Source organism: Balaenoptera physalus, assembly GCF_965194825.1.
Source record: "Balaenoptera physalus genome assembly, chromosome: 3".
Taxonomy (NCBI): Eukaryota; Metazoa; Chordata; class Mammalia; order Artiodactyla; family Balaenopteridae; genus Balaenoptera; species Balaenoptera physalus.
In genome coordinates, this window is record NC_138890.1 from 120,590,638 (window position 1) to 120,734,816 (window position 144,179).

General features: G+C 36.4%; 1 protein-coding gene across 5 annotated transcripts; it reads right to left on the minus strand.

Annotated features, from left to right (window-relative positions):
- Positions 1-1,668: 1,668 nt before the first annotated feature.
- Positions 1,669-88,298, minus strand: TNPO1 (transportin 1). Of its 5 annotated transcripts, none has more exons than XM_082457120.1 (25): positions 88,085-88,298; positions 54,797-54,910; positions 51,923-51,998; positions 47,704-47,853; positions 44,640-44,746; positions 42,759-42,892; positions 41,272-41,353; positions 38,186-38,308; positions 35,947-36,065; positions 28,142-28,202; positions 27,202-27,370; positions 21,790-21,942; positions 20,830-21,055; positions 18,527-18,698; positions 17,346-17,432; positions 16,083-16,190; positions 15,793-15,951; positions 15,625-15,712; positions 13,175-13,273; positions 12,904-12,999; positions 9,949-10,024; positions 8,967-9,066; positions 6,584-6,658; positions 5,269-5,411; positions 1,669-3,314 (listed from the first exon to the last, which is right to left on the minus strand). In XM_082457120.1, exons 1-24 carry the CDS (start codon positions 88,097-88,099, stop codon positions 5,304-5,306), a joined length of 2,697 nt encoding a protein of 898 aa, XP_082313246.1. In that variant the 5' UTR covers positions 88,100-88,298; the 3' UTR covers positions 1,669-3,314; positions 5,269-5,303. The 5 variants fall into 5 exon arrangements, 4 of the variants coding, with proteins under 4 accessions (XP_082313246.1, XP_082313247.1, XP_082313248.1 ...); XM_082457121.1 differs by lacking the exon at positions 88,085-88,298 and adding an exon at positions 55,044-55,191; XM_082457122.1 differs by lacking the exon at positions 88,085-88,298 and adding an exon at positions 55,048-55,180.
- Between the last annotated feature and the right edge of the window lie 55,881 nt (positions 88,299-144,179).

The following is a 144,179-nucleotide window of genomic DNA, read 5'->3' on the forward strand; positions in this document are numbered from 1 at the left end:
TCACTTACTAATGGACTGTAACATGGAACTGCCAAACATGCATTTAAATTATATTAAATACACTTTCTGTTTCCAACTTAGGTTGATCAGCAGCTTTTGTTCTGTTAGAATCCTTCAAAGAGAGAAGCTCAAACAGGAAAAAGAAGGCATATATAAAACAGTAAACACTGACCTCCTGAGGTTCCTACAACATAAAAATATTCAAGTAGAAAATCTACATCACTTAGCAGCGGCTATTTCTGTAGTTGAGCACACTAACAGCACTTTAGTGTGTAAGGAGCAGATGAAGTAAGCCGTGCTTTTAAGCATGCCAAGAGGCAGAAACACTGGAATGTAACAAAGACAAACTCACAATTTCATAGACATTCAGTCAACATTCAAAACTATTAGACTACACCACAAGAATTAAGTTGCTTTATATATATATCCCATGATGTATTAAGTTTTATCAGAATAAACGCTAAATCAGAGCTTACCTCAAAAGATAACTTAAATGGCTTCTGCAAATTCCTATGTTATACTATGTATCTGAAATATAATTAGGAAGAAACTATAACCTCAAGGGGGAAAAAAACCCAAAAAACCCAACCCCATCTCAGGTTGTCAGTCATATTTTATTTATATTTTGTATTTTTAAATTATATTTCCTTTTAATTTAAAAACACGTTAAGTGACTACAAAAAAGGGCACATTCTTATGTTACGTATCTGCTTAATTAGAAATTAATTTTTCAATCCAATAGGTAACAACGCTTTTCAGTCAATAGAGAATTATCGCAGGTCCAGATAACTTTATTGAAGGTTGTTCTTGTATGTTCATTTTAAAGTGTTCAGGAGAATTCTGAATTTAAAATTCTTTCAATTTAAAATGTTTACTACTTATTCCAGGATATTAAAATCTCTCCCATATTAAATTCTAAAAAGTTTTGGAAAACTACAGTATATCACTAGAATTTAAGGATAAAATAGCTACCCTAATCAGGTTTTAAAGACTAGCTAGGAAGCAAATTTTGAGCTCCCAGTGAGGCAATGGTACTAGAAAGCAAAATGCTACATACCCTTTGGATCCAACTTACAATTAAAAAAAAAACTGTACATTAAAAATATGATTTAATTTCAGGCTCTACAGACTGAAATTTGCAAAGCCAAAGTAGAGGAAAGAAGGTGAAAGAACATGTTAAAAAAAAAAAATACACACACACACACACAACAAAAACCTTTCTGCATGCTACCATGCATCTGAAATTTTTTGAAACGGTATTTATAAATTCACACACATACAGCTCAAACTTCAGTGCAATGGCTGTATCATTCAACACCTTTAGAGGAAGAGAACCATGCAAAGAGGAGCAACTGCTTACAAAAATGGTTATTCAGTATTTATTCTGCAATGCGAAGGTGACAAACTAAAATATAAAAAGGTTGTTATGGCTTAACATTTCTGTTGCAGATTAAATATGCAGCATTGAAAAATGGAAAGGTGTGGCTTCATCTCTGACCAGCAGAGTTAAAAAGAAAAATCTCTCCATTTTCCTTCATCATCATGGGATACACTGTTCAGGCAATCCAAATTAATAAAGACTTGCACTTTCATATGGACACAAGATCAAGTGTACCAGTTAGGTTTTCACATTCACAGTATATAAGAAAATACACATGGAAGGAAAAGTAAAGGGTTAACTTAACAAGGATTTATTCACAGGAATACATGTAAGTAGAGAAAAATAACAGAAAAGCTAAACAAATGAAATGAAGAGGATCCAAACCAACTTTCACTCTGTAGCTTTTTACTTGCACCCTGTGTGCATATATCTAGGGCACAGAGGGCCACCAACATGCGCCAATACAGTGTAGGAACCCTGCATTACATCCATTAACTTAAACATATCTTTAAGATCATGCTTTGAACAAAAAAAGAAAGCTTAGAAGGCAATATGTTGAGTGGGAATAAACATTGAAATATAGCAATCATGTCTTCAACTTCTACAATTGTCTTTATGTGCCAACTAACATTTATGCAGCCTCTTACAGATCTTTTACCATGTAATTTAAGTTTTAGAAGTTTTGATAAAATCACTAGTAGTATATAACCATGCAGAAAGCACATCACACTGACAGCACAGAGGCAAAGATTTTGCACAGGTATATCAGCTTTCCACATTGTGCAGGTTACACACAATACAATATCAATCTTATTCCTAACAGATCCTAAAAAGATATTTCAAGGCCTAGCTGTAAACTACAGTACTTTATATCTATATTCTTAATAAAAATAAAATCCACAAATCTTAAAAAGGAATTTTAAATGCAGGGCTATATTGAACTGGTAAACTGCAACACAAACTGGCGCAACAGAGGTAACTGAATACCAATCTCACTCTATGTGATGCAAGCATGCTACTCTCCCACTAATTTAAAGTACTTTCAATCACTATGAGCCAGAATGCATGCCTGAACCTTAAACTGCACTTTAAAAATAACATCTTGGCCTAGAAATTAAATCTAATGAAGTACAACCATCAAATTATATCCACTACATTAATGTCTTAATGCAAAATCAAGATGTCAATCTTTAGTTTGATATGTCCAACCCCATTTATTCCTCCCTCCCTGCCCACCCCACAAAGGTAAAAGGAGTGACTCATTTGGCATTTCACAGGGTGCTTCATTGTTTATATTTGTTTTGTTTTATTTCCAACTTTCTGGGGTACCTTAAATTGTAACTTCCAAGAACCTGCTTCTACTATTATGGGTAGGCAAGCTGATTTTAACTCTTATTAGCTTTCATTTGTGTAGTTCTTCATCAGCATGCAAAAACAAGTCCCCATCAATGTGGGAAATTTTATAAAAACCTTTAAATAAAAAAAACTAAAAAAACAAAAAAAACCCAAAAACTTTACTGTCTTCTAATCCCCATTCTTAGGTTTCCTTTATTGTGCGCTATAGAATTTTTCCTCTTTCTCATCCCTATGCATCATTTATATGGTTCTTGTTTTGGTACAATTCCCCATAATATTCCAGAATGTACTGTTTTGTGAGTAGATTGAATAGCTTTTTCTTTTTTTTTTTTTTTTTTTGCTTCTTCACATCCAGTGCAGAGTTGTAATTGGAGACAGATTTCCACCCACAAAGGCTCCAGATGTTAAAACGTTTCCCAACAGCGACTTAATACAGTGACGGCAACACCTCCCTCCCGCCCCTCCCAGTAGGGTTGGGATTGTACTGTATTCCCTACTGGTTTACCCTTCCCCCCTGTAAAGGGTAACATTTTCCCTGGGTGCAGAGGCTCCCTCATAGTCTCCAAGACTGAAGGACCTGTAAGAAAACAGAAACAATTTTATACGTAAAATTGTTTTTCTTTTAAAGCCAGTGGAACACAAAATTAATCAGGTAGCAATGCTATCTCTACCTAAAGAAAACGAGAAACTGTACAAATTGCCTAAGATCACGCTCGTCAATGAGAACCATGTTGCTCCCTTCTCCTACAGCTCTCAGCTGTCACCTGCATCAGATACGAAAAGTGACGCCAAGCTGGGGACATGCAGAGAGGTGTGCAGCGCTTTATACAGATGAAATATAGATGAAATATGCCTTGTAGGTTGCCATCAGTCTAATTATCTATCCTCGTTCGCACAATGGGTCCCAATGGGAGCCGATTATTTCTTATATAACAAGTTGCCTTGCTTTCTTCAAAATTAAGTTAGCACTTTCTTTAGGACAATCACTTTCCTTAGTGAGAATTGAAACAGTATCATTTTTGCCAGTATTCCCAACGTTAAGCAAAAAAAAAGAGCGTGACTTATTTTACTCAGTCATGTCCTATACTCTCAGGCCTCTTCATTTTCCTGATAAAGACTTTTTCAATGCTAGCAGTTTTAATTATGAGAAGATTAAGAAATAAAGGTAGATTACTGGGAGACTGTAACTAGTACCTGACAGTTGTCCTTTCACAACAAAACTTTAACTACTCCTGCGAAACTCTGGACATTTATGAAGATCACCACAGTTAATTCATAACTGGTGAAATGACAGAGACCACATACGGTTTATTAATCAGGGTTATTAACCCGAAAGTGCTCAAGACTTAGCTCACTGTTGAATAATTTAGCCCTTGATGCTAAAAGTTATTTCTCATCTATTGCATTCTCATGATTTAACGTAAAGTGAATCAAGCACTTCTCTAAAATGCTAAAGCCACAAGACAGCCGTAAGGACTCAAGACCACTGAGGGACAACACACACAAAGGGCTCTGAGACATTCCAGAGGCTGCAAGTCCATTTCTACTGCCCTTTTAGGCTAGTCAACTTAGATGTTCAAATCTTTCCAGGTTTAAAATCTAGCTCAGAGTAAACCAGCAAGCATGCAAACAGAAACTCCAACATACAAGGTAATTCAAGTAAGTGTATGCCTTCTCAACACACACTGAGTACACTCTCTGACCCTCCAGTTGAACAGGTCTCAGTTCATGTTCAAAAACTAATGAAGTGTGTCCTGGCTCACTGTACTAACCCATATTACTGATATTTATTGAGCCAACTTAGTGTGTTAGGCAATATACGAAGTCCTGGCACCACATATAGAATAGTATTTAATCCTCAAAATAACCTAACGAGGGAACTAAGGCTAAAAGACCAGAATTGTTAGTTTGACTTAAGTCAGAAAAACTCAAACAACAAGAGTGCAGGTGGACTTTCCCCTCCAGCACCCCAAATCAAAAAAGAATCTTCCACTGATCTTCTAAAAACACAGTGCTGGGAACAAGGAAGGTGTTCAATAAAATATGAAGAATAAATATTAAATATTCCTATTTACTGAGACCAAATCCAGTTCCAATTCTACTTGGGTTTTCCCTAAAGCTCACAACATAGGAAGTCCTTGATATATGAGACTATAAATTCATGCTTTAAAAATGAATCATCTCTACCCTGCCACAGTGAATGTCAGTGACCTCTTAAAGGGCAAAAATTAAAAAAAGGATTGGTTGAAGAAATGGTGAGTAATCCAACTAGTACACCAACTTGGATTTCCTTCTACCTAGGATTCAAAGTGGAACCATGCATTTTATCTTGCTTGCTGGCTCATCAATCAATCAATCAATCAATCAATCTCCAGCCTTCATGTAAGTAATTTTAAGTCAAATATAACATGAGACTGTTTTACTCAACCTCTGTGGAAAACAAATAGCTTTTATTCTATTCAGTAGTTTTAGACTGAAGTCCTAACTTAAGTTCCTTCATCCTGGAAAATTCCAAATTTCTTACAACTTACCCCTAATTATGGGACTGCAGCCTAAGTGTATGAGATTAAACACCATAAAAAGCTGCAAGACGCTCTTTTAAGGGAAGTGGAAACTGGTCAGAGAAACGCCTCCAATTTTCATCCCCAACTTGATTTTTAAATCCATGAAGGATCTGCAAAAAAGTAAAAAATCATTAATTTATCAATAACAAAAGAGAAACTCTCATATCTGCGTAGCTTCTGAAATCAAACACTACTGATTTTATTATTCTAAAATTTTACCCCTATTAAAGTAGTTATTCTCAAACTTTGTTGAATTCTACACCATTCCATGCCTTGCCTAAAAGCACCTCATAGAGTATGCTGCACTTTGCTTTGAGAAGGTTAGAACTCAGCAAGTGTCCTAGTAACAGAAGTACTCTAAGCAATCTGACATAGTAGTAATGAAAAGCAAGCAAAAAGGTATAGAATTCACCCAAGGGATTAACATTTTTATGCCTTATTAAGTTTATTCAAATTGAAAATACACAAAGCTTTGGGGGTTCATAGTTGCAACTATAGAGTTCACTAATTTTTTTTAAAATTAATTAATTAATTTATTTTTGGCTGTGTTGGGTCTTTGTTTCTGTGCGAGGGCTTTCTCTAGTTGCGGCAAGCGGGTGCCACTCTTCATCGCGGTGCGCGGGCCTCTCACTATCGCAGCCTCTCTTGTTGCAGAGCACAGGCTCCAGACGCGCAGGCTCAGTAGTTGTGGCTCACGGGCCTAGTTGCTCCGCGGCATGTGGGATCTTCCCAGACCAGGGCTCGAACCCGTGTCCCCTGCATTGGCAGGCAGATTCTCAACCACTGTGCCACCAGGGAAGCCCTAGTTCACTAATTTTAATATTAGGTAATTCAAATGTGTAGCAGCATTTTATTTCTTATTTTGTTATGGCTGAGGGCTGACTGGAGTTAACCACAAGGGGCATTACTAAAACACACAGGTTTAATCCTTGCTGCGACCAGTTAGATTTACTTTGTTCAATAGATTATATTATACTCCAATCTTAGTCAGCCATCTTTGAAAATACATGCTATTTTGCATAGGTGGGATAACGGGACTTCATGAATCAGTGGTACTGCTTGAGAAAATATTTTTAAAATACATGCTCTATTGATACAAAGTCACTACTGTATATTAAGAAAAGATCAAGTCAACTTCTTTATTACCAAGAACAAAGGTTATATAGTCTACCAGTACTGATTTGAAGAGTCTAAGTTTCATATGAAATAAAAACATAATTTAAATTTCCCAACTAAGACTGTAACAGTCACATGATGTGCATCATAAAGACTTTTTAGTTACCTTACAGAACATGTCTCGCAGATCATCTTTTGGATTAATCCATGATGCAACAGCATCACAAAAAAATATAAAATCCTATAACAAGCAAGAAATACATCTTCAATTGATACTGTATTTGTCAAACACAACAAAAGATACATGTAAACTTCAGAATATATATCAACAGAATCCTAGGTAAAAAAAAACAACTTTTTTAAACAGCTATAATAAGGAATTAAAGTAATTTCTTAATGGTTGTCCCTGTTACTCCACCATCAAGGAACCTCTAACTCATTCAGTTTATATTGGAATTCAGTGCTACAGGAAAACCCAAATGAACTTTTTGGCCAACCCAATATTTCATTTTACATTACAAAACCCCAGTCTAGTAAATGTGTAGCATCAGCAAGGACTGAAAGCATCAAATAAGCACCAGTTTAAAAAATCTTCATTTATGGAATTAATTATATAAATTCAATAATTTTACAGTTCTGATTGGCCTAGAAATAATTCAAAGCTAGTTAAGTATACACCAAACAAGTTTGACTTAAAGCATAGGAATTTATAGATCTAAATTTCAAGATCCACCTCCAGACAGAAATGTAAGTGAAATGATAAGTTAGAAGAAAAATTATGTAGTTACAAACAGCACCCAGCCCAACCCAACTCAAACAAACAAAAAAACCCCCAATGCTCAGACTATTATTTATAAGATAATCAGGTTATTCTGACTAAAAGAACAAGGTAGTGACAGGTATATGCTTGAAATACTTCATTTTTTTTCAAGTTCGACTATCTTACTGAAACAACAGTTCAACATACAACATACAAGATACTGCTGATGTACAACTACTTTAAATTTTACTATTAAATTCAGAAAACCTCATTAATTTCAAATAAAATCACTAATACTAAAATATGTGCATAAAACACATATTTAAGCAAATAAAATGCCATGTGCCCAAAGTTTATGGTTTATTCGAATTATGATTCTGGTGTCTTCTGAATATCAAAGTCTGATGTTAAAAATTTAAATTATATATACATGCAGAATTTGTGATTAAAAATTTAAACATAAAAGAATAAAACTTAAGACATTTTCTTTTAACCATACCCAAATAAAGTATGTAAAAAGTAGACATTTATACCAACTTTTAAGTTGGTAGTGATTTCATGACCACACGTGTTACTGTCACTGTCTTAAATGTTAATGCAAAAGGAAAAACAACAATAACAACAAAAAAAAAACCCTGTATGAAAATGCTTCTTCTTAATATGGTATATACCACATCAGATACCTCTAAAATGTATTAAAGGTGACACAAAGTTCTTAAGTATTGGAAAAAACCCAGAAACTCAATGCCAGGAGGTTATTTTGCAACTAGGGACCATCATTTAAGACAGTACTGGCTTGTTTTAATAGTAAGTTATTAATGTTATACAAATGTAAAATTAGCCAAAAGACTTTTTTTCCAGTTCTACTTCATATGTTTTCAATGCCTATCACCTACATCAATTTTGAATTTTATAAGCTGGTATTTCACAATGTTTCTAAACCTGAATTAACAAACAACACAGTAATCCACGTAAGACAGGAAGTATCAAAAGGTCTCAGTTAAAAAATGTTCAAAGCACCTATCCCTTGAAAGTGAAAGGTTATTTTCTGGAAAACCCTTCCCATACTTTCTTTTCCTTACAATTCATCTGTTGAGGAACCTGGGGCATTTAACCTATAGCCCCACAGCCTGTATTTTGTTGATTTCATACATACGGTGTAAATCAACACGTTCCTTTATGTTTTGTGTGTCAGCTGGATCCAGAGGTTTGATCAGATTCACGTTTAGTACTGCCGCCAAATAATTTTTTAAAGGCTAAAGACGTCTAAATATAGTATGAAATAGCGTAAGAAATGAAATTAAGGATGAATAAATCACTAAATCATAAACTCTCAAAGTTAAAGCAGTTTCAATGGTTGATTCAGTGTTCTATTTTATTCACTACTGAGTTTCTGATCTAAGTAACAGAAAGAGTATCCTACTATTTGATCACCCTCTGAAGTGTAGACAGCCTCAAACTCAGCAAATTGATATTCACGGTTTTAGGAAGCATTTACAAAGTAAATAAGTGACGTCTGAATGTGAATGAAAGAAGCTTTGGCTTAATTCAAGTCAAGAATATAACTTTTATTCTCCCAATCTGCTGTTATTATATGTCAGGACCAAAAAAACATTTAGGAAATAAAAATAGGCATCATCATTTCAAGATATTAGGAAATACACATTTAAAACATAATTTGTTTCAGTTATCTTCAGTAAAAATAGGTAATATTTTTAATAATTATAGCTTAAACTTTAGAGTTTCATAATTCAGAACACTAAAAGTTAAATCCTTTTGAACATCTTACTTGGATTACTCCACTGGGATTCACACTGATCATGGTACAAATCCCACGAAATGCTGAATCCTTTTCCTCATTGTCCCTTATGTTTCTCAGAGAGGTGCACCTATTAAATTATAGAATTGAGTTTAGCATTTAAGTAAAAAGCAGGTTCAACTACAATACTAATGGACAGTATTTAATGGAATAAGCACCAGAGTAGAGATAATGTTTATATTCAAAGAATTTTCATAAAGCTTAAGTTTCTCACACTTACTATATTATGTTGGGCCCATCTAATCTCAATATAGTGAAAACCTTGAAATTCACAATTCTTACTAATAAATTGCATCTAAGTAATAACAACTGATTTTAATTTCCCATTTAAACTATTAATGAGCTTGAGCCAAGAGTAAATTACCCATTTTTAAAACTGTATTATGACTTGTATTCCATTAAACACTACTAAAAATGTCTTGAATTGAAAGACTGTCAATCGAAAGAAGCAGAACATAGGATATACTGCCACAGTAGAAACTATTATTATACAACTTATGATGTAGATGTTTAATTTTTACATTAACAAGCAAATAAGATTTTTATACATAACAAATTTAAACATGTATTTCTTAATGCAATCCAAGTTTTCAAATTAATTCTAAAAAAGAAACAATGCAAAAACCTAAATTTATAGAATTTGCATGCATCTTTATTTTACTGGTGGATATTTAAATGCTTTTTATGTATAATCAAGCTTTTTAACACAGCAAGCATGTGACAATCTTATCCCATGCATCAATTAGTCGTTAGCCACAACATAAAATAAATATACATGACGATGCTACTGAAAAACCTCACAAACCTGATAGGACAAGATTAGTCACATGGTTGGCAATGATTAAGGATTGTGATTTTTGTAACCAACTGAAAATATATCTAAAAGTGAGATAGAAAGAGAAAGAAAGAGTGAAGAAAAATGAATTAAAAAAAAAGATTGAATAATACACACCAGGGTCTTATAAACTGCTGTAGCATGGGGGCCACCTCTTGAGGACAAACGTAACCAAGACGACCAATTGTTATTGCTAAGGTAACGCAATCACGGTTATACACCACCAAACGCCAACCAAGACATGAGCAAATGAGGGGGAAGGAGAAAAAATAAAGAAAAAACAACAAATAACTCAGAAACAGAAACCAACAGAATTTGTGTATGATAATAAACATAAGATTTCACCAGTGCTGTTTATTACCACCCCCTATAATAAGGGGCAGCAACATATATGGCATACTCTTGGAAAAAGAAAAACAAAAGGAATTAAAAAAACTTTAAAGATTGAGAGAACACCAAAAACCGTAATGAATTGCTTTTCTCGCTCAATCAAGTGTCAAGATATTCTGTTAATAAAATGATGAGCGATTAAACAGATGGATTTAGATTCTTCCTTCAAAGCCAGTTGAAATTTCAGTTTAACAATGAAATCTAGGTTTTCTCCCCCAAGAAATACTAGTAAATGTAAATGATTACATTTCTGAATTGTCTATTCAAACACACTTCTCAGAAGTTAACAGTTAAAAGCTTTCTCACTTCTTTACGTAGCTTTCTATGTGATTTCCATTCTTTGAAAATTATCTAGGAATCTGATCAAAATTTTGGTATATTTTTGGTTTGTTTGCCAGCATTTCCAAAACAAGCCAGTGGACCATTTGTTGCCTGATATCAAAATCAACTATTAAATTTTAGGTGTTATGGTACATACTGAATAAATGGATTGGAGAATTGCTGTGCTATGTCAAATCCCGTTCCGAAAAAAAACCTCGGATGGTGATGATGATAAGAACTCAAATAGTCCACTAATTTCAAACCCTGTTTGACAAAAAGGAAATTTAGACAGTCCACTGTAATGACACGTGATATGTGGACCAAAGGAACAAATATTCTGTCCTTGCTATAAAATGCACAGCACACGATAATAGATAATGAAACACACTGATTACATGCTAATATTTTATTTTTAAAAATTTGAAGTGGGAATTAATCAAACATATATTCACCATCAAAATTCAGTTAAGTCCTTAAATTTACAGAGTTAAAACAAGTGCAACTCAGAACTGCATTCTGCAATTCAAAGGTACATTACATATAAATACATTTATACACAACGGGAAAAAAAAAAACAAACAGAAAACAAACCATGAGGTGCTTTAATGGTGTTCTCTCAAAAACTTACAGGTTAACCTTTCATAAAAAAAGGGTGGGGGGGTAAAGAAAAATGTTTAAGGATTACTTGAAGCAAACTACACAGAAAATACTAAAATCCAGCAGATTCATATGAAGCAAGAGAAAGAAAACCTATGTTCAAAAGACACAAACTATGCAACATTCTCATTAAACAGGCAAGTATGAACAACCCAATGAAACATGCGATAAAGCAGATGATGGTCCATTGAAAAAGTTCAGTGTAGGATATACTAATTAGAAAAAAAGCAAGTAACTGCATATACTAAGGAATTGGCTTTATGAAATATTAAGATAATGGTAATTAAGTTGCTAAAATATACAGATATTACCTACTGACAATGATTTTACTTTAATAATTATCCACCCCCCTCCTTTGGGGATGGAATAAGAGAAACATTTCCTGCAGTCACTTGTGATAAGAATAATACAGTGAATCCCAAGTGTGTTTCTTAATCATATCAATTCAATCCATCAACTTGAAGGGCATTATCAACTACCTTTTGATTTACTTAGGGTAGACTCATACTTAGAATATAATCTTATATATAAAGCCAATTTGTTCAAGGAACTATAACAAATTCACCACCTGATATCCCACAAGAAACTTTAATATACATTACACTCAACATTTATTTGCAGTTATGCATTCACATTTAAAAATAAATAGGAAGTTTCTTAAGGTTCAACAGTAATTTGATAATGGCCAGGTGTTCCAAATCTGAATGTCATGTATAGGTACTGCATTCTAAAGAGATAAAAACCTGACAAGATTTCATAACCATCCTATACATAGCTTTTTATACTTTTCAGCAAGAAAATCTAATTCACTTTATGATATAAACAGTACCCATACAGTCAAACAGCCATATAACTGTTTCATAATTAAAAGATTTCCTTCCATACCAATAATCACATTAATTAATCACATTAGGATATAATAAACTTTCTATAATTAAAAAATGTAAAATTAAAATACCTTTGAAGATAAATTTTTATTTAGAAAAACTTATTTGATTCCTTGTCCAGTATATTGGTAAGGCATTCACTGACTATGAATATACTACTGGAATTGTCTTAGTATATCAAGAAAAAAATGTGCCTGATTGAAAACAAAATTTACATTTTAAAAAATCAGGGAGGGTGGAAAGAAATAACCCTGAAATGTGTTTTATAGTATGGAAGGTACTCTTTAATATAAACATGCTCTCTATAAATGCAAAAGAGAAACAAGCCTCCTGAATAAAAATCCCACAAGATACTGCTTTAAGTTCCCAATCTGAAGAAGAGTATACAACAAAATACAAAATACATATGCCATTATTAATGAACTAGCCACTACAATGCAATCTATTTTTGGCTACATTTTTACAGATTAAAAAAAAAAAAAAAAAAAAAAAATACTCCCCAGCTGCCAGGTACTCTCTGAATTAATGTAAAAGTAAAATTCGTATCATTCAATAGTTATTTTAGTTGGGGCCCATTTTAGGCAGTATTAAAACACTATAACAGGGGAGAAAGTGTTTTTTTGAAAGTTTCTGAAAACTGGCTATGGAATGAAGCTAAAACAGTATATTTCATTACTGAGAATACAAATTAGCTGTTAATTAATAAGCTGGGTTTCTAAAGCTTTAGTTTCTTTGCTTTAGTTTCTCTACACATCTTAACGTAAAATAAAAAGGCAAATAATTTTCTCTTCACCATAACAGTTCAGTCATATGGTACCTGTATTCTCTAACAACGTCTTTGGTGTGTTGGGTCTGTTAATGATTTCTACAAGCTGGTGCAACACCATAGGAATATAAGGCTGCATCTCTATACCTAGATCATTCCCAAAAGAGAAAACAAAAAAGAAAAATTTCATTGTTAAAATATCAATGTAAAATATTTTTGCCCCCTTTACTGTGATATGTTATAATATTCATATATATAAAGCTCATTATAAAATATTAAATTATCTAAAAATGTATATTTTTAAAGGGGAAAAAAATCTTACCCATTTGAATGGAGATTTCTCCAATTGCCCATGTAGCATTATTGCAGACTGAAATGAACTCTGGATTTAGGTTGGTTCCCAATATTGGCATGAAATCAGCTAGAAAAAAAAAGTTTTTAAAAACTATGTAGTAAACTTCTCAATAGCAGTGTTTTGTGCTTTAAAGGAAATCTACCAGATGGAAACTAAAATCTAGGCAAGAAACAGCCTTAAAAAAAAAAAAAAAAAAAAGCTGTTGGTAATAATTATCTTAAGAAACCGAAGGAGGCAGTATCTGGCCACTGAACGTTCATGTGAAATGTATCAGGAAGCCCAAGTTTTGGTTTTATTTTAAGTATCATTAAAAAGAGCTGGTCAGAGTAATCTCTCTTGTCATCAGACTGAGAAAATTTAAAATAAAGTGAGGAAAACATGATACAATAGAACTTTCTTCAAAGCTGGTTTTTCACACTCAGAAAATTTTAAATCAATGATTTTGGCTTTTACATTAACTTTTACTCTAGTGCTCAGATTGTGGTCTCTAAATATCACTTTCCAGTTAAAAGGAAAAAGGGCTATCAGAGTAATGTCCCACCGCAGGCTAAGGGCAGGAAATGTACGAAACAAGCATGGACTATTTTTTCATACCAGAAAAGACTCCGGACCCAAGTTGGTAAAGCTCCTGTTGCCAGCGGTAGGACAATTTGAGCATCATGAGTTCATACTGACACTCTAACAAACACAAACTAAACTCTGAAACATAATATAGATACCTGTGGAAGATGCTGGAAATCAATTATTATTTTGAAAACTGGTAAATAAAGAGAAAGAATCAAGTAATTATCCTGCCTCTTCTCCTATATGATTTGTACCTCAGGGCAATAATTTATTGATACGGGAAATGTCTCTATATATGCATTCTCACTACAAAATGAAGAATTAGAATATCATTTTTTAACCCCTAATAAACCAGTCGATCTCACAGTTTCTCAATCTCAGCAACACTGATAATCTGGGTCAGATTATTCTATTGTGGCGAGGGGCTGTCTCATGTGTTGTAGGATGTTTTGCAACATCCTTCGCCTCTACCCACTAGACACCAGTAACACACCCCCAGTGTTAAAATGTCTCCAGACATTGTCAAATTGCTCCAGTTGAGAAACACTAACCTGGAAAATAATCATCATGGTTGGTAACATTAAAAACAGGGAGACAACTAGACACACTGTACCTCCTGAAGAAGGTACATTATCTATAAAGTCGTAAAATAAAAAAAGAAATGTAATCTTTCATACAAGTTTAAACTCATAAAAACTAAATCAGGTGGCAAATATTTGTAGAACAAGCTTTCCATAAAACAAGAATTCATTACACTTTCATTTAGAGTGGTTAGGCTTAAACTTGATGGTTTACTTTAATACGTCATAAATAATGTTATTATTCAAAGTTCAGAAAGACAATTATTATTGAAAAGTATAACTGGGAATTGGCTGAAGGTCAAAAGGTACAATCTTCCAGTTCTAAAATAAGTTAGGTTCTGGGGGATGTAGTATATCACATTATAACTATAGTTAACAATACTGTATTGTATATTTGAAAGTTGCTAAGAGAGCAGATCTTAAAAGTTCTCACCCCACACACACACAAAATATTTTAACTATGTGAGGTGATAGATGTTATTAATTAAACACTGTGGTAATCGTTTCCCAATATATACATATATCAAATCATTACGTTGCACACCTTAAACTTATACAATGATATGCCAATTACATCTTAATAAAAACTGGAGGGAGGCTCCCCAAAGCACACTGTATCAAATGAAAAAAAAAAAAAACAACAGAAAAAACCATTTTAGATCAATGCTTTAAACAAAGATTAAATGATGGGATATAGAAATGAAGGAAAAATAACCAAAACCCCATTTAATCCATGGGTCTGACAGCAATTCAGGTTACATTATTCAAGGAATCCCTTCTTATCTTCACAAAAGGCTAAGACAAATGCTATGCCATTTCAACAGAAACAAATCATTATTTACTTTTAAGAAAGTTGTTTGAAGTTTCCTATAGTACCTGAAAAATTATGCTGGTTTATCATGAGAAAACCTGATTATTATTATTACTGGGTACCTCTACCAAAAAAGAGAGGCTATTCAAGAAGTATCCATGAACTAGCATATAGGACCAAGGATTCACAGGTGGGCATGTCCTTTACTCTAAAGTAATACTTTTCCAACTTCTCTTCAGTCACATGAACGCCTAACGAGCTGCTGAAGTGATGGTGAATTCAAAGAAACAAGGAACAGGGAGGGGTTCCCATCCTGCCTGCTTGAATCAGAGCAGCTCTAACCAGTAAAATGTACACTTATAAATGTTGGGATTTCATGGTATTTCAGTTTAATAATGTAAACCATAGCTGATGAAAAATAATGTTAAAAATCACATCACAGCAATAGAAAATATTCATACCTATACAAGGCTTAACATGCTGAAAGCAAGCTTTTGTCAGATCACCTAACAGGGCGAAGGAACTCTGTCGAACCTCTGGCATTTTATCCTGCAAGAAAGAAGAAGAAATTAACCCCAATGTGACACAGAGAACCAGGTTTCAGTTCATTTCAATTTAATAAGTCTCACCTGCATGCACTGATACATTAGTGTTAGAATGTTACTTCGGGCTACTAGCTGTTCAATGTTGCCTCCAAGTCCTTCAGCCAGGCCACTGAGTAAATCAAGAGCCACTATCATAAAATCTTTATCTGGAGCCTCATACTGATCTGGTTGAGCATTGTTCAGCTGAAATTAAGACACAATTTTTTGAAAACTTACTTTGAATCAATTAAAAAGTTTGTATACATTATGCCTATCCTTAGAAAAATGTTTATGATATGGCAAGAAGGGAGAGATATAAAAATTTTTAAAAATACCATTGCTTGTGCAAGAGTCTTCTGTACTAGGTTTACACAACGCTGATACACAGGTTCACAGTATGGAAGGAAGCCAGACTGCAGGGCTGTGGCAACTGAAGATAGGCACTAGAAAGGATAACGCAGATGTGTAAAACTTCTAGGTATAATTGAGATTATGATAAATGCTTCAAAGTGTACTCAATAAGATCCCGGTTACTTATGAGCCTGTTCTACTAGTCTATAGCATAGCAGGTTTACCTTTTCAAACCTCTCCTTTGGATGCCATTCATTGCTGTTAAGTTTACTAGCTGGTCAGGGGAGGTTTCCTCAAAAAAATGTAAAGGTTTCTATAATGAACATTATCTTTCAGAAACAGATTTAAGTATTATGTATTCCTATTTTTTCCTCAAATGTAAGAGAGACATTTATTTATCCTCCCATTCTGGTCAATACTGTGGGTGGACTTTACTGGGCACATTCTGAGCCCCTGCCTGGAAGTAAATATATCTAGTCATAATAATTCTTCTTGTTTTGTCGGGCCCAGGATTAGCCATTGCTCTGTCACAGAAGTTTTTACTTTGCTGGTTAGGGACAATCCATGGCAGAAGTGGTGACCCCTGAATGATAGGGGGAACAAGAATGACTGAACTGGCTCTACCAATATCAATTCGTCTAGGTTTAAGCTACCACATTTGAGAATGTATTCAGTTATTTAAAGAGCATATACATTTTTTTTTGGTTAAAAAAAGCATTTAAGTACACACGAAAACAAAACTTCAAACTAGATAGAAAAGGTATAAAGTGAAGTCCCTCCCATCAGAGTCCCAATGCTACTTCACATATATATGAGTATATGTATGTATAAACAACAGATAATATATAAAAGAATTTATGTCAATTATGACATGGCTATATATCCATATAAAGAAATAGTTAAATAGAGATGGACATATATATGCTGATATGGAAAGATCTCCAAGATAATTTACTATCAATTAAGTAGAGCAGGCTAGAAAACATACAATTCAATACACTGTCTACTTAAAAAAAAAAAAAGCATAACACATCCATTACACTTTTTCTGTTTCACAGTATTTCTGTGAAAACAGAAAATTTTAGATGTACCATAATTAAAGTTACAGGAAGTTACATATTTATTCAGCATTTTAACAGAAATGGTTCAGAATGTAAATTAACACTTACCACATATACCCATTTTAGATTTGAACACGTGTTTTTTGATGAAACACAGATTAACTAAATGTTACCAGCTTAGCATACCTCAAGTAAAGGGAAGAGATCTTTATCTTCATCCTTTAACATGTTCCATTTCTGGATCAGTGGAGGCATTAGCATCTGAATATATTCCTAATTACAACGATGAAAAACACATAAAGCTCCACTACCATATGTAAACTAGTCCATTCTGAGTCTATGAAAATTAAAATCCATTTACAGTAATTGTGTAAAATTATTACTGAAAGAATTTTAAGACTCATTCTTTGACTGAATTTTTTTTTAGTCCTGGGGCCTGTGACATGTAATGACTCCTGCTGTGCAGTAGGTTATAAATGACAGGTAAACTTAATTAAGGACATTTGCAGAAAAAAATTCATAATCATTTAAATGTTCTTACTAAAACGGAAGAATTCACGCAACCAAGTCAATAAACATAGTAATCATGTAAACAGGAGCACAGATTCTAAATGGTCTAATCTAAGATATTAGGAATCCCCCCACCAAACAAAACCAAAACAACCAACATCAAAGCAAACCCACAAACAAGTGCACTGCACCAAGTTTTAAGTATAACTTATAAACACAGACAATTTCTTATGATGTTTCAGAGAGTAATCATAAACATGAAATCTATTCTTCAGCAGGGAATTTCGAGCTATATTAAAATTCTAATATTACTTAAATCCTATTTAAACAAATTAAATTCCACCCATCTCTTCAATTCTTAATACTACTAGAGACAGAGTCTGGCTTCCTAGCCACACTTCTGTACCACTATTTAGCATTTTAATCTATTACCCTAATTTTTAACTATTTTACCTTAGTGTATTCCTCATACTTGTAAGTTCCAGTGAGAAAACACAGATGTTTACATGTGGTACTCTAAAGCTAGTGTTAAGTGAGACACAAAACTACTTGGAATTAAGTAAAAGCTGAAATCCAGAGTATAAAACCTTTATCCTCTTTCCTTTAGTCACTCTAAAAAGTGTTGGTGCATTCATGTGATATGCTCCTGTAATCTTCACACCCTGCACATATTTTTTTCAAATACTACTTAAAAGGTGAATACACTTGCTGTCTTTTTCAGCTCTACATTCTTAAAGCAGCAAACACTAAGTGTTCACATCTCCCCAAACACGTTAATTTTCAAATATGTTAACCTATTGATTGTAACTATGCTTTATATTTAATTTTTTCCTTAACAGTTCATCATAGGTACTTACAGGTTTGTTTAAGTGATGTCCTACTGAATCTGCTAATGTTCCTATGGCATCATAAAGAATGAGCAGGTTTTTATGCTGGTATTTACTAAATGCAAAGACCAAGGTATCAAGTATATAAGCAAGGTAAGGAACAAGTTCTGTACAAGCCTCCTCTTCCAGGGTAGCAAAGGCACTATAATTTAAAAAGAGAGATCACTGTTGTAGAAAAGAAACAGTTTACAATAGAGACAGGAATCTAAGTCTACAGTTTATAGAATACCTATTACACTTTACATGCATATCTCCTTACCGTACCACACCAGATGCTTATTTTTAACCATTTCCTTCCCATTCCTTATGCTGTCACTTACGGGCATGTGCTTAACTACAATGGTAAAATCTAAAACTATTGTTGGTTCATTCAACAATTTATTTGGTGTTTACTATTTATTTAGTGACTGAGTGCTGGGAACATAGCAATGAACAAAACAATGTCCCCATTCTCGGGGGGTTTACATTCTAGTGATGTTCCAGATTAATGAAATCAGAATTGACACTGTTAAATGATAGAAACATTTTTTAACACTTAGGATGTTTGAGAAGTATGAGAACATAGCAGTATGACGATCTCTCAAATGTTTCTCTTAGTGGGAGGGGGAAATGGGGTGCTGGAGGTCAAAGGGCACAAATTTTCAGTTATAAGAATAAATTCTAAGTGGCGGGGTTGGTGGGGGTAGTGGGATGAATTGGGAGATTGGGATTGACATATACACACTAATATGTATAAAATAGATAACTAATAAGAACCTGCTGTATAAAAAAAAAAATTCAAAAAAAAAAAAAAGAAAAAAAGGAATAAATTCTAAGGATCTAATGTACAGTATGGTGACTATAGTTAACATAGCACTGTATACCTGAAAGTTGCTGAGTAGATCTTAAGCATTCTCACAGAAAAAAGAATTACCCATGTTAACTATAGGATCTTGATCTTGGTAACTGTTCTACCATGCTTATGTATATCAAAATCAACATGTGGTACACATTAAGTATATGCAATTATTTTTGTCAATTATTCCTCAGTAAAGTTTAAAAAATTTTCTCTAGGCACCACACTATACATTAGAATGCACAGTGCATTTGTTATTATAAATTTGTTTATATGCAGCTTATTTTTTAGGACAAATATACAAGAAACGAACAAACTCTAGGGCCTCAGGGCAATTACTTCAATTTATACCTAAATGTGTCTCAACTTTAAGTGTATCTGGCCCTTCGTTTGTAAAATTAAGGTTATTTTCTTCTGTTCTAGCCAGGTAGGAATTTCCTAAAATGATAGGCTTAAGCCATTTGTTAATTGAAGTCTTATTCATTAACATTGAGCTATATCTATTTCCTTCATGGCACTTTCCACAAATTATAATTATATAGTTGTTCAGTATGCCCTACTAGCCTGTAAATTTTAAGACGCAGAGACTGTAAGCTCGGCATTTAATATATGCCTAACAATTAGTAGGGAACTAAAAAAAACCTTGCTGAATGAATAATCTACAGGAAACCAAGCATAATCGGTATCCTCCCCCCGCTTGAAAAAATATTGAGTGCTATTAATCACCAAAGCTCCCTTGTTTAACTTTCTTTCACATCATTACGAATTAGGACTCTTCCAGACATTTTTGCTTCAGATCTGGTAAAGTCCAGCTACACTGAAATTTACTTTCCTCTCTTTCAACAGCTATTTCTTCTTATTAACAAAGTCAACAGTAAAAGCAATTCTATTTGAAAAATTAAGAACTATAAACATTAAGTGGCAAGCCTTTTTAGAACATGAAGGTTTGCTCCAGAAAACAGAAATGCTGGTAGTAATGAAACTAACTGCTGATCTGATGTAAAAACAGAGGCAGCCCCAAATGCAACTGACAGAGTTGCTACTGGAGTTGAATCACCATGTGGCAACTTAGTTATCGTAGTTGACCTGTCGACTAATAATGTCACTCTGCTCAAACTTTTTTATTCCTTCAAGAGTAGGACCCTTGCCACTTCCACTCCAGATATCTGTGTGGGAATTAGGGTGAAAGATAATGCTACTGTTAAAGCCACTAAGAAAAAAAAACGTGAAGAAACAGCAAATATGGATGTATAGGTAGAGTCTCATTTGGATTTATAAAACCATCAGGTTTTATAAATCAGGTTGAAAGATACAGATAACAAAAACCCCATTAGTGGTTTAATATCAACATTCCAACACAAGTTTGAAAATTAAGTTTCTCCCAGAAATACTCACACTCCCTTCTCCCACAATGAACATTTTGTTATGAATGTCTCACCTGCAGGCAGCTTCTTGTACTCTCTTGTTGCTATCCAGGATACGCTTTAGCAGTTCTGTCATTAATGGCTTCAGGTACGTGTCTGGGGGCTGGCTGACTACCCAGTGTGCATAGCGGCTAAGAGTCCAGCACGTTATGGAACGCACAAGAGCCTTTTTATCAGAGAGGCACTGAATAAGGTGAGGAATGAGCTCAGGTAGGTATGGAATCATGCCCTGCATGCAACCTAGGAAAAAAACCCACAGAACTATTTCAGGAAGTGCTGAAATTTGGTTAAAACAAAATTATTTCAGTTGAATACTAAACTGATACGTGCATCCATGAAACACATTCAGATCATCTCCATTCCAATAAATACATTGCACTAATCTGTTCCAAAATTATTTTAAAGAAATGACTGAAATGAGCGCTAACTGCTCTTTAAGTATCTTTCAGTAGGGTTAGGAAAGCGCATTTTACTTCTGCTACAGAAATTATGGCTTTCAAAAATGCCTGTAAAATGCTTCAATTTCTTGTAGATAGATGTTCACAGCTAGGACAGAATAATAATCCTTTATAGAGGATGATGACACTTGACTTAGGTTTCTTACACTTACCTATGGAAGTTATTTTTCTAGCAACAGGGATGCTTCTGACATCAGAATCCTCTCATTCTGTTCTCTTTATTATAACAAAAGTATTTGCAAAATACCTGGCTGGGGTTATAAGTAAGTCTATGGTTGTTTAATAATAATTAACTAGCTCAAAGTAAAAACTTATCCTAAGATGGCTTTTAGACTCAAATATCGTTTTTAAGGTTAATGTGGATCATAGTCTTATCTACCTCAATAGTCTTATTAGCAACACAAGACAACAAAGTACGTGAACAGTTTCTGCTTACAGAGTAACAAGTCCTTAAAGTAGCCTAGACACATTAGCACCTATTGAGGACTTTATAGTTCAAGTTTGATTTAGACTTACCTTCCGCAATTGCTCCTAAAACCAAGATGCCTGATTCTTTAACAACCCATTCATGATGAAAAAGTAATTCTTTCAAAAGGGGCAAAATATGTGGCAAAAGCTCATCACGATACACATTTGCAAGAACATCTAGGGCAGCCGCAGAACATTTTCCTATGGAAATATTTAATTCAAAGACATTACATTAACTTCCATTATCATTTCGTTATATATCTATAAATCTGTATCTATATAGAGATAAAATTTGTTGTATGTACAACACTTTATTTTTACCTCTACAAAGTTTTAAAGAATTCAATTAAATAGGAGGTAGTCTGTCACAGGAAAAAAATTCTATTGACAAGAATACTTTATGACCAAGAATTAGCAAACTAATTATGAAGATATTTTGTCCTGTATACGACTGCCTTTTTTTTTTTTTTAAATAAAGCTGTTAACGTTGGCCAGAAATAACACCTTACTCATCAAAAGGGTCTTACTTATACTGTATGTAGATCCATTCATATGAATATTATACTGCCAGGAAACAGAATGAAATATTTAGGTACTGACACAGGATGAGTTGCATGATATATGGAAAAAAATCAGCAGAGTACATATGATCTGATTTTTCTGGAAAATCAGCCTCCCCTGCTAAAAAGAAGACACAGGCATACCTCAGATATTGCAGGTTCAGTTCTAGACCACCACAACAAAGTGAGTCAATTGAACTTTTTGGTTTCCTAGTGCATGTAAAAGTTATGTTCACACTATGCTGTAGTCTACTGAAGTGTGTAATAGCTTTATGTCTATAAACCATGTACATACCTTAACTAAAATATACTTTATAGCTAAAAAATGCTAAGCATTATCTGAGCCTTCGAAAAGCTGTAATCTTTCTGTGGAGGGTCTGGCCTTGATGGTGGTGGCTGCTGAAGGCTGAGGTGGCTATAAGCAATTTCCTAAATAAGACGACAGTGAAGTTCGCTGCATCGACTGACTCTTCCTCTCATGAACGATTTCTCTGTAGCACACAGTGCTGTTTGATAGCATTTTACGCAGTAGAACTTCTTTCAAAATTGGAATCAATCCTCTCAAACACTCCTGCTGCTTCATCAACCAACACTGTCATATTCTAAATCCTCAGTTGTCATTTCAACAATCTTCACAGCATCTTCACCAGGAGTAGATTCCATCTCAAGAAAAAGCAGTTTCTTTGCTCACCCGTAAGAAGCAATTCCTCATCCATTAAAGTTTTCTCATGAGATGCAGCAATGCAGTCACATCTTCCGGCTCCACTTCTAGTTCTTTTGCTATTTCCACAACATCTGCAGTTACCTTCTCCACTGAAGTCTTGAACCGCAAAGAAGAATCAACTTCTTCCAAACTCCTGTTAATGTAATGCTGATATTTTGATCTCTTTCCGTGAATCACAAATTTTTTTTTTTTAATTTTCATTTATTTTATTTATGGCTGTGTTGGGTCTTCGTTTCTGTGCGAGGGCTTTCTCTAGTTGTGGCAAGCGGGGGCCACTCCTCATCGCGGTGCGCGGGCCTCTCACTATCGCGGCCTCTCTTGTTGAGGAGCACTGGCTCCAGACGCGCAGGCTCAGTAATTGTGGCTCACAGGCCCAGCTGCTCCGCGGCATGTGGGATCTTCCCGGACCAGGGCTCGAACCCGTGTCCCCTGCGTTGGCAGGCAGATTCTCAACCACTGCGCCACCAGGGAAGCCCCCACAAATGTTTTTAATAGCATCTAGAATGGTGAATCCTTTCCAGAAGGTTTTCAATTTACTCTGCCCAGATCCTTCAGAGGAATCACTACCTATGGCAACTATAGCCTTACAACGTGTGTTTCTTAAATAATAAGACTTGAAATTACTCCTTGTTCCATGGACTGCAGAATCGATGCTGTGTTAGCAGATGTGAAAAAAACATGAACCTCATTGTACATCTCCGCCTGAGCTCTTGGGTGGCCAGGTACTTTGTCGATGAGCAGTAATGTTTTTAAAGAAATCATTTTTTCTGAGCAGTAGGTGTCAAGAGTAGGCTTAAAATATGCAGTAAACCTTGTCATAAACAAATGTGCTATCATCTAGGCTTTCTTGTTCCATTTATAGAGCACAGAGTAGATTTAGTGTAATTCTCAAGGACTCTAGGATTTTCAGGATGGTAGATGAGCACTGGCTTCAACTTAAAAGTCACCAGCTGCATCAGCCCCTAACAAGAATCAGCCTGCCCTTTGAAGTCAGGCACTGACTTCTACTCTCTAGCTATGAAAGTCTTAGATGGCATCTTCTTCCAACAGAAGGCTCTTTTGTCTACATTGAAAATCTGTTGTTTTGTGCAGCCACCTTCATTAATTATCTTAGTCAGATCTTCTAGATAACTTGCTGCAGCTTCTACATCAGCATTTGCTGTTTCACCCTGTGTTTTTATGTTATGGAGATATAAAGACTTTCTTCCTTAAACCTCAAGAACCAACCTCTTCTTCTGCAGCTTCCTCGCCTCTCTCAGCTTTCACAGAATTGAAGAGTTAGGGCTTTGCTCTGGACTAGGTTTGGCTTAAGGGAATGTTGTGGCTGGTTAACCACAAAAACTTTCTCCTTATCAGCATTCAAGCTGTTTTGCTTTCTTATCATTTGTGTGTTCACTGGAGTTAGCACTTTTAATTTCCTTCAAGAACTCTTCTTTTGCTCACAACTTGGCTAACTGGCACAAGAGGCCTGGCTTCCGGCCTACTGCAGTTTCTACATGCCTTCCTCACTAAGCTTAATCATTTCTTTTAATTAATTCGTTGATTATTTTTTTGGCTGCGTTGGGTCTTCGTTGCTACACGCAGGCTTTCCCTAGTTGCGGCGAGCAGGGGCTACTTCATTGTGGTGCGCAGGCTTCTCATCGTGGTGGCTTCTCTTGTTGCGGAGCGCGGGCTCTAGGTGCACGGGCTTCAGGAGCCGCAGTTCGCGGGCTCTGTAGTTGTGGCGCACGGGCTTAGTTGTTCCGCGGCATGTGGGATCTTCCCAGACCAGGGCTCGAACCCGTGTCCCCTGGATTGGCAGGCAGATTCTTAACCACTGCGCCATCAGGGAAGTCCCAGCTTAATCATTTCTAACTCTTGATTTAAAGTGAGAGACATGCAACTCTTCCTTTCACTTGAACACTTAGAGGCCGTTGAAGGGTTATTAATTGGTCTAATTTCAATATTGTTGTGTCTCAGAGAACAGGGACACTCAAGGAGAGGGAGAGAGATGGGGAATGACTTGTGGGTGGACCAGTCAGAACACACACAACATTTACTAATTAGTAAGTTTGCCGTCTTATATGAGCATGGTTCACGCAGCCCCAAAACAATTACAACAGTAACATCAAAGATCACTCATCACAGATTGCCCTAACAAATATAATAACAAAAAAGCTTGCAATATTCCAAGAATTACCAAAATGTGACAGCGTCACAAAGTGAGTAAATGCTGTTGGAAAAATGGCGCCAACAGACTTGATCAGTGCAGCGTTGCTACGAACCTTCACTTTATAAAAAATGCAGTTATCTATAAAGTGCAAGAAAGCGAAGCGAAACAAAAGGTCAGCCCGTACACCCGTTTTTCTGTATCTGCACAGAAAAATTTCTGGAAGAACATAAAGATAGGTGGGATGTGAAAAGGAAGTATTCCCCCCCCCCAATTCAACACACATTATTATTTTTGCAGTTATCTACATTAAATCTTAATGCATGCTCCCCACCAACCTTAAAGTAGGGATACACTGGGAGGTAATTCTGTGGTAGTAATGAAGACCTTGGGTTCTCTTGTTGTGTGAGATTTGGGTTCCAAAACTACATGTGCCACCAGTACTAGCTAAGCTAACCTTGGGAAGTTTCTCTTTTTGCAGTATCTTTACCTACCCAAGGCTGTTGGAAAGATTAAATGTGACAGGCATACAAAGTCCTTGGCCTAGGGCTGGGCACGTTAGTCACTCTAATGAACCGTTAGTTATAGGAAACTAAATGGGCAGTAATCAGCATTATTCCAAATAATTTACACAGTTCAGGCTGATGATTCATGTCCTTAATTGCTCTATCAGTTAGTTACTAGAAATCTCAACCCTCTGAATCACAGCGTGGTTCTTAACTGGGGGTGATTTTGTGTCCCAAGGAACATTTGGCAATGTCTCGAGACACTGCTGGTTGTCACAATTTTGTGTGTGTTCTTCTCCCCCAACCTCCTGCGCTACTGCCATTTACTGGGCAGGGATCAGGGCTGCTGCTCAAAATCCTATAATGGAAAGGATGACCCCACAACAAAGAAGTACACGGCCCAAAACATGAAATGTGCTGTGAACTAGAGCAGCAAGATTTAAAAACCAGCATGCAAGCAAAAGCAAAACATAGGTGTCTAGATTCTCCCCAGAGTTATCTAATTAGTATGTGGCCCAGAATGCAGGCTTAACATATGACGTGGATTTGCAGGTAAGGTTGAAAACCAAGATTTTAAAAAGCATTTTTCTAAGTCTGAATATGACAAAAGCAATTTATATCATTTTGGAAAACTGCATGATAATCAACCAATTTTCATGCAAATTATCACACAAAAAAATAAGTTTATGTTAGGAAAACAGGATAAGCTGTGGTCAATGTTTCTATTTCACAGTATCAACCAAAATATATACCCCTCTGAGAAATGACAGTGTGAGATAAAGTCTTTTTAAGGAATAAAATGACAAGTAAATGAAGAGCAGAGCCGTCAGGAAAATACAAAAACAAACCCACAATAAGATTATCACTTCACAACCAGAATGGCTATAACAGAAAAAGACACCCAAAAAAAGGCAGGCATGTGGAGAACCTGGAGCCCTAAGACACTGCTGGGGGGAATGTAAATGGTGGAGCCACTTTGAAAAACAGCCTGGTAGTACCTCAAAAGGTTAAACATAAAGTTACCATATGACCCAGTAATCCTACTCCTGGGTATATACCCAAGAGAACTGAAAACTTACGTTTACACATCAAACTTTACACAACTGTTCACAGCATCATTACTCACAATAGCCAAAGGGGGGAAACAAAATGTCCATCAAATGATGAACAGATAAGTCAGTCACAAAGGACCACTTTTTGTATAATTCCATTTGTAGGAAATGTCCAGAACAGTTCCTAGAGACAGAATATAGACTGGTCGTTGCTTAAGGCTGGGGAACTGGAAGAAAATGGGAGTGACTACTAATGGGTACGGGGTTTCTTTTCAGGGTGATAAAAATGTTCCAAAATTTACTGTGGTGATGGTGGCACAACTCTGTGAATACACTAAAAGCCACTCAACTGTATCCTTTTGTATGGTATGTGAATTGTATGATATGAGGGCACTGTATGATATGTGAATTATTTCTCAACAAAACTGTTATCAAAGCTGGCGACTGTGCTTCTCCCTCTCTGACTTACTTAGATTCCAGTCAGAAATTGTATCATCATCATCAATTTCATCGTCATCATCATCTTCCTCTTCAATTCCATCTTCATCATGCTGCTGAGCCACTGTCCTTGATCGATGAAAACGTGGCCTTATGTCCTGTTCACTATCAGGAATTGTTTCATCTTCTTCAACATCACCCTGTATATTTTTTTTAAAGGAAAATTTTGGTTATATTCATTATAAGCTAATATGTATATCAGTAAAAAAATGAGAATATTCAGAGATGGGATTATGCATATTATTCTGAAATACAGTTGACTCTTGAATGATATGGGTTGGAACTGTGCGGGGCGGCCACTAACATGCAGATTTTTTTCCAATAAATGAAGTCTTAACACTACTACATAATGCATGGTTGGCTGAATCTGCAGATATGGAACCATGGACATGGAGGGCCAAATGTAAAGTTATACAGGGATTTTTGACTGCGCTGAAGGTCGATGCTGCTAACATCCCATTTTCAAGGGTCAACTGTATACCTCTTCATTAAGAGCCACTCCCCTGGGCAGAAAATAGTTCTTTGTGAAGGGGAGAATAGGCTATCACATAACCCATGTTAGATATCAGGCACTTTCAACCACATTATATGGTTTCCCACCAGCTGGTATAATCTAGAGTATCTGAATCAAGATCAGAACATATTTAACATATTTTAAAATAAACTCCAAACAATTTGTATTAACAGGAAATGGATGCGAAGTCTATCAGAGTCACCGCCTAGTTAGTTCCAATTAAGCTAGACTCTATTACCACCCAAATTCATTATCTTTGAACTCCGTAGCATATTATATAACAGAAAGCCTATTTACATAGGGCCTACTCTAAATAAATGTTCTGTTAGTCAAATTTAAAGATCTACTAAGTCAATAAAAATAATCCTCCCTATTCATCAGGAAATAGTTTCCTTACCTTAAGTAGGATGATATCTATATCTGAGTACTTCATGCCATTCACTAACACAGGAATCAACCTATAAAGAAATGAATTCATGAAACAAAGATCTAAAGATCTCGAAGTCTTAACAACCTCATGAATACTAATAATACCAATAAAACAATATTGCCTTATAGCTAATATTGCTAATATTGGCCACTGCTAATATTGCCTTACAGCATGTTCTTTGTCTGCCCTTCTCAAATGATGAGTACTCCCAATATGTATGTATCTCAGGCCTTTTAAATACTCATGCATGGGATCTACTGGATGGAATCTTAGTGGGAATAAGATAGCTTATCAAGAGTGCTTAAAAATAAAAATACTTTTTTTTCAATTTTTTCCCTAAGAACTTATCCCAAATATATGAACGAATACTCCCAATTTTTAAAGACCGATGTTCCCTGATGCAAGAACAAGAACAATGGAAACAATCTAAATGTCCATCATTAAGGGCTTGGTTAAAAATAAATTACAGTTGGGAATTCCCTGGCAGTCCAGCAGTTACAACTCTGCGCTTTCACTGCTAGGGCCCAGTGTTCAATCCCTGGTCTGGGAACTAAGACCCTGCAAGGATCTTATTTTTGGATGCAGCACAGCCAAAAACAAACAAACAAACAAATTAAGTAAAGTTGAAAAAACAAAAAGCCCTCTAGGTGTAAAACACATAAAGCACATTTCCATTTAAGATAAAAATGAGATTCCTAGCCACAGCAATCAGAGAAGAAAAAGAAATAAAGGAATCCAAAATGGAAAAGAAGTAAAGCTGTCACTGCAGATGACATGACACTACATAGAAAATCCTAAAGATGTTACTAGAAAACTACTAGAGCTCATCAATGAATCTGGGTAAAGTTGCAGGATACAAAATTAATACACAGAAATCTCTTGAATTCCTATACACTAACAATGAAAGATCAGAAAGAGAAATTAAGGAAACAATCCCATTTACCATCGCATCAAAAAGAATAAAATACCTAGCAATAAACCTACTTAAGGAGGCAAAAGACCTGTACTCAGAAAACTATAAGATACGGATGAAAGAAATCAAAGATGACACAAACAGATGGAGAGATATACCGTGTTCTTGGATTGGAAGAATCACCAGTGTCAAAATGACTATACTACCCAAAGCAATCTACAGATTCAATGCAATCCCTATCAAATTACCGATAACATTTTTCACAGAACTAGAACAAACACTTTTACAGTTTGTATGGAAACACAAAAGACCCCAAACAGCCAAAGCAATCTTGAGAAAGAAAAATGGAGCTGGAGGAATCACGCTCTCTGACTTCAGACTACACTACAATGCTACAGTAATAAAAACAGCATGGGGCTTCCCTGGTCACTCAGTGGTTGAGAATCTGCCTGCCAATGCAGGGGATACGGGTTCGAGCCCTGGTCTGGGAAGATCCCACATGTCACAGAGCAACTGGGCCCATGAGCCACAATTACTGAGCCTGCGTGTCTGGAGCCTGTGCTCTGCAACAAGAGAGGCCGCGATAGTGAGAGGCCCGTGCACCGCGATGAAGAGTGGCCCCCGCCTGCCACAACTAGAGAAAGCCCTCGCACAGAAACGAAGACCCAACACAGCCATAAATAAATAAATAAATTTTAAAATGGTCCACATCAAAAAATAAAAAACCAAAACAAACAAACAAAAAAACAGTATGGTACTGGCACAAATACAGAAAAATAGATCAACGGAACAGGATAAAAGTCCAGAGATAAAACCACGCACCTATGGTCACCTAATTCATGACAAAGGAGGCAAGAATATACAATGGAGAAAAGATACTCTCTTCAATAAGTGGTGCTGGGAAAACTGGACAGCTACATGTAAAAGACTGAAATTAGAACACTCCCTAACACCATACACAAAAGTAAACTCAAAATGGATTAAAGACCTAAATGTAAAGCCAGACACTATAAAACTCTTAACAGGAAAACACAGGCAGAACACTCTATGACATAAATTGCAGCAAGACTTTTTTGATCCGCCTCCTAGAGTAATGAAAATAAAAACAAAAACAAAAGGGATCTAATTAAGCTTAAAAAAAGCCTTTATACAGCAAAGGAAAGCATAAACAAAACAAAAAGACAACCCCCAGAATGGGAGAAAGTATTTGCAAACGCAGCAACCAACACGGGATTAATCTCCAAACTTTACAAACAGCTCATGCAGCTCAATATCAAAAAAACAAACAACCCAATCCAAAAATGGGCAGAAGATTTAAACAGACATTTCTCCAAAGAAGACATACAGCTGGCCAAAAAGCACATAAAAAGATACTCAACATCACTAATTATTAGAGAAATGCAAATCAGAACTACAATGAGGTATCACCTCACACCAGTCAGAAATGGCCATCATCAAAAAATCTACAAACAATAAATGCTGGAGAGAGTGTGGAGAAAAGGGAACCCTCCTACACTGTTGGTGGGAATGTAAACTGGTACAACCACTACGGAGAAGAGTATGGAGGTTCCTTAAAAAACAAAAATAGAGCTACCATATGATCCAGCAATTCCACTCCTGGGCATATTATCTGAAGAAAATCGTAATTCGAAAAGATACACGCACCCCAATGTTCACTGCACTATTTACAATAGCCAGGATGTGGAAGGAGTCTAAATGTCCATCAACAGAGGAATGGATAAGGAAGATATGGTACATATATACAATGGAATATTACTCAGCCATAAAAAAGAATGAAATAATGCCATTTGCAGCAACATGGATGGACCTAGAGACTGTTATATTGAGTGAAGTCAGTCAAAGACAAATATCATATGATATCACTTATATATGGAGACTAAAAAAATGGTACATATGAACTTATTTACAAAACAGAAAGAGGGATATAGAAAACAAACTTATGGTTCCCAGGGAGGAAGGGGGACAGGGATAAACTGGGAGATTGGGATTGACATACATACACTATTATATATAAAATAGATAACTAATAAGGACCTACTGTATAGCACAGGGAACTCTACTTAGTAAATACTCTGTAATGGCCTACATTGGAAAAGAACCTAAAAAAGAGTGGATATGTATGTGTATGTGTGTGTGTGTGTGTGTGTGTGTGTGTGTGTGTATGTATATATGTGTGTGTGTGTGTATATATATATATATATATATATAAACTGATTCACTTGCTGTACATCTGATACTTAACACAACATTGTAAATCAACTATACTCCAATAAAAATTATTAAAAAAATTAGATTACCTATACAATAACTTATATACACAGACTATCTAGGAAGGCTATAAAATAAACTGCTGTCTTCAGAGAGGTGAGTGAGTAGGCTAAAAAGGGACGGTACCCATCTTCTACTTTATTTCTAAATGGTGTGACATTTTTACAATAAGCCTACATTCAGTATTTGTATTCCTTTTAATAAAAGAGATGAGAGTGTTTAAAATATAAAAACAGTAAACTTAAAGGAATTAATCCAAAAGAAATAAATCAAAAAGGAAAAAAAGAGCTCTACTGACAAGGTTATCATAGTCTGATAAAAAGTTTGGAAATTTAAATTCTAACTTAAGACATTACGAACTTAAACTTCCAATAAGAAAATAGTTAAATAAATCAGAATATTGTATCTAATCTGAAGTATTATGTTGTCACCAAAAGGGAACCATAATGTCTGTAAACACGGAATTCCAGGTATACTGAAATATTTTTGATGACTAGTTAAAAAAAAAAAAAATCAAAACATGTTATGTAAAGGTCAAAATACTAATTTCAGTTCCTCTTGTAGCTATGATGGTTTTATCTTGGACAGCTTTCTTAAACTTTGATTCGTTTCCTCACTGTCCAATCATACACACTGAAATGAGTCTACTAAGGACAAAAGGTATGAGAATACTTTGGAAACACATAACAATGTCCACAGTCCACTGCTTCAAAATTCTACCTTTTATCGTTCTGGGGGGCGTGGAAAAAGTGTGAGTAGGCAAAAGAAACTCATACTCGTGAGTACCAGCTGTGGGGTTATTAATAAAGCACCTTCTTAATAACCTAGTGAGAAAAGTATTATGATCCCTATTTTACAGATGAGTAAACTAAAGCTCAGAGAGTTTATATTATTTCCACAAGACCATAAATGTTAAGTAAATTTCCTTTCTTTACCCCAGATGTAAAAATCTATGTCCACGTTAATGTCCTCAGTGTTTGTTGTGGCCTTACTTCAAATAGTTACATGCTTTAACACACACTAAATAAATATGTATGAAACCAATTTTAAGCACACCTCTACTTTCAATGAGGTAATTTTGCAAGCCCTCATTAACCAAAGGAATACTAATAGTAAAAAGGAAGCAGTGGGATTTCAAATTTGTAAAAAGGAAAATATGAGCCACCCAAACTTTCATGTTCAAAGTCCTTCTAAATTCTATAATAGATTAATGGTAGTAATTCAACATTATAGCTAGTACACCATAACTAGATAAAATTATAACACACAGAACCATACTGTGTAAGCTACAGGAATCTTGCAAGAGAACCAAGTCCATTCGGATCACCAACAGTTAAATCATTTATGATCTTTGTCAATAATTTCACGAAAATGATGAGGATGGATGGCAGACCATAAAATATTGAAGAGTTCACCTGAGGTGAGGTAAAGAAGTAAAGACAGTGAGCCCCATCTATTCTTTCAATCTTTTTAAGATGAAAGAAACTGCAGCAAGTTAAAAAGTTAAGGCAGCAGAGAGGGAAAAGTTTAAAGAGAGAATTTATCTATCTGATAGAGTGAGGTCCCTAAGGGTAAGAAAAAAATTATTCTATCCAAGACCATAAATAGAAAGCCTGGTTAGGAAGAAGACAATTCACACGAAAATGTATCTAAGTTTTGGGCAAAATGTGAAGGGTCACCTGTTTTCCCTACAAAGCAGAAGTGCTCAAAATGAATGAAGAGAACTTCAGAAGAGTGATAAAGGTATCAAATAGTTGCTCTGGTGAACGGAAGATAAAAGCTGATCTGGAACAGGAAAAATTGGCAGATTGTATGAAGGGTCCACTTGATGTTGAAGACCACGGATTTCTACAGCCACCAATCCTCCTGGCAGTGTAACTTTTCCCAACAGTATGTAAGAAGTAGCAAAGACAGTTCGATTAATCCAGAGCAGGGGGCAGCTGGAGGTTTATGCTCAGTACTGTTGATTTGTGGATGATATCTGTGCCAGATAGAGAAAGAATATGAAGATGTGCAGGAAATAAGGGACTGATAAGGCGGGGCAAGTCAAAAAGTGAGGTAGGAAAGAGATATTGGAGTTAACTGTGACCACGTGGAGATATGGCATGTGTCTGACAAATTCCAATCATACAAAGCAGACCATTATTTTTGAACAAATCTAATTGTTAAGAAACTTTCTCCTGAAGCCTCTTGTAGAAAACAAGAAGAGAATTTTAATGCAACGTCATGGAAAGGCAATGATGTTAATACCAACAATGAATGTTTACTGAGTACTTAAGTATATACCAAGCACTGGGTTAGTTGTTTTACATGGATTAATTCATAAATAAGCCCCAGGAGATATTAATGTACAAGAATAAAGGTGGGAAAAAACCAAACTAATTCAGGAGAAAAAAAAGAAGACCCGTTCTACCAGATAACAAAATATATTAGCAAATGTTCAATAATCAATAGAGCATAGTACTGGCTAAAAAAAAAGAAACAGAAAAAGGAAAAGAAAAAAAAAAGAATACACGACACAGCCCAGAAAGATAAAAGAATTTAACCTTACTCTTTATTACATTAATGCTTTCTATGTGAATTCATTTTAATAAGAAAGATCTCATCACATTAACAATTTTGATTCCTCAGCAAACATTTTTTGCTCATATTAAACAAGAATCTGGTTAACAGATCTAGGAAAAACAAGTTCTTTTACTGTGTTTTTAATCTCAGGATCAGACTGATGTTGGTATTTTCCCATCCTCACAATACATTATTTGAACCAAAAATAAAAGCAGTCTTGTTTAATCTAAAAATGGTTCCCAAACCAGTGGTTTGGAAGACATATAAATCAAATCCATTTATCACTGGAATGGGTTGTTTAATGTTTGCACATAGCACAACTAAATGGGAACTGCTGATCTTTTTAGCCTGCTACCAAGTTCTTGGTTGCTTACCAATGTTTAGATTTTATTAGGGTAATGAAAGAGACCACCAACCTATAGCTGTTCTTATCATCTCCCAGTGTTACAGCTTAGGTTTTCATTAATAAAATCTCTTCAGTTTTATAAGAATTAATGTCTGTTTATATGACTTTTAGAATTATATGATCCTATGGTAAGAAACAAGCATATCATAAAAATGGAATCACAAATCAGGGAGAAGAGAATAATTAATATATGAATTTCCTAAGGGAGGAAAAAATCCATGTAGCACATCACCTAGCACTTTCCTCCCAAATAAATTCTAGATTGACTGGAATAAAACATAGGTGGCATTGTTTTCTCGGTAGGGAAAGAATTTTATCGGAAAAGAAAAAAAACTTAACTGACTACATGAAAATGAGAATATCCAAGTATCCTAACTTCTGAAAACAATGTGACTCCACTAATACTACAACATATTAAAACAAATGGTTTTGTTTTTTGCTCATCCAGAGGGCTAAGATTGGAAAAATTATGATTAATGGATTGCAAAAGTTGTGACAAGATGGGACCCTGCTGGTGGGGTGTAAACTGGTATAACTTCCCTAGAGAACAATGTGGAATATTTATGAAGATGCTTTAAAATGCTCAGGCCCTTTGTCCTTGGTAAAAATCACTTCTAAGAATTCTCCTTGAAAGAAATCACTACTTATGGACAAAGAAAGATGTTCAGTCCAGGATTATTTGTGAGTTAAAAAAAAAAAAAGGGCAAACAACTAAACATTCAACAATAGAAGAAGAGTCGATTATATATATATGGTACACAAACCATGATGGAACAGTACTCAAAGTTTAAAGAGTAATGACATGGAGGAAAGTGCACAACCTATAATAACTGAAAAGAGCCAACCACAAAATAGTAAAATCAAAAATGTAAGCATTAACTATAGCCACATGCCATGTACATACTACCAAATTTATTTCTTCCCAAAACACTCTGAATATATCACATTTGGTATATGGTACTATCACAGAAAAAAACATTAAAAGACAACACACCAAAAATACTAACAGTGATGACTCAAGGGAGTGGAAATACAAGACATTTTAAGTTTTCTACATTTTAATTTTCTTTTATGGCCTGTATTTTCTTTATTTTCAAAAGAACATGAGCATTACTTTTAAAAGTAACTGACTTTAATATATGAAATCATTATGTTGTACACCTAAAACTAATATGCTGTTTTATATCAAATTCAACTTATCTCAATAAAACTGGAAAAAATATATTTAAAAAATAACTGATTTAACAGCATTCACTGGGTTAAAAACAGGCTTAACAATAGATTAACCAAAAATTGCATAGTATCACAACTAGTAGGAAATCCATGAGACCCCATAGTCAAATTATAAGATTATAAAAAATTGTGCCATGGATTATCCAAAATTAGTTATAATTCAGGACAAACCACCCTCATGTAATTTAGAAAACAAAAGTAACTGCTTCTTCAAAAATGTCTTTACTTATAGCATCGGTAAAATTAAGCCTTATTTCTTTAGAACTTCATTACCTGATGGCATAAGAATGTAACCTAAAAATATGAAAATGAGGAATCACTGCTAAATTTAACAACAAGGGAGTATTTGTAAGAAGGTACACTTACTTGGGAAGATGCCTTATGAGTACATCTTTGCATATTGGTTGCTCAGCCAAAGTGAGCCAAAATTCGCAGGCTTCTAAAGCCACATTTTCATCTTGATCTTGGGTCCTCTGCAGCATGTACTGTAAACAAAGGAGGCTTAGTATTAATCAGTTTAAATCATACAATTAAAATAAACCTAATTTAATTTCAGCAAGTTAACGGTCCTTTGCTATGGGCCTTGCACTTTTACAGAGGTTCTCGACTTAGGCTTTGTATTTTTTAAAAAAAGCTTCCTAATCAATTCTAAAAAGCAGCCAAACTTAAGAACTACTGTTTTAGAACGTTGCCTAATGTAAAGTGTCCAATTCATGTTTATCTGCTTCTATATAGGTGTATACTGTTTCATGAAACCACTGAGATTTTTAAAAAGTATTAATATTCAAACATTGTCTTCATAGATGTATCAAAATAAAAAACACCATTAAACCATTCATAAAATGGACAATCTTTTTTATAACATAACTACCCAAGCTGTCTCTTATAATTACAATTACCCCTTGAACAGTGAGGAGGTTGGCATGCCAACCCTCCAAGCAGTCAAAAATCCACCTATAACTTATAGCCAACCTTCTATATATACGGTTCCTCTGTATCCAGTTCCTCATCTGCAGATTCAACCAATCTTGGGTTGTGTAGTACTGTAGTACATATTTAGTAAAAAGAAATCTGGGTATGAGTGGACCCATGAAGTTCAAACCTGTGTTGTTCAAGGGTCAACTGTATATACTTCCACATATTTAAAAAGATATATACATATTATACAATTACAAAAATTAATTTTTTTTTAACTTGGAAAAAAGTGGTGACATTTCTTTGTCAACTCTAATTTCTAGTTGCCAACAAAACAGGTTTATCATGTCCTTCATGTCCTTTGAACATACCAAGCCAAATCCACTCTTAAGTTGGAGGAACAATCTGATCTCCAAATCTATCCAAATCTACCCCTCTTTTAAAAACCTAACATACCGGGAATTCCCTGCAGCCCAGTGGTTAGGACTTGGCGCTCTCACTGCCAGGGCCCTGGGTTCGATCCCTGGTCAGGGAACTAAGATTCCACAAAGTGCACAGCACGGCCAAAAACCCCCCCAAAAAAACCTTACATGCAAAAACAAAATAAACATAATCAAAGGCATGAATTCCCAATGTACCTGGGACTGAATCTGGGGTCAAGTGATGAATTCTTGAATGAAACATCTCACACGACAAAATACAGCAACCAAACTGTTGTGACAGGCTAGCCCCTATCATGTCCTACTACTATGCTGGGTATTGCTGAAGAAAGAATTGTAGCCTTGTAAATTAGGTTCCCCAGCTGTGACGTGGCAAATGATTAAATGTCTTTCTTAACTTTCTGGTTAACCCCAGACTCTCACTAAACTCTCAACCAACCCCACCTGATTCTTCTAAACACTTTACAGAGAGAATATCTTTATCAGAGAGAATGTCATTTATCCCCATCTTTTGCTGCTACATATCCTTATCACTACAACTATCTTTCCTTATGTTTTAGAAAAGGAGTTGCTGAACATCATGAATGCTAGCCTTCTTCTAACTGGTCTTAGATGCCATCCTTTAAGTACAACTATATTCAGCAATATGAAAATTAGGTATGACTATAGCAATAATGAGTATTGCCCAACAAATTACTTTGTCCTAATAATAATTATATGTTATTATGTATTCCTTCCTTTAATTACAGCTATCTGTGCTCAACATACTTACAATATCCTAGTAAAATTATTTTAATCACATAAGGACTGAAAGAGAGCCTTTTAAAACCTAAATGGTCTGCTAGAACTCACTATAATGGTTATGTATTTTCTATTCAGAAATTGTTATCACTGTTACCATAAATCAAAAGTTGATCAGATCAATTTACCAGTTAACGGGTCGAAAACAAACTTGGCCTAACCCATATCTAATAAATACAAATAATCTAAATATTTCCTAGTTACACTGGTTAAAAGCTATCTACTCCTTTAAACAACTTTCCCCTCCATAACATCTTATATCTCATGAAAGAAAAATCGCCATAAAGATAATTTTTAACTTCAAGATGATCATAACTAATTTTTATAGTCCCCCCCCCAACAAATGTGACAAATAAATTGGAAGACAGTGGTTTCACACTATACGTTTTGTGCCCAAGATTTTTCTTGAGGGGAAGATGAGGAGAAAGCCTTTAAATTGCTTGTATTACCTCAACTATATTATGCATGTGAGGAAGCAGGCGATCCATTCGAACTTCAAGCAACATCACAAGTGCCCGGCACACATTTTTCCGTACCTCTGGTTCTTCATCACCAGCCAATGCAAAGAGATTCTATTGCACAAGAAATATTTTCTTCTAGTTAAGTATTTCAACATACTAGAAAGGTTTATACATAATAAGCAATAATCTGCAAGGTGGCAACATTTAAAGAAACCCTAAGAAGATATTGTACAAATAAAGGCTTATGAATTAACTGGCCCTACTAACACTTTATAGCGTTAGATTATAAAATAAGACAGACGCAGGATGATAACTGCCAAAAATTATGATTTTGGTAAATGATCTAAAGCCATTTTTCAGAGTATGAGTGGTTGCATCTTGAAGTAATCTTTAGTTTATGAGAATAAAACCATGTCATTAGGACACAGGAGCATTCACCCAGATCACCCAGAATTAGAGATAATCATTAAAATACAGTTTGATTTACTCTTCAAAATTACTGTCTGTTAAGAGATTATTCCTACCAACACTGATTCTTAACAGGCATACATTCTATAAAAGCACCAACAATTTGGGAAATACATACTGAGTTTCCAACAACGTGACCCTAAACTGCTTTCGTTCACTGAGTCAACTATTGAAAAAATAGTAATAGTAGCAATCGATCTTATGCTGTTAAATTTCTCTACAAGGTTTAAAAAAAAAAGTCAGAATGAACAATACTGTTTCAATTAACCTTCTCAACTCCAAGATGCTGCTACTCAATTTTACAAGTTTAGACATTATATAACTTGCTAGCAAGTGGGGGAATCTGAATTTGGTTTTCACGAAATCATGGGTGAGTCCACACTCATTTCATTATACCAACAAGCCTCCACTAGAAAAAGCTGTCTCTTGCAGAGGTTCAAGTGGAGATGTCAGAAGTAAAAACAATTAAGCCTTCCCTATCTCACTCCTGAGGTTTTACTTTATTTACATACAACATACACACACATACTGAAAGCAGTAAAAAGATGATTAAAATAATTAAGTAAAATCCAATGTGTTCCCTTGTCTCTTCCCAGGACCACAGAAACATCTCCAAAGAGATGAACCTGAAATCATATTACAAGAAATGGGTAAGACGATGGAAAAATTTAAATATCAAATGCGACAATATGTGAAGTACTGTTGTAGCATTTTTAAAACTTTCATTTCTCCAAGTCCTGCCTCTACTTCTGAGGCTTTCAAAACTCTGTAGGTGCTCTTTTAATTTTACACGGTAAGAATACGGTTTTTCCAGCAGGTGCTGCTTATATAAATCCTTCGTGAAATTTGATATTGTCTTGAGTATGAATACCCAGCTTTGCCAAGGTATGTTATAGCCAAGTATTAGTAACCAATACACTTTTCATCAGCACCGTCACACGTAGCAGGCATGATTTCAGCCCCTGATAAAAACACTGGTGACTGAAGAAAACCAACCAGTTATTGATTTAGCAAATAGCTACTGAGAGCCTACCATGTGTCAGGCGCCTCCTCTGGAGGTTTACTACTCTTACAGGATGAAGAACTGGGTGAATCTTACTGGATTACCAAGTAGCAGAGAAGTATTAATATGGTATTTAACACTAATGGAAAATATTATTAAATGTCAGGAAACGTTCTTATTCCACTTACTGAGTATGGCCCTGTGGAATTTTTATTTTCAGAAAGAATTTATTTTATTCTAAATTATATTTCTGTATAAGATGCTGGTATGTCTATTACTGTTCTCTTTAATAAGCCATGAGAGAAGAACACTAAGAGGGAATACTATTATAGTTACAATAAAAGCTACTACTGCTTCTAAAAATAATAGCAGTAGCTAGCATGTGGAGTGCTTACTTTGTAGCAGGCACTGTTCCAATTTATTTTTAGCCAATACCTTTTAAACAATCCAACAAGGTAAGTCTATTATTAGCTTTATTTTATAAAAACTGAAAATACCAGTTAAATAAGGTGCCCAAGGTTAACAAGCTACTAAGCTGTGGAGCTGGAATTTGAACACAGGCAGTCTTACTCCAAACTTCTAATACTGTCCACTACCCTCTATACCAAACTAGACTGAAAACACCTTGAAGCATAAAATTTCTTTATGTATCCTTAGCACCAAGCACAGTGCCTGAGTCACAGTAAGTATTCAGTAAAATGTATTTAAGATGCATGTTTTCATTTCAATTTTCAAATGGTTTGAGGATTCTAATGGCTACTACTTGTAGTCTATTGGTAAAAGATGTTTAGAAAGAAGCTTGTCAATTTAAGTGATAAGAAAAAAAAGACATAATTTCCCCCCCTTCTTTCTTGTAATTTTCCAACAGGAATACCAGCAATATGGTCTCTGAAGGACTTTTTTTTTTTTTTTTAAAGGAGAGCTGAAAAGGAATAGACTATTTAAATTTCATTTGATGAAAATAAAAGTGAAGTGCCTAAGGAACTTTAATAATCCTTTCACAATCGCTGTTATCAAGCAGAAGTTCTGAAAAGAAATTCTACTGCTTAGGGTTCAATGGCCAAAAAACTATGCTCCTGTTGTCTTTCTGCTTTTATCAAAAAGTTAAAAAGTACCATTAGAAATGCACGCTGAGCTTTAACAGCCAATTTTCCCCCCTGAAACTTCTCATTTTACATTGAAACCCAATGGAAAAATAGAAGTACTATCCTTTTCATTTACACCTTCAGATTCTTTATCAAATTAAGTTTATTCAACTTCTTCATGTTTCTAACATCACAAACGAGCTGGGAGATTTAATTTCCATATGCAATTTGAACAGTATATTGAGGTAGAAACTTTTATAATCAAGATATTAAACACACACATACCATAATCAATGTTTGCACAAGTAGAAAACTCAGTGAGAGGAAAAGCAGTTTTATTTTCAGTTAACGAGAATCACAAAGTTTATACTGTACCCAATTTTAATACTATCAGAAATAATTTAAATATTGACAGCTCATAATTATAAATTATCATATTTATAAAATAAAACTACATGCAATGAACAGTTTCTAACCTCCTCAAAAATAAGGTGGCGTGGGGGGAGGACAAATCTTACCTCAATAAAGGAATCAATGTGCAACATCAGAGCTTGAGTTCTACTGATGATAAACTGATTGACACAGGCAACAGCATGAGACCTAGAAACAAAATTCAAAATACACTCACTGAAGCTCTGTTCCATTTACAGAAGACTGGCAAGAATTTAAACGTTCCTCCATAAAAATATTACAGTGTACGTACAGCCATACGTGCACACGCGCACCCTAAAAAGAATGAGTCAAAACTCTCTATGTATTAAACATATTCTTCACATTCTTTCCGTGTTAAGTGAAAAATGCAGGTTGTGGAGCAATATGTTAATGCTACTAAGAAAGTGGAAAAGCATCTGGAAGGACATGTTTGCTCTCAAGAGTGGGAGGTTGGATGGGGACATAACGGAAATTTATTATTTTAGATTTAAAAATAATGGGTATGCATTCCTTCTGAAACTGAAAATGGGGACTGTTCTACAGCCTATGTGTTCTGACATACCTAATCTAATCCCATAGCAATTCTTAATGGCACTACTGTTAAAAATATACCCATAATCTAATCACTTACTACCTCCACTTCTCCTCTAGTCCAAACCATAATCTCCCAACGGGATTATGCCAACAGGCTCTAACTGGTTTCCCAATTTCCATTATGCAAAACCCCACTACCTGTTTGACACACATAAATAAGATCACATAATATTCTTGTTCAGATTGCTCCAGTAGGAATCTACTTTTCCTGCCAAAAGTCAAAAGGTAAATATTTTAAGCTTTGTGGGCCACATAAGACCTCTGTGGCAGCTTTATTACCCACCCGCCCACTTCAACCTTTTACAATATGAAATCATTTGTAGCTCATAAGTCACGCCTGAATTTGGCCACACGGGTCACAGCAGGCCGATTACTGGTGTAAACACACCCCTGTAATGTGCTACTCTCTACCCCTCTAGCTTCATTTCCTACTGTGCTACAAAATCGTTTTCTTCTGTCACTCTAAAAGGTTTCTTCCTAACTCCAGGGACTTTGTACTGTTGTTCCCTCTTAAGTGATCTTGGCTTTGATCGTTCAGAAAAGCCTTGCTACTTTACTTTGTTCAGGGTTTCTGCACAATTGCTGCCTGTGACAAAGAATGTGCTACGTAACACACCTGTGAATCACTACCTAACCCCTTATGCTCGCTATTTTTCCACCGTATGTGTCAACCCCGACAAGCTCTGCCCCATACTGAATTTCAGCCTCACACAAAGGACTTTAAAAGCGTGACTGTTAACCATTATAAATGTAATTAACCACGTAGATGGTGGAGAAGTGTCATAGTCAATGAAAATTTCAGTAGAGTGACATTTCACAGGCTGTCATTAGAGGAGTAGATTTCAATGATCAAGTCCACCTCTATGGAACAGCCAGTTATCTTTTGCCGATCGCAAAAATACTAGGTAGTGAAAAATAAGGGAGTGGTCAGGTTCGTATCAGAGTTTATAAATTAATTTAATATTGGCTATATAGATACCTTATTTTTGGACTACTGTGCTTGAAGAACTGTAAAAATTTAGGAATCATGATGTTGAGAGGACGATCTAAAACATCACTATCTAAAATCTCAGCAGAATCTTCACAAATCTTCTGAAGGGCACCAAATGCTCCCTGTAAAAGACATTTCAATGATTAGAATTAAAAATGAAGCCATTTTAAAAGCAAATTGAGGAATATTAACTAATTTGTATGGATTAATGTTCCCAGTCCGCATAAAACCTGCATCATAAAATCTATACATTTAATCATCAGCTATAAGAGAAATTTATTACACCACTGAGTTATTTAAAACCTCAGTTTAAATATAATGGTACATTTTAATTTTAGCATTAAATGTCTTAGAATTAGAATTTTATCGTCAGGGACTGTAAATAATATCATCTAATTAAAAAACTTAACTTCTGAAGTATTCTTGCCAATTTTACGTCAACACTAATTTTTCTCTTATTAAATACCAGTTTGTTAAAACAATGTAAAACTCTATGTTTACATATAACTGCATTTAACCATTGTACCACTTCTCCTTTTGAAGAACAAAAGGAGGTCTTAATTATCATCAAAAAATTATTTATATGTAAACCATTCATTGACAAAAGTTGTTAAAAGGGCAGGCAATTCAAATTGGCAATTTCCCCTACAACCACTTTACAACCAAGTGGCTTACCTAGAGAGCTCCTGTATATAATATCTAACCTACCAGTTACCTCAACCACCTACTTTACTCTGCTTATAATTCTATCAGCAGCACCTTGGGACTTACTCTCTACACTACAGGTTAATTTAAGAATACTGTATGACTTTGTAGCTCCACAATTTCATGCTTATCAGTTTAAACTTTTTATTCTTGGAAAGTGCTTGCTTAAAATTTTGGCTTCCTTTTATGTTATCATTATACCAAAGCACTATTTAAATTTTAATCAACTGTTACCTGATGGTTAAATATTATTTTTATTTTAGTTTTTCTGTAACCTTCCAAGGCATTACTAGAAAATGTATATATGAGAATGCAAGATTGTTTTCTTTTTCTTTGAGGGAGGGAGAAGAGTGACTTTTTAAGACTCCTTTTTGCTAGCTTTCCCTCTCCCTGGTCCTCTCTTCCCCAAGTCGGATCTGGCAACAAAATGTTAAGTCAAAAAGACCACCTGATTCCTTTTTATTAGGTTATTTTTGCACCTGCCCTGCCTCCAAGCCTTGCTCTTTTTTGAGAGGGAGATAAGTCACTGCCTTGAGAGGCAAAACACCTAAAATGATTTCTATTTAAAACAGATTTCTTTCCAAACTGGAAGCCTGCTAATTAAAGAGTTGGTTAAGGTACTCATTAAGTGAGAAATTACAGGAAAACAAATCCATACAGATTCCCTTTCATCTCCCCAAATAGAAAGGTTGCTACTGATTTGATCAGTGGCAAACAAGAGATTATAATTAATATATAATTAAAACTATACTACATATACCTCAGACATACCATACAACAAGAGGCACAAAAACAACTTAGAGACACTGAAAATGTACCCACAGTCTTGGAATTTGGTAAATTTAATTAAGCCCATCTTCGAAAAATACTACTTCACCTGATTAAGCTTGACAATTGCTCTGCTGATTACATATACACACACCCAAGAATAGTTTTAAAATACAAAGACAGAAGATATTTCCTTGTAGGAAATATAGTAAACAGGTTTTATAACTTAACGGTCTTTAAACAGTAAGATACACGATCACTAACGTAAAACAAAAAGGTAACTTTAGGCTTCTAAGTTTTGAAGTTATATGTTTCAGAGGAATTATTTTTTCTCAATATTACTAATAAACATGAAAAGAAAAATAGAAAAATTATATATGAAGCAAAAATCCTTACCTCACAAGTGTTGTAATCTTCAGAATCCAACAGGCTACAGAGTTTTGGTAAGAGGTCAGGCCAATTCTGCAATTCTCCCTTGGAAGCTATAGTTGTAATCAAAATACCTTGAAAGAAAACACACCCCTTTAGGAAATCTGACTGCATTATGTTAGATACTGCCTTGTGAACCACCACAAGCCAATGTGAGTGCTCACGTTTGCACGTTGGTGTGTGTGCACACACATGCACGTGCACGCACACACACGCGCGCACACACACACACACACACACACATACAGTTTAAATGTTCCAAATCAGTGTATGACTTGCAAACCATGTCAACAGTAACATTCACCAAGGATCACTGTATCACCACAGTACATCTGTGGAAACCCCAACATAAATCAGATCCATTTCTAATCTTGTTTTCCAACACTTCACCCTCTTTGTATTTTTAACAAGTACCTGTACAAAAGACTACAACCTGCTCTTCTCCAACAATATCAAGAATAGTTCTACTAATTAAAATTACCCCTATTTTATAAAAATTATATACAAAAGAGTAGAAAGAAATACACCAAAATGTTATTAGCAGCACTTATCACTGGGTGATGAGTATGAGTCTGTTAGATTCAAATAAAAACACATAAAAGGGGTAAGGGTAAGATCAGCTCTCTGACTTAACCTAGGATCAAAGCCATGACTCAGGGCAGGGAGAGAGAAAGTACATAAGCCATTAGCCCAGAACATTCCAAGGATGAATCACTGGCAAAGTGATTTTGGATCATGGAGGCTAGTGGCATAGGCTGACTGATCATGTCACTCTGACTGGATTATTTCATCTGTGTTGTGTGGCTTAGCTGTAATAGCTCAGGATCATGCAAATACAGAAATATGTATGTAACACAAAAATTTTGTATTTTTCTCTGCCTTAGTAAATTTAATATTAGTACCATAATGTAATATGCCTGGTGATTACAGATCTTTTAGCACCTTAATTAAGAGTATAAACTAACAGTAGGCAAATTATACGTAATTCAAAATACTACTCTGTAAAAAAAATTTAAAAGAAGAGAAAAAGTTCTCTCTTCATAGTTATTTTGAGAATTCAGCGAGATAGGCACACAAAGTGCCAGGCATATAGTAAATACTCAATAATTATTATTGAACAGCAAATTCTACTGTCTGTGTATATAAATTCTCTTTGAGTTTTCCATTGTTAGTTTTGGGAAGGTTGCTCCCAATGGTAAAGAGTTAAAAAATGTAAAGAGTAAAGTTGTTAGCCAAGATTTACTCTCCACAAGAAAAATTAAATTATACGGTAAGGGTCTTAAAATGACAGCATTTTTAAGATATAACCCGTACAATTAAGTGGCCTTCTGGTAAGATCAAAAAGCAGCGAGACTAATAGTAGATCTGTTCCTTCTTGCCATGTATTCTTTCCTGAAGTTAAGACATGAAAGAATTGAGGGAAAGAGAAATTCCTGGATCTGCCTAAAGGAAACCAAACATGTCTTAAAACAAGCAATAATAAAAATTAAACACAAACTAAAACTTGGTACTAAGAGTCTGCTGACATTCATGACTTCTGCTGAAAGAATATTAAAGAATGTTGACAGACTGACAAATTCAAATTAATTCGGCCCCATATAATCTCATCCACTCTCAAAAAATATTCTAATGCCAACGCAGTTGCAAAAAGTGAAAAACTGTAATTCTCAGTGGACTCAACAAAGATGGGAGTGAAAACTGATGTGCTTGGCAATACCTATTAAAATTTTAAATGTTTAAAAAACACTCTGACCCAGTAATACTACTTCTACGAATGAATTCTATAGAAACTTTCTCACCTGTGTATGAAATACATAAAAGGATGTTCACTGAAATAATAAAATTACAAGCCATACATTCTATAACAAGGAGAAACAATTTTACACCTCTCTAATGGATTACCACACAGTCACTGAAATGTGGTCCTTCCCAGTACACTTCCTTGGCAAGATTTACCGTATGTACTGTTAAGATTAAAAAATTTTTAAAAAGACTGGTATACACTCACCATCCTTTTTACCACTGTCAAGAGTCTGGTAGAAAATTAGGAGTATATGAGGGTCCATCAGAATAACCTAGGGAGACCCTTTCCTCAAAGTATAAATGCCCTCTACCTATCCTATTTAAAATCAGTGTTAATAATGGCAATGTTTAATATTTGGAGGGAAGTTACAGAGCCTCTGCTTTTTGAGTAAGAGATGAACTGGGTACTTTTCAAACCTACCATGAGACAAAATATACAAAAGCAAAGAACTTTTAATGAAAATGACTGACTCATTATGGAGGTTCTTAACTGAATTCCATTTAACCAACCTGCCAGATTAACAGAGGCTTTCCAGGTCCTTGTAAAACATAGCTGCTGAAACCTCATGGCATATGGAATCTACCCATTGGTGGGCTATTCTGCAGTACATGTCTATTTCTGCTTCTACCAGATGATGTGTGTGCTTACCCACAGTCAGTTGTATTGGCTCCCAAACCTACTTATTCCAGTTACTATAAACTAAGCATTTTAACACAGTCTTTCATAAAATGGTAGAAAGTTGTTCTTTCACTGAAAACAAGTTGAACACTTAAAAGACTCAAAAATTACTGTAATTAGGTACAGACAAGACAAATATGAATTAAAAACAAGGGGGGGATACAGTGAAAATCTAAGGTCCTACACGGAAGATGTTTTACAAAGAAGTTTTTCTTTACATGCAAAAGAAAGTGAAACTGGAAATTATACCCCATGTATGACACAAGGAAGACATAATTAAGGAACCCACAGAAAAAACAGTAGTCCTAGATTAATATCACTTGTTAATGCCCCACTGTAACCAACTTTGATTAAGCAACTACTAGTGAACCTGGTCTCACTGGATTAAGAGAGCTTTTAGTAACATTATTTCAAAAGCAGCAATGAAAAATTTTCCCCATCACAATTCAACATGAAATGGATGATAAAAATTCCTATGGAAATGGTCTGTCATGTCAGAAACCAACCCAGTTACAAACAGGATAAGCAAAATTGTAACAGATTACTTACCTACAGTAGCTCTAATCAAAGGAGAGGAGTCACCAATATTGTTTAAACATTCACTCTTAATAAAGTCTGTTACACCATTTGGGAAGTTCTGAAAGTGTGCTTTCACGTTATTCTTCAAAATGAGACCACTCAATGATCTTGTGGGTTCATCTGTAACAAAACAACAGCACTGAGTTTTAAAGTAGTTTTCATTTCAAAATATACCAAGAACGGTAACTTTAAAAATGTATTCAGAAACTGATTGTAACATTTCATTAATTTGCTATAACCAGGAAAAAAAATACCATAAATGATTATCCAAGGATTAGCTCCATGATTTATAGTTCAGGGTTTCTCAACCTTGGCACTATTGACATTTTGGGCCAGGTAATTCTTTGTTGAGGAGTGCTGTCCTGTGCACTGTGAGATGTTTAGCAGTATCACTGGCCATAGGTGCCAGTATTACCTCTCCAAGTTGTGACAACCAAAAATGTCTCCAGATAATGTCAAATGTCTCATTGGGCAGCGGGAAGGGGGGTGGGGTGGACACACAAAACTGCGCCTGGTTGAGAACCACTGATTTAATTTAGGAGTTAATTTAGTTTATATATGGCCAATGTACTCAAGCTTTATTGGAACCTGATATGAACATCAAATTACAGATCTGAAAGTATTAGTCACTAAAGACAGCCTATTAAAAAATTAAGTGGACAAAGAACATATGGGATCACCTTCACATACAAATAACTGCCGTTCATTTATATCATGTTTTTCACTTGCCTCTGAGCTAAAAAAAAAAAAAAAAAAAGTGGGGTGGGGGGTAAAACAATATTTAAATTTCCAGAAGTTTTTAAAAAACAGAATCTACGTAAAAGAAGTTTAATCCGTAGATGGTACTAACAAATTTTCCAAGAACCAATTTAATATTAGAATATAACCAATGCTTTAACAATTGGCCTCATCACCAACAATATTAGCAACAGTTAACATTTTCTGAATGTTTACTAGGTACTAAACACTGCTAAGTGCTTTCCAAGTAGTCTGCATTTAATCCTCACAACCTCATGAGACAGGAATTATTATCTCCACTGCACAAACAAGGAAACTGAGGCCTTTACCAAAGTCACAGAAGGCTACGAAGTGGGGAAGCCAAAACATCAACCTTAGGAGTCCGGCTCCAGAGCCTACACTCGATGCACGGTACAGGATCAGCCTCCTCAAAGGGCTAGAAGACATGAACAGCTGGTGTATTGAACACAATATGCTGTTTCAGCACTCCTGTTTTACGTACTTTACTAAAAAATAAAACCACCCAAGCTTGTTCTAGCTAGTAGTATGCTCTCAAAGTCTGATTGGCATTGAAATCTTCAGGGGTACAGGACAGGGGGAGGCAAAAAGATAGTGTTTCTTTGCATATAAACCCCATTCAAGCCATCACAGCAATATAGCCTACGAGCTTTTTATGTCACCCTCTAAAAATTTCTTCCTGGTTTCAATTACCATCATTCAATCAGTAACCTATAATGAAACAAAAACACTTCTAAATTCTCTTGAAAGTTTAAAACTTCCATAAAATAAATGAATAGATTTATTTAACTTTATAAATTTAACTTCTTCGAGCAATCAGCTTTTTTGTCTTAAGTCAGCCATTAATAATTCAGTCATGTAATTTTAAATGGCATGTGTATTTGTTTATAAGAAATACACTATATCATTTTTACAATTAAGATTACAAGATGAAGTTTTTAAAAAATCACGAGGTGAAATGATTTAAAATTAAAAACATAAAATATTTTATATCAAAATACTTAATTAAAAATATCCCCAGTCCCAAATTCATTTAGAAGGGCCAAAAATTAACCACATCCTCTTTTTAAAAAGACTACTTTACTAGGTCTCAATTCTCATCTGTAAAGTGAGGGAAGGAGATGAGCTGATCTCTGAGGTCTCTCCACATCTAAAATTTTACTCCATGATTCAGTGTAAACAAATTCACATGAGGAATGGCAAAAAGGTTCCTAAATAAATAAGCATTTTCATTTCAAGAATTTACTTATGTTCCTTCTCTAATATGGATGGCATCAATGCTAATTTTTTTAAATAGAAAACTAGATATAGCAAACTTATGTCCCAAATAAATCAATATACACGGAAGAAATACCAAGTATTACATAAAATCCTTTCCAACATTTTGTGGTTTTGTAATTAATAGGTCTTTTGGGAGGCAGTTACACACCCAACCTCTCTTGCTGCTATTTGAATTGTAAGTTTGTCTGCTTTTAAAAATACTTCTGATGTATCCTCATAGCCCAAAAAAGTTTTAAGAAAGAGTATAATATTATGCCAATCTTAATATTTGGAATTCAGGATGAGGACATGACAGAATAGATGACTTGGTGAAAACAAACTTAAATTTTTCAAATTAAACAATATAGTTTAGAAAAATTCATTTACTAAATCTTTAAGTCCTTATAGAATTATCTGATTACAACTATGATGTGGGAAAAATAAGATTTCTATATTAAGAAATAACACATCACATTAATGTGTATTTATCAAACTAGGAATATTAATTGCTGAATGTAAAGATATGTTGAAGGACTTCCTAGTTTCTTAAAATTTAAATTTAGAAATTTAAGAAGTTTCTCTTACATGCCTCAATCACAAATTAAAATCCCTAAAATTAACTAGAAAATTTGAAAATAATTCAAAATAAATCATTATACTGTGCATGAATTATTAAAATCTGAATAAATACAAGATTAGTGAGATTTTAAGGCCATTAACGCACTCGCTAGTGCTTGGAGTTGAAACCTTATGGACGGTCTGGTAGGCTAACACAGGCATTTTGTAGCTGAAAAAAGCAAGAGGTGAAATGAGTGTCAGAGTCTAAGACTTATTTCTCAACTCCAAGTGTAGTAGTTTTTACTAATTGCACTATGGCTTCTGAAAGGGTATGGTGCTTTCACTTAGAGGCCAGTCAGTTGCTCAAAAAATACTTGAGTGCGTTCTGGGTGTCTGACAATGTTCCAGGAAGGGAATACTCAAATAACTCTACGAAGAACACCTCTCACTACAATGTAAGCGCCACGAGGGCAGATTCTCACTTATTTTGTTCACTTTTATTGTCCCTGAGCGAGCAAACTGCCTGGCAAAGAAGAGGTGCTCAATAAATACTTGTGAAATGAATAAAGTCGAGATGGACACATTACTTGTATTAGAAACAATCAAATGACCGTGTCATTTAAAAATCAGATGATCTGGGCTTCCCTGGTGGCGCAGTGGTTGAGAGTCTGCCTACCAATGCAGGGAACACGGGTTCGAGCCCTGGTCTGGGAAGATCCCACATGCCGCGGAGCAACTAGGCCCGTGAGCCACAACTAACTGAGCCTGCGCTCCGCAACAAGAGAGGTCGCGATAGTGAGAGGCCCGCGCACCGCGATGAAGAGCGGCCCCCACTTGCCGCAACTAGAGAAAGCCCTCGCACAGAAGCGTAGACCCAACACAGCCATAAATAAATAAATAAATAAATAAAAATAATTAAAAAAAAGAAAGAAAGAATCAGGTCATTACATATCTACATCTTTAAAAAAAAATCAGATGATCATGTCATTTAAAAATCAGGCTGTTATATAGAGATAATTTAAAACTGTTGTAGAATAGTTAATGAAGAAGTTTCATGTATACTGTTAGAAAGTTTAAAAAAGTTACAGGAGTCTATAAATCGAATGATCCTTTTTCTGGTTAAAATTTAAAACAGTACATAGCCATGTAAAGGAGTACAGAATTAAGAGATTAACAATTGTCCCTGAGTGATGGGATTATACATGACTTTTCATTTTGGTTATATGAACTTTTAATCATACAAATATGATCACACATATAGTCAGTTATTTAGCAAATCCTGCATTCAATCTGTGTATTAAAAGAAATCAATCTCTATGACAGTCATGTAAAAGGACTGAAGCAAAGCACCAAAGTAGACTTTGCAACATTCTTTTCATTTGCAAAGAATGAGTGAATTTATTACAAAAACACCCAATTAACAACTGAATGCTCATTAAGCATCCAAATGCTTACAGTGATAGTAGCTCTTTCATTCCACATCTTTAAAGCAAGTGGTTACTACAAAATGAAATCCTTTGAAATAAGTCACTCTTCGTATATTTTAACACATCTCAAAGACAAAATTTGAAGTGTAAGAAACTTTTAAGTAGTTACCAACACAAACCCTACTTACCTTCAGATTTTAATTTTGTAAGAACAAAAATCAGGTAGTTGTTAAAGTCTGGATATTGATTGAGTTGTTCCAGTTTCTAGAACAAACAGTAGTTAAGGAAACTTCTCAGTGTAATCTAAGGAAGGAATTAGGCACTTTTAACCTAAAATCAAGAATCTCTTTTGTGATTTTTAGCCTTGCATTTTTTCCAGTAAGAATAAAGTTATCTTATTAAAACCATCAATATGCTATTCCAAGAACACACCAATGGTTGTGTTAAACCTCTTGTGCGCTTTATGGCTGAAATATTAATATTTTACATCAATTATATTCAAGACAACATAAGCCAAGCTCCACCTTCAGCACAGGCGCATATCATATGGAAAAAATTTTCAAAACAATTTCTTTGATTTATTTGAACTTAAAAAAAAACCCCTAATCAGAAAGGTATTTAAGTATAAAATAATGACAAAAATGAAAAGCACCCCAAAGAAACAAAAACAAGTCTCTTAAAGATCACTTAGGGAAATTAACTTTATAAAATCGCCTTTTAACTTAAAGTGCTTTTATCAGACTCATTTGTTCTTTAGAATTCAAAAAGTTAAGATAAAATGTTATTTATGTGCAAATCTACATATCAAACCTTATTATATAATAGTCAGTATTATGAAATTACTACACTGCAACAGTTCTACAGTTTTGCCCCCCACCCCCCAACAAGACCTAACGTTTCCAGTGACACCAACATGCAGGTATTTCATTCTGTTGGCAGGCAACAATGACATAATGGTCTACTATGTCTTTCTTCATGCCCTCTAATCCCTAACATGCTTTTTAATAACACCTCTAATTGTGTTTTATTAGACAGAATTTTCTCAATAGACTTAAATCTTTAAATTAAATCCACGATACACACTCTAGGCACACCATATTAGCTACTTATTATACACTAAAATACTCTCAGTGTTCAGTGCTCGGAACATAAATTAATATCAAAATATATTTCTCTAGAAAAATTCCAAGGTGTACTTTCTTTGACCAAAAAAATCCTAGTGATTTCTTTCTTTAGTGAACAGCCAAGATTAACAGCATGCTGATATGCTAATAATTTTTTATAAATATTTCCTGATAAGGTTCACTTTCTTAGAACTTGAGCTATCTATCCATAATAGTATAACGGTCTTTCTGAAAGTGCTCAAGCCTATACAAAAACAATAATCACATTCCTTCCAAAGGAGACACAAAAGAACAAGGTCATTATTAGGCACTCTGAAAATATAAAGCAGTGCGTATTTTTAAAATACTATTAACCTTTATCTACTGAAATTTAATTTGTTCCTTATGCAGAGGGCGTACTATGCTCCAGGCACACAGAATAAACCGTAAATTTGATTCCTAGCGCATGCATAGTACTGAGCATATAAAAGGTACTTAATAAATATGTACTAAAACAAAAAATTATGATATACAGTGCTGTACAAGAAATTACAATGCAGTTTTGGGATTGGCTAACTTAAGAAATTAACTGTCACATAACACCTACAATTCATCAAATATCAACATTTATCATTTCTACAGCTATGACAACACAAATTAAGACTGAGCCACAACAATGCTTCAAATACAAGCTCCAATACACCCCAAAACGACTATTCTTCCCTCAGTACTAGCAGTATACAAGCGAAATGGCTTAAAAAAAAAAACCAAACCAAGTAGACCTAAATCATTAACACCTCCATTTTAAAATAAGCAGTATTAATTAACCAAAAGGCTAGATACTTACCTACTGAAAAATTTTAAGTTACAGCAATGCAGTACTTCTTTGAGAAACTTATTTACCAGAACTTCTCAAGTAACTGTATTTAACTTAACGTTTATAGTGTTTTAAATGTAAATACGTCCAAACTACGCCAAAAGAGCTTACTTACCAAATTCCATACTAAGCAATTTTCCCTGTTTATTAACAATAAAAATTAAGAATTTTTTTTTTTTTTTTGCAAACAGCAGACTTAAGTTTACTAAACAATTAACTTCGTCTTAAAATAAGAGATAAAACGGTTATTTCTGATCGGGTGAATTTGTTTCCCTTATTGGATGCAGCAAGAGCTCTCCATTTGACCACAGTTTAGGGCACTACAGAAAGTACACACAGTAGAGGTTTTGCTTCTTCTCTTAAGTCTTTCTGCCTCTAAATCCGTAGTAATAGGACCAGCAAACTCGGTAAAGACTTGGTAACTGAGCAGACCGTCTTGAGCCAAAGATTTAAAAAGAAAATCTCACTTGGGAGGCAGGGAGCTCGCAACAGGTGTTGGCACGAACAGCCCCGAGGTGAGAGGCCTGAGACCCCTCACTTCTTGGTTTCCAGCCCTTCCGGGCAAGGGCCTGGCAGAAACCCCAGGCCCAACACCCAGGCGGTTCAAACCCCGCGCCAGCTCCACCCCACTCAGGCCGCCGATCTCCGCCGCGCATGCAGCGCTCTGCCCGCCGCCCCCTCCGCGCATTGTGTGGGCCGGGGCGTCGGTCGGGGGTCCGCGCCGGCACCCGGCTGCTCCGCTCTCCACCCCCTCAGCCGGTCAGCGGCGGGCGGGGACGTGACGAGCGGCCGGCTCACATGTCGCGATCCCGGGCGGCGGCCAGGAGCCCCCAGCCTCCCGCGGGCCGGAAACCGGCGGGCGCTGCGGCGCTCCGAAACGGAGGCACGAGGGCCGCGTGCGCGAGGCGGCGGGCAGGGGCGGCGGCGGCGGGCGGGCCTCTCCTCCCGGGCTGGCGGACGAAGGGCGGAGGGATCCGGGGAGCGGGAGGAGGGGGAGGGGCGGCGGGAGCCACCCGGCCGCCGAGAGCGGGCCCCGCGCGGGGCAAGCTGCGCGGGCAGCGGCGAGGCCTCGGAAAGGATACTTGTTGCACGGTTCTCTGGATGGTGGTGTCGGGGGACTGGGACTCCTTCAGCAGCTGCAGGATTTGCTGAAGCCCTTGCTCGTCAGGTTTCCACTCATACTCCATCTTGGTTTGCTGCAAATAAAGCCAGACACAGGAAGAGACGGAGCAAATGTTACTCCCCGTGCACAGGCCCGAGGGCTTCCCGCGCCAAGCACCCCCCTCCTCCCCGCCAGAACGACCCCTGCGCTCCCCGGACGCCTCGGACCTGCCTGGGGCGCCCCGAAAGAAGTCTCGGACGGTGAAACCCAGGGAAACTGATCCTAGCAGCTCGGCCGCCAATGTCTGCTGCTGCTGCCGCCGCGGCCGCCGAGCGCAAGGAGCCGACCAGACTGAGTCACCGCGAATTTGCAATCTGGCCCCTAGATCCGCTCACGGGAGCCCCCTGGGTCCTAGTGCCACGCAGTTTTCTCCAACCCAACTCTAGTTCCATCCAGATTATTACTGATTTAAGGGCTAATCAAAAATCAAGTCCTTATCAAAATCCCTGCGAAACACCTGAAGAGATCTGATTTTGGGTTTCAGTCATTTTAAGTTAACATGGTTAGTGATTAAGAATGACTGTAATAAGGACGAAAGCCTGGTAATTCCCCTGACAGCTCAACAATACTTAAAGAGAAGAAATAAAAATGTTTACATTTCAGTTTGATATATAAAGCAGTAAATACTAATATTTAGTCTAAAATATTAAAGATGCATTGCAATCACAACCCACACTTCGATAAACACTACATGTTGCATTTACATTTGCATAATTTGACCGAAAAAATGCATCCTTTCATAAACTTCAACTTTTGAACTCTTTACGTGAAATAAACTCCACCTGAAATAACCGCATTTCACAACTAATGACTTTGGGCTGAAGAAAAACAAGAAAAATAACGCAATTTTACAACTGGATAGTGTTTAATTCTATTAACGTGTTTTCACATACATTTTCTCATTTTATTATCACTCCGACCGGAGGAAGTATTATTTGCCCCCATGTGGCAACTATAGAGCAAAAAGATCAGAGGAAATTACAACAGTTAATTATTTAAGATTGGGAGGAGAATATAGGTTTCTTAAACTACCATGAGTTGCATCTGCTACGATCAATGGAAACTACCTTATCGATGACAGTTCCTTTAAAACTAAATGCTTAAACAAAAACAAAACTTAAGTATCAGGCATGAATTATTGTAAAAATCAAACTGAATTTGCTGAAGGAGAGGATTTTTTTTCATATGGATCTACTACTACTTGATGGTTTGACAGCTGAATTTAGTCCCTTCCTAGCAGGGGTTAAAAAAAATTACCTGACCTTACAGTACCTCTCTAGTTAGCAGTGTTTTTCTATTTTTAAAAAACCTTTTCCTCTCTCCTTCTTCACCTTTATTTTCCGCTTAATATCCTGTAGTCTGGCTTTGCTCACCAAATTCTATCAACTTCCTAAATGACCCAACCCCCAAACAAAACCCCCCAAAACAAAAATGATATCTGGACATAATATCTATTAATAATACTGTAGTGTTTTTATGCCAGTCTTCATTCTGTGTGTTTATATATTTTATAATAATGGGATTGTCTTGTTTCTTGGCCAATTCCATATATCATTAAATATTAAAAGTATTTTTTTAAAAAGTATTCCATTGTATTGACGTGCCATAATTTTAATAAACTTTTAATTGATATTATACAATAACCTGTACAAATCATAAGCATACAACTAGATGGATTTTTATAAAGTGAATACCTGTGAATACCTGTGTGACCAACATCCACATCAAGATAAAGATCATTACCAGTACCAAGGTTTCTCTTGTACCCATTCTCGGTCATCAACCCATGCCATAATCCCTATTATAATTTCTATCACTATAGACCTCTCCCCTTTCCCTCTTGACTTTTTTACTTCAGAAACTTCAAAAAAACTTTACAAAAACAATATTACAACAAATCAAACAACATGGTTGTACAAAATAGTTAATTCAATTCCATCACTAAGCTTACCTCCCTGACAGAATCAGTTTCAACAGTTTGATATGAATCCTTCTACACCTTTCTCTATTCTCAAGCATACACATAGTTCTGGTTTGTTTTTTAGGATCATGCCACATACTACACTCTATTAACTAAAAACTTTAAAACACATAATATTGCATGGCCATCATTCCAGGCCACTACATATAGATTTAACTTTTCACTTTTTAATAGATGCACATTGGTCTTTAGAATGGATAGAACATAACTTGTTCAACTATTTCCTGACTGGCTTCCAGGTTGCTTCTACTTTTTTGTGACTACAAACAACACGGCAAAAAACATTCTTGTACTAATGTCCCCCTAGCCAGTAAAGGCAACCCAGTGTGATTATTAGGCCAAAAGTATGTGTATTTAAACATTTCTAATAGTTATTACCAGGTTACTTTCCAAAAACAGCTGCAATCCACACTCACCAATAATATGTTTCCCATATATCCACCAGCAAGTTCTTTTAATTTTGGTTAATCTAATGGGTGAACATTTAAAATTTCTCCTGTTCCTGGACGGGGGAGGGAGTGGGTGAAGAGGGGGTGAGGAACCTTAACGTCTGAGCCTTAGTTATGAGTTGGGCTGCTACCATGCATATCCCACCTGTTGAGGTGACAACTGGATACCTACTTAACTCCTTAGCTGCCTTTCTGAAAAAGAAACTAATGCCAGGGGCCAACAGCAGCCAAGTCCAAAAGATACCTTCATCACACCTATCCTGAGGATGGCTGCCCCATATCATTACCATGCTTCCTTCTTTATCCCTGCATCAAATCAACAGAATTCTTTTTCTTTTTGAATAGCTTAGTATTAAGAACATTTAATGTGATCAGCCTATGATGATGAGATAGGAAGAACTGAGATAAACTGTTCCCTCACACCTTACTCAAGTTATCTGGAACAAAAGGCTCTCAAAAATATTTGATTGTTAATTGCTTGATAAGAGATCTCAGGCCACTCTGAACTTCTATACCACATTTTTTAATTGTGGTAAAATATACATAATATAAAATTTAGCATTTTAACCATTTAAAGTGTACAGTTCAGTGGCATTAAGTACATTTTCATTGTTGTACAACCATTGCCACCTCTATCTCCAGAACTTACCAAATTTTCATAGCCATTAAAATTAGGAAGAATCTTATCCTAGGGTAGCCAGAGATATCGCAGGGTTATTTAGATAATGTCTGAAGTACTTCAAGCTAACCAAGCACACCAGAATTATGAGGTAGAAATCGTTTATTTAAACAGTAAACTACATCTATATTAATTAAATAGAATATCAAGATTAATATTAAATTTTCTTAAAATAGTTACTATTCTTTTTGCACACTGAAGACTCAGAAATGTTTCAGAAAAGGGAAATAGTACTTCAAATTTTTCTCTTTTAGAGTACACAAATCACGCTGATTGGCCCATGACATTCAATGGTAAGTCCCCGCTCCCCCACAAAAGGCATTTCAATAAGCCAAGACAGTTATTTGAACTATCTATACAGAAGCTGGCACCAGAATAAAAAGCTTGCAAGAGGTAAGTTACTGTAAGATAACATCTTGGCCTTCAGAAGACTAAAACTTACTCTAGTCCTAAACTGTTAAGAACTTGAATTTACATTAAAAATTTGAATTTACTAGAGTTTATGAGAGGTAAAGAAGCCAGACTGGTTGAAAAAGTAAACATAAGGCAGACAGAAGGGCTGGACTCAACCAACCTAAATTTAAATCCTAGTTCTTTCACTTAGTAGCAGTGAAAACCTGCGCAAGTTAATTAATCTCTCTGAGCCTCAGTTTCCCAACTATAAAATGAGAACATACTGACTCTGTAATAGGATTATAGATACTTGCCTGGCATACAGTATGGTTTGAAATTTAGTGGCTTTGTTTGTTACATCAATCAATGATTTTCTGCTGCCTGCAAGATGAAATCTAACTTCTTTTTCATGGAAGAGGCTCTTCATGATCTGGTCCATCACCTCCAGGGACAGCTTTATCTCTTACAACTCAACCTCCAACTTTTATGCTCCAGCAATACCAGCTGCGCCTCTCATACCTCTGAGCCTTTGAATAGGGACTTCCTGTCTGGAGTGAACTCTTTAAATTTGACCATTCGGCAAACTCCATCTCACTCTTCAGATATATGCTCCTCTACTCAGTTTCCCAGTATTTACTGAGAGTCTTCCTTGGCACTATGATTGGTACTGGATACTATTTCTCTTCTGTAACATTATTGTAGGACCTTCCCACAAGACTTAAGTATTTTTTTCATTACAAATCTATAGTTTATGGCTATTTCCTTTTCACAAACTGTCATAATTATTTCCAGGTCTGTCTTAGAAACACATCATGTGTTGAGAGCAGTGACAGTATCTTTTTGCCCCTTTGAATCACTCTAGCAGAGTGATTCAGTAAGTATTTGCTGAATAAATACTATTGTTGCTCATTACTCAAATACTATTATTGTCCATTAATTCAACTGAATAAATATTAAGCTGAGCAACTACCATGTACTCCGTGAGCATTAGAGATTCAAAGGTAAGTAAAATACTGTTCTTGCCCTAAGTTCTCATTTAGTGACAGGGACACATGCACTATCTATGAATGAAGTATGCGATTGAAGTGCAATAGGAAAAAAAAGAAAATATTCTGCCAGGAAGAAAGATGTGCTTTTCTCCCATATGCTTCAGAGTCTTTCTTCTCTCCTAATTTCAATTAAATTCAAACAAATATTTACTGAGCAGTCAAATGTTTCCACCTATATGGTGAATCACCATGAATGTGATAAATGTTGCCATCAGTGACATGATTTCCCAAAATGGTGAACAATTCTTGGCAGAGTTCCACGCAAAACAAGGTACAATCTTCCTTCAATAATACAGTAGTTTTATTCCTGGAAAACTCAACATTTAATTAAAATTCTGCAAAAAATTCCATGTGTATATGTGAAACTAAGTTAGGCTCTCTAGGCTCTGACAGCTATGAACAAATTTTTTTCACCTATGTAACTCCCTAATGGGACATTCAAAAGTCATTCAGGGCTCCAGACAGTTCTTAATGATGAACATCTAGGACCCCTCAGCTCCACCTACTAAGTGGCAAGAGCACCTCCCAATTACTAGGACATTCCCCTCCCTCCTCAGAGAGTGGCACTGCCTCAGTGGAGAATGACTATGGGAGGGGATAGTACCAGGGGCTGTGGGGACATTATGCTAACCCAGTTAAGAGGTCAGGAAAGGACTTCCTTGAGGAAGTGACTTTTTTACCTGAGATCTAATAGGACTTACTAAAAAGTGAAAGTGAGAGGAAGGTAGGGCTAGGAAGACCTCACAGACTATGTTAGGAAGTTTGACTCAAACCCATGACTCAAACCCAACTAACCTGGTTCCAGGGTCCAGTCTCTAAGCCCCTGATAAACTGCCTTTTAAACAGAAACATCAATTTCTGTAAACTGGGAAACTAATCATAAAGAAAACCATTTGTATGCTAAAGAAATAACATGTATTTGATACCTTTGTAGTGAGGTAGAGAAGTAAAAATCGTATTTCACTATTATAAAAATTATAATAGATCTAAAAAAGCAGTATGTATACAGTGTGAAAATATAATAAAAATGAGATATTTCAATAGCATTGAGTAAATGAGTTCAAAACATTCTAAATCTGATCTTCACAACATCCCTTTCTTGTAAGTAGGTGGCAAGTATTATCTTCATTTGACAAGCAGATAAATCAAAATACAGCTTAAGTCATCTGCTGAATCACTTGCTGAATGTGAATCAGATCTTCCAAAATAAAATGTCTCTTACACTGGTTTTTTACAAAAAGATGTTATGATGAACAAGAAAGAAAAAAAATCAGAGATGCCTAGAGGGCTAAAAAGAGCATGCTATTTTTTAAAAAGTTACTTAATAAAACTTTTATAAGAAATTGAACCAAAATTCAGGTATGAAGGGAAAGAAGGGAAAGTCTAAAGGCAAATGATTATTAGTAACTTTTTTAAAATGAGGTTTTTTTAATGTCAAAGAATGAAAATGTCGACAGGCTTGCTAAATAATAGATATCAGTAGAACTAGAAGGTTCTTCAAGAGATTCTATAAAGTAATCAGAGATTAAGGATCAAAAAAAAAAAAAGAGAGGAAAAAGCAAAAGCAACCATTGAGCCCAAGCTACTTGAGGAAATGAGCTCAACTAGATTGAAGGGCAGGGACCATAGCATACGGACCCTCTGATGTTACATGGTGCTAGACACATAGCAGGTTTTAAATTGTTCTTGACTGATTAGGGTGATGGATCTCATTCACCACTTGGAAGAATTATGCTAAGAGGTTAAAATTACAATCCTCTGGCATTGCAATTTGTCACCTAAGAGCTGAAAGATTTACAGAAAAAAAAAGAAAATGAAAAATAAGTACTATGGAAAATTTAAATAAATGTATTCTTAGAGTGCCCTTTCAGGAAGACCTCTGAAGACGACTAGTCATGTGACTCAAGTGCTAAAGTTTACAAACAAACATTTTTTAAAAAAGGCTAGTATCAAAATGAGCAGGTTACAAGAAGGAAAACTAGATCTCAAAACTCACTCCAATCTACAATCAGGTACTTCCTATATAATTCAGTTCATTAAATATTCACAGCAGCACTATGAGGTAGATATTAACTCTACTTTATATTTAGCTGAGGTTCAAAGAGGTTAAGTAGCTTGCCCAGCCAGTATGTGGCAGATTGGGCATTCAAAACCACATCTGTGTAATTCCAAAGTCTGGACTGTGTCTAGTAAAAAAGGCAACCCTGTTAGCATTTATGGAGCACTTCTATGCGCCAGTTATTATACTAAGTGATTTAAATGCATGATCTCACTTAATTCCATGAGTAGGGACTACTATTACCTCCATTTTATAGAAGAGTAACAGGCTTAAGAAAAGTTGAGTAATGTGTCCAAGGTCACAGAAATAGTAAAGAACAAAGGCAGGACTCAAGCTCAGATGCACCCAACTCCAGAGCCTGTGCACTGATTCATGCTGCCATATTATTCTCATTCTGCCACTTCCACGAACATGTGACTAATCCTTAACAGAACTCTTGGGTAGAGTTCATGGGTAGGCTTATCTTTTTCTTTCTATTCCATGCATCACCAAGAACTCAAAAGCTCTCTTATTTAAGTGTCTCCTTTCATTAGTTCAGGTGGGATAACGGCACTTTGCTTTTCAGAATTCAAACTACGTATTGTACATCAAAATAAAAAGCTGATAGGAGTAATACTTCCCATATATTTAACTTTTGGTCATATAATTTTCATCATCAAAACACCAATTCTCTGTTGATTTCTAAGACAGATTTAACTGTTTTAACTCTTTAATATCACAATTGGTCTCACTCTCCATGTACGTTAAGCTATGTAAACCAGTGGTTCTCAGCCCTGACTGGGCATTATACTCATTAGGGCCTTTAAAACAATATGATGCTTGTTCCCTATGACCCCCACTGACTCCATGTAGGAGTGGAGCCTAGGCACCTGGGCATGGGTATGTTTAAACAACTCCCAGGTGGTTCTAATATACAGCCAGTTGAGACTCTTTGTATTAACTCAATAAATCTGCTCCTGGCAATTTTCATGAGTTTCTTACTCTAATGAGCAGCAGTGTCCTAGCTGTACCAGAAATGACAGAAAATAGAAGAAAGTGGAAGCGAATGCAGACTGTACTGATTAACATGGAAATATTCTAACTGCTAGAAAAATGTCTTTGATGAAAACCAAAACATAAGAACATGTTGTTTATAGTCACATCATAATTTGTACTACTTGGTAAGGACTGCATGAGTTGGAAGCTATTAAGTACGATGGTCATTTACTTCATTATTTATCAGTGACAGAGGCTGGGTAAGGAGTTGCACTTAGGTTCTTAGAAATGGAAACTTGGGAAAAGTCAAGATACGGGGGAACAACAAAAGTTGTTATATAAATTAAATACGTTAAGTAAATTATAAATAAAACATACTAGACAATTATGGTCCTTGACCAGCCAAATACAATTTAAATTCATATATCAAATCAACTTATCTTGCAAGTAATAACCACATCTTTCTTCAGATGGCAATATTAAGACATTCATAAAATTGAAAGAAAACCTTTCTAAATAATAAGCCCACACATTAAATACAAATATACAAAATAAGTAAATTAGGTCCCTGATTCTTTTAGCATTGTAGCTTCATTAAAGAGCTTTACTAGAGATCTTCCCAATGCTACATTCAACTGACTATCCTCATTGAATATGTCAACCATACTCTAACACAGTTGTCATTTCCGTGACATTGATTTAAGAAAAAATCCTCTTTTATTAACATGATTGTAAATTCCATTTCAGAATGTAAATTCCATTTCAGAATGTTCGCTGATCATTGCCTAGTGGTTTCAGGTAAACACAGTGCTTAATAATTTTCAAAGTACTGTCACACTTTATCTATAATTTTCAAAACTAAATTGTGAGTTGAGGAAACAGTTTCAGTTATGTTAAGCAACTTGCCGAAAGTCAGTTGGTTAGTAAATGTTAAGACTTGGGTTAGATTGCTGAAAACTTCTCAAACTTGGGGAGAGAAATGAACATCCAGATCTCAAATAGGTTAAACCCAAAAAAGGGCTACGTCAAGAATTTATAATTGTCTTAAGTCAAAAACAGAGAATTTTGAAAGCAGCAAGAGAAAAGCAACTCTTCACATAAAAGGGAGCCCCCATAAGACTATGAGCAGGTTTCTCAACGGAAACTTTGCAGGCCAGGAAAGAGTGGAATGACATATTCAAAATAGTGGGGAAAAAAAAACACCAAAACTTGTCAGCCAAGAATACTATACCCAGCAAAGCTGTCCTTCAGAAATGAAGGAGAGGGACTTTCCTGGTGGCACAGTGGTTAAGACTCCGCACTCCCAATACAGGGGGCCTGGGTTCAATCCCTGGTCTGGGAACTAGATCCCACATGCATGCCACAACTAAGCGTTCTCATGCTGCAACTAAGAGTTCTCATGCCACAACTAAGGATCCGGTGAGCCGCAACTAAGGAGCCCATGTGCCTCAACTAAGGAACCGGCAAGCCACAACTAAGAAGCCCTTGAGCCGCAACTAAGAAGCTCGCCTGATGCAACTAAGGAGCCTGCGAGCCACAAGTAAGGAGCCTGCCTGACACAACTAAGACCCGATGCAACCAAATAAATAAATAAATATTTAAAAAAAAGAAAGGAAAAAGAAATTAAGGAGCGATAACGACATTCCCAAACAAAAGCTGAGGGATTTCATCACCACTAGATCTGCCTTACAAGAAATGGTAGAAGAACATTTTTCAAGTTGTAAAGTAAAAGAATGCTAATTAACATCCTAAAACCATATAAATGTATAAAACCTACTGGTAATGGTAAATATATTATGAAACACAGATTCTTTGACATTGTAATGGTTCTATTTAATTCACTTACAACTCTAGTTTAAAAGTTTAAAAAAAAGTATTAAAAATAACCATAGCTACAATACTTTGATAATGGATAAGCAGTAAAAAAATATGGATACTGTAACATCAATAACCTAAAATGTGATAGGGAGAGAAGTAGAAGTATAAAGTTTCTGTATGTTCTTGAAGTTGTTATCAGCTTAAAATAGGATGTTATATTTTATGTAAGCCTCATAGTTACCACAAAGGAAAAATCTGTAGTAAATGCACAAAAGATTATGATAAAGGATTCAAAGTATAACACTACAAAAAGTCATCAAATCACAAAGACAGCAAGAAAGGGTCAAAGGATCTACAAAACAGAAAACACTTATCAAAATGGCAACAGTGAGTCATTATCTATCAATAATTACCTTAAATGTAAATAGATTAAATTCTCCAATCAAAAGACAAAGAATGTTGGAAGAAATTAAAAAAAAAAAAGATACAACATGCTGCCTAAAAGAGACTCACTTTATCTTTATGGACACACATAGATTGAAGAGTGAAGGGATGGAAAAGATATTTCAAGCAAATGGTAACCAAAAGAAAGCAGGTGTAGCTATACTTATAGCAGACAAAATAGACTTTAAACTAAAAATGGTCTAAAGAGACAAAGAAGTTCATCATATTATGATAAGGGAATCAATCCATCAAAAAGATATAACAATTGTAAACATTTATGTATCCAGCATTAGAGCACCTAAATATATAAAGCATATATATAATACCAGAACTAAAAGGAAAAATAAACAGCAATACAATAATACCTGGGGACTTTAATACTCCACTCTTACAGAGAATCGATGAGGAGACACTGGACTTGAATAACACTAGAGACTAAATGGACATAACAAACACATACAGAACATTCCACCCAACAGCAACAGAACACACATTCTTCTCAAGTGCACACGGAACACGTTCTAGGTTAGATCATATGTTAGGCGACCAAGTAAGTCTCAACAAATTCAAGACAGACGTTATATCAAGTATCTTTTCTGATCACAATGGTATGAAACTAGAAATCAGTAACGGGGAAAGCTGGAAAATTCACAAATACATGGAAATGAACACATTCCTGAACAACCAATGGATCAAAAAAGAAACTAAAAAAGGAATAAAAATATATCTTGAGACAAACTGAAATGGAAACACAACATACCAAAACTTATGAGATGCAGCAAAAGCAGCTCTAAGAGAAACGTTTACAGCCATAACCACATACATCAAGAAAAATAAAGATATCAAATAAACAACTTTAGCTTATACCTCAAGGAAATAGGAAAAAGAAGAACAAACTAATCCCAAGTTTAGCAGAAGGGAGGAAATAACAAAAATTAAAGCAGAAATAAAGGAAATAGTGAAAAAGAAAATAATAGAGAAGATCAACAAAATCAAGAGTTGGTTCTTTGAAAAGATAAACAAAATTGACAAAAACCTTTAGCTAGCTTAACAAAGAGAGAACTCAAAATTATAAATGAAAGAGGAGACATTACAACTGATACCACAGAAATACAAAGGATCACAAGAGATCACTATAATACACCAATAAACTGGACAAACTAGAAGAAATAGATAAATTACTAGAAACATATGATGTACCAAACTGAATCATGAAGAAACAGAAAATCTGAACAGACCAATAATGAGAAAGAAGATTGATCAGATTGAATCCCAACAAAGAATAGCTCAGGACCAGATGGTTTCACTGGTGAATTCTACCAAACATTTAAAAAAGAATTAATATCAATTCTATAACTCTTACAAAAAAATGAAGAGGAGGGAACACTTCCAAATGCATTTTACGAGGTAACAGCATTTCCCTGATAGCAAAGTCAAGTTAGGACACTAGAAGAAAACTACAAGCCAGTATCTCTGATGGATAAAGATGAAAAAAATCTCAACAAATTACTGGCAAACCAAACTCAACAGCACATTCAAAAGATCATACACCATAATCAAGTGAGATTAATCCTTGGGATGAAAGGATGATTCAACACACACAAATCAATCTATGTGATACATCACATTAACAAAATGAAAGATATGAATCATATGAGCATGTCAACAGAGGCAGAAAAAACATACAAAATTCAGTAACTATTCATGATAAAAACTCTCAACAAACTTGGTATAGAAGAAACATACCTCAACATAAAAAAGGCCATATACGGCAAACCCACAGGAAGCATCATACTCAATGGTAAAAGGTTGAAAACTTTTCCTATAAGATCAGGAATAAGATAAGGGTGCCCATTCTCACTACTACGATTAACCACAATACCAAGTAACAACGCAAGATAAAGGTACTAAAAGGCATCCAAATTAGAAAAGAAGTAAAATTGTCTCTGTTTGCTGACGGCATGATCTTACACATAGAAAATCCTAAAGATTCTATCAAAAAACTAAATGAATTCAGTAAAGTTACAGGATACAAAATCAACATACAAAAACCAGGTGCATTTCTATACACTAACAACAAATTATCTGGAATAAAAAACAAAACAGTTCCATTTACAATACCATCAAAGAGAATAATAAAATACTTAGGAATAAATTTAACCAAGGAGGTAAAAGGTCTGTACACTGAAAACTATAAAACTGTGATGAAAGAAACTGAAGAAGAAACAAATGGAAAGATATCCCACGTTCATGAAATGGAAGAATTAATATTATTAAAATGTCCATAATACCCAAAGCCATCCAGAGATAATGCAATCTCTATCAAGATTCCAATGGCATTTTTTTTTTTTACAGAAATAGAAAAAACAATCCTAAAATTCATATGGAACCACAGAAGACCCTGAATAGCCAAAGCAATCCTGAGAAAGAAGAACAAAGCTAGAGACACCACACTTCTTGATTTCAAACTATATTACAGAGCTAAAGCAACCAAAACAGTACTAGCATAAAAACCGACATACAGACCAATGGAATAGAACTGAGAGCCCAGAAATAAACCCATGCATATGCAGTCAACTAATATTTGACAAGGGAGCCAAGAATACTCAGTGGGGAAAAGACAGTCTGTTCAATAAATGGTGCTGGGCAAACTGGATATTCACATGCAAAAGAATGAAACTGGACCACCTTCTCACTCCATTTACACGAATAAACTCAAAATGTATTAAAGACTTGAATGTAAGACCTGAAAACATACTTCTGGAAAACACAGGCAGTACCCTCTTTGACATCAGTCTTAGCAATATTTTCTTGGATCAGGCAAGGAAAATAAAAGCAAAAATAAACAAATGAGATTCATCAAACTAAACTCCTTTGGCATGAAAAGGCAGCCTACTGAATGGAAAATGGTATTTGCAAATGATGTATCTGATAAAGGGTTAATATCCAAAATATATAAAGAACTCATACAGCTCAACATCAAAAAAACCCAAACAACCCAATTAAAAAGTGGGCAGAAGACTTGAACAGACATTTTTCCAAAGACATACAGTTGGCCAACAACACTGAAAAGATGCTCAACATCATTAATCATCAGGGAAATGCAAATCAAAACCACCATGAGATAACACCTCAAACCTGTTAGAATGGCTATTACCAAAAAGAACAGAGATAGCAAGTGCTGGTGAGGATGTGGAGAAAAGGGAACCTTTGTGCACTGTTGGTAGGAATGTAAATAGGTACAGCCACTATGGAAAATAGGATAGAGGTTCCTCAAAAAATTAAAAACAGAATTACTATATGAGACAGCAATTCCACTTCTGGGTATATATTCAAAGGAGAGAAAAGCACTATGTCAAAGAGATATCTGTACCCACATGTTCACTGTAGCATTATTTACAATAGCCAAGACATGGAACCAAGGTATGTGTCCACTGACAGAAGAATGAATAAAGAAAACATGATACACACACACACACACACACACACACACACACAAGAATATTATTTGGCTATAAAAAAGAAGAAAATCCTGTCATTTGTGACAACATGGATGAACCCTGAGAGCACGATGCCAAGTCAGATAGAGAAAGACAAGTGCTGTATGACTTACTTATATGAGGAATCAAAAAAACCCTAAAACTCATAGAGAGCAGACGGGTAGTAGCCAGGGGCCAGGGGAGGGAGGAATGGGTGAAGGTGATCAAAGAGTACAAACTTCCAGTTATAAGATGAATAAATTCTGGGGATGTAATGTGCAGCGTGGTGACTATAGTTAACAATACTGTATTATATATTTGAAAGTTGCTAAGACAATAAATCTTAAAAGTTCTCACCCCACGCCCCCAAATTTTTTTTAACTTGTAACTACACGAGATGATGGATATGTTAACTAACCTTATTGCAGTAATCATTTCACAATATATACATATATCAAATCATTATGTTGTATATCTTAAACTTATACAATGTTATATGTCAATTATATCTCCATAAAGCTGGTAATATATAAAAAATAAATAAGACAGTTTCACTACTACTTCTACAAAAAAACAAAACACGTTGGGTTGGAATGTATGTCTTTCTGGTCCAATGTTTCTTTTACTTCAAACTGCTTCTTTAATTCATAGTTCATAAAATATGGAAGTATAATTAATTAAAAGAACAGCTTGTCTTAAAGTAACATCACTCTACACTGATTACTTACTTGATGGTTCATGTGTGGACATACATGCAAGATGAAGACAAATCTGTAGGTACCTTAGCAAGACTATAATAGCTCTTGGTAAAACGCTGGTAATGAATGATTAAAAATGTATCAGCACCAGGCAAGCTATTGATTATAGCTGCACTTACTGTATTTAAGACGATGGTAAAAAGGGCTATAATGCAAATAGCCAAATATTTTCCCATATAATACATCTGAAATTATAAGTAAAAAAAAAAAAAAAAAAAAAGGTATGATTCACTATTTTAGTATCTACTTTAAAGTGAGACATGCCTGTATAGTTGATAGGGAGCTAAGCTGATAGTTTTTTGAAAAATTAGGTAGCACATGGGGACAACCATTACAGATCACTTTGGTAACTACAAGTATACTGTTTCATTACAGCTAGATTCCTCCTCAAGTTCTGAAGTGAGAGGGCCCTATGAGTTTCTCATTCATGTCCAAAACTATCTTTGATTGTTAAAGTGTAATGGGCTGATTCAATATTTCACATTTTCAAGTGTAAACAGAAAAAGGAACATAGCACAATGCTCACTGGCCAGGGCTGAATTGGTAAAAGGGTCAGAGCAGTTTAGACAGTAAAACAGAAAGGTGATACGTGGTAAGTAGTCAGTAGGCTGATTATCATTAGTTTTTATCTAATCTTTCCTTTGTTCATTGAAATCTCACTCACACATACAGGGGCATATATCATTCATATTTCAGCTGTGGGAAGACAGACACAGCAGAAAAAACTCATGAAAGGAAATCAATTTTTATTCAACACAATGTTAGTGCCTGAGCTGAATATTGTTCTACACTATTTTTGTTGCTAAGCAGGAAGATAGAGTAGAGGAAACGCATGGGCTCCAGAGTCATACATACAATCTCAGTTCTGCCAATTGTCTTTTTTAGGAAAGTAGCTTAACTTTCAGAGCCATAGTTTAGTTATCTGTGAAATGGTATTGATGAGAAGATTAACTGAGAATGTAAAATGACGCAATAGTAGGTACTTAACGTTCAATCCCTTCACACTTCACCCCCCCAACTAAAATTATCATTAAGACACAGCTTTACTGATGATAGTCTGTATCATCAGATAGAATTAAGATGAAGATTACTTAAATTATTTTTGTATGATCAAAGAATATGCAACAAAATGGGCTGTTTGACCTGTCATTTAAATGAGTTGATATTCTAAAGAAATAGAAAAATCAAAAGAGAAATACTGGAGGAATAGAGGAACAAAGAAAAGAACCAGAAATCAAGTGGTGAATATTAAATCAGATATAAGTGTAATCAGTCTGTAAAAATTTTATAAGGGTGAAAACTAAGTAGGTGATTAAGGGCAGTCTTCATGGTATGCAAGGAGATAGGAAAAGAATATCACAAAATAAATTCTACAGATAGTCCACAAATGGAAAAAAAGCAGGAAATAATGTTGTATGATAGATGGTATATACAACAAATTGTTTAGTATGAAAAACAACAGCACATACTCTGAGTGTTCAAGTCTGTTGTTTTATTACCATGACAAAGAAACAATGAGGCTCAACCAAGACTGACACATAAAAAAATTAATGAATATAAAATCTAGAAAAAAATGTGAGATGGTAAGGAAATCTGAGATTACACTAGACATAAAAGATAACACTAATCTCTTATACATACTAAGGAAGTGTTCAGTTTATAAGAATATACCCTTAAAAACTTAACCTTGGGTTGAAAAGCTTATTGTTATCTTATAAACAGAGACACTGAGTTATCTATCAGCCAATTAAATATCATGTGGTTATCACCATCCATCCCCCTCATCCCATGAATTGGAATTTATCAATTTAAACTAACTGTAATTAGAAAATAGCGATCCCAACATCTTATCTCCAAAATGAAAACAGCATTAGACAACATCCCTATCTTGTTTTTTTAAAAATGGAGAAATCAAGACCCAGAAACCAACATTACAAATTAATTAAGAAAAATAATTTGATTTCTATTTTTAAAAACATAGTAACAACATCCAGTTCTATATTATAAGGTTCTTTTCTCTCTTTGTTTTTGCATAGTGCACTGGTTTTCTGATAATTATCAGTAAAACCAAAGGCTCTTTCTAAAGGAAACTGAGTAGCCTACAGCCCATGTCTAACCAATGGTTCTAATGGCAAGGTTGATACTTTGTGATTGCATTTCCTAAATGCAATTAATTAAACCAGGATTGGGCACCCAACTCTCCACATGATGAATCCCAGCACAAACAGATAAGCTAAGTCAATTGAATTTCCTTTCTCAGAAATATAAACAGGAAGTACTAGGATCATTTAAGCATTTACCAGTTCTCAAAGCAGAAGCTAAAAGGTCACAATGTGGTAGGCAAGTGGCCATCATTCGATTCCACACACATGACAAAATTATAAAGAGGCAGGAATTGTAAGCAAAAGCAGAGGAGAATGGACCAGCACAGGGAGGAAGCAAGGAAGCATTGAGCAAGATTACATGGTCCACCAGAGTGACAGTATCTGCTTCTGGGAGCTGCCTTGCTTCCAGATGGCTTTCTATTTCCACAAATGACTTTAAAAAAGTAATAAATCTCTCCCTTTCTCTTAAGACAATCTGAATTAAGTTTTCTTCCTTGGAACCAGAAGCACTTAATCAGAATAGAAATAGTAAATAACTATTTAAATATATAATCGCATAATTTTATATATATACATACAAAAATAAACTATTCCCAAAATGTATTTGCTTTAAGTAGAAGGAACTGAACTTTTAGGGGAGTTCTCTCAGAACTGTAGGGCTCGGAACTGATGAAGGCTGATGACTATCATGTAAATCAATTTCCTCAGACTGAACACCAGAGTAAATCTGAAAGCTGGCATGAAAGTCTCTGAGAGGTACTGAGTATAATGAATATACCCAGATGGGCAAAGAGCAAACTGAATAGGAAGAATAGAGAAAGCCAAGAACAAAACCAGCTGCCAGTTCAGGTGTGCACCCTCTTTACAGACAACAGAATTCCTTACCCATCTACTTCTATTCCTCCTCTCCCTTCTCTTGCCTTTTCCAAATTATATTACTTTGGTTCTGAGCACTGGCCATCACTGCCTCTGCTGCCATCAAGGGAACAAAAAAAATGCCTCAAATTCATTTTATTAACATTTATACTAGTGGGATATGTAGGGACAGTAGTAACTTACCCTCACTGTGATGCCAGATTTCAGGTAATACTTGCTTCCCAAGACTCAGTCCACATCTCAAAGGACCTAAAACATCTCTTATCATGATTTCCAGGAGGCACCACTGTTTACAAATATGGTGGATAAACACATGCTTTATTTGAACAATTATAAAAGGGAGCTCCTAGTATATCTCAGCAATACAAACTTAGGCGATCCAACAAAACAGTAATACGGTCGGCCCTTTCTATCCACAAGTTCCACATGCCAGATGTGGAAGGCTGACTGTTCTACACCATTTTATATAAGAGATATGAGCGTTGTGCATTTTGGTATGGGTGGGGGTCCTGGAACCAATCCCCTGCAGATACCGAGGGACAACTGTACATTAATAACTTTACTTATCTGGAACACTAATTCAGAACCAATAGATAACACATGAAAGAAAAATTCACAAGAGGAAATACAACAGTAAACAAACATGGGAAAATGCTGAACCTTACTAGTAATCAATAAATGTAATAATGAAGTAATGTTTTTAGACTAATTAGCAAAGATAATTTTATAACAATATCCTATGCTGCTGAAGACATGATGAATCAACTCTAACAAATTACTGGTGGTAGTGTAAACTAATACAACCTACTGGAAATCAACTCAGCAATCTATATCAAGAGCTATTATCCATTTTTATACCCTTTGTCCTCATGATTATATTTCTGAGACTGCATCCTAAGAATCTTAATTACAGAAAAGAAAGCATTATTCTCAAAGATTTTAACCCAGGAGTATTTCTAATACAACAATAAATATATGGGTAACTAACACAACATTCAACTGAAAAAAGATAGTTAATTTCTGTAATGACATGGAAAATGTTTATGATCAGAAAGTGAAAAAATGATAAAAAGTTGTATGTAGAGAACAATTACAGGGAATTCCTTGGCAAGTCCAGTGGTTAGGACTCCATGCTTTCACTGCTGAGGGCCCAAGTGTGGCCAAAAAGAAAAAAAAAAAGAGAACAATAACAAATATGTAAAAAAACGTGTATAAAAAAAGACAATTATTAAGTGAAAAAAACCGGAGGGAAACAATGAAAAGCTCGCAGTGTATTAGTATGTTAAGATTATGAGTCCTTTTTTCTTTTCTCTTTAAAAAATTTTCAATATTGTGGTTATATTACCTTCATAATGAAAATAAATAATAAAAATCTCCAACAGTATAATTGCTTTAAGTCATAAATAGGGCAGGAGAAAAGACCCCGGAGAACGTAACTATATTATGGTATGATGCTTGCTACTCATAATAATGACAGAATTGTTAAAAAGTTTAAATTATACCTTTCCTGCTTTTTAAGAAGGTGTGAAATATAGTTTAGAAAGTTTTTTGTGAAAATGCTTAAAGGTTATGGTACTTAAAGGGTTAAGTTTTAGTTACAGAAAAGTGATGCACTTGCAGCAACTTTTTCCCAGATCATGCCATTAAAATGAGTACACACAATGACATGAAGATAACATTGAAAATAAGAGTATCTTCGTAGTACTGGGGAAAAACGCATTCAACCTTTGGAAAGCAAAAGAACTGTACCAAACCTTATACTAGAAAACAGTAAATGAAAACTGTTTATTTAAGATTAAAAAATTGTTTTATGATCCCAGAGACGTAGTCTCAGAGAAAGGCTGTCCTGAGAATTAGAGCACAGAAGTTTTACTTTTGCTTAGATAATGGGAATTATTTACAGATTCCATACTTGTGATTAGTTTTTTATTATGGTTTTAATATCTTATATGTATGGAGATATTTTTTAACAGTGCTATAGTAACAAATTAACGTTAAGACATTTAAATGTAAAGATACACAGAAACAGTAAGCCTACTACAAAATTTACAACAAGAATACCAAAATTCTTTAATATAAAAAAAATTTCAAGCATCTCTCATCAACTTCCTAATTTTTCAAAACACTGATACATAATTCTGGAAATATCATTTAAGAAAAAAATCAATAAATAGCTCAATTAAACCATACACTGAACTAGAAGGAAAAAAATCCCACAAAAATGTAAAAGCCAAAAGCAAATTTAAATGAATTTTACCTTAGAAAAGAGGATCTACAATTCTTCTACAACAGTTCTTGAGACTTCTGTACTAGTAAGTTCTATTGATTTTCTCAATAATTTTAACTATAAATATTTTAAGCAAAAATTACTAATGAATAAGAAAATTTTGACTACAGAAATAAATAAATGAGCATATACCACAAATAATTTAAATTTGTCATTTAGCATATACTGAACTGAAAAAGGCTGGAGTTCTAGTACTTTTCATTTTGTTAGTTATTTGTGTCATATACTATTTCACTCTTTAAGAAAATAAATCATAAATCATTTAAGTAATTTAAAATTAAGATCTTTAGAAGTCAGTCAGACAGTTTACATGTGGAATCTAAAAAAATGGTACAAATGAACCTATTTACAAAACAGAAATTGAGTCACAGATGTAGAAAACAAACTTATGGTTACCAACGGGGATAGGGAGGGGGTAGGGATAAATTGGGAGATTGAGACTGACATATATACACTACTATATATAAAATGTATAACTAATAAGAGCCTACTGAATAGCACAGGGAACTCTACTCAATACTCTGTAATGACCTGTATGGGAAAAGAATCTAAAGAAGAGGGGATATATGTATATGTATAACTGAATTACTTTGCTGTACAGCAGAAACTAACAACATTGTAAGTCAACTATACTCCAATAAAAAAAAAAAAACAGAAAGAAATAAAATTAAGATCTTTAGAAAATAAATGAAAACTGTTTCATTTAAGATAAAAAAATTATCTTAGAATCGTCCACAGATTCTTCTTAATATATTTTTCTGCCTAAGGAAGCTAATGTAATAACTAAGATAGGGTGGGAAAATAATGCTTACAAATTATAACTTGACACTAATGGTATAGCTCTGTGTGTCTATTTAGTCTATGAGATGGATACCATCCATGGTCATACACTTATAACTGGTAGACATAGGAGTCTAATGAACTGCCTTAAAAGTATACACTATTTCTATTACACTAAACTGATTCTTAGAAAAATAAATTCATTTATTATAAAACAAATTTTTCCTAAATCATTTTCCTGGGGTAGGGTTGGGGACATAGAAAGCAAAATCTTTGTCTTAAGTCATATAATATTTCAATTTTAGAAAAAATGTCATAGGCCACTAATCCATATTATTTACAGTTAATAAAATATATAGTCTTCATTTAACTCTTCATTATATACTCTTACAGGAGTAATATGAATATTCTAGAAGGAAGAAACTCCAGAAATTAAATCAATAAGCAAACATTTATTCAGCACTTGTAATAAGCTGGATTTTATAACTGGAAACTACAAATACAATAAAAGCCTGGAAGGAGAGAGATGAACTAGGAAATTCCTAAGATTTTTTTATGTTATTCAATTCAACAATTCAGTATGTGGCTAGGTATTTTGATGAACTTGATTCCAAAGCATTTGAGATGTACGGGAGTTTGTATTTCCCAATAAATAATAATTCCCAAATGATAATTTTACCTGAAATCACAATTTTGTCCTGGTTGCTGACAGGACAACTCTACTAGAATCTCACTGGTGAATGTGTAGATTCTGTTTTACAAATGAAAATACCTGCTGTGCACCTTATCAGCAAGTAACAACACCAACACAAAAGCCTCTAGCCCACTGGGATGTAAGGTTAAAATAAAGCTAGGCTTTTTATTAGAGCCTTTTCCTTTTTATGCTTCAACTTTTTATTTCTCTACTGGCTCTTAATCTTCCCCATCAAATTCCTACATTAAATCTTAAACTACTATACCACTCTCTTGATTCTGAGCTTACTACCTGTGCTAAAACAAGATTCCAGAAAAACCTACTACCTTTATAGTTTCTCCACCGTTTCATCCTTGACTTACGATGGGGTGGTGTCAGACCAAGGGAAGGATGACATGTGGGGAGGCGAAACAGACACTTCAACTCCCAGCAGCAGTGTAACTTCATGGGGTTTTAACACAAACTGCCCAGGTCTTTAAGTCTTCTGTGCCACGATGAGCCAAAATAACATCAGGAAAAAAGGCGTGTCAGAGATCTGGGGCTCTTGTCTCAGTTCTTCTCTGCACAAAGAACTGCCTGAGCAATCCTGTACAAATCATTTACACTCATTTGCGTTCATTTCCTCATTTATAAAGCAACTAAAGACCATGCTCCTTTTCAGCTTCTAGATACAAAACATTTAGTAAATAATGAGTCTCGTCATATTCTACATACAAAAGCCAGCCTTACTTCTTTTCTTTACTTGCTACTGAAATTCTCCAAGTCTTCAGGGAAACTTGTATTCAACTCTATTGTTCAAGTGTAGTTCTGGGACTACTAAATTACCTGAGTGAGAGCTTCATGTCATTTGATTCTTTCAGCAAATACTTGGGCTCCTGTGAAAGGGCATAGCACTGCACCAGGTTTAGGTCATTTCTTACCAAAGTCATTCAGTAGTAAGAACAATCTTTAGCTGAAAATGTTATGTACAAAAATTTTCATCACAACTTGGGTTTCTACCCAACAGAAGTCTTTACCCATTATCCCCTCAAAACTGTGTTACAGAAAACTGTATAAAACATTATTGAACTAAAAATCCAATGGAGCATTCTAATTCCTACTCTGGAGCATCTGTGGTGTCAATGATTCACTGTTTAATGCTCTTTTCCTAAATTAAGTCTCCTAATATTTTCTAATAAAGGTTTGACAAGCAGCATTTTATGAGCTGAAACATATATCAGGACTCTTTAGTCCATGTCCATATATACTGCCAACTAAACTTTACCGCAAAAGAATTAACCCAAGTACTTTATTTTACCTTTCTAAACAATCAGCAGCAATAACTCTGAAAACATATCATTTATACTGAAGTCTGGTAAAATTTACATATGAAGTTTAAATATCTTCACTTTCCTTGTGCTTTCCTTCTGCCCTGATGCTCATCAAGGTGACATATTACACTCTGATCCACCATTACAAAGAGTTATAATCCAGATCTAGAAGTTTAAAATCATCCTTTTAATATAAGAATCAGTGGCTCTGATCTATTTATTTGACTTATCTGCCCACTTCAAACATGGAATTTCAGATTTTTCCAAGCACTCCATGGGAGGCACTGTTATACAGAGCTTAAGAGTACAAACCCTGGAGTTCCTTGGCTTGACCTGGAGTTCTTGCTCTGCCACTTATTAGTCATGGAAAGAATAATTAACCTATGATCTATAAAATGATATAATTAATAGTACTTCTATCTCATGGGGCTGTTATGAGGAGAAAATGGCAAAGTTCCATTAAAAAAAAAAACTCGTTGTCTAAAAAGATGACAACTAAAAGCAGTATAAAACCCTAGACTGGATCCTGTACTGGAGGAAAAATGTTATAACGGATGTTAGTGGGACAAGTGACAAAATTGTAACACAGATTGTAAAAAACTAAATTTCCTGAATTCGATAACTATATGTGCTTTCAGAACAGAATATCCTGGCTCTTAAGATATACAGACTCAGGTTAAGGGGCAGAGGGGCAAGATGTATGCAACCTACTCTCAGATGATCAAAAAAATAATTACGTTGTGTGTGGGGTGGGTGGGAAGAATGTGGCAAAACGTTAAAAAATTGGTGGATCCAGGTAAGGGGTATATGGGAGTTCTCCCAATTATTCTCACAACTTTTCTCTAAGTTTCAAATTATTTAAAAATATCTTTAAAAACCAGCTTTGACTCCATTTACCCTCCACTACTGCTCAATTTCTCAATTTCCCTTCCATTCACAGAAACATCTTGAAAGTTATGTACAGTCACCATGTCCCCCTCTTCACTCCACTCCTCAGAGACTGAGATTTCCTTGTTGCCAAACCCAATGATTTCTTCTTGGCCTCATCTTAATTTCTCCACAGTGCTGAAAACGGGCAACAATTCCTTCACCTGTTAGCCTGTGGCATCACATCTCCCTTGGTTTTCCTTTTACTTCACTGGCTGCTCTTTGTCGGTCTCCTTTGCTGGCTCTCCCAACCCTAAATATCCCAGGCACCTTTCTCCTATCTACATAATCTCATCCAGTTTGTGCCACTGAATAGCTCTCTGAATTTCAGACTCAAGTAACCAACACCTTATAAGACATATCCACTTGTTTGTTAAATGGGTATCTCAAACTTTGCTGACTAAAACAGAACTCTTTCCCATCCCAAATCTGCTCCTCCTCCAGTTGCCTATTATCACTAAATGCAGTTATTACTGTTCATCCAGTTGTTCAGGCCAAAATACCAAGGACTCATCCTTGATTTCCCTTATATTCCACATTTAAACCATCAGTCAGTACTGTCAAAATATGTCCTTAATATATACCTTCAAAATATACTCTGAATCTGACCATTTCTCACCTTCTCCACTGTCTACCCCAGTCCAGATACCATTTTCTACAAAAGCATGGTCTACTACATTTGGTTTCCCAGCCTGCTCTTTTGTTCACTTACAGCCCCATACTGAGACAAAGCAGTAAAAATGATCAAGTTAGAATTGGAATTAAATCATGTCTTCTCTCCATCAAAACCGTCCAGTGGTTTCTCATCACACTTAAAAATAAAACCTCATATTCTTACCATAGCATACAAAATTGTTCCTAATGTGGGGTCCTCCCTACTAGCAGACTCTGCCCCCCTTTTCCACTATGTTCCACACTAGTTTTCTTGCAGTTCCCTGATGTTGTTATGCTTTTTCCTACTAAAGAGTCTCACTTTTGCTTGTTCTTTCTTCAAATATTCATATTGCTCACTCCTTCTCATTCAGATTGCTGGCCAAATACGACCTTTAAGAAAGGCAATGTTCTCTTCCCTCTCTCTCCACCCCATTACTATTTCTTCTCATTGCTTTAGTCAGTACCTATTTTTTCCCCTTTCTCTTCATTAAAAGTATCTTTAAATGAAAAATTGATGTTACTGCTTCTCATCGTATAAAAAAAGTAAACAATACAGATGAAATTCAAGTACCTCTCCTAATCCTGGTCTCCTCCCCAAAGGTACTCTAATATGCATTTGATGTGTATCCTTACAGAGCTGTTTTTTGCTCATTTAAATCGTATGTTTCTGTCGAAATAAAAAGAATTTTATTTCTGTTCTATAAAAACTCATCCAAAATATGCCTTAGCTTTCCTACTCATTGTATATATAGCTCTATTTCATTATAATTTTATTCCATTACAAGCAATTCATTCATTCAACAAATATTTACTGAGTACCTATATTCTAGGCACTGTTCTAGTTATTGCAAATAGAGCAATAAATAAAACAAAGATTTTGCCCTCTTAGAGCTTATTCATGTGAGAGAAGAAAGACAATAAACAGAATATTTAGTGCTAACTTCCCTGCAAAGGCCCAGACGGTAAATATTCTGGACTTTGCAGACCACGTTCAGGCCAAACAGTAAGAATACGTCTGTTGTACGTTCTTTGTTTTTGTTTTACAACCCTTAAAAAAATGTAAAAACCATTCTTAGCTCATAGGCTGTACAAAAACAGGCCACAGAGCAATGGAGCTCTAGCTTGCTGATCCCTGATATAGTGTGTTAGGAGGTGGTGTGTGCTATGCACAAAGTAAAAAAGAATCCAGGATAAGGGGGATGGGGGGTTAGGATGCAGTATTAAACAGAGTGTTTAGAGAATGTGAGATCTGAGCAAAGACCTGGAGGTAAGGCCAGTGAGCAAGGAGGGAAAGTGGTAGTAGGAAATGAGGTCAGGGAAGTAAGGAGAAAGGGGAGTGGGCTGGGCAGACTATGTAGAGCCTTGTAGTCTACTGTAAGGACTAGATTTTCTCTGAGTAAAAGGGGGAACCATTGCAGCGCTTTGAATAGAGGAGTGACAGGGACTATCTTAATTTGTGAAAGGTTTGCTCTGGCTACTATACTGAGGGAAGACTACTGGGAGGAGGGTAGGGTGGAATAGGGAGACCAGGTAATAACCTATTTAAGTAATCCAAAGAGATACGATGGTAGTGGCTTGGACCAGGGTGGTGGCAGTGGAAAAGGTGAAGCATGGTAAGATTCTGGATATATTTTGATGATATAGAAAAAAACTGGTCGCCCTGAAGGAATGGATCTAAAGTGTCAAAGAAAAAGCAAAGTCAAGAACAACTCCAATATTTAGCCTGAGGTACTGCGAGGATGGAGTTGCCATTGACAAACCAAAATGGGGAAGTCTATGGGTAGAGTAGGTACTGGGGAGGAAGTTTAGGAGGTAAGTTTTGGACAAGCTAAGTTTGAGGCCTATTATTAGACATTTAGGTAGAGATGTTGAATAGGCAGTTGAACATGTAAGGAATTAGGGAGAGAGGCTAAAGATCTAAATTTGGGCATTGTTAGCATTTAGATGGTATTTAAAGCCATGAGACTGAATGAGATTACCAATGGACTGAGTATTTATGAAAAACAAAAAACAAGGATTGAGCTCTGGGGCTCTCCAACACTAAGAGGTCTGTGAGAAGAAAAGCAAAGGAGAATTACAAGGAGGCAGGCACTGAGGTAGGAGATAACCAAGGGTGTAAGGTATCCTGCAAAGCAAAGAAGAAAGTGTTTCAAGAATGAGAGAAATAGCTCTGTCAAATGTTGCTGATAGGTCACGTAAGATGAACAGAATCAAGGACATATGGCATTTGGCAACATGGAAGTTACTGGAGAAACTAAGGAGCTGTTTCAGCAGGAACAGTTCATTGGCCTGATCGGAGTGGGTTTAATAGAGTATGGGAGGAGAAACCTTGGCAATAGCAAATATAGACAACTCTTTCGGGGAATAATGCTGCAAAAGGAAACCAAAAATATGGGGAAACAGGTGGTGAAGAGTGGATCAATTTTTTTAAGATGGCAGAAATAATAGTTTGTCTGTTTGCTGACAGAAATAATCCAGTAAAGAAAAAAACTGATGTGGAAGGACAGAAGCTGAAGCAATTCCTTGAGCAGATGATAGAGGAGAAAGGACGGATCTAGTACAAAAGCATACAGAAGAACATAAAACAGTTCACCTAAGATAAAAAGCAGGAAGATAGCATGTACTGATACAGATGATGGTAGTTCATGGGGTGGTGGGAGTGTGTGGAAGTTTTCTGATTGCTTCAATTTTCTTAACAAAATAGGAAGCAAGGTCATGAACTGAAAATGAAGATGGGAAAAGTTATATTGGAGGTTTGAAGAAAATATGAAACAGTTATTGAGGAAAGTAGGAAAGTGAACAGACTAGGAAAATACAGTATAATCAACAGGCAGCATTAACAAGTAATGTGAGGTATGTGGTCATGTGTGGTTGTGTGTTTTCTTCCAGCCATACTAAGTTATATAGGGGCAGGCACAAAGAAAGCAGAGAGTTGGTTTTAACCAGGGTATGGTTCTACTAAACAAGAAAAGAGCAAGGGAGCTATCCAAAGGAGTGATTAACCATGGAATTTAAACTGAGTAAGAAAGGAAGTAAAAACATCAAGAGGGTGAATGGCAGGGACACAATAATAGGATCAATGGACTGGTGATTCCATTGGGGTAAAAAGAAGGTTGGGGCTGAGATACTAGCTAGAAGGAATGAACTACTAAAAAAGGAAGTATGGTCAAAGAGTAGAAAACATGAAATGGTAACCACAGAGGGACTGTAGTTATTGACAATGCAAGAGGGTACCACTTTGGGAGTGAATGACTGAGATAAGATAGAATAGATGGGAAGAACACTGGAGGAAAGATCAGGTATACTCATTTTAATCTCAATATAAAGACTGAGATGGTATAGAGAGGCAATGAGCCTGGAGCTAAAATAATTGAGAAATGAGGAGGAATGACCTGAACAGTTAGCAGTTGATAGCAATCATGAAGGGTAGTAGTCACATAATCTGATGACATAATCCAAAACAGGATTTTTAGGGAGAAGGGAGGGAGAACAGTAGCTAGATTGAGACTGGATTTTGTGGATGACGGACTGTAAATTCCAGCAGGCACAGTAGAAGAATATGAAGAGTTGTTACGGGGTTTCAAAAAAAGGAGACAAATATAGACTTTTTAATGATTTAGAATGCAGGAGATAAAAGGTGACCTGGGCCTCCCTGGTGGCGCAGTGGTTAAGAATCCACCTGACAATGCAGGGGACACGGGTTCGAGCCCTGGTCCAGGAAGATCCCACATGCTGCAGAGCAACTAAGCCCATGTACCTCAACTACTAAGCCTGCGCTCTAAAGCCCGTGAGCCACAACTACTGAAGCCTGTGCACCTAGAGCCCATGCTCTGCAACAAGAGAAGCCACCGCAATGAGAAGCCTGCGCACCACAACAAGAGTAGCCCCCGCTGAGAAAACCCGCACGCAGCAACAAAGACCCAATGCAACCAAAAATAAATAAATAAAATAAATAAATTAAATAAAAAAAAAAAGGTGACCTGGAAGTCTGGAGGTTCTGTGGCAACTGACAAAGACATCCTTGAATATACATGATTCCTGATATACCCCTATGTGTCTCTAAGAAATGGAAATTGCTTAGGTCGAAAATGTTTTTACTTTAAAATTAAAATGGCTATACTGATTTATTCAATGTTTGAGTTTCCCTACAATCTTATCGATACATACTAGTAAAACTTTATCACTTTTGCCAATATGATGGGTAAAAAAAAATTTCACTGTTTTACTCTGCATTTCCCTCTTGGTGGGGTAGAGCATTATTTCATGATTATTGGCTAGCTGTACTTCCTCTTCTGTGGATTTGCCCACTTAAAAAATTGGATTCTCTTCTTAGTTTATAGCACCTAAAAATAACCTATTTTTCTATTTCTCTGCTCTTAATCACACAAATCAACGTTGCAAATTTCTCATTTCAAATCTTTCAATGGCTCATGCTAGGGCAACACAAGGCTCTGTAGGTACCTCTTCCTGAAATCCTTCTAGTATATACTTTAAGAGATTCTCTACTTAAAGCCCACCAATCAAATCTGGCCACACCTATTAGTTTCCATATTGTCTATGGCTGCGTTTGCACTACAATGGCTGAGTTAGTTTGGGCTACAAAGCAGAAAATATTTACTGGGTGTCTCTTCAGATTTATATAAGAGCTTTATCTACACTTCATTGCACTTTTTTGTTTACATGTCTCTCTCTACAGTAGTATCTAAATCTCTTGAGGACAAGGGACAATGTCAGCACTAAAAATGCTTACTGAATGAATAAAGGGAACAAGTCCTTCATAATTTGGCATGTTTCTCATCACTTTCCTATGCTCTAAAATAAACTATATTTTTACTTCATTAAGTATTTTTCAAAAACATTATTTCTAATGGCAGCATAATGATCAATGTTTTATATTCATTTACTTACAATTTTGATGGATACCACCTATTCCTAATCATTTATTTGTATCTATTTTGTACACTCACAATCTGCTGAAGTATTTCTCCCCCCTAATTCCTTCCCTAGTAAAGACAAAAGCAATGGAATCTTGGCCTTTCTGGGAGCAACCTTTTCATCTATGGTGGTTACTTTGGCACCTGAGGTTTCAGAGACTTCACCGATAATTATTTCACTAATGGCTTCAGAGTGCTTCAAAGTCAACTATAAAACGCGACTCAAGATTTTTTTTTTTTGCTTTAGTTTTCAGTATAAAATTAATCTCACACACCTTGTTGGTAGTCTTCTCCATAACTGGAACATCTCAATTATTTATTTATTTATTTTTTAATTAAGATTTTAGTTTACTTTGCCAGTGGTTTCACTAAACATATTTTTCAATATAGTTATTTATTGGGCCTTTGTCACTTCTCTTATACCCCAAATTTGATGGATTTGTTTTTTTCTCCTCTATTTGTGTTGAGGTCTTTAAAAGAGTGTTTCACCCACAAATGTTTGCTGCAATCATTTTAGAAACCAGCTTTATATATTCATTACATTCATTACATACATACATACATATTACATCTCATCCAGGTAAGGAGTTTTTTTTTTCCTTTTTAAAATATACTTGGATAGTTAAGCCTTACCTGTTTTAACTTTGTAATTTACTCATTCATTACTTCCAGCTCAGTTTCACTATCTTAATAATGTGATCTACGATCTACAGTTAACAGATTCACTCTTATAGTGAATTATAAGATTCCTTTAAAGATTCTGTATTCATTCAATGTATACATATTCATTATAAGATTCTGAATATGTGTATCACATAAAACTTTACAAAGTTTTGAGTTTTGTAATGAGGCAGACCTAGATTCAGATCCAGCCTTGAACACTCTTGAGTCCTTGGGCAAAGTACTTACCTACCGATACTTCAGTTCTCCCATCCAGTAAAATGGAAGTAACTCTCATGTGTAAAGCGACATAGGGCTAGGATAATGAGCATAATGTACATAAAAGTAACAATGTATGTTAAAGGCCTGCAAATGATGCCTAGTATATTATACAGAAAAAAATGTTAATTCACTCTCTCTTCCCTCCCAACTCAAGCAAAAGGGCAATAAATGCTGTGCTCCTCAACTTAAGTCCATTATTAAATTCCCTTAAGTAAAAGCAGTTTGGCGATATGAACCATGAGCTCTGGATGTTCATACACTCTGACCCAACACTTTCACTTTGGGAAATCTATCTTAATGAAATAATCTAAAACACAGAAACGGTTTTATGTTTAAGAATATTCACTGTAGTGTTTCTTACAACTGCAAAAAGAAACTTGCTAACTGTCCAACAGTAAAATGTTTACTTATGAGAAATTCACAAAAACATTATGTGGTCATTTGAAAAGATGCTGATGAAGTAATTTAATAGCAAGAGAAAGCTTATGGTGCTAGGTGAAAACAGCAGAATGCAAAATTGTTAATATTAAAGTCTCAACTGTGTAAAGATCAAATAAACTGAGAAAAAATATTGGAAGGAAATGTATCAAAGGGTTTATAGTAGTTACCTCATGGTCCTGATATTAGTGATTATTATTTTATGGTGTTTTCTATAGTTTTCTAAAATACCAATGATCATGACAATGATGATAATAATAGCAGTTATTATGTATGAAGTGTTTACTACATGCCAGACCAAGTTCTAAGAGCTTAGTATTAACTCATTTAATCCTCATAAGATTAATTCCTTAAAAGATGAGATAACTGAGGCATAGTGAGATGAAGTAATTTGTTCAAGGTTACACAGTTAATTATGGAAGGTGCCAAGACTTGAATCCAAGTAGTCTGGCTCCAGAGTTCCTGCTTCTGCTATACTACACTGAAAAGACTTGCTTTGTTTAAACATTTTAACCATTAAAAAGGTACATGTCAATTCAAACCTTGTGGCCTTTCAGATATGAGATTTCTTTCAGCTTTCCATCAGTTCTGAATTCAAATATTTGCTTTGCCATCAGGTGCCATTCTGGAATAAGATGTAGCCACCATTCCTGTATACGTTCTATCTACTCCAGAAAATTCGAAGACAAATCTCCACCCCTATTTCCTGTTCCAATATCTCATTTAACCACTGAGACTCTGGAACTCTTAACATTCTTACTTATTACACCTACTGACAGTACTTCAAAGAATTCTTCTAGTAAGGAGGTCTTAGAGCAAGCAAGGGTGGCTTCTAGAAACTCTTTCCCACACTAACTAACACCCATCCATGTAACTACAATTACAGTTTGTAGTTGTAATTGTAGTGGTAAATCTACAGTTACCACTTTTGCAAACATCTGTCTTCCATTGTAAAGTTCTCACCCTCTGCAACCCAGGAGACCCCTTACCTGCCAACACTCACCAGATAGCTACCATAGCACTGGCTGAATGGAACCAACTAAGAAAGATTTTCAACACCTGGGGAATTTAACTGTCTCTCATCCTCCTTTCTGAAGGTGACATTATTCTCCACTGTTTTTAAAAACTTCATTAGTTAAGCAATCACCTTGACTTTCTCAGCTTTCTCACCCTTTTGCTGGTAAACCAAATTGTTTTTTTACGAACAAGGTCTTTTTGGCACCAATACATATTCAAATATCAATTCCAGGAAAAAATATTCATAATGTACACCCTGGGCAATAAAAATAACTTCCACTTACTGTGTTCTTCTCTGCAGTTTACATTTGATAAATTTATTTCATTACGTATGTCACTTGGTTTGGTTTCCTTTATAACCAAATTCCTTTTCTTAAAAACAGTATCTGCAGAATCCAACATGGTTAACTGCAATTCTTCCAAACATAGTACATTTATATTTCAATGCAGTTCATTTACAGTATTTAGAAGAACAGAGTTCATGAGATGGCTTTAACATTATATAAAGAAAAAAACTAGTCATAAAAACAATGAATACAATAACAAGTGTTGATAATGGAAAGATTTACAACCAGAATCATACATATTTTTACCAAAATCTTATCCTGCTCACAATATATAATGATAATAAGCTCGATTACTTTAAAATATTTTTATAGATATTTCAGTGGGAGGAATTTAGTAATTCCCTAAATATCTAGGCTGAAGATGTAACTACATCAAGGCTAATCTGGTGGGGGCCCCTTTTAGGAAAAAGAAAATGGAGCACTAATAGTTCATTAGGCTCCTATTAAATTAGGTGAAGTAAAAACCATACTCCAAACTGTTACACATTTATGCGTTGCATATGCTGAGGAGTAAAGAAGAAATCTGCACCTTCAAGCTAATATTTCTCTCTTGCAGTTGCAAGTTTTCAACTTGGCGGAGTCATTCTCTAAGAAGAATGGGGTGCAGGAGGGAGTGAAAACAGAATCGTTTTCAAAAGACGGAATCCTCCCCTGCTTCATTAGGCATAACTTATTTACCATTCTAATATGAATATTTAATAAAACAGAGAAACTTAAAATCCAAAAGTAATTTGTTATCCTAATAATGAGCATGTCAGGACAGCCATTTTACAACCTTACAGTTTCAAATACCTATTCCACGATACAATTTGTATTTTAAAAACATCTTTCCTTTAGATTAAAAAAAAAAGAAAAGCACCATTTATGCACTCATCATTGAAGTCATGAGCTTCAACGCAGGATCGTTACTGAGCTTCTTAATACAACTGTCAAAATCAATTTGTGGATAGTCTCCAACTTTAAATTTCTACATTTTTATCTGCTGAAGAACCGAACTGATTAGCAATTGTTAAGATAACGGACTTAAACTGTAAGCAATCCTTGCAAAATCCAGTTGATTTTTAAAATCAGGAAACAAATAACAGGCGATTGTTTTTGAAGGATGAAAGCCATGCCCAAAACAGGTTGACTGTGGCGTGGGTCCGCTTCTCAGCAGCAGTTCCCTGTGGCGCGTTCGCGTGAGAGAAGTACAAAAGGGCAAAAGCGCAAAAAACACAAACCCACGCAAAACCCGGACAGTTACAAACATTAAAATTATGTACACATGTCGTGAAACCATGAGTCCCCAAGTGGAAAGAACCGCCTGGAGAAAGCGATCAGCCAGCGGAGTGTGGTGGCGATGCTGTGTGTGGACCAGGGACACCCGGGCAGAGGGGGCCGGGCGGGGACAAAGACCGGGCATCCGGGGCAGCGCCCGACAGTGCCCAGAACCCTCGGGAAGCAGGTGTCCCAGGGCAGCGACTGCGGTACCCAGGGCCCTGAAACGCCGCGGTTTAATGGTCAGGGGCAAAGGCTCCCCGAGGAACACACCCTCTTCCCACCGCCCCTAACGGGCTTCAGGCCCTAACCTCGGACACCTGAAGAGCCGCCGCCAGCCCCCTGCCCGGATCCCCAGGGACGCCCGGGCGGGCAGCTGTTGGGCTTAGAACCGCGCCGCCGCCGCCGCCGCCGCCGGGCTCCAAACGGCCGGGCGGGCACCGAGAAGGCGGCAGCGGGTCCGGCGCCTCTCCCCGCAGCCCGTCAGGCAGCTTCCGAACAGCTTGCCTCCGTTCCCGCCCTCCAGTCTGGGGCCGCGCACCCTCACGCCACCTACCCGGTCCCACACCATCCCAGAGGCCTCCGGCGCTCGGGCCCTCTGCCGCAGCGGCGTTGCCTCCCCTCCGGGGCCTGAAATGGCTGCGGAACAAAGAAAATCTGGGCTCCAGCGAGCGCCGGTCTGATTGGGCGTGGGCGGGGCCTGCCACGGGAACGTTCGGCGGCTGTCGCCTTGGCAACGGCGGCGGGGCTGGGAAAACCGCGGCCCGGGCCTGCGGGGCCTATGGGTCTACGCCCGGCGGCGCGTGGCAGCGGTTTCTAAGCCCGCGCTGCAGCCTCGGGTTTCGGCCCGCCGCCAGGCTTCCGCTCGCGCCCCCTGCGGCCGGCGCGCGGGCCCGAGCCTCTGGCTCACTGGAGGAGCCCGCACGGACGCTGCTCCGCGCTGTGAGGCCTCGACCAAAATGGCCTGTACGTGTGGCTGACTCCGAGCACGACGACCCTACCCCAGCCCAACTTCCATACCTCAGGACCACCTCCAAAGTGACAGCCCTTCCCGGGGAGCCTATTAAACACCGAACGTGCCGCATATTCCACAATAATACAGTTCCATCGCCGCTGGTAAAAAGTAGAACTGGCTTCAGTGGATAGATTCGGTGGACGGTCCTCCGCTAATATTGCAGGATAGCTTTTGAGGTATGCTGTATCTTAACACATCAACTGCTTTGTAGGTGAAATTAAATGCCTTCTAAAATTAGGTTTTACGTTTCCAGGCGTGTATTCATATAAAACTAGGTTCTTGCTCTTAGAAATAACAAGTCCTCCTCTCCGTAACCGGCCATCACGAGAAATTAAAATGTCTTCTATTTTCCGAACAGAAAATAATTCAAAATGGGAGAGGTAGACTTTTTATATACTCAATTATAATAATGGTAGTGAATAGATAAAAAGCAGTGCCCTTACCTGACGGTATTCTTCTATATAAATTTACTATATGTGAATATTTTATATTTGCATAGCTAGATCATTATTTCCTAAGGTGATGGTGCCGCTGATGATATGCTTCCTCACATGGTCAATGTGTCAAAAGGCCAACAGTTTTGACTATCCTACTTGCAAGTGCTGTATATATTATGTTTTGAAAATGTGTAGTGATTGTTGCCTTCCAGACATAGTCTAGATAAAATTAGAGTACCAATACTAGGAAGTGTTTTTATACTGAGACATCTTACTTGTTAATAAATTTGTTAATAATTTTCGTTTGCAACAACAATCATTTTACGAAAGAACAAGTTTATTTAACTTAAATTTTGAGTATAAAAGGACCATTTCTCCAGGACATGGAAGCAACCTAAGTGTCCATCGACAGATGAATGGATAAAGAAGATGTGGCACATATATACAATGGAATATTACTCAGCCATAAAAAGAAACGAAATTGAGTTATTTGTAGTGAGGTGGATGGACCTAGAGTCTGTCATACAGAGTGAAGTAAGTCAGAAAAGAGAAAAACAAATACCGTATGCTAACACATATCTATGGAATCTAAAAAAAAAAAAAAAAAACGGTTCTGAAGAACCTAGGTGCAGGACAGGAATAAAGACGCAGACATAAAGAATGGACTTGAGGACCCGGGGAGGGGGAAGGGTAAGCTGGGACGAAGTGAGAGAGTGGCATGGACGTATACACACTACCAAATGTAAAACAGATAGCTAGTGGGAAGCAGCCACATAGCACAGGGAGATCAGCTCGGTGCTTGGTGACCACCTAAAGGGGTGGGATAGGGAGGGTGGAAGGGAGATGCAAGAGGGAGGAGATATGGGGATATATATATATGTATGGCTGATTCACTTTGTTATAAAGCAGAAACCAACACACCATTGTAAAGCAGTTATACTCCAATAAACACGTTAAAAAAAAAAAGGACCATTTCTGTCATGAGGAAATTGAACATGGCAAGAAAAAAAATTTAACTAAAATATTCGTAATTATGATTTTAACATTTTCTGATGGTAATTCGATAGCAGTTGAATACAATAGCATACAGCAAAAAGAGGCCCCCAAAATAGGAATAGATTACCAAGAAAAAAATCTTAATGTAAACCTTCCTAAATGGTAGTTCAGTGTATCTGCAGGGATATGTGTCCAGATAACAAACAGGGTTTATTTCTGCATTTGAAAATTTCCATCATGGAATAGGGAGCCTTGTTCTGTACAAATGAGCGTGGATGTGGTATCTGTATTCTACTTTGCTAAAGAAAAATAACAGGAATACTTTTCAAATGTGTAGGAATAGCAAATAATGACCGATGTAAAGAACTATTGATTAAGTAATTAGTAAGGAATTCACCTGATTAATAGTTTGGAAATAATTGAAATGGATTGGAAAGAAGTGAAGTATTATTTAGTGTATGAGAGAGGATTTATTGGCCAAAATTTTTTGAAAGAAAAAATATTGATTACCAGTATTTTGAAATTAAGACTAGGCAAATTAAATATCCATTCTTTTATAAAATGTAAATGAAAGTGGATTAAAATTTTAATATAAAATAGTTCTGCAATGAATAAAGAGATACTTAGACATGTAGCCTTTTTATCTTTATCCTTTAGGTTAAATGAAAAATACATGTTTTAAACAGTAAATCTTCTTATCATTAGCAAGGATTTATTAACACAGCTTATTTTAGTTTACATTTCCTGTTATTTGTTTTCTCTTGGCACAGTTAGTGCATGAAGTAGCAGCTACCCAGTAGTGTTTTCTCTTTGTACCCAAATACAGTCCTGCAATGCTCATGTGATAAAACTTTGAAGAATTGTCAGTACTTTTTAATGACATATACTGAAATTAAAAACAGTAAATAAACTTTGAGTTTAACTTCAGAACCTATTACAGATATCTTATATTTTAAATTTCTGTATTAAAATTTATTTCTTAGGTAAAAAAATTGACCAAGATAAAAATCAAAGAATGGTAGAAATTACAAAATAGCATTAAAGGAGAAAACATACCTATAAGCTTTCACCTTGGAAGGAAAAGATGCTTACTCTAGGATGTAGCACTGTCAAAACAAGCATGAAGCTGGGAGGCAGAGGGCTTGTATGTACTTGCAAACACTTTCAGTTCTGTCCTTCTGAGCTTCACTTTCCTTGCTTTAAACAGGATTAAATATGAAAGTATATTAGGAGCGCATTAGCAGAGTGCCTGGCAGATAGTTAGAGGGCAATAAAAGACAGTATTACTAGGTATTAATATGTATAAAAGAGCAGATATTTGAGAAGGAGGAATGGTTATTGAAAAAATAATAGGACTGGAAATCTATAAGTTGTTAAATAAATATCTTTAATAGTAAATTATTAGTGAGTATATAGAAACTCAGAGAAGTGAAATAATCTACTAGATACAGGTAAGCTTCTAAAATAGAAAACTTCTAAGAAATGTTTCCATCTTATGCTTCTGGAAAGTTGGGAATTCTCATTCAATCCTTTAACACTAGGCAGTTTAAGGAATTGCCTTCCATTGAAATATGTTCAGATTGTCAATAAGGAAAAAACATTTAAAAAGTAATTGTTTAGAGGAATTTAATTCAAATATTGGAAGAGGACAGTTGTAGTCAATATTCAGAAATGTGTATATAATCTATAAGCATTTCTCATTTAAAGCAAACCCAAGATATAGTTTGAATGTACAGAAGAGATACACAAGGGAATTATTATTAACTGGGAAAGGATTAACTTCAAAGTCCCTTTAACTATTAATATCTCCTAGTGATTAAAATGTGATTCTATTTATAGAAAGGTCTACTTAGACTTCTGCTTCTGGGAAGATGGAGTAGACCTACTTTTCCCTCTTCCTCTCACTAAGTACAATGAAAAACCTTGAATATTACACATAAAACAAACATAAGACTCTGAAAGATGGAGAGAAGACAGACCAACTAGGGCCCTGGAAACCCAAGGAACATGATGGTTAGTTCCCTGGGTTTTCTTTTTGCCTCATATGTTCCAGACTTGAAACTGAAGAAGCTGGCTACCTGGGAGTGCCAATGGTACAGACAAAAAAAGGCCCAACAAAGTATTGCTCTCTTTAGCTGAAGGACCAGTAAAGGGGCAGTAAAGCAGATAGAAAACATTTAGACAATAAATGCTCTACTCCAGACAAAAACTATGAAAAAACACCCAAATATGACATCCCCCACCTCCCACTCATGCCAGCAAAGGTCTGGTGGAGAGCCTAGACTTCCACCCTCAGCAGGCTATAACAAGGTGCCCCAACCTCCCCTCCCCTCTTCTCATGTCAGATAATGTTAAGTAGAGAATTAGAACTTTCATCCCACTAGCCAGTAATGAGGAGCCTCCCACCTTGGGTGTCAGTGGAGGCCAAGTAGGGAACTTGGACTTCTCCCCCAACCTGGCAGTAATAAGGTGGTGCATGCTCCCCAACCCCACTTCCACTTGCATTGCTGTGTCAGAAAAAGCCAGCTAAAACAAAAGATTTAAATAAGACCTAAAATCTCATGGCACAATATCCTAAATGTCTAGATTTCAATTGAAAATCGATTGTCATGTTAAGAACTAGGAAGATTTCAAACTGTATATAAAAAAGACAATAAATGATAAAACCAAGATGATAGAGATGTTAGAATATCTGACAGATTTTAAAGCAGACAAAAATGCTTCAGTGCACAACTACAAAAACACTTGAAACAGAAAAAATAGAAAATCTCAGCAAAGTAGTAGAAGATATAAAAAAGAACCAAATGGAAATTTTAGAACTAAAAAATATAATAATTGGAGTAAAAAACTAAGTGGATGGGTTTAACAACACAGTGGAGGAGTACAAGGAAAGAATTAGTGAACTTGTAGATAGAAAAATAGAAATTACCCAATCTAACAATAGAGAGAAAATAGATTTTAAAAAAATGAACACAGTCTCATGGAGTTGAGTGACTATAACAAAAGATCTAACATTCATGTCATCAGAGTCCTGAAAGGAGAAAAGAAAGAAGGTGGGGCTAAAAATACTCAAAGAAATAATGGCTGAAAACTTCTGAAATTTGACAAAAGACATAAACTTACAGATTTAAGAAGTTGAGCAAATTTTCAACAAAAGTGCCCAAACAACTAAATGAGGGAAAGACAGTTTTCAACAAATAGTGCTGGGACAACTGAGTATCCACCTGCAAAAGAGTAAAATTGGACCCCTGCCTCATACCATATACAAAAATTAACTCAAAATGGATCATAGAACTAAATTTAAGAGGTAACACTGTAAAATTCTTGGAAGAAAACATAGAAGTAGATCTTTGTGACCTTGAGTTAGAAAAAGACTTCTTAGATATGACATCAAAAACACAAGCACCAAAAGAAAGCACTAGATAAATTGGACTTCAAAAAAATTTAAAACTTTTGTGCTTCAAAGGACACCATAAAGAGAGAAAGTGAAAAGACTACCCATCGAATGGAAAAAAAATATTTGCAAGTCACATATAGGAGACTTTTTCTAGAATAAAGAACTCATATCTCAATAATAAAAAAACAGATAACCTAAATAAAAATGGGCAAAGAATCTGTATAGACATCTCTCCAAATAAAATGTACAAATTGCCCATAAGCATTTGAAAAGATACTCAACATCATTAGCTATTAGGGAAATGCAAATCAAGACTATGAGACACAACCTCACACCCACTAAGACAGCTATAGTAAGAAGCACAGATAATAACAATATTGGCAAGGATGTGGGGAAGGGGGGGGATGTAAAATGCTACAGCTGCTTTGGAAAACAGTTTGGCATTTCTTCAAACAAACACAGAGTTACCATAACATCCAGCAATTCCACTCCTAATGGAAATGAAAACATATGTCTACACAAAGCTTATGCACAAATGTTCATAGCAGCATAGCAGCTATTTGTAATAGCCAAAAAGTGGAAACAACTCAAATGTCCATCAATTGATTAATGAATAAACAAAATATAGTATATCCATACAATGGAATATTAATTGGTATTTAAAAAATGAATAAAGTACTAATACATGCTACAATTTGAGTGAACCATGAAAACATTTTGCCAAATGAAAGAAGCCAATACAGAGGACCATGTATTATATTATTACATTTATATGAAATATCTAGAATAGGCAAATTTACAGAGACAGAAAGTAGATTAGTAGTTTCCAAGGATTGGAGGAGGGGAAATAGAGAGTGACTACCAGTAAGTATCAGAGGTTTCTTTTGGAGAGGATGAAAGCAGTCTAAAATTAGACAGTGGAGGTTGCACAACCCCATGAATATACTATAAAACACTTTATGGTAAACTTTAAAAGGGTGAATTTTATGGTATATAAATTATATCTCAGTAAAGCTGTTATTTAAAAAAATAAAGAAGACAAATGAAACCCAAATAGGATTAATCCAAAAAAAAAAACTCCATGCCAAGACACATAGTTCAACTTCTAAAAATTCAAAACAAAGGAAAAAACCCTGAAAGCTTAGGGAACAAGAAATGACGCCTTACCTATAAAAGATTATATGAACGACAGTGAATTTCACACCAGAAACCATGGAGGCCAAAAGGAAATAATACTGTTTTTCAAATGTTGAAAGGAAAGAACTATCAACCCAGAATCCTATATTCAGCACCAATATCCATTTAGGAATGAAGGGAAAATCATGACATTCTCAGATAAAGGAAAATTAAGAGATCTTGTCACTAGCAGACTTTTTCTAAAAGAATAGCTAAGGGAAGTACTCTAAGCAGGAAGGAAAGTATAAAAGAAGGAATATAGGAACCCTGGAAGAAAGAAGAACAGATTGAGCAAAAATACAGGTAAATATAATAGGTTTCCCTTCTTCTTCTTGAGTCTTCTAAATTATATTTGGTGCTTGAAGCAAAATTTATAACATTGTCTGATATGATTCTGAATGTATGTAGAAGAAATATTTAAGACAATTGTACTTTTAAATGGAGAAGGTAAAGAGACATAAAGGGAGATAAGGTTTCTGCACTTCACTTGAACTGGTAAAATGACAATACCAGTATACTCAGATAAGTTATACATACACTATATATATTATATATCATATATAAATATATGTAATTTAAATATATATATAATGTAATACCTAAAGCAACCAGTAAATAAGCTATATAAAATGATACGCTAAGAAACATTATAGGTAAATCTATATGGAATTCAAAAAATGTGTGAATAATCAACAGGAAAGCAGGAAAAGTAAAAAATAAAAAAAAAGAACAGACAGAAAACAAGAAATAAAATGACAGCCATAACATATCAATTACATTAAATATAAATGGTCTAAAAACATCATTGTATTTTGATTGGCAGGAGTGGATTAAAATCATGACCCAAGTATTAATATATGCAGTCTACAAGAAACTCACTTCAAATATGATATAAGCAGGTTGAAAGTAAAAGGAAATAATAAAGATAAGAGCAGAAATCACTGAAACTGAAAACAGAAAAACAATAAGGAAAATCAATGAAACAAAAAGCTTCTTGGGAAAAAAAACAATATAATTGACAAACCTCTAGCAAGACAGAAAAAGAAAGAAGACACAAATTACCAAAAACTCAGGAATGAAACAGGGGATATCACTACAGACCCTGCAGAAATCAAAAGGATGATAAAGGAATATTATGAACAACTCAGCACACATACATGTGAGAACTTAGATGAAATGCCAATTCCTTGAAAAGTACTAATTACCATAACTCAACAACATGAAATATATAATTTGAAATAGTGCTATAACTATTAAGGAAGTTGAATTCATAATTTCAAAACTCCCCGCAAAAGAAATCTCCAGGCCCAGATGGTTTCACTGGAGAGTTCTACCAAACATTTAAAGAATTAATACCAGTTATACACAATATCTTCTAGAAAAAGAGAAGAAGTGAAAACACTTCCTAACTCATTTTGTGTTGCTACTGTTACCCTGATACCAAAACAGACAAATATGGTATAAAGAAGAAAACTACAAACCAGTATCTCTCATAGATTCAAACATAGACTCAACATAGACTCAAAAATTCTTAACAAAATATTAGCAAATAAAATTCAGTAATATATAAAAAGAATTATATACAATGACCAAATGGGGTTTATTCCAGGGATGCAAGGCTAAATCATTGTTCAAAAACCAGTCAACATTAGCCATCAGAGGAATGCAAATTAAACCCAGGTGATGAGATATCACTACACACCCATCTGAATGGCTGAAACTAAAAAAAAATAATAATAATAACAACACCAAAATCTGATGAGAATTCAAAGAAACTGAATCACTCATATGTTGCTATTGGGAATATAAAATGGTACAGCCCCTCTGGAAAACAGTTTGGCACTTTCTTAAAAAATTAAACATGCGACCACTATATGACCCAGCAATTGCACTCTTGAGCATTTATCCCAGAGAAACAAAAACTTACTTGCACACAAAACCTGTCCATGAATGTTTATAGTAGCTTTATTTGTAATAGCCCCAAATTGGAAACAACCCAGATGTTCTTCAATGGATGAATGGTTAACAAAACTGTGGTATATTCATACCATGGAATACTACTCAGCAATAAAAAGAAACAAACTATTGATACACACAACAGCTTGGATGAATCTCCAGAGAATGATGAATGAAAAAAAGCTAATCCATGATTTCTTCTAGCAAAGTTCATTCTCTCTGTTTCATCTTCCTCTAGCCTTCTCTAACCTGTATCTTCAACCTCTCCCTCTCCACTGGATCCAAAACTTTGCCAGAATTAAACTGGATATGATTTTAATGTTTGTAAGAGTTGTGGGATTCTAAGTTAAGAAAGAATTCAAGATTCCATCAAGTTCAAAAGTCTTTTTAGGGTTGAAGGGAGAATACATCTGTGTATCTTAAGAGCCAAAGAAACACAACATCCAATCAAGTCATCAACCAGAATAAAAGATGCAGACCTCAGTGATAAACTAGTGCTCCACTAAGTGGACTTTGGGTGCCACAATGAGCAATCTGCCAAGTTATGAAGAACCTATTATAAACTATAAATAGGGACCAGTATGTTCCATCAGTGTTTCTGAGAAGACTCGAGTCAATGTCATGGCCTGAAATTTCTAATGATTGTGCAGTCTCAAACAAGCTAAGAACGAAGTATGTTAGTTAGGATTATATTCAGCTGCAAGTGACAGAAAACTTATAACAAGATAGTAATTTATCTCTCATGTAAACAGAGGCAGTTCACATCTGGTCTGGAAGATTCATAATTATCAGGGATGTAGGCTTCTCCATCTTGCTACTTTTCCATCCTTAATATGAAGCTCCTTTCTCAAGGTCTAATATGGAATACCAGATTTCAGCTTAGCCATTTACAACCACATCCCAGCCACTGGGAAGGAGAAAAAAAAGGAGAGGTATAGGACCCTCCCTTTCAGAAAGTTTCACACACCACTTTCATTTGTCATTAGCTAGAACTTTGTCACTTGCCATATGACACATACGTAGCTTAGCATCTAGGCTTAACTCCACTCCCAAAGAAAAGTCTAAGTTTTCCTCTCATTCCAGTCCAAGGCCTGGTTCCCAGAAATTGGATTCTGTCATTCTGAAAACTTCCCCAATGGCTTCCAATAACTCCTAGAATTAAATCCATATCATAGCTATAAAGCCCTACTTGATCTGGCCCTCACCGACTTTCTGACCTCATCTTCTACCTGTCTACTGCTTGCTGAGTGGGCTCCAGCCACACTGTCCCTCAAACATAGTGAGCTCATCTCCACCTTAGGCTGTCTACACTTGCTGTTTCCTCTGCTAGATTGCTATCCCCCTAGGACTTAACACAATGATCTCTCTTACCTCTTCAGATCTCAAAGATCCTGCTAGATATTATTCCTTGACCACCCTATTAAACCTCTATCTTCTTACCATGCTTAATTTTATTCATAGCATGTATCAATATCTAAAATCACATTCTCTATTTGTTTGAGGTTGTCCATCTCTTTCACTAAAATTCAGACTCCATTAGAGTGGGAACTTTGTCTATCTTACTAATAATCACATTATCAGTATTAAGAACAATGCCAGGCATAAAGTAGGTACTCAATAAATAGTTAGTGAATGGAAAAATAAATGGATGAATGGATGACTAGCTTGGTGAAACATTAAGAGAACCTAACTCCCTGGATTTGTTTCCATGCTACTAAGAAACCTTCTGATTATAACTTAACTTCCCACATAAATTTGATGATTGGAGAAACAACATTCTAATTGTTTTTGGACATGGACTGGTATTCTGGATCTTACGCATGTGTCTCCCCACATTTTGTTAACGAGAGTTTGCTCCTGAAAGGGAGATGTGCCTTTGGGTTTAGACTCTTTCCAGATGACCCCTTATCTTGCTGTGCATCTTCTTTTAGAACAGCACTAAGGACCCCCACCACTGGGCCGTGGTAACCCTATCAATATCAAGTTAAGGGCCCTGTGTGAGGCTCTGTCTAGAAGAACAACTCTGCTCCCTTTGTAATATTTCTAGGTCTGTATTTATCTTCAACTTAAAAAACTTTTGAGGAACACATCCATCAAGAGACACATATTACCAATTTACCATTTACTCCCTCTCCTGTACCCTCACAATACAACTTTGATTTTCTTTAAAAATTTTTTTAAGAAGTAGTGACCAGGGAGGTTAAAGGCAAACCTTTAGTTCCAGGCATATCTAGATTCAAATCCTGGCTTTGTCATCTTGGAGATGTCAGTTGACCTTTGGAATCCTTGGTTTCTTCATCTGTGTGCTGAAAATATTAGCTGTACCCACCGACTAGGGTTGTTGAGAAGATGAAAAGAGACTATGCTTGTAAAGGTTTTGTCACAGCACCTAGCACAAAGTAAGCACTCAATAAATGCCAGCTATTTGGAAAGAGTAATAATTTTTCCGGGTGAATTGAAAATAATGCTAATTATACTAACATTATTAACAGTATGATAGAGGAATGTGAACTTTTTTCTTTAAAAATGTTTATTTTTTGATAAATGTTTTGAGTGTTTGTGTTATACTCTACTAAAGAGGAATTGGGCAGATTGTCTAAACCCAGCAAGGCAGAAATAATGGCAAATAGTGGCAAAACTTAGTGAGAATGCTACCTAAAGTTATCTCAGATCCAGCTTTTTTATGCATGGAAAAGACTGGGTTAGTCCTCTCACCTCTTGGAGGATATTAATCAGAGTTACAAAACAAAGTTTTCTTCTACTGCCTGCATTCCGCCCCTCCCTACCCCCCAAGTTGTTTTTCTTCTTTTTATTTTGTCTCTGCCTTTCATTTCGGAGCTTTCCTTAAATGTCTGATGAGACTTGGCTCTCCATCCAAACATATTTAAGAGTAAGGCGCTGAAAAGCAGATTGTAGGCTCTGCTGTGATGGAGGAATTTGTGGACAGGTGGCCATCTCCATAGTGCAATGGGGCACTGAGACAACTTTTGTGTCAACAACTTTTCTGATGTCTTGATTGGGAGAAATAAGCCTGGCTCCTGGTGTTCTGTGACCAGGAACAGGTTATAAGGATGGAAGTGGGAGGTCTCATTGTTCATTATGCCTAACTCTGATTAGTCCTTTATTTTCATTTTGGTGCCATCCTTGTGCTCTACTGTGCCTGGAGTCCTCAAGTCTGGGGCCTCTCTGGTTCACTTCTTACCATTTTCTTAAGGTGAGACAAGAAAGAGTAGTCATCTGGCTTCATCGGGGAGGATAGGGTTCCAGTGTTCTCTTCAACCAGTTCTCCTGTTGTCAGTGCCACTCTGCATCTCTGCCTTTTTCAGTACCTCCAATTCCTGAGCTCTTCCTGGGCTCTATGGAGAGACTCAGCTTGCTTCAGTTTGGCATTAGGCACTTCGATTTCAGATTTCTCTTCTCTTTTAAGCCAGTTTCCACTTCTTCATCTGCTTTCCATCTCCACAAATTTGTTAACATTTCTTGTCTGCTATAGTGTCTTTCCAGCTGTCTTTGTGCTTGTGAATTTATACCTTAAAAAAAAATTTCCCTTACTGTCATTTTCAGGGGATTTCAGAAAAGAGAAAAATATGTCTAACAAGTTAAACTAGAATTTTTGATTCTACTTTTAAAAAGTAGCTGTTGGATGTTATACTGGACATGGTTTCATTTTTAATTTTGAGTAAGAAAGAGAGTATTTCAATGTATGTTATTTTGAGTCAGTAGGTTAGCAACTGGGAATTAAATATTTTAAAAATTAAATTTAGGTTTAATTCCAGTGATATCTTAGGAGTCAGTGTTATGATTTTGTTATAGCCCATAGGGAATTACATGAAATTGATCCAAATAAACTGCCATGTAATTTTTAATGTTTTGTATGTCATGAAAATTCTTCACAAAATTAATTTACAAATTGATTAGCAGCTTTCATAGAATAAAGACATTCTGTCCAGAAAGATTTATATTTTTAAACACAGATTATTATAGTAAAATTTATAGATAAATATGTATTTCATAACTTTGAAAATAAATCATCCCTTGAGACAGAAAACGGGAAAGTCCTTTTTTAACTTTTAATTTCTGCACCAGAAATTTTAGGGTCATAATATCCAAGCATCCAAAGAATTTCACCAAACCATGAGGGCTTTCTGCTACAAAGATATTTATTCATAAATTTTAAAGCAATAAAAGGTATCCTTATGAAGTTTTCTCTTGGGGCTCTGAAGTTACATGTATGCTGGACTGGCTTCTTTTCCCCCCGCTTCCACTGCATTTTTAGTTCAGTTTTCAACTGCATCTCTCAGCTATTACTTTTGTTTTGTCCTTAGTGTTCACTGTTGTTCTCGCAAGAGTCACTAGATTGGCAGTTTGTCAAAAGACCAATTTGTGATTCTGTATGCTATGCTTTTTCTAGCCCTCCTGGTGGGGAAGATTTAAAGAATTCTAAAATGAGGGCTGTCTCTTCTCTAGTTGGCCTGAAGTGGAAGTGGTAATTTGGATTTGCTTTGCTTATACTGGTAATAATTGTACAGTCAGAGAAATGAATTTTAAGGCATGAAAGCTCTGCCTTAAAATTCACAGGACTTGTGTTGCCTATGGGGGTAAACATATTTCATGGTCCCTAAGGACTGAACAGAAGATTTCTCATCTTGGAATTGGATTTTTCTGAGGGGATATATATTCACATAAATTAGAAAGAAAAACCATTAGGGAATTTTGTTATGAAGAACATATAAGCCAGTAAGACATCTAAAAAAATCAAAACAAAGGACTATTTCAGTAATAGTTGTGGATAAGCTATTAATTCATATCCCTTAATACCTTTCCGATTTTCTCATTAACTCTTTCTATGCTGGTTAGTAACATTTTTGCTCAAATAATTTGTGTATTTGTGTTCCTTCCTCAGAAGGATTTTCCAATACTATGTGGAGTGCATATTTACATTGTTACAAATGGATGTAATACTGGAATTTGGATTGCTGAGGAGACAGGATGCCATCATACTGCTATTTTGATGATTTACCATGATTCTAGTATATCTTAAGTTGTTTGGTTCAAAGGATTATTTCTTGTAAAGTATCACACATCGTTTTTTTCCTCTCACTTCAAGATCTGAGTAGATAAAGTTAAGATCCATCTTACAGGTGCAACAGAATATATATATATATATATATATTTATATTTATATTTATATATATATTTATATATATATATATATTTACTTGTTTTTACTGAACTGTGTCTATAGAATTTTCTTTTACAGGAAACTATAGTACTCCTGTGCAACTGAATCTGAAGGAGAAAGGCTCAGAAGTGAAAGAAACAAGCTAAAAATATCTCTAAGTCATACAGGTCAATTTTAGCTGGAGAAAGTACATCTTTTAGTAGTTAGGCTAATGGAAATCTTTCAATTTAAAAGAATGGAGGAATGTGAGCAGATGACTCGAGGCAGTATTATAGAAGTCATAGAGATGGACAGGGCTATGAAGGAAGCAATCATCCCTGGCAGGGAGATTATCTGAAGATGAGAGAGTTCAACTTATTTGGATAGAAGTTGTGTTACTTTAGATTTGGGGCTTGGGGAGGAAGGCAAGCAAACCAGATTTTGATCACCTAAGGCAAAAAGAACTTATTGAAAGTATACTGGATTATTTCTCAAAAAAGAGTTGAACAACCTATTCTAGTGATAGGAATACAGCTTGTCTATGGACCAGCAATGTCAGACTCTCTGTTTGCCTCTTGTTTATATAGACATCTTTCCCATGGGGAACATGGCTGCCTGGTATACCCAAGGTTTACATTTTATGGCTTCAAGTATTAGGGACCAACTCTCCATCTTTTTCCTATCTAAGACCTAAATTCCTGGGGATGGGACTTACTGGCCTTGACTGAGTGAGAAGCCCAACTTGGACCACAAGTAATTAACTGTGGCTGGAAAGAAGGGTCATGTTGCAGTAGGGCTGTCCTGCTGTGGCTTCATTGTAGTGGGAGGGGATAAGAGAGAAGGAAGAGCAGTTTCTAGAATAAGCAGAGGGGCTAGGAAGACTACCTTAGAGTTCTCCACTGGAGAAGTACGTCTCCAAATCATTTGATTCATGGGATTTAACTGGAAAAGGTGATCTGATGCTCGGGCACAAAAATCCCACCAAGCTACCAACATATTCTGGTAAAATAGCAGTGCCTGAAGGTTTACCAAGGTTTATTTTAACTACTTAGATTTCAAAAGAATAGTTTATTGATATTGATTTTATGCATTTTCTCTAATAAATTGTTCATTTGGAATTGCAGCTAGAAGGCATTGATAAATCTAATGCAGTTCTCTCATTTTATAAAGATGAATCTAAAAGGATAGATAACTTGACCAAGGTCAATGGTACATTAAGTGAAAACATCTAGGCTGAAATCCAAGTGTTACTTATTATCTAGTGTTGATATTTTGATCTTATTTGCTTAGAAATAGTTTATATTGTGCTAAAAAATTTAAGGATGATGGGTTCATTTTTGCACAATCTCTGAATAAAAGTATATATAAATCCCTGGTCTCACTATGTCCAGTGGGCAGCAAAACTTAACAGCAGGTCAGAACTTCAGCTCAGAAATTGAGGAATATCAATTCCATGCAGTGCTCTCGCCTGAGTGAAAGACCACTTCTGCCCAGAGATGACTTGCAAATAGATCTGCAGGGAAAGCCAGGATTTAGGGAGCAGATTTGGATTCCATCAGCTCTAAGATAGTTCTATAATGTTAGATCAGGGTATATCACAATTTAATATGGCAGTGATGATCTGATCAGTAAGGGTTTCAAAGCAGAAATACCAGTAAGGGCCCCATACATAAGAACAGACATAAACATGTAAACAAATAAACAAGATAATTCCTGACAGGGATAACTGCCATGAAGAGAATAGAATAGGGGATGTGATAAAGACTGATGGGAGGCTACTCAAGATTAGGGCATCAGGGAAATTCTCTCTGAATTAATGAGTGATTTAATGAAAGGAAAACTATCAAAATTAAAACCACATATCAATAACTTCAATAATAAAATCATACAGTCATATCAATAAAAGCCCCAAGTGATATTTGATAAAATTCAATATCCAGTCTTAAACACCTTGAAAGTGAGATATAGGGTTGCTCTTTCTTTATATAAAAAAAAGGAAAAACTAAGAATTTGAAAATAAAAGTTGATTTTGTAAATGGTAGAGCAAATCTAGCAACATTTCCCTTTTAAAAAATGAACAAAACAAAGGTGCTGTTTTTCACTATTATTTTCCATTATAATGCTAGAAAAATTTTTTTATCCCAGTACAATCTCCAGAAGAAATGAAAACTAAATATTGGGGTGGGGAGGAGGAAACAAAAATGTTATTTCAAGAAATAGAAGACCTAAATTAAGCCATTCCCACCCTCCACAAAACTATTTAAGATGTTAAAAGCATTCAGTGAAATGGGAAAATGAAAGATAAATCTGTAAACATGTATATCTTTCCTAAATATCAGTAAAAACCAACTAGGAAAGGTAACTAAAAAGAGATCTTATTCACAAAGTCACTGAATTATAAAATATGCAGAAGTTAATATAAAATGTTCAAGGCACATAAAATAAACTATAAAAAAAGTTTAATGAAAGAATTCAGAAAAGCAAATGAATGCAGTGACATAGCATGACTGTGGATAGCAGAAATGATATTTCCTGAATTAATGTATAGATTTAGCATAAGCCCATTAAAAACCAAAGAATACTTCATAGAGCTCAATAAAATGATTCCAAAACTGTTTTGGAAAAACAAATTGGCAGAATTATCAAATATTACACTATGGGGAAAAAAAGAACAATGAGGAGGAACTATCTTTGCTAGGTACTAGAATTTTAGAGGAAACGAACGGAAATGGCATGGCATTAGTTCAAAGATGGAGTAAAGGATAATGGAAAGGAATAGAAAACCTAGTCTGCAAATAATGTAAGTTTAATATATTAACTCAGTCTACCCAAATGATGGAGAAAGTAGTCATATTTAAGAACCGGCAAGGAAACCACATATTAATGTGAAGAGAAATAAACTTAGACCTCATACTACATTTTTATCCCTTCTGCAAGAAGCTGCCCATCAGGACTTTACTGTTTTTGAAAGCTGGCATTAAATCATTTACAAGTTGCCATCTATTTTCTTCTTCTAGGGGTGGAGTCATCAATTCATCTTTGGAAAAGACTTTCTTTGTTTTGGGAAAATCACCAGAATGGATCTTTTTACTTACACAAATGTAGAACAAACACTCACTTGTTGCTTGTGGAGGAAATTGAAGTCTCCCGTAAGCTGACAACTTTGGGTTTATTGGCTGGCGTATGTCCTTTTGGAATCAGAGGGGAAAAATATATCTCTGTGTCTTAGTCTGTTTCGGCTGCTATAACAAAGTACCAGACTGAGTAGCTTATAAACAATAGAAACTTATTTCTCACAGTTCTGGAGGCTGGAAGTCTGAGATCATGGTGCCAGCATGGTCTGGTGAGGACCTTCTTCTAGCATGGCAGACTTTTCATTGTGTCTTCATATGGTGGAAAGGGCTAAGGATATCCCTAGAGCTTCTTCTATAAGGCACTAATTCCATTCATGAGGGTTCCTCCTTCATAATTTAAGCACCTTCCCGTAGGTCCCACCTCCTCATACCATCACATTGAGTATTAGGATTTCAACACATGAATTTTGGGGGGATTTGAACATTCAAACTATAGCACCCTGGAATATGGATTTAGGCTGAACTGTCCTTGCAAAATAGTGTTTATTTTGGAAAAGATAGAATAGAATAGAATAGAAAAGAATAGAAAGAAAAGAAAGAAAGAAAGAAAGAAAGAAAGAAAGGAAGGAAGGAAGGAAGGAAGGAAGGAAGGAAGGAAGGAAGGAAGGAAGGAAGGAAGGAAGGAAGGAAGGAAGGAAGGAAGAAAAGAAAAGAAAGAAAGATAGTGTTTTGTCCATCTAATTGTTTACAGGAGATTGTCATACTGGACTATGCCAAGAGGGTTGTGTAGACCTGATATCTTTATGCTGGAGATTAAAAGTGTGAAAGAGAATCAGTAGGACTGGACTTGGTACACTAATATTTGGATTGGACCATTACTGCCTTTCACATAGTGTTATTTAAGACAAAATAACTCAGACCTGGGACATGCACTGCTGACCTTTATCATAGCCTTGTTTGAGACATGGGAGCCAGATTATACTCTCTGGGTGGGTGTTCCCACTGTCAGTTATTTAATTTGTTTAACTCACTTAATCTTCATAACAGCCATATGAGACAGGACATGGGTTTGAAGAGGAAAGATCTCTCTCTCTCTGACTGTCTCTCTCTCCATCTCTCTTTCTTCTATGTGTGCATGTACACACACACACACATGCGTGCCTACGCACACAGACACAAGCACATACACATTCACACTCCCACTCATACTTCCACCACAGGGATTCTTAGGGCCAGTATTCCAGAGTGTAGAGATGCCTGGAGATTTTCTCTTGGTGGGGGTGAGCTGGCCATTGCCACATTGGGTGTTCTAACAGGAATTCCTTCTAGCAGTAGTACACTGTATTGTTATTTCATTCCTGAATCTGCAGTATATTTTGTTAATTGTTTTATTATTATCTTAGCTGTGCCTTGGAGAAAGAAAGGCGATATCTGTGTTCATGCTAGGAGAGAAACTGGCTGGGCAGAGTGCTGCTCTGGAGAAGCTGGTTATCAGGTGGCAGGAGTGACCTGCTAGACTCCAACAGTGGTGCTAAATGATCAGGAGAACTGATTTAGGGAGACGTGTAATAGGTCTGCGGGAAGGAAATTCCAAGGAAGAATGGGTTTCTTAAAGCTTATGGAATGTAGCTTCATGGTTTTTGTAATTTGGCTGTTAAAGAAAATGTGTCCTTATTATGTTATCCCAGATTTGTGTGGTCTGTGGACTACTGAGGCCAATTCAGTTGTTCCTTTACTTATTCATACATTCCACAAATATTTATTGGTTGCCTACTACGTTCTGGGACTGGGTTAGGCATGTAGATACAATGATGACTAACAGTCTCTGCCCTTTAGGAGAATACTCCTTGAAGTAAATATTAACAAATCAAATTGTAAGAAAATAACAAGGAAAATAAGAGCGGAAACAGAGAAGTGGAAAAAAAGATGGATATATATTACTGTATAAACATTTTAAGTCTATAAAATGAAAATCAATGAAGGAAGCTGAAAAAGAAAACAGACTTAGGGAATTACTTGTACTAAATATGACAAGTGAGCTAATGGAATTTTAAATACATCAGTCTTTAGTCAAAGGTAAAGCCTAACACCAAATCCCTAAAGAACAAAAGGACACTAACAGCATTCAAATAAGAGGAAACTTTAAAAAATACCTTCAATAGCAGTTAAATACATTTGCATTAAAACAACAATCAGCTAATATCTCACACTTAATAAATGTAAAAGTGTGTGTAAGAGAAGTATAAGAAGAAGCAGAAAACTTTGAAAGAGGCTATGGAAAAATAAGCACCCAGACATTGCTGTTGTTGGTATAAATTAATTCTTAAATCTTAAATTCTCAATTTAATTCTTAAAAAGTGACTTAGCATTAAACATTGAGAGCATAAAAATATAAATGCCCTTTTACAACTGAAGATTCATCCTAAGACAAGATTTCACTTTTAATAGTAATCGCCACCTAGAATGCTTACTCCATGCCAGGCACTTTTCTAAGTGCTTGATGCATTTAATCTTCATTGCAGTCATATGAAGTAGGTAATTTTATTATCCCCATTTTACAGATGAGGAAACTGAGGGACACCAAGATTAAATAAATTGCTTAAGATCTCATGGCAGAGCTGAGATTTGAAGCTCCTGGGACTGGACTCATAATCACTGCATCATGATGTTTCGATGAAAGAAAAAAGTTCTGTATACAAAGATGCTTGTAGCATTATCATTTATAATGTAAAAAAAATGGGGAGAAAATGACATGTTCCACAAGGGGAATGGTTAAATATATTATAGTACATTCATTCAATAGATAATTATTCAACCAGAGTTGTTCAGAACTTTTCTTGGTATAGGACACCAACTTCACAAAAGTATTACTTGTCCTTTTGCAAGCCTTCTCTGTGTCTCTATATCTTTGAGCCATTCATAAAGATCAGGAGGTTCTATCCCAATTGGGCACTATATTATTTTCTGCTGCAGCAGCCCATGGCTCCATATATTATGTCACTAGATGGACGGAGTGTGGCTGGAGTGAAAATTCTTTAGGAGTATAAATTACCATCTTCTCTGGATACTTTAGCCACATTTAATGAACTCATACATTTCTTTGACCTCATATTCTCACCCTTGTTACCTCACCCAAGTAAAGCTGTTTTTTACCGTAAATATATATATTAACGTAGTTATCAACACATTTCTTACATTAACAGGCTGTGAAGATCTAAGTAGGGTTTTGTGTTGGAAATGTTAGTAAAAGAGTTTCAAAATATTTAAAATAATTTCATTCACAGTAGCAAAAGAAAAAACGAGAAAGAAAAGAGAAGAAAAAGTATGTATTTTAGCATGTCTCTTCACATTTTTTCCTATTAATTACAAAAATAATACATCCTGTTTATTAGAAATCTACAATGTGCCAGGAACTATGCTAATCTTGCTACATAATTAATTGCTTTTAATCTTCTGAATAGCCATAAAAGTAGGTATTATTCATTATTACTGTATCACAGATGAGAACACAGAAGCTGGAGAAGTTGAGTAACTTGCCCCATGTCACACAGTTTATAAGTGGAAGAGCCAGGACTTAAACCCAGATCTGTCTGAATCCAGAAATCAAGCTGTGATTCATACCAGCTTGAATCATACCGATACTATCTTTTCTTCATCTTCTTTTCCAAAAATAAATTTAGATTTACTTTCTCTAATGTTTAGTTCCATGATAAAGTTCTAATTCTGTGGTTACAGATAACATTATAACCAGTTGCCTTGGAAATGAAGAGGGTATCATAAATTAAAACTAGATGTGACTTACAATATTGAATATGAAAAAAAGGTGAAATTATGAAGTTCTTTGAAGAGAACCTTGCTGTATGATGAAATAAAGAAGAAAAACCAAGTAAAGGAATGTACAAGTGGAATATGGAACACTCTCTCGACAAATTTACATATATGTTTTACAAATATGTTTACTAAAAAGGCATATTGTGTACAATAAATGTTAATGCCAGTAGGGAATGAAAATTTGAAATTATCTAAATATGTACTGATTTCAACTTCAACCCTTCTTCCAGAAGTATCCTTTTTTTCCTTCCTCTGCTGGCTCAACCATATAAAGTACAACTGTACACACAGAAATCTCACTCATACCAAAGACTTTGTCATTTAACTCAAAGGCTGGCACCTGTTTCAGAGTGGTCAGTTTTACCATTTTTGACACCATGAGTAGCTTCCAATAGTTCTCTTACTTTTTCCATCTTTATCTTATTTTTGAACTTGAGGAAAAAAAAAAACAAAATTACAAATGTAGGAAAAGACTGATTATTCTGAAGCTGTAACAGGGGTGGAGCTTGTGCACAGCCTGACCCTTAGCACGGCGGTTGGAGGTCCCGCTCGGCCAACAGGCAGCTCCGCCAACCTCCAAGGGCAGTGCTCCGAGGGGCAGAGGGTGCGGTGAGAGGCGGAGCGCGGCCTCCTCCCCGGGCCCTGCAGGCCCTCGGGCCTCGGGACTGGCGAGTGTGCTGGGGGGCCCGGGGACAGGCTGAAGGCTGTGTCCCATAGAGCTCCAGAGCCCTCGCCACAGCGGCCCACTGACCGGGCCCAGGCCTTGAAGCAGCAGCAAACCTCTGCGCCATCCCTATCTCTGCGACCGAATGGCAGTGGTGGTCTCCATGGGTCGCAGTCTGTGGGACCTGGCCGCCCAAAGGAGCCTGAGGGCAGCTGGGTCCTGGGCGCCTTGCTCCCTCAGTGATGACAGCAGGGCAGAGTCTGGGGACCTGGCCCTGAGGGTGCCGCCAGCTGAGATCTGCTTCTTCAGCCAGGCCTGGGCACTGGTGGGAGGGCCCAGACTAGGTGCTGGACGAACGCTCCCGGTCAGGGTAACTGGCTGGCACAAGGACTCCCTCCTTAGTCAGGGCTTAGACCTTGGGGGTGAAAGTTGAGCCTTGGGACCTTGCCCTTTCTTGTCAGAACAGAAAATAACATTTGTTTTGGTGGAGGTTTATAGGAACATCATGACCTGACCGTAACCTGACCTCAAGAACAAGGATCTGACACCAAGAAGTTTGCGACCATTAACCACGCACCTCCCTTACCTTTCCTATAAAAGGGCTTTGCTGAAAGCTTTAGGGGAGTTCAGGGTTTTTAAGGCATGAGCCACCCGTCTCCTTGTAGGGCCCTGCAATAAACCTTTCTGTGCTCCAAACTCCAACGTTTTGGTATTGTTTGGCCTCACTGTGTGTCGAGCACGTGGACTTGCGTTTGATAACAAAGCCATGAAACAAGCAGCCACCTTAATTAATTTAAAGCCTGTTCTGTCATATGACTCACCTGGGTAAACACACTTTTACAAGCCAACCACTCTTGTCAGTCTCTCACTTCTGAAAGTCAGCCTATCAAGGACAGACTCACTCCAATAGCATGCCTCTGAGTGGTACCCAACCAACAATAGTCTCACCTGAGTAACCACGCTTCTACAGATGATGTCAACCCAATTACACCTCTGAGAGTTCACCAGTTCCTGAACTTCATGCTTCCCTAAATCCTTATATAATAAGATCGACGATGTATTCTGCTTGAAAAGATTGTCTGACTAGCATCTCTTACTATAACAAGCAGTAAGTTAGCTTTGTCTTTTTATTTCAGATGTTGAGTGATGGTCTCATTGGACAGTTTTGGAGGTTCCACCGAGATTGTTTTGAAGACCCTCATTTGGCAGCATTCCAGGGAAGCCTGAGGCCAACAGGTACACTCGCTGGGCACATTGTGCCAAAATTCTATTTACTCTTCAGATATGCTGAGTCAGTTTCAACAATAATCTGATCTCTGACTAGTTTCACTGAGTTCATGTTGCTGATTTTATTTTGTTATTCTAGGATTTGTAACCAAATATGTCTTTGTTTAGGCCTAGATTTTTGTGTACAGTAATTAGATCTTTTGATTTAGAGATGCACCATTTACTAAAATAATTAAACCTAGGTCTTTGTATAAGATCATTATACCTTTTATTTTGGAGGCATGCCATTTGAGAAATGTTTTTTTGCCATTAACCTACTTATTCTCCTGCTGCTTGCCTTGCTTTTGCTGCTGTTTGTTTATATGTACAAAGTCTTGTTTCCTGTGTTTTTGCTTTGCCCTAGGTTGTTTTGTTTCTTTTTTCTTTTCCTTTTTTTCTTAATTTTTTATTGGAGTATAGTTGATTTACAATGTTGTGTTAGTTTCAGGTGTACAGCAAAGTGAGTCAGTTATACATATACATATATCCACTCTTTTGTAGATTCTGTTCCCATGTAGGTCATTACAGAGTATTAAGAAGAGTTCCCTGTACTATACAGTAGGTTCTTATTAGTTATCTATTTTATATATAGTAATGTGTCTATGTCAATCCCAATCTCCCAATTTACCCCTCCCCCACTTTCCACCTTGGTAACCATAAGTTTGTTTTCTACAGCTGTGACTCAATTTCTATTTTGTGTTTTGTTGCTTTTGAAGGTATAAGGAAGTGTTCCATAGGGAACAGCTGGGAGCATAAGCCTGATAAGTTTTCAATTCAATGCAAGTCAGACTTGAGGGCTAATTGGAGATCTGTTGGACCAGCAATCAATTTGTGAAAAAAAAGGTTTGTCAAACTTTATCTAGGGTCCCCTATAAAACTTTCATGAAGGTACCCTCTTTCTTGTTAATCTGTTCACTTTGTTTTGCCCATACTCAAGTGTCAAGGATTGTCAGGTTGTTGACAGAATGGCCCTTTCCTAGTCTCTGCTTGGTTGGGCAACCCAAATACCCTTCAAAAACCCACACTATAACTGACTGTAGTGGCCTGTCTTTCTTGTGTGTAATGGGTTTGTCTATGCCAAAATCTCATCCGTCCCCTTGGAAGAGCTTCTGTTTCCTTTAAGAAGCACTGTAATCTAACTTTTGCACTTTTCTTGGCAAACAGTAAAAAATTTTTTTGACTTAAAATAATAATGTCATGTTTGACTTGTCCAAATCATTAAATTAATATCATTAAGAACTTTAAAAATATTAGAGACAAAATACCAAATAATCTAGTCAACTTGTTTAATTATCATGCTAATGCAGAAAACTATAAGACACTGATGAAAGAAATTAAAGATGATACAAACAGATGGAGAGATATTCCATGTTCTTGCATTGGAAGAATCAACATTGTGAAAATGAGTATACTACCCAAAGCAATCTACAGATTCAATGCAATCCCTATCAAACAACCACTGGCATTTTTCACAGAACTAGAACAAAAAAATTCACAATTTGTATGGAAACACAAAAGGCCCCGAATAGCCAAAGCAATCTTGAGAAAGAAAAATGGACCTGGAGGAATCAGGCTCCTGGACTTCAGATTGTATGACAAAGCTACAGTAATCAAGACAGTTTGGTACTGGCACAAAAACAGAAATATAGATCAATGGAACAGGATAGAAAGCCCAGAGATAAACCCACACACATATGGTCACCTTATTTTTGATAAAGGAGGCAAGAATATACAATGGAGAAAAGACAGCCTCTTCAATAAGTGGTGCTAGGAAAACTGGACAGCTACATGTAAAAGAATGAAATCAGAACAGTCCCTAACACCATACACAAAAATAAACTCAGATTCCTTAAAAAACTAAAAAATAGAACTGCCATATGACCCAGCAATCCCACTACTGGGCATATACCCTGAGGAAACCATAATTCAAAAAGGGTCATGTACCACAATGTTCATTACAGCTCTGTTTACAATAGCCAGGACATGGAAGCAACCTAAGTGTCCATCGACAGATGAATGGATAAAAATGATGTGACACATATATACAATGGAATATTACTCAGCCATAAAAGGAAACAAAATTGAGTTATTTTTGGTGAGGTGGATGGACCTAGAGTCTGTCATACAGAGTGAAGTAAGTCAGAAAGAGAAAAACAAATACCGTATGGTAACACATATATATGGAATCTAAAAAAAAAAAAAAAGGTTCTGAAGAACTTAGGGGCAGGACAGGAATAAAGACACAGACGTAGGAAATGGACTTGAGGACACAGGGAGGGGGAAGGGTAAGCTGGGACGAAGTGAGAGAGTGGCATGGACTTATATATACTACCAAATGTAAAATAGATAGCTATTGGGAAGCAGGCACATAGCGCAGGGAGATCAGCTCGGTGCTTGGTGACCACCTAGAGGGGTGGGATAGGGAGGGTGGGAGGGAGATGCAAGAGGGAAGAGATATGGGGATATATGTATATGTATAACTGATTCACTTTGTTATAAAGCAGGAACTAACACACCATTGTAAAGCAATTATACTCCAATAAAGATGTTAAAAAAATTATCATGCTAAGACCTCAAAAAATTTCTAACTCAAGACAGTCTCTCTCAAAAACTTTGTAACCTTTTGAAACCTATTCACTTTGCATTTCTCTCTTGTTTTCTACTCAGTTTTACTTGACTTTCTAAATGAGCTATTCTTTTTTCAGGGTTTCCTCAGGGAAAGAAGAATTATATTGTAAAATTTCTAGACCATAAGGTTGAATTAAAATTCTTATCTAGAGCCAAGTTAAGGGACATAATTAAGGATTTTCCTAAACTTTGGAATACAGGCAGAAGTTTGTTACAGATTTTAATATTTTGTTATGCAGATATGCAAGGAATATTTGATTCCTTGCATATCTGTACCAAGGAAAATGCTTAATAAGCTGAAAGATGGAAAAGAAAAAATTTAAATCACCCAGTTATATAAATTTAAAAAAATTGTCTTAAGAGAACAATGCAAATTTTAAAATTGACTGCAATAAGACAATTTCAGAAACAATTATTTTAAGGGAAAAATTGTAAAAAAAGGCAGAGGGCAGACAGCAGAAGCAAGAAGAACTACAATCCTGCAGCCTGTGGAACAAAAACCACATTCACAGAAAGATACACAAGATGAAAAGGCAGAAGGCTATGTACCAGATGAAGGAACAAGATAAAACTCCAGAAAAGCAATTAAATGAAGTGGAGATAGGCAACCTTCCAGAAAAAGAATTCAGAATAATGATAGTGAAGATGATCCAGGACCTTGGAAAAAGAACGGAAGCAAAGATCGAGAAGATGCAAGAAATGTTCAACAAAGATCTAGAAGAATTAAAGAACAAACAAACAGAGATGAACAATACAATAACTGAAATGAAAAATATACTAGAAGGAATCAAAAGCAGAATAACTGAGGCAGAAGAACGGATAAGTGACCTGGAAGACAGGATGGTGGAATTCACTGCTGTGGAACAGAATAAAGAAAAAAGAATGAAAAGAAATGAAGACATCCTAAGAGACCTCTGGGACAACATTAAACACAACAACATTCACATTATAGGGGTCCCAGAAGGAGAAGAGAGACAGAAAGGACCCGAGAAAATATTTGAAGAGATTATAGTCTGAAACTTCCCTAACATGGGAAAGGAAAGAGCCACCCAAGTCCAGGAAGTGCAGAGAGTCCCATACAGGATAAACCCAAGGAGAAACACGCCGACACACATAGTAATCAAATTGGCAACAATTAAAAACAAAGAAAAATTATTGAAAGCAGCAAGGGAAAAACGACAAATAACATACAAGGGAATCCCCATAAGGTTAACAGCTGATTTCTCAGCAGAAACTCTACAAGCCAGAAGGGAGTGGCATGATATAGTTAAAGTGATGAAAGGGAAGAACCTACAACCAAGATTACTCTACCCAGCAAGGATCTCATTCAGATTCAATGGAGATATCGAAAACTTCACAGACAAGCAAAAGGTAAGAGAATTCAGCACCACCAAACCAGCTCTACAACAAATGCTAAAGGAACTTCTCTAAGTGGGAAACACAAGAGAAGAAAAGGACCTACAAAAACAAACCCAAAACAATTAAGAAAATGATAATAGGAACATACATATCGATAATTACCTTAAACGTGAATGGATTAAATGGTCCAACCAAAAGACACAGGCTTGCTGAATGGATATGAAAACAAGACCCATATATATGCTGTCTACAAGAGACCCACTTCAGACCTAGGGACACATACAGACTGAAAGTGAGGGGATGGAAAATGATATTCTATGCAAATGGAAATCAAAAGAAAGCTGGAGTAGCAATACTCATATCAGATAAAATGGACTTTAAAATAAAGAATGTTACAAGAGACAAGGAAGGACAATACATAATGATCAAGGGATCAATCCAAGAAGAAGATATAACAATTAGAAATATATATGCACCCAACATAGGAGCACCTCAATACATAAGGCAACTGCTAACAGGTATAAAAGAGGAAATCGACAGTAACACAATAATAGCGGGGGACTTTAACACCTCACTTACATCAATGGACAGATCATCCACACAGAAAATTAATAAAGAAACATAAGCTTTAAATGACACAATAGACCAGATAGATTTAATTGATATTTACAGGACATTCCATCCCAAAACAGCAGATTACACTTTCTTCTCAAGTGTGCATGGAACATTCTCCAGGATAGATCACATCTTGGGTCACAAATCAAGCCTCAGTAAATTTAAGAAAACTGAAATCATATTAAGCATCTTTTCTGACCATAATACTATGAGATTAGAAATCAATTAAAGGGAAAAAAACGTAAAAAACACAAACACATGGAGGCTAAACAATACGTTACTAAATAACCAAGAGATCACTGAAGAAATCAAAGAGGAAATCAAAAAATACCTAGAGACAAATGACAATGAAAACACGACAATCCAAAACCTATGGGATGCAGCAAAAACAGTTCTAAGAGGGAAGTTTATAGCTATACAAGCGTACCTCAAGAAACAAGAAAAATCTCAAATAAACAATCTAACCTTACAGCTAAAGGAACTAGAGAAAGAAGAACAAACAAAACCCAAAGTTAGCGGAAGGAAAGAAATCATAAAGATCAGAGCAGAAATAAATGAAATAGAAACAAAGAAAACAATAGCAAAGATCAATAAAACTAAAAGCTTATCCTTTGAGAAGATAAACAAAATTGATAAACCATTAGCCAGACTCATCAAGAAAAAGAGGGAGAGGACTCAAATCAATAAAATTAGAAATGAAAAAGGAGAAGTTACAATAGACACCGCAGAAATACAAAGCATCCTAAGAGACTACTACAAGCAACTCTATGCCAATAAAATGGACAACCTGGAAGAAATGGACAAATTCTTAGAAAGGTATAACCTTCCAAGACTGAACCAGGAAGAAATAGAGAATATGAACAGACCAATCACAAGTAATGAAATTGAAACTGTGATTAAAAATCTTCCAACAAACAAAAGTCCAGGACCAGATGGTTTCACAGGTGAATTCTATCAAACAGAGGAAGCAACACTCCCAAACTCATTCTATGAGGCCACCATCACCCTGATACCAAAACCAGACAAAGATACTACAAAAAAAGAAAATTACAGACCAATATCATGCATGAATATAGATGCAAAAATCCTCAACAAAATACTAGCAAACAGAATCCAACAACACATTAAAAGGATCATACACTCTGGTCAAGTGGGATTTATCCCAGGGATTCAAGGATTCTTCAATATATGCAAATCAATCAAAGTGATACACCATATTAACAAATTGAAGAATAAAAACCATATGACCACCTCAATAGATGCAGAAAAAGCTTTTGACAAAATTCAACACCCATTTTTGATAAAAACTCTCCAGAAAGTGGGCATAGAGGGAACATACCTCAACATAATAAAGGCCATATATGATAAACCTACAGCAAACATCATTTTTTTTTAAAGTTATTTATTTATTTATTTATTATTTATTTTTGGCTGTGTTGGGTCTTTGTTTCTGTGCGAGGGCTTTCTCTAGTTGAGGCAAGTGGGGGCCACTCTTCATCGCGGTGCATGGGCCTCTCATTATCGTGGCCTCTCCTGTTGCAGAGCACAGGCTCCAGACGCGCAGGCTCAGTAATTGTGGCTCACGGGCCTAGTTGCTCCACGGCATGTGGGATCTTCCCAGACCAGGGCTCGAACCTGTGTCCCCTGCATTGGCAGGCAGATTCTCAACCACTACACCACCAGGGAAGCCCGCAAACATCATTCTTAATGGTGAAAAACTGAAAGCATTTCCTCTAAGATCAGGAACGAGACAAGGAGGTCCACTCTCACCACTATTATTCAACATAGTTTTGGAAGTCCTAGCCACAGCAATCAGAGAAGAAAAAGAAATAAAAGGAATACAAATTGGAAAAGAAGAAGTAAGACGGTCACTGTTTGCAGATGACATGATACTATATGTAGAGAATCCTAAAGATGGCACCAGAAAACTACCAGAGCTAATCAATGAATTTGGTAAAGTAGCAGGATACAAAATTAATGCACAGAAATCTCTTGCACTCCTATACACTAATGATGAAAAATCTGAAAGAGAAATTAAGGAAACACTCCCATTTACCACTGCAACAAAAAGAATAAAATACCTAGGAATAAACCTACCTAGGGAGACAAAAGACCTGTATGCAGAAAACTATAAGACACTGATGAAAGAAGTGAAAGATGATACCAACAGATGGAGAGATATACCATGTTCTTGGATTGGAAGAATCAATATTGTGAAAATGACTATACTACCCAAAGCAATCTACAGATTCAATGCAATCCCTATCAAATTACCAATGGCATTTTTTACGGAACTAGAACAAAAAATCTTAAAATTTCTATGGAGACACAAAAGACCCCGAATAGCCAGAGCGGTCTTGAGGGAAAGAAACGGAGCTGGAGGAATCAGACTGCCTGACTTCAGACTATACTACAAAACTACAGTAGTCAAGATAATATGGTACTGGTACAAAAACAGAAATATACATCAATGGAACAGGATAGAAAGCCCAGAGATAAACCCACACATCTATGGTCAAGTAATCCCTCACAAAGGAGGCAAGGATATACAGTGGAGAAAAGACAGTCTCTTCAGTAAGTGGTGTTGGGAAAACTGGACAGCTACATGTAAAAGAATGAAATTAGAACACTCCCTAACACCATACACAAAAATAAACTCAAAATGGATTCGAGACCCAAATTTAAGACCAGACACTATAAAACTCTTAGAGGAAAACATAGGAAGAACACTCTTTGACATAAATCACAGCAAGATATTTTTTGATCCACCTCCTAGAGTAATGGAAATAAAAACAAAAATAAACAAATGGGACCTAATGAAACTTAAAAGCTTTTGCTCAGCAAAGGAGACCATAAACAAGACTAAAAGACAACCGTTAGAATGGAAGAAAGTATCTGCAAATGAATCAACGGACAAAGGATTAATCTCCAAAATATATAAACAGCTCATGCAGCTCAATATTAAAGAAACAAACAACCCAATCCAAAAATGGGCAGAAGACCTAAATAGACATTTCTCCAAAGAAGACATACAGATGGCCAAGAAGCACATGAAAAGCTGCTCAACATCACGAATTATTAGAGAAATGCAAATCAAAACTACAATGAGGTATCACCTCACACCAGTTAGAATGGGCATCATCAGAAAATCTACAAACACCAAATGCTGGAGAGGGTGTGGAGAAAAGGGAACCCTCTTGCACTGTTGGTGGGAATGTAAATTGATACAGCCACTATGGAGAACAGTATGGAGGTTCCTTAAAAAACTAAAAATAGAATTACCATATGACCCAGAAATCCCACTACTGGGCATATACCCTGAGAAACCATAATTCAAAAAGACACATGCACCCCAATGTTCATTGCAGCACTGTTTACAATAGGCAGGTCATGGAAGCAACCTAAATGCCCATCAACAGACGAATGGATAAAGAAGTGTGGTACGTATATACAATGGAATATTACTCAACCATAAAAAGGAACGAAATTGGGTCACTTGTAGAGATGTGGATGGATCTAGAGACTGTCATACAGAGTGAAGTAAGTCAGAAAGAGAAAAACAAATATCGTATATTAACACATATATGTGGAACCTAGAAAATGGTACAGATGAACCAGTTTGCAGGGTAGAAATAGAGACACAGATGTAGAGAAGAAACGTATGGACACCAAGGGGGGAAAGCGGCGGGGGTGGGGGTGGTGGTGCGCTGAATTGGGAGAGTGGGATTGACGTGTATACACTGATGTGAATAAAATGGATGACTAATAAGATCCTGCTGTATAAAAAAATAAATTAAATTAAATTAAAAAAAATTTAAAAACCCTACACAGCAGAGGAAAAAAAAATTGTAAAAAGGTTCAAATTGTAAACAAGACAAAAATGAAAAATATACTTCAGGAAGTAGTCTAGAAGCTGGAGTAAACCCACAACTAAAGTAGAGAGATATGTCTTGTCTTGTCAAAAATGGAATCAAATTTGAAGAAGGAATTTAATAATAAAAAAGAAAGTGAAATGTAAAATTGCCAGTCTAGAAAATATTCAGTGTGTGGCTAGATATTGCCAGAGCCTTAGGAAGTAAATAAGCTGAAACTCAATGGTGTTTGGCTCACTAGTTATAAAATAACTTAAAAAGCCTCTGTTCCCTAAAAATTGGGAGCCTGTGGATAGGAATACCTGTAGATATTGAAAATACAGTGGTAATTGAAAGAATCAGTGTTCCATAATGGCTAAGACATAGAAGGACAATTATCCAAAATTTGTCCATTGATGCTGCTCCAAGGGTAACATTAAGCCCCAGTACTTCCCTTTCCTTTTTCTAAACTCTCAAAGAGACTAATATATCTTTTTTTGTTGCTATGGCGCCACTATATCTACCATTAATCTCCTTACTATAGAGCATCAGATCCCTGAGAATAAAATTTTAAAGTTGTTTGAAATCTAATAAGAAAGACTTAAAATAAGAAAAAAGAAGAGAAATTTTAACTTAAAGTAAAAATGACTGGCTGTACCAGATGGTGAAAGAAGATAATAAAAGACAAATTTGAGGGTATATAGTAAATTGTGGAAGGCATGAGTAAAAACAAGGTTTATTTGCCTTGGTTTACTGGAAGCACTAAAAGAATGAAAATTTCTAAGAATCCTAAGTCCTTTCCTAAGTCCCAGCCTGTAATTGGTACTTTGGAATCATTGTCAGAAGGGCATTCCTTTCTTCTCTATGGCACAATTCCTACAAATTTAATAGATAGGGATGTACTTTGCAAATGGAACTACCAGATAAAATGTACTGCAAAAGGATTACTTTTTAAAATCCTAGAAAATTTCTCACACACAATAAAATTACAGCTGATATGGTTAATAATACACCTACAGTGTTTATGATTTAAGAAATCACTGAAGAAATAACTATGATCCCAGAATCCCAACAGGCAAAAGATTCCATGGGCACAGGCTGATTAATTAAAACAGAGGCCGTAAAAGTCTTCCTGGATTATATAAACTTTTCTTTTTTTGTACAAACATGAGAAAGCTAGACCATGGTGTGTGGGTCTTAACTCACCAACAGGGCACACACTTAAGACCTATTGCCTATTATACAGCCAATCCCTTAAAGTAGCCAATGCTTAGCTTAGTTGCCTCAGAACAGTTACAGGCCTCAACTAAATATGTTAAAACGTCTTCAGATCCTGTACTGCGATTACCTTTAAACCTGATATTATTGTACAGCAACTCCTTGTTACTAATGAAAAACATTCATCATATTTATACTGGTCAATTAATGAGTTATAAGTACCAATATTTTCTTCATCTCATATTATTATCCACTGGTGAAATACTCTTATTCCAGCAACTCTACAACCCTTACCTAATAGAGAATTGTCTGATTGTGTTTCTGAAATTTGATGGCCAAAACAGAATTTTTGGACACTTCAGTACCAACTGCTAATGTAATATTCTTTGTTGCTCCTATACTAAATGCCAACAGTATTATTTGTTGAGGGGTTTTGTATCTAAAAAAGTAGATCAGCAAACAGACCAGTGGACTAAACTAGAGATTCCAGAAATAAACTCACATATATGGTCAAATGATCTTCAACAAGGGTGTCAAGACCACTCAACGGGGAAAGGACAGTCTCTTCAACAGTGCTGGGAAAACTGGATATCCACGTGCAAAAAAGTGAAGTTAGGCCCTAACATTACATCATCTACAAAAATTAACACAAAATGGATTGATGAATTAATGTAAGACCAAAAACTAAAACTTCTAGAATAAAGCATAGGGGAAAAGCTTCATGACATTGGACTTGGCAATGGTTTCTTGGATATGACACTACAAAAAGCACAGGCAACAAAAGGAAAAATGGACAAATGGGACTACATCAAACTTAAAAACTTGTGTGTACCAGAGAACACAATCAGCATAGTGAAAAGGGGGAAAGTATTTGCAGAACATATATCTGATAAGGAATTAATATCCGAATATATAAAGAACCCCTACAACTAAACAACAAAAAAATCAAATAACCTGATTAAAAAATGGACAAAGGACTTGAATAGACATTTCTCCAAAGATGATATACAAATACCCAACAAGCATATGAAAAGATGCTCGGTATCACTAATTAGGATCATTACAGAGAAATGCAAATCAAAACCACAATGAGATATCACCTCACATCCATTATGATGGCAAATATAAATTTTAAAAAACAGAAAATATCAAGTGTTGGTGAAAATGTGGAGAAATTGAAACCCAATGGATTATTGGCAGGATTGTAAAATGGTACAACTGCTAAGGAAAACAGTATGGAGATTCCTCAAAAGTTAAAAATAGAACTATCATATGACACAGCAATTCCATTTCTGGGTATATATCCAAAAGAATTGCAAGCAGGATCTCAAAGTGTTATTTGCACACCCATTTCATAACAGCATTATTCACAATAGCCAAAAGGTAGAAGCAACCCAGTGCCCATCAACAGATAAATGGATAAACAAAATGAGCTATATACATACGACGGAATATTATTCAGCCTTAAAAAGGAAGAAAATCCTATCACATTCTACAACACAGATGAACTTTGAGGACATTATGCTAAATGAAATAAGCCAGCCACAAAATGGCAAATACTGTACGATTACATGTATATGAGATCTAAAGTAGTCAAATTCATACAAACAGGAAGTAGAATGGTGGTTACTAGAGGCTGGGGAGAAAAGGGAAAAGGGAATTTGTTGTTTTAATGCAAATGCAAGATGAAAAAGTTCTGGAGATCTGTAAATATACATAACACTACTTAACTGTTAAAAATGGTTAAGATGGTAGTGACTTCCCTGGCAGTCCAGTGGTTAAGACTCTGAGCTCCCAATACAGGGGGCACGGGTTTGATCCCTGGTTAGGAAGAGGCCTCATGCCACACAGTGCAGCCAAAAAAAAAAAAAATTGCGACAATGGATCCACAACTCTGTGAAGATACCAAAAACCATTGAATTGTACAATTTAAATTGTTTAATTGTATGGTGTGTATCTCAATAAAGCTGCTTTAAAAAATATGATTAAGATGGCAAATTATATGTTATGTATTTTTTACCATACAAAAAAAGTCTTGTTTTACAATAAGTAGACCATTTTCTCATATAAAATCTAATTCCTGGGACTTCACTGGTGGCGCAGTGGTTGGGAATCCGCCTGCCTAGAGCCCATGCTCTGCAACAAGAGAAGCCACCGCAATGAGAAGCCCGCGCACCGCAATGAAGAGTAGCCCTGGCTCGCCGCAACTAGAGAAAGCCCAGGCGCAGCAACGAAGACCCAACACAGCCAAAAATAATAAATAAATAAATAAATAAATAAACTTATTAAAAAAAAAATCTAATTCCTTACCAAATTGATCAAATTATTCGAATGACTGAATTGTGGCCTTCTCTAGGGCATTTCAAATTACTAAAATAAAATAATAAATACATAAATTAATAGCTAGCATTCTTTCAAAATAATTCACTTTTAGAAACTGCTATACAAAAGAAGGTTTAAAATCTTAGGTACTCTTTAAAAATAACAAGTACATTACTAACTAGACACCTTCATGATAGCTAAAATAATTGCTGTAATAAAAGTCGAGACTCACCGTAAAAGAAGTATTATAGGAGCTAGTACACCATTCAGTAGATAGTATAGAAATACTTTAGAAGTACTATTAAAATATTTTAACAGAATAGCACACTAGATAAACTGACTAAAGTGCTCATACAAGGACTTCATATAAACAACAACAACAGAATAATCATAAGTTCATGGGGAAGTTCAAGAATTCCATAATGAATATATAAAATCTGGACCCCCAAATTCTTAAACACTAGGGATGATCTGTTATGAGATCCGTGAGAGGAAGATCTAGCAAAAACAGATCTTACAGCACCAGAGGAAACCTCAAATTGACATTTGCCAAAATTCTCCATAAACCAATCCATCACAGTAGGGATAAATTTTCCATATTGTAACACTTTCTCCTTCACTGGTTTAAGGTATTCCACTTCTGATTTAGCCTCTCCTATTCCCCTTCCTTGTAATAATGACTCACATAAGTCTAGACCACAGTTCTTAAAGAATGGCTTGCAGACCCAATCTGGCCTGCCCCCTATTTTTGTAAATAAAGTGGAATTTTGCAAAATAAAGTTATTGGAAAACAGCCACACTCCTTTTTTAACATATTGTCTATGGCTGCTTTTGCACTACAACAGCAGAGTTGATTAGCTGTGACAAAGAATGTATGGCTCACAAAGCCGAAAATATTTAATACTTAGCTTTCTACAGAGGAAGTTTGCTGACCTTTGGCCTAAATAATTATCATCATAACTTTATAATTCAGCTCTTCCAAGCTATTTTTAATTCAGCCATTTTAATGAATGATGTAAGGGTATATTGCTCTAACTTTACCAGTAATGATACTCTGCATACAATACATAAATGAAGGAAAATGTCCTTGCACCAAGGAAATTGCAAAATGAAAACAATAACTTTTTGTCATACCATACTTAGAGATAATATATTTGCAGCTCCATCAAAGTCAAATTATCTCATGAATGGCTTTTTGCTCCTCTTTTTTTAAAAAAAATCAGGTTCTTCAATGCCAATCCAGGACAAAGGCAATTATTCTGTTGAATTACTAGTTAGGCAATTCCAAAGACATGATCCTTTTGGTAGCCAGTGTCCAAGATGGTCCCTAATAATTCTCACTTCTTGGTATTCATTTCCTTGTACATCCCTTGTACATTGTACCCCTCCTGCATTGTATCAGGGTTGATCTATGTGACGAATAGAATATGGCAATAGTGAGGGTATGTCACTTCCAAAGTTAGGTTATAAAAGATGTTGTAATTTCTGCCTTGTTCTCTCTAATAGCATTCACTGTAGGGAAAGTTAGCTACCATGTTGTGAGCAACCCTATAGAGAGAGAGGCCGATGTGGCATAGAACTGAGACACCCTACCAATGGACAATGAGAAACCAAGGCCTCCGGTCAACAGCCATGTGAGTGAGTCTTCTTGCGAGCAGATCCTACACCTCTATTCAAACCTTCAGCAAACTGTAGCTTTGGCTGACATCTTGACTGCAACCTCAAGAGTAATCCTGAACCAGAATTGCCCTGATACGCTTCTCCCAGATTCTTGACCCTTAGAAACAGTGTGAGATACTAAATATTCTTGGTTTACGTTATCTCAATAATTGAGGACTGCCAGTATTACTTGGCTGCCAGCACTTTTTAGATTTTCAGGTAGCACTCAGACTTGAAGAAGTTATTATCCCTGGCTTATTCAGTGCGCCAGTCATTTGCTTGTTTGCTTTCAATGCACTGCTCACCCTTTCCCTGTTCTGCTCAATATCACAGAGGGCTGACTCCTACAGACTGAGTTTTCCAGGCTCTTCTGTCAGCTGGCTTAAAGGTCAGTTCTGCTAATGGGAATCTGGAGCAAAAGATGAAAGGCAGGAAGGGAGGAAGAAGGCAGGGGTATCTCTCCTCCAGCAATAGCTGTGTTTCCTTTGGTTGCTCCAGCCCCTTTGAATGGGCCTTCCTTTGTGGTCATCACTCACATTATTCTGTTTGAAATACCTAGAGCACTTTCTGGTTTTCTGGACCTTTATTGATACAATCAGAAAGAACTGGTGGTAGAAATTGTACCAGGTAGATTTGAGAGACTTGAGATTTAGTCCCAAGTCTGCCTCTAAATTACTTGTGACCTTGAAACAATCACAATTTGGTGCCTCAGTTTTGCTATCTATGTAAGAAAATAGTTCATCTTTAAGGTTCCCCCCACCATCCCACCCAACTAGAATCTTCTATAATGCTGGACTTGCAAGAACTGGTTGAATATTTATGAGTTATAGCTTTTCCCTTCTCCCATATAACAGTGCTAGAAACAGCTTTAAAGGCCTTGATTACATCCAGAAATATAGCTGTTCTCTTAATCAGGTGAGACATAAAAATACCCTTTTCTGTGAACAGGGCAAGCTAGATAATTTGAGGGGCCCAGTGCAAAATGAAAATGCAAGCTCTTATTGAAAAAGCAGGAAAAAAGTGCCATTAAAAGTATTACAAATAAAGCTTTTCCTTTAAAAATATTTTGTTACTTATAAGATACAACAGAGGTACTAGTGGTATATGAGTAACAATATAACTTACAAAGTGCAAAAAATACTTTTGGTGCCATAATTTTATATAATACAATAAATTATAATACTTTATCAGTGTGATATCTTGATTAATCATAATTTTGTGGCTTTCTTTTATGCAAATTCATTTAAAAAGTCATTAAAATATATACCTTTAGCAATTTTATTTTCAATTGATACAATTGTAAGAGACCTTAGCTGCTCTTGGAAAATGAAAGATTGCAAATAATTTTTGATAATTTTAAATTTTGACAAGGATCTTTCTGCTGATGCAATTATTGGAGCTGTTAAGAGTATTTTATAGGCTGTGACAACATTTGGGATGAATTTCTGATAAATTATTTTGAAATAAAAATTTTAGTGCATGTAGAGCTAATGAGTCCCACAAAACAATTTTTCTAAAACTATTTCATTCTTCATACAAATCAGTTTTGTGTAAGCTGAAATTTAATTTAAAATGTAAATTTATACAATGGCATTTTAATATTTCCTCTGACATTTCCTGTAATTTATGGAGGTTGTACAAGAACCAAATGTGACTTCATGATTTGTATAAAATTCAAAGTGCTGGTTTATGCCTTCTATCGATGCATCTTCAACTACAAGGAAGAAAAAAATTTTTAATTATCCTCTTCATTAATAATTGGTTCATCTGAAGCTTCATAGTAGGTAGTGTATCTTCCTGTCAAATGCCCTGTTCTTTAAATTTACTTTCTATTTCTAAGTCTGTGGATATGTGCTTTGCAATGTTGAAGCAGTTTTCGAAATCTGAGATTCAAAAGGGAACCCTCCTGCACTGTTGGTGGGAATGTAAATTGATACAGCCACTATGGAGAACAGTATGGAGGTTCCTTAAAAAACTAAGAATAGAACTACCATACGACCCAGCTATCCCACTATTGGGCATACACCCTGAGAAAAACCATAATTCAAAAAGATACATGTACCCCAATGTTAATTGCAGCCCTATTTACAATAGCCAGGTCATGGGAGCAACCTAAGTGTCCATCGACAGATGAATGGATAAAGAAGATGTGGCACATGTATACAATGGAATATTACTCAGCCATAAAAAGCAACAAAATTGAGTTATTTGTAGTGAGGTGGATGGACCTAGAGTCTGTCATACAGAGTGAAGTAAGTCAGAAAGAGAAAAACAAACACCGTATGCTAACGCATATATATGGAATTTAAAAAAGCATACAGATGAACCTAGTGGCAGGGCAGGAATAGAGACCCAGATGTAGAGAACGGACTTGAGGGCACAGGCGGGGAAGGGGAAGCTGGGGTGAAGTGGGAGAGTAGCACTGACATGCATTCACTACCAAATGTAAAATGGACGGCTAGTGGGAAGCTGCTGCGTAGCACAAGGAGATGGGCTCAATGCTTTGTGACGACCTGGAGGGGCGGGGTGGGGATGGGGGATGTGGGGATATGTGTGTACTTGTGACTGATTCACTTTGTTGTGCAGCGGAGGCTAGCACAACGTTGTGGGACATTTACACTCCAATAAAGATGAGAAAAAAAAAAAAGATTATAATGACTCCCTGACATGCTTTCTTGCAGTATTCATGTATACAGTTTTATTTTGTAATAATTTACTGACAAAGTTTACTGCCTGTGTGCCGGCGGTTCCTGTCCCTTCCTCAGGCCAGAGTTAATATTTGTGCAGATGCCACAGTCAGGCTCTAGGGACTGATGGGCAAGAGCCTCCCACCATGGGTCCCAGCAGTGCCTGTGTGCAGAAACCTTCCTTTCTCACATGGCTCTGGCCATTGCTGCCATGGCCGCTGCTTTTGCACTGCAGTTGCCATTGCTGCAACTGCCATCGCTGCAACTGCGATCGCTGCTGCCAGTTTGGGCCTAGGTCCTGGCCTGGAAGCCTTGTTCAGGAAAATTTAGTACTTTTGTGCACCTAAGGTCTTGAAAAGTTAAGCCAAAATGCTGCAGAATAGGAGCCTGGGATGCATGTCTTTATAAAATTACTTGCTAGCACCAGTAAGTCTAAAATCATGGAGTCCAGACACAGGGCTACAGGTGCCAATGGAAAACCTTAGCAATTCTAGGGGATCCATGGGAATGAGCACGATTGTTTCCAATATGTTCTAATGACATAATTAATATTATAGGTGACTGAGAATCTTCCAGAAGTAATGATGCACGAAGATTGGTGTGTCAGGAGCCAAATCTATCCAAAGATGCATTTTTGGATGAAAAGTAGAGATAAGTAAGTTTGTGTTGACCTAAATTTGTACTTCCTCCAGACTATGGTGTTCTTTATCTTGAAATATTTGACCACTTTGAAGGAATGGGAGTTTATTTATATGCACGCATGCCATCTTGAAGATTCTACAAGATTCATTCATCTGATTCATTCATCTTAGGTGTGAAATATGTTGTAGTACTTTTCACAGTGGTATATTAAAAAACTTTTTGTTATTTAAAATTTCAAATATATACACAACCAGAGAGAATAGTATAATGAGCCCCTTCTTATGTACCCATTACCCAGCTTCAATAATTTCATGACTGAGTTTTATCTGTACCTCCACCCACTTTCCTCAGTTCTAGATTATTTTGAAACAAATCCCAGACGTCATATCATTTTATCTGCAAAATTTTCAATATGTACCTTTAAAGGATTAGGTACCATTATTTCACCTCAAATTTAATGATAATTATTAACATTATAAAATAGTTATAGCTATTATTTACAGTTGTCTATCTTGTTTCATTAGATGGCTTTGGGATAAGAATTCAGTAGATGGAGAGGGAAGGAGAAAGGGCATCCCAGAAACAAAGGGACAGGTGACCAGTGAGAGTGTAGGTGTGTTTGTGTGACTCATTTGCCCATAATTATTCTCATATGAATCAGTTTTAAAACCAAGACTTGGACCAAAACAATTCATCCTGTTTAGAAATGTTTGATGATTTTGCAGAACCAACCAGTATGGTCTAAGTGGAACATTCTTAAACACAAGAACATATTTCCTCTCATAGAACTGCATTACCTAGAGTTAGCAATTATTTTTTTTAAAACCAAGGCTGTCTGTGAAAAAGGCAAGGGAGCCCTCTTTAAAGCTCTTGCTATTTCACAAAAATCTCAGTTGCTCTTTTCACAGCCCTAAAAGTGGAATTGTGGCATAAGATGGGGAAAAATTGTTCTCAATTGTTCTAAATGGTTATAAGTCACCATCCATTATAGTGTGCTGCTTTTATTTTTGCTCTGTGACTTGTCAGGTTTGGGAAGGAATAAAATATGTTCTTGAATACTGTGGTAAGAGAAAGATATTTCTGCATTTGATCAAACTTTAGATGCCATTGACTGTACCATTATGTACCATTAAGAAAGGGGAAAAAACCTGTTGACTAAACTGTAACACAATATAAAATTCATTCCAATTTCCGAGATGTTAAAATGTGAAAATGAATGCGCATTTTTGAATCTATGATATATGGCATTTATTGAGTGCCTTTTATATACCAGGTTCTGTTCCTGATCCTTGACAAACATTATCTCAATTAATTCTTATAAAAACCTAGTCACATGGGTATCCCTGCCCCCATTTTACAGATGAGGAAAGTGAAGCCCAGAGAAGCTAAAGACATCGACTAAAGATCACAAAGTTAGCAACTGGAACAAGTTCATCATACCTTCCTCTTCTCAAACTTCTGTTCTTAATCTGTGACTCTCTAGTCAAGCTATGCCTTCATAAATTGTGACATTCTTGGGTATTTGCAGCATGTGGCCTGTTTTCAGCTTGGGCACTTTTCATTTATGGCATACCCTTATAGGACCTTCACAGTGAGGCAAAGACTCATGCCACCCTAAGTCAGATGGGAAAGCCCAGTTAGAACCTCAGTTTTATCACCCGGTCAGAACGGTAGAAGCAGAATATATACATTATATACTCAGTGGGTCTGTGGATCCTCAGGGCCTGAGAGCAGGTTCACCAGACACTTGACCTGCAGCAGCATACCAACTCCACGTGCCAGCTCTCACTCTCACCGTTGAATGGCCAGTGTTGGACTGCTTGGGTGGTCTCAGGGGCTGAGGCTGAACTAGAAAGGCTGGGGAAGGAAGGCCCTCACATTCTTCACTTAGGAGAGAACCAGGTGAAGCTAGACAGGCAACAGTGGGATGTAGGTTGGACAGTCTTGATCTTGCTACCTTTCTGCTTATGCTTCCTGAGCCCTCTCTTTTGTGTCTAAGTCCCACTCAGGCTCTTAATTAGCTTTGTGGCTGTAGGACAAATCACTTAACCTCTGTTATCTTCAGTTTACTTTAGTATTGTAAAATAGAAATATCTAATTCATACATTGGATGTAAGGATTAAGAAATACTAACTAATTGCAAAGTTGGTCTCAATACACATTAATTCCTCTTCCTTTCACTCTCCCGGGCCATGTATTAAATGCCATTTGTACAATTATCTACCCTTCTACCACCTTAACAAGCCAATAATGTTAATAATTTTTACACAGTTTCCTAAAAGTTGTTCTGTTCATTACCCTATTATCTCAGATGATTTTTTCAACAATCCATTGAAGTAGCTAGCAAAATATTATCTTTGAAAATTTCAGTTAAATAGTAACGTTTAATAGTAACAAAAATATTTTTTAAAATTCCCTATTGCAGAGGAAAGAAAAAACTTTATATATTGATAGGAAAGTCTAAACTTGTTTAATATTGCTTGTCTAAAACAGAGGAGAGAGGTTGGTGAATAGATGATTGAAGATAGTTTGAATTCTACCCTGAGTATTATGATACTACGAATGTAAGAGCCACTGAATTTTAAATTAATACTTGAGTAATATAAATAAAAATCTTTTGGGGTACACATTTGAATGCCAAATGGTTCTTGACTATCCAAAAAGTGGTTCTCTTGGTTTTTAGATAGGGTCTTTAGCTTATATGTCTAACATTCCTGAAAGTTTCTGGCCAAGGGGTATTACTGTGTTCAATAGTAATAGAATGCTAAAATACATTTTTATTTTTTTAATGAACTTATTTATTTTTGGCTGCATTGGGTCTTCATTCTTGGGTCTTTTTTTTTTTAACATGTTTATTGGAGTATAATTGCTTTACAATGGTGTGTTAGTTTCTGCTTTATAACAAAGTAAATCAGCTATACATGTACATATATCCCCATATCTCTTCCCTCTTGCGTCTCCCTCCCTCCCACCCTCCCTATCCCACCCCTCTAGGTGGTCACAAAGCACCGAGGTGATCTCCCTGTGCTATGCGGCTCCTTCCCACTAGCTATCTATTTTACATTTGGTAGTGTATATATGTCCATGCCACTCTCTCACCCTGTCACATCTCTCCCCTCCCCCTCCCCATATCCTCAAGTCCATTCTCTAGTAGGTCTGTGTCTTTATTCCCGTCTTGCCACTAGGTTCTTCATGGCCTTTTTTTTTTTTTCCCTTAGAGTCCATATGTATGTGTTAGCATACTGTATTTGTTTTTCTCTTTCTGACTTACTTCACTCTGTATGACAGAGTCTAACTCCATCCACCTCATTACAAATACCTCCATTTCATTTCTTTTTATGGCTGAGTAATATTCCATTGTATATATGTGCCACATCTTCTTTATCCATTCATCTGTCGATGGACACTTAGGTTGCTTCCATGTCCTGGCTATTGTAAATAGGGCTGCAATGAACATTGTGGTACATGACTCTTTTTGAATTATGGTTTTCTCATGGTATATGCCCAGTAGTGGGATAGCTGGGTCGTATGGTAGTTCTATTTTTAGTTTTTTAAGGAACCTCCATACTGTTCTCCATAGTGGCAGTATCAATTTACATTCCCACCAACAGTGCAAGAGGGTTTGTTGGAAGATTTTTAATCACAGTCTCAATTTCAGTGCTTGTGATTGGTCTGTTTATATTTTCTGTTTCTTCCAGGTTCAGTCTCAGAAGGTTGTGCTTTTCTAAGAATTTGTCCATTTTTTCCAGGTTTTCCATTTTATTGGCATATAGTTGCTTGTAGTAATCTCTCATTATCCTTTGTATTTCTGCAGTGTCCGTTGTTACTTCTCCTTTTTCATTTCTAATTCTATTGATTTGAGTCTTCTCCCTTTTTTTCTTGATGAGTCTGGCTAATGGATTTTCAATTTTATATTCTCAAAGAACCAGCTTTTAGTTTTATTGATCTTTGCTATTGTTTCCTTCATTTCTTTTTCATTTATTTCTGATCTGATCTTTATGAATTTTTTCCTTCTCCGAACTTTGGGGTTTTTTTGTTCTTCTTTCTCGAATTGCTTTAGGTGTAAGGTTAGGTTGTTTATTTGAGATTTTTCTTGTTTCTTAAGATAGGATTGTATTGCTATAAACTTCCCTCTTAGAACTGCTTTTGCTGCATCCCATAGGTTTTGGGTCATTGTGTTTTCATTGTCATTTGTTTCTAGGTATTTTTTGATTTCCTCTTTTATTTCTTCAGTGATCTCTCGGTTATTAAGTAGTGTATTGTTTAGCCTCCATGTGTTTGTATTTTTTACAGATTTTTTTCCTGTAATTGATATCTAGTCTCATAGCGTTGTTGTCGGAAAAGATGCTTGATACGATTTCAATTTTCTTAAATTTAGCAAGGCTTGATTTGTGACCCAAGATATGATCTATCCTGGAGAATGTTCCATGAGCACTTGAGAAGAAAGTGTATTCTGTTGTTTTTGGATGGAATGTCCTATAAATATCAATTAAGTCCATCCTGTTTAATGTATCATTTAAAGCTTGTGTTTCCTTATTTATTTTCATTTTGGATGATCTGTGTATTGGTGACAGTGGGGTGTTAAAGTCCCCTACTATGATTGTGTTACTGTCGATTTCCCCTTTTATGGCTGTTAGAATTTGCCTTATGTATTGAGGTGCTGCTATGTTGGGTGCATAAATATTTACAATTGTTACATCTTCTTCTTGGATTGATCCCTTGATCATTATATAGTGTCCTTCTTTGTCTCTTGTAATAGTCTTTATTTTAAACTCTATTTTGTCTGATATGAGTATTGCTACTCCAGCTTTCTTTTGATTTCCATTTGCATGGAATATCTTTTTCCATCCCCTCACTTTCAGTCTGTATGTGTCCCTAGGTCTGAAGTAGGTCTCTTGTAGACAGCGTATATATGGGTCTTGCTTTTGTATCCATTCAGCTAGTCTATGTCTTTTGGTTGGAGCATTTAATCCATTTACATTTAAGGTAGTTATCAAAATGTATGTTCCTATTACCATTTTCTTAATTGTTTGGAGTCTGCTATTGTAGGTCTTTTCCTTCTGTTGTGTTTCCTGCTAGAGAAGTTCCTTTAGCATTTGTTGTAGAGCTGGTTTAGTGGTGCTGAATTCTCTTAGCTTTTGCTTGTCTGTAAAGGTTTTAATTTCGCCATCGAATCTGAATGAGATCCTTGCTGGGTAGAGTAATCTTGGTTGTAGGTTTTTCCCTTTCATCACTTTAATGTGTCCTGCTGCTCCCTTCTGGCTTGCAGAGTTTCTGCTGAAAGATCAGCTGTTAACCTTATGGGGATTCTCTTGTATGTTATTTGTTGTTTTTCCCTTGCTGCTTTTAATATATTTTATTTGTATTTAATTTTTGGTAGTTTGATTAATACGTGTCTTGGCGTGTGTCTCCTTGGATTATCCTGTATGGGACTCTCTGTGCTTCCTGGACTTGATTAACTATTTCCTTTCCCATATTAGGGAAGTTTTCAACTATAATCTCTTCAAATATTTTCTCAGTACCTTTCTGTTTCTCTTCTTCTTCTGAGACCCCCATAATTCTAATGTTGGTGCATTTAATGTTGTCCCAGAGGTCTCTGAGACTGTCCTCAATTCTTTTCATTCTTTTTTATTTATTCTGCTCTGCAGTAGTTTTTTCCACTATTTTATCTTCCAGGTCACCTATGTGTTCTTCTGCCTCAGTTATTCTGCTATTGATTCCTTCTAGAGAATTTTAAATTTCATTTATTGTGTTGTTCATCCTTGTTTGTTTGCTCTTTAGTTCTTCTAGGTCCTTGTTAAACGTTTCTTGTATTTTCTCCATTCGATTTCCAAGATTTTGCATCATCTTTACTATCATTACTCTGAATTCTTTTTCAGGTAGACTGCCTATTTCCTCTTCATTTGTTTGGTCTGGTGGGTTTTTACTGTGCTCCTTCATCTGCTGTGTGTTTCTCTATCTTCTCATTTTGCTTAACTTACTGTGTTTGGGGTCTCCTTTTCACAGGCTGCAGGTTCGTAGTTACCGTTGTTTTTGGTGTCTGCCCCCAGTGGCTAAGGTTGGTTCAGTGGGTTGTGTAGGTTTCCGGGTGGAGGGGACTAGTGCCTATGTTCTGGTGGATGAGGCTGGACCTTGTCTTTCTGGTGGGCAGGTCCGCATCCGGTGGTGTGTTTTGGGGGTGTCTGTGACCTTATTATGATTTTAGGCAGTCTTTCTGCTAGTGGGTAGGGTTGTGTTCCTGTCTTGCTAGTTGTTTGGCATAGGGTGTCCAGCACTGTAGCTTGCTGGTCATTGAGTGGAGCTGGGTCTTAGCGTTGAGATGGAGATCTCTGGGAGATTTTTGCCGTTTTATATTACGTGGAGCTGGGAGGTCTCTTGTGGACCAATATCCTAAACTTGGCTCTCCTGCTTCAGAGGCACAGGCCTGACACTGGTCGGAGCACCAAGATCCTGTCATCTACATGGCTCAGAATAAAAGGGAGAAAAAAAGAAAAAAAGAAAAATAATAATAAAATAAAATAAAATAATTAAAATTAAAAATTAAAAAAATTATTAAAAATTAAAAAATTAAAAAGTAATAAAAAAAAGAAAGAAAGAAGAGAGCAACCAAACCAAAAAACAAATCCACCAATGATAAGAAGCGCTAAAAACTATACTAAAAAAAAAAAAAAGGGCAGACAGAACCGTAGGACAAATGGTAAAAGCAAAGCTATACAGTCAAAATTACACACAGAAACATGCACATACACACTCACAAAAAGAGAAAAAGGAGAAAAAATATATATATCGTTGCTCCCAAAGTCCACTGCCTCAATTTGGGATGATTCATTGTCTATTCAGGTATTCCACAGATGCAGGTACATCAAGTTGTTTGTGGAGCTTTAATCCTCTGCTCCTGAGGCTGCTGGGAGAGATTTCCCTTTCTCTTCTTTGTTCCCACAGCTCCTGGGGTTCAGCTTTGGATTTGGCCCCGCCTCTGCATGTAGGTCGCCTGAGGGCGTCTGTTCTTCACTCAGACAGGATGGGGTTAAAGTAGCAGCTGATTCGGGGGCTCTGGCTCACTCAGGCCGGGAGGAGGGAGGGGTACGGATGCGGGGCGAGCCTGTGGCTGCAGAGGCCGGCGTGACGTTGCACCAGCCTGTGGTGCACCGTGCGTTCTCCCGGGGAAGTTGTCCCTGGATCACGGGACCCTGGCGGTGGTGGACTGCGCAGGCTCCCGGGAGGGGCGGTGTGGAGAGTGACCTGTGCTTGCACACAGGCTTCTTGGTGGCAGCAGCAGCAGACTTAGCGTCTCATGCCCGTCTCTGGGGTCCGCGCTGATAGCCGCGGCTCGTGCCCGTCTCTGGAGCTGGTTTAGGTGGTGCTCTGAATCCCCTCTCCTCGCGCCACCCCCCGCCCCCGACACAATGGTCTCTTGCCGCGTAGGCAGTTCCAGACTTTTTCCCAGACTCCCTCCCCACCAGCTGTGGCGCACTAGCCCCTTCAGGCTGTGTTCACGCAGCCAACCCCAGTCCTCTCTCTGGGGTCTGACCTCCGAAGCCCGAGCCTCAGCTCCCAGCCCCCGCCCACCCCGGCGGGTGAGCAGACAAGCCTCTCGGGCTGGTGAGTGCTGCTTGGCGCCGAGCCTCTGTGCGGGAATCTCTCCGCTTTGCTCTCTGCACCCCTGTGGCTGCGCTCTCCTCCGTGGCTCTGAAGCTTCCCCCCCGCCACCCGCCGGGGCTTCCTAGTGTGTGGAAACTTTTCCTCCCTCACAGCTCCCTCCCTCTGGTGCAGGTCCATCCCTACCCAGGTACGTGGGGAGTTTCTTGCCTTTTGGGAGGTCTGAGGTCTGCTGCCAGCGTTCAGTAGGTGTTCTGTAGGAGGTGTTCCACATGTAGATGTATTTCTGAAGTGTTTATGGGGAGGAAGGTGATCTCCGCGTCTTACTCTTCCGCCATCTTGAAGGTCTCTAAAATACCTTTTAATAAGACAGTTCTTTATTGTTTTTAAAATGCTCTTGGCTATTTCCATTCTAAACAACTGAAGCATACACTTAGGGAAAAGCAAAGTATACCTAACACATAATCTGGTTGAGAGCAGAACTCTGAGGAAATGAGATACAGGGAAACATTTGTCTTTGAGGTGCGACTTCTCTTGGTTTGAGGGTGGACCACTTGGATGAATCCTTTTAGTAATGTATTTGTAAGGCAAACACTTACCCATTTTTTCTCAAGGAAGCCCATAAAGTAGGGTAATAACTCCAAATGCAAAAGCTTCAGAATAACATATTAAGTGTTCTGTTTGATAATGTAAATGCAGTATATTAACAAGCTAATGAAAAAAAATTCCCATATATCTGGATTTAGACTGTCCTTTGCCTGAAAATGATGTGTCAGTGGAGTCAGGTGTATTTTTTTTTTTCTGTCTCTCTCTTTCTCCCTGTCTCTCATTTTCTTCCCCTCCCTCTCCCTCCCTCTCTCTCCGCTTCCCTCTCTCTCTCTTTCTTTTTTTAAAAAATTTATTGATTTTGTTTATTTATTTTTGGCTGCAATGGGTCTTCATTGCTGCGCGTGGGCTTTCTCTAGTTGTGGCGAGTGGGGGCTACTCTTTGTTGCGGTGCACAGACTTCTTATTGCGGTGGCTTGTTGTGGAGCATGCTTCAGTAGTTGCAGCATGCAGGCTCAGTAGTTGTGGCACACAGGCTTAGTTGCTCCGTGGCATGTGGTATCTTCCCAGACCAGGGCTTGAACCTGTGTCTCCTGCATTGGCAGGCGGATTCTTAACCACTCTGCCACCAGGGAAGTCCAGTCTGGTGTATTTTTTCCCAAGAAGTGTCCATAAAAATCTGGGAACCACAGCAGGAAGGTCATGCAGGCCTGGACTTCCTTTTACCTCAAGGCCAAGGGAGGGAGGTGTGTGATATGGATATAGACGAGCTTGAAGCAGCACTAGATGGATTAGGCCATTGGTGTCCTACACAGGAGTTAAGATGGAATAACCCTGATTTGGGGCAATGTTTGAGGACTCACATGATTGTCCTAGGTGTCTTTGAGATGAGGGCAGTGTTACCATGAAGGAAATGGGTGTTCATGCACCTGCCATCCTGAGGTGGAAAAGAGAAGGGTCTTAGACTGCGGAGAGAAGGTTTTCCTTCTTCCTTGGGGGCAAGGAGGGAATTGAGCTTGGACTCTGGAATGTGAGGTGTCTAAGGATTCCTGTGCATGGGGTGCAGCTGGCTCCTACCCCCATCAGGAAAGGACCTGTGAGAGCTAGGAGGAGACAGTCAACTTGTGTTTGGGCTGTGACCCTCAGAGTAACCATCTTGAGTCATAGTTGTGGACTACCTTCTTGATGTATTTCTGTTCTCCCAATCTTTCAGCCTTATTTAAAGGGACAGCTCCTTCTTAGATTGCCTCGGGGCGTCGGTAGAGGGTTCTGTGTCCATCTTGAGGCTGAAGTGTAACTGGGAAAGCAGAAACAGCCTGGAACAACTGGTTAGGTATGAGCAGACATGCTGTGCACAGAGTAGAGCAATAATCCAGAGAGAGCATCTGGCTGGGGGAGCCCAAGGGTTTGTGGAACATGTCATCATTCTTCAAGTTTTCACTGCTGTCCTTGAGAGGATAACCCAATGAAAGATGAGACTTTCTGCTTTTGCTGGGATGTGAGTCAGGGTTATTTGGGCATGAAAAAGAAGGTTGACCCCTGAAAGCTGCAGAACGTAGAGGAATATTTGAGTTGTACAGCCTTCAACAATCAACTCAGGTATCTTCTTAAAGCCTTCTCAGCCTGGTGTCTGGGTTCAGCATCTTTTTTAGTGTTCCTTTAGCACCCTGGGTTCTATTATTAATGCAAGCAATAATAACTAACATTTATTGAATGCTTACATTGTGCCAAACAGTGACTTAAGTGCTTTACATGACTTTTCTCATCCAGGACTTTGTTATCCCCATTTTTCAGATGAGGAAACTGAAATATGGAGAAGTTATGTGGTTTGCCTCATATCCCACAGCTAGGCATTCATGGAGTCAGAATTTGAACCCCATTTCTGTCCCAGAACTCATGCGCACAGGAATTAGAAAGTACTCATTTTATTTCTCTGTTTGTTCACTTAAAAAAATACTATCAGTTTCCTTAGGATAGTAGCTGTTTTTTTTCTGTGTATCCCTATCTAGCAGCATAGTGCTAGGTACATAATACATGTTTGGCAGATGTTTATGGAAAGGATGACAGAGCCTACGGAGCAAAATCACACACTGAAGCTCTTGGCACATAATAATCACTTAATAAATGTTAGAAATTATTATAATTTTTGGAAATAAAAATACATTTAAAAGAACAGTGGTTTTGTGTAGGAATGTGTCATATACCTAATTTTTTTCAAAATTTTCTTTAATTGCATATTTCTATACACTTTTAGAGAGAAGTGGACTTTTAGTTTCTATGCAGTATTTTGAATATATAGAAGTTGAAGATCATTTTTGATAGAGTTGACATTTGAGCTGTGTTTGCTTGAAGTATGAATGTAGTTAAGTAGAAAAGAGGGCTACGGCAAGTTCAGTTTAAGCCATCTGCAGCGCAACGACGTGAGAATACGGAGGGCATTACACGTGAAAGAATTTCTTATCACATGCTTCCAGGCACCACAGCCTGAGGACAAAAGCCAACTGTCAGTTTAGAAGATTATTGTGATTTTAGTATAACACAAAACTCAAATTTTCTCAGTTTTGGCTTCATAGTCAATCCGTTCCCTTTATTCTTGCTACAAAAGTATCTAAATTAATTTCACTTTTAAAATTTTGTAAATAGAATGTTGTACCATGGTGCCAATTTATTTATGGCGTTGAAATATCCTGGTGTGGATGTCTTTGAAGAGGTAGGTAGATTGAATGAATTATATTATTATTGTTGTTGTTATTTTTTTTACCCTTTACCCATTTGTGGCAGAACCTGCTTGTTGCACACCCAATATCCTTTCTCTTTCCTTCTCAGTAATATGATCCTGTAGTTATATGGGGACAATATATCCAGCTGAAGGACTTAGCCTCCCTTGCAACCAGGTGTGAATGTGATTATGGTATGAAATTCTGTTCAGTGATATATAAGTGGAAGTGTTGTGAGTTATATCTGGAAAATCTCCTTGTAAGGAAAGAGTAGACTCTTCTTTTCTTCTTCCTTCTTCTTATTCCCTGAAATGTGAATATAATGGTTGGAGCTCCAGCAACTTGCTTGAGCCAGGAGGTGACTTTTCGAACGGTAGCCAAGAATGGCAAAGCAACAACAAAGAAAGATCCCGGCTCTCTAACACTGTGGAGACTCCATACTGGCCGAGAACTGCCAATTTCTGGCCACTATACGAAAGAGGTACAAACTTTCTTATTTCCACCACCATTTTGGATGTCTCTGTTATATGCAGCCAAACCTAATCCTAATATGTATTCTGAGGAAGTAACAGAAACTTTTCAAGAGAAATTTTCTTTCTTTCTATCAGTGTATTAAAGTACTTCCATTGTGTGGTGTTTTGTTTCTGTTCATCTCTAGCTTCTTAGTCCTATCTTCCTTCCTTCAAAAGTCTTTTAGGCTTCCCATTAAGATGTCAGCTGTTTTGAGGACCCTTATTGCTATACCCCTATTTTCAATATCTCTATAAGGGTCTTATGATTTCCTCAGTTCTCATCTCTCTCTTCTCCAAAATCCCTGGGAGTTTCCAGCATAAAATTATAGTTACATCAATGAACTTAGAGGTTTCTCATTATTTCGGAAGGTAGGAACTTTGGAAACAATTGTTCTAAGTGATTTTTTGTAGAAATTGATTTTTAGATAATGTTTCTGAGATGACAGATTAGCAAACACTGAGTTGAACACAGGCAGTCTCGATTTCAACTGATAGTATCCAGTGAGAAGCAGTGAATAGAAAGAAATCCAACTAAGCTTTGACTCCCAGCTCTGACACTTATTAGCTATAAGAATTTGAAAAAAATATCTAAACTTCTTGAGCCTCAATTTCTTTATCTACAAAATAAATTGTGATAAAGATTAAAAAGAGCTAATACACATGTAAAAATAAACATGCTTTTGTTAACTCTACTGTACTTTGCAAATATAAGGCAGTTTGGGTCAGTGGAAAAAAATCTGGGTTCAGCACTTAGTATATGCTTGCTAGCAGGGTAATTTTGGCCAAATTAGTTAATGTCTTTGAGCCTCTTGTTATCTGTAAAATGAGAAAAGTAATAGTATTGCCTTACAGGGCTGTTGTGAGTGTTAAATGCAATAATGTATGTGAAGACTCTAAGACAGTACCTGCTGCCCCCCCAAATGATAGATATTAGTATTCTTGTGGTTGTTACTGTCATTTTTATTTTCTTGAAGATTAATGGCAAACTATGGCTTATTGACACAAAGTAGCTAAGTGGCTGGGTAGTTGAATCATAATGTAAAAAGAGTATCCATTAATAGCTTTATGTCTACCTAAAGGTACATGTTAGGTAGAATACTGCAGGCTCAGCCAATATTTTCATTGATGCTATGCATGAAGGTAAAGTTTGATGATAACACAAAGTTGAGATGATGGAACCATGAGCATGATATAATGAAAAGGACACAGACATTGATGACTGAAGACTTGGCTTTGAGTCCCAAAATTCCATCATGTGATGACTCCGTTTCCTCATCTGCAAAATGATAACACTAGCAAGAATAGGAGGCAGATGCATTTTGTGAACATATGTTCTTAAAGATATATAATTCATGACTCACTCTGAAAAATGATAATGGGCTTGCTTGTTACCATCTAAAGTAGTCCTAATAAGTGACAATAGTATAAGCATAGTTCACCAGCTTCAAAATTTTGCAATTATTGACAATTTCTTAAAAATTAGTGAATTTGAACTATTTCAAATTTTATGCACAAGATGTGCCTTTACTTATATTTCAAATTCATGTACTTAAAATTTGCATAAAATGGAAGCAAATGAATTAATCTGGGCTGCTATGCAGGAGAAAGCTGCATTTTAGAGATTCTGAGGCCAGCTTGAATCATTGGGAAGACATGAGAAGAGCAATTGAACCAAAACCTGATGATTGTTCCTAAAAAGATCAGCCTTGAAAGAGTGCTGACAGTAAAAATCTTTCATCTTTTATCCCTGTCTCTGAGACAATGGTATTTTGCTTGTGTCAGGGAGAAAGGGCTGGAGCCAACTAGATAAGTTAGATTTATGTATAAAGTTGGATAAAACTGGACTTTGTAGATACACTGGATACTTGTTATTCTCCTGTTTGTCATTCCGACTACAAGATGGTCCTATCCACAGATATCTACCAACACTGGCTGTATTGAATGCATTCTTTCAGCCTCACCTGATCCCTAAAGCCTTGGGTTTTCATGGCTTTGCAATAGCTACTGTGGTAAAGGGCTATGCGGGGGTCATGCATTTATGCTACTTGAGACCAATGCCCCAAATCTCTGGCCCCTTTTACCAATTCCAGATTTTTATGAAGTATGATATATTTTCCCTAGTGGTTGCTGAAGAGGCCACAGCCTGGGTGTTTAGGGGAATAAAATCCTCATAGAACAAACTTTGATCAGTGGGAAATAGAAGTTGGGATGGAGCTAGCAGACAAATTTCCTCTCCATTTTTTCTACATTAGACTGTTCTAGTCATGGTTTTTCCATATAATCTGTCCAGACATGTCCTGCATGGCCAAGTGGGAACACCAGTCAAACGATTGCTTGTTATAGACTAGTAGCCAGTGTGCCCAGTGCATTATCTTGCATTTTCTTCCCATCCTCCTCTGACTCTGTTGCCTTTTCCTTCATTTTTGCTGCCCTGGGATTGCAGCTGCCAATAAAGTCTTGTTTCAGATTCACTTTTTTCTGGGGAACTCAGACTAACTTACTAACTATGAGCAGTGAATTGAGCTAGGTACTGAGTTCCTACTTTCTAGGAGCTTACAGTTTAGGCCAAGAGACGAATATATGAAGCATGATCCACAATACACAGTTGAGCATGATGACAACTCACAGTCTCATCTTTGAGATCCTCCAAAATGCGGGTGGTTGTCTCTAGTTCTGGTTATTATTTTTTGTGTGTGTGATAATGGAAACATCTTGATTTGCTTATAACATTGCAGATAGTCCTCTGAGATTTATGTAAGCTCCTCACCTTGTGTAGAGGCCAGCATTTTCCTTGGGGTTTCAATAAGATATTTTGAATGTGTTCGTGTTGCTGTAGGTATTTGGCTTTGGAAAATACATAATTTTTCTTAATAGTAGCAGTTTATTATAGTTTTCTTTTCCTAAAATCAAATTACTATCAGATTTTTTCTTTGCCTTCTCTGTTGAGTCAGATCATTGAATTCAATGATGTTGTTTATCCATAGATACTGTCTAGACTAATTTTTTGCCTGCTTTAAAAACTTAATTTAGCAGACTTTGCAGCCTAGCTAGCTACCTGTATGGTACTATAGAGTAAATGGGCATTTTGGACTTAGATTTTAATATTTCTGAACATTATCGTCTCTAAGGGGAGACAAAAATGTGCCTGAATTTGAAAAGTGCCGGAAATTTGCTTTGACCAAAGGTGGAAGATAAAGCTCATTGTGGGGGCAATCTCTTTGTTTTGGGAGGATTACTTTGGTGAGTTGTCTCGTTCATGTGGATATAAATTAAGAATATAAATTAAACATTGCTGCTTAACAAATTATTTCCAAACTTGCAACGATAATACTGATTTATTGTTTCATGACATTTCTGAGGGTCAGGAATTCAAGAGCAGCTGAGCTGGGTGGTTCTGGCTTGGAGTGTCTTGTGAGTTTGCAGTTAAGATGTTGGCCAAGGCTTCCGTCTTCAGAAGGCATGACTAGGGCTGGAAGATCCACTTCTAGGGTGGTTCACTCATATGGCTGGCAAGTTAGTTCTGGTTGTTGACAGGAGACCTGAGTTCCTCACCATTTGAATCTTTCCATAGGCCACTTTGATGTTCCCAAGACAGGGTGGCTGGTTTCTCCAGAGTGAGTAATCTAAGAGAAAACAAGGAGGAAGGGGCAGTGTTTTTTTGACATAGCCTTGAAAGTCACACACCGACACTTCCAGTGTATTCTGTTGGTTACACAGACCAACCCTGATATATTGTGGGAGGGAACCACACAAAGACATGAATGTTAGGATAAGAAAATCATTAGGGAGCCATCTTGGAGACTGACTACCCCACTAAATAGTACTGTTTGTTGTTCTTGAAAGCCTTTTTTTTACTGTGGAGTAACCCAAATGCAAATATATCAGACTAAAATGAGAGATAGTTTGTTTGATAATAATATTCTAAAAGGCTGACTTGACTGGGGATCTGCATGCAACCCTGTAGAGATTAATTTGATGTTAGGTGATTTTTCTGTCTCCTTTTGCTAGAGAATCCACAAGGGCAAGTGAGGACCAAAAAAGAGATGCCCACTGGAAGAACTTATGAAAGTAAAATCTTCTATTCTTTTCAGTTGAAACCTTAGTAACTCAAATTTCCTGTACTTCACCTTCCTGGCAAAGTTCCCCACAGGAATTTCTGTGATTATCCCAGAGGGGTCTGGCTTCACATGTGCCCACAAATCAGCCCATCGGGAACATCATAGGACACTACTTTGTTCTTCCTCTTTTCTACCAGCTTCAGATAGGAGTCCCTGTCTGCAGCCTCTACTTTGGGATTCTGGTCCTAGGGCAGAGAAGGGAAAACAGCCTTTTCCTCAACTTTTGTGTCCCACTTCCTTTCCAGGGCCCTGAATGAAGCTGCAATGCCTGTGCCCAGACCAGTACACAGTTTTTCATAAAAAGAGGCCCTTTTTGCCTCTGAGTAACTCTCACTCCACCAGGAACACAAAAAGGACAAGCAGCAGTTTTATTTTTCAGGACTCTTTTCATCTTGAATGTAACTGACTAACCTTTCACCTTGACTTATATTTACAGGCTGCTACTTTCTCCCATATATTTATGTAGTCTGCTGGTGTCTCCCCACACTGCCAAATGTCTCCCAAAACAATCAGCTGTCAGAGCTAACAAAATCTGTCAACACATGATATGTAGCACAGAACAAGGCTGTGATGAAAACTGATCTCGAGTATTAAAAATTCAAGCTGTCCTCTTCTGTTCAAGCTTTAAACAAGTGCTAATCATCTGCCTCAAGGTTGTTTGACTTTTGCCAGATCCTCTGCCTGTTGAGCACACGTATGATGCCCCACATATGGCACAATTTACAATGGTCTCTTGCATACTGTCAGGATATTTAACGTGGAAGTGTTAAATAAGCTGAGCCTCATGGCTTGGCTCCATCCATCAAGTCTCCTGACCCAGAGCCCTGGGAATCCCTCATTGGCTATTTCTCGGTTACTGCACACATTGCACAGATCTCCTGGGGATTCTACCTCCTAAGAGTCTTCCACATCTATCTCTTCCCCCTTTATTTCCACTGCCAATGACTTGGTTCAGGCCCTCATTATGGCTTTCCTGGATCACTCCAGTAATATGCAAACTGGTCTCTTTCTGTTTTAATTCACTCTCCTCATTTCTGCTCCTGGAATAATCTTTCTAAATACAGATGAAATCACACCTTTCTGCTGCTTAAAGTCCCCCCATGGGTCTCCCCAAAGGTACTGGGATCAAATTCAAGTTATAAATCAGCCCACAGATTTTTGCCTACCTCTCTGACCTTATTTCCCCATCCCTCCTCCTGCGCTGT

Excerpts from the sequence above, each read along its gene's own strand:
- TNPO1 (XM_082457120.1), bottom strand. Across the intron at positions 47,854-51,922 it reads TACAAAATTAAAATCTGAAG|ATGAACCCACAAGATCATTG; the intron begins GTAAGTAGGGTT and ends GTTTTGTTACAG. Across the intron at positions 41,354-42,758 it reads CACAGTAGTCCAAAAATAAG|GTCTCATGCTGTTGCCTGTG; the intron begins GTATCTATATAG and ends TTTTGTTTCTAG.